Genomic DNA, 144,179 nt, shown 5'->3' on the forward strand with positions numbered 1-144,179 from the left:
CAGTTAGCAAAATAAATGAGTTCACTCCAGGGAAGAGGGGATCAATGCAGAAATTGCTGATGATGTGGTCCACCCTGAAAAAAACATTGTGAGCAACAAAGTGCAGGTTAGATGGATTGGTCATGCTAAATTACCCACAGTGATCAGGGATATCTAGATTAGATGCATTAGCCATGGTGTTATGAAGATGTGGGTGAACTATGCCTTTTAAGAGAGTTAAAAGTTAGCAGTGACAGCACGAGTATTCTCAGTACGACACAATGTAACGTGCTCCAGCTACTGGTAACTGAGTAACTGGTTGCCTGGAAATGACAAAATACAGATTCAAATTAGGCCCATCAGTTTAAATTATACCCTGAAAAATACCAATTTCCAATCAATTTTGATTTGAGTATATTGACAATCTTAAAAGCCAGTGATACAATCCAATGTTCTGGGGTATAAGACCGGGGAAACTTGAACGGTTGGAGGACAACTGCCAAACCTCAGCATGTAAAAGACCACCTGAAAAACAGCTCTGTTAAACAGTACCTTTTTCAAACAGTAACCTGTGAAGCAGAAATCCATAAGAAAAAGAAAAGAAGACTCAGGAAGATCCAAATAGAAGAACCAAACGCTACCAGTTTTTGAGATAAGAAGTTTTGTGTTGTAAATCTTAATCGTGAATTTTACTGGAATGGTATGAAGTGGGAGATGGCACGGGGCAGATTGACACTAGGCACACGGATATACAAGATGGCCGCTGAACCAAAAGATGGCCATTTGATACACAAGATGGCCACTAGACCACAATATGGAGTCAGACAGCAGAGCAAACACAGATACTGCCTGGGGCCACTATAGTGCCAACACAATGCACTCACAACCTAGTTGATTAGTTTAAGGTGGGTGGGGTAGAGAACACACATGAGTAGCATATACTGCCCGCCAAAGTGTCTGGATCCAGCCATCACCTTTGATAGAAATGTTAATGCTTTGACACTGATTCAATACAAAGTGCTAATAACCAGGGCTGCAGTAATCGTTCTTCTCAAGAACAGCGATTAGTGCCCATTACTACAGCAATGTCTGCACTGAAACTGACAACAACCACGCTGAAATTAACAAAAGCTGCACTGGAACTGACAATGACTGCATCAAAACTATCAAAGATTGTGCAATGGTATGTTTTCCTTTGTTGGTCAGAGTAGTGATTAGAGGAATTTGGAGGTCATGCTGTAGCTGAATAGGACATGGGTTAGGCCACTGTTGGAATATTGTGTCCAATTCTGTCTCCTACCTATTGGAAGGATGTTGTGAAACTTGAAAGGGTCCATAAAAGATTTACAAGGATGTTGCAAAGGTTAGAGGATTTGAGCTACGGGGAGAGGTTGAATAGGCTGGAGCTATTTTCCCTGGAGCATTGGAGGCTGCGGGGTGACCTTATAGAGGTTTATAAAATCATTAGGGGCATGAATAGGGCAAATAGACAAAGTATCTTCCCTGGGGTGGGGGAGTCCAGAACTAGATGGCATAGGTTTAGGGTGTGAGGGGAAAGATATAAAAGAGACCTAAGGGGCAATATTTTCATGCAGAGGGTGGTGCGCTACATGTATGGAATGAGTTGCCATAGGAAGTGGTGGAGGCTAGTACAATTGCAACATTTGTAATGGCATCCGGATAGGTATATGATAGGAAGGGTTAGGAGGAATATAGGCTGGATGCTGGTAGGTGGGACTAGATTGGGTTGGGATATCTGGTCAGCATGGACGAGTTGGACTGAAGGGTCTGTTTCCGTGCTGTACATCTATATTACTCTATGACTCTAAACAAACTGTGTTATGGAGAACATTACCTCATCACTGACCTATTGTATCACAAAATGTATGAAAGTATCTTGACCTGTACTTCTGGTTGAGAGAAGACTTGCAGCTGACCGCTGTGTTGTTGATGTCTTTCTCTCCCTGGAGCTCAGGTATTTCCTTCTGCAATAAGCCCTGTTGTTGGATCCCTATTCTGACTTTCTGGTGATTTTCCCCACAACAGTTATTATAGAAAGGAAGGTAAAAGATAGGTTACAGTAAGGACTTATGAATAGTTGTTTGTTAATTATTCGCTGTTATACTTTAAGAAATAAAGTTAAGTTCTACTTTAAATTGTTCTTGGCCACTCGAAGTTTCACAGATTACTGCATGAGATAAATCTTTTCTGTGTTGATTTCAAATTAAACAGGAGGGTTTATCCCGTGTCGCAACAGTTTGGGCACTCAGGTACGTGATTTGAAGTGGTTTTAGTTAGATTTGAACAATCCCAGTAGATTTAAACACTTGCAAGTTAGTGTCCTAGATCTTTAAATAAAATGTGATTGAGGCAATTTGTCTTATTTCAGTGACTTGTGGTTGATTAAATCAAAGGTGAGAGAAATGGCTCTTAAAATTAATAAAGAGGTTCTGGAATTTGAAGATGATTCTCAAATTTGCCAATAAAGTTTAGAAATAAGAAAAGAAAAGGCCATGCTTTTAGACTTAGCAAATAAGTTAGATTTGGGTTTAACTAAGGACAAAAGTAAAGCTGAAATTGTAAAGAGGTTACTCGAACACCTGGGTATGTCAGAGAAACAGACAAGTGCAGTAGAGGTAGAAAATCTTCAATTACAATTGAAGAAAATGGAGTTAGAAAATAAAAAGAGAGAGGGAGAGAGAAAGGGAAAGACAGAGAAGAAAGGGAAAGAGAGAGAGAAGAAAGAGAAAGAGAGAGTAGAGAGAGAGAGAAAAGAGAGAGAGAGGATTCTTTGATGAGCAAAGAGAGGGAAGAAAGGGAGCAAGAAAGAGAGAGAGAATTTGAACTTGAGAAGTTGTGACTTAGTCAGCAAAGTCAAGTTAACAGGATGGAGATTTTGTTGATAAATATGTTGAAGCCTTCTTTATTTCGTTTATAAAACTTGATTTCGTTTATAAAACTGCTAGGCAGATGAAGTGGTCTGATATGGGTAATGCTCATTCAGCTAAAACTGGTAGGCAGAGCTAGTGAGGTATTTGCCACACTATCAGATGAGTGGTCAAGAGGTTATGAAGAGGTTTAACAGGCTATTTTAAGAGTTTATGAATTGGTACTAGAAGCATTTGGACAGTGGTTCAGAAACACAAAGAAGGAACCAGGTCAGACTTATGTTGAGTTCGAAAGAATTAAACATAGTCATTTTGATCAATGGGTGTGTGCTCTGAAAATAGATAGGACATTTGAGTCTCTAAGAGAGGGTATTCTGCTGGAGGAGTTTAAAAACTCACTTCCAGAAATGGTAAGAATTCACATAGAGAAACAGGAAGATCAGGAAGTGAGAGGAGCAGCAGAATTAGCAGATGACTACGTGTTGGTGCATAAGGCAAGCTTCCAGTCAGAATTTCATCCTGTGAGGGACAGAAGTTGGTAGAAGGAGAAATCAAGAGTCAGATGCAGTGGTCAGATTTTACCACAGGTAAAGAATGTGGCCAAGAGGTGAAAAGCCTCAGGTGTTTTCACTGTAATGGATTGGGACACAACAAATTATAGTGTCAGTGGTTTCAGAAGGGCACTAGGACAAGTGTTTTCACTGCCAAAAGGTGAGACACGTAAAGACACAGTGCTGGTTGTTAAAGAAAGGCACTGTGGGAAAAGATGTGGTAAAAGAAGCTAAGCCAGTGGCATTAGTGAAAGTAGTAAAGGTGACCCCAAGAAGAGCCAAGGAGCTACAGGAGAGTACACAGCCCAGGCAGGGGCTGGGTATGGAGTTAGTACCAGATCTCTACAAAAAATTCACCCCTGTGGGTAAACTTTACTCAGAAAGACCAGGGAGAGAAGGACAAGAAGTTATAATTTTGAGAGATAGAGGATCTAACCAGTCACTGACAGTAAGGGATGAGCGAACATGTACTGTTTCTGATCTGTCACCTGAGAGTGTGGCAATTTGTGGGATAGATGACAGACATTTAGCATTCCCCTATGTAAGATCAGGTTGGAGTGTCAACTCAAGACTGGGAAAGTTACAGTGGGAGTAATTGACAGAGTGTCAGTTCCAGGAATTCAGTCTGTCTTTGAGAATGATTTGGCAGGATCCAAGGTGGGAGTGACACCCCTTGTTGTGGAGAAGCCTAAGGAAGACCAAGAAACTGAGGAGTTAAAACAGAAATATCCTGGTATTTTCCCAGACTGTGTAGTAACCAGATCCCACATACCCTATTTGATGTAATGGTGCAGGAAAAACCTGAATAGGCAGAGGGTCAGACAGAAGTGTTTAGTCCTGAAAGGCTAAGAGACTTGCAACAGCAAGACAATAAAAAATATATATGTGGATGCGTACTCTGAAAAGAAGGCAGAGAATATTCTGGAGGCTTACTCTCTGAAAGATGGAATCAGAAGATGGAAATGGAGACCACAGCAGGTTAGTGCAGAGGAGAAATGGGCTGAAGTGCACCAGATTGTGTTGCAGATTGCATACAGACAGGACGTGTTACGGGTAGCACATGAACTACCTGTCGTCTAGGTGTGAGGAAGGGTCAGGCTAAGGTACAAAAACATTTTTATTGGCCTGGAATGCACAAGGATGTGGTTAACTTTTGCCGTACGTGTCATACATGCCAAATGGTAGGTAAGTCACAGGCAGTTATAAACCCAGCACATTTGTTGCCAATTCCCACATTTGAAGAACCTTTCGCGCGGGCATTAATTGATTGCACAGATCCTCTCCCAAGAACTAAAAGTAGAAACCATCATTTGTTAACCAGATGGATGTGTTTACCAGATTTCTGACTGCAATTCCATTACGGAATATCAAGGCAAAAATGGTGGTAGAGTAGTTAGTAGCTTTCTTCACATGATATGGGCTACCCAGAGAGATTCATTCGGACCAAAGGTCTAATTTTACTGCTCAGCTGTTTAAGCAGGTTATGGACAGCAGTTTAAATTCAGTGCATACCATCCTTATTCCCAGGGAATTTTAGAAAGGTGGCATCAGACCTTGAATATCATGTTAAGAGCATACTGTCAGGATTACCTGAATAATTGGGATAAAGGTATTCCATTCATATTGTTTGCTATTAGAGATGCCCCAAAAGAATCTACTCAGTTCATTCCCTTTCAGTTAATATTCAGTCACAAAGTGAGAGGCCCTTTGAAATTAGTCAAAGAAAAATTGACAGGAACATTGGAGATCTTATACTGAGATTATGTATTGGATGTGAGGGAGCGATTAAATCAAGAAGGTGATTTAGCTAAACAGCACCAAAAGAGGACATGCTCGACAAGGACATCATCGATCCAAGCCAGAATGAATGGAGTTCGCCGATCGTCTTAGTTCCCAAACCGAATGGGACTCAATGATTCTGCTTGGTTACCGGAAGGTCAATGTCATTATAAAATTGGACTTCATGCAGTTCCTAGATTGGAGGACTGGATCAAGAAAGTCAGACAAGCAAGTTACATCATCAAGTTGTACTAAATGCATGGTTACTGGCAGGTACCTTTATCAGAGATGGCGAAATAAATTTCTGCTTTTGTAACCCCAGATGGATGATATCAGTTTAAAATGATGCCCTTTGGAATGAAGAATGCACCTGCCACATTCCAAAGACTCATGAACAGAGTTGTGGCTGTGTTAACAAACTGTGCAGTCTATTTGGACGATGTAGTGATCTTTAGTAAGTCCTGGAAAGATCACTTGGCAGAGCTCTTTGAACGACTACAGCAAAACTGGTGATAAACCTAAATAAAATGGAATTTGCAAAAGGTTTTGGGACATAACATCGAACATGGAAGGTTGGTCCCACGGAATGCAAAGACAAAGTGAGGAATATCCATGACCAACCTCAAAGAAAGAGGTGCTTCCATTCTTAAGACTCAGCGGATTCCATTGAAACTTTGTTGCAAACTTCAGCAATGCAGTGGCACTGTTAACCAATTTGCTGAAGAAGAACACAAAGTTTCGGTGGACAGAACCATGACAGGAGGCAGTTGACCATTTGAAATCAATAGTAACCACCAAACCAATTTTAGCTACGCTAAACGTTTCAAAACCTTTTAATGTTGCCATCGATGCTAGTGACATAGGAGTTGGAGCTGTACTCCTACAGAATGATGAGGATGGGATTGAACTGCCCGTTGGTTACTCTTTGAAGAAGCTCAACATCCACCAGAGGAAATATTCCACAATCAAAAAATAACTATTGAGTTTGGTACTGACCTAAAACATTTTAATATGTATCTCACTGACCACAATCCGCTTACATTCTTAGAAAGTTTTAAAGACAAGAATATGAGACTATTTTGTTGGAGTCTTATGTTACAGATTTTTAATTTAAAACTCATACCTGATGCGGGCCGGACGAATGTAATCTCAGATGTGCTATTGCGGATTTAACAGATAGTATTTAGATGGGATTTGTCTTTATTTAATTTTTTTTTATATGTACATACAGGTATGTGGAAAAAATTTAATGTGAACTTATATTAAAGTTATCTGTATGTCAGGGTAATGTGTTTAAAAGGTCGATAAAATCAAATGAAGCCATCTTTTCATTATGATAGTTCATTCTTTTTAAAGGGGGGAGGTGTTATGAAGATGTGGGTGAATTATACCTTTTAAGAGAGTTAAAAGCTAACAGTGACAGTGTCATGTGTTCTCAATTAGACACAATATAGCATGTGCTGCAGCTACTAGAGTAGCTAGATGCTTGGAAATGACAAAAAAAAATTCAAATTAGGCCAATCAGTTTAAATTATTCCCGAAAAAGATACCAATTTCTAATCAAGTTTGAATTGAGTATATTGGCAAACTTAAAAGCCAATTACGCAATCTGAAGCTCTGGGGAAAATTGAACAGTTAGGAGGACAACTGCTAAGGTCCAGCGGGTAAAAGACTGACTGGAAAATAGCTCTCTTAAACGATTCCTTTTTTGGACATTAATCTGTGAAGCAGAATCCCAAAGAAGAAGAAACGAAAACACGGAAAGGTCCAAATAGAAGAGCTGAAAGCTGCCTGGTTTTGACATAAGAAGTGTTGTTATGTAAATCTTAACTGGGAGTTTTGTCAGACTAGTATAAAAGAAGGGAAGGTAAAAGATAGATTAGAGTTAGGACTTGTGAATACCTGTTCATTAATCATTCTCTGTTATACTTTAAGAAATAAAATTGTTAATTTTTACTTTAAGTAGTTCTTGGCCATTTGAATTTGTACAGATTACGGCATGTATAAATTCTTTCTGTGTTGCTGGTTTTAAATTAAGCAGGAGGGTTTACCCCGTATCGTAACAGTGACAAATGCAGGGTTACGGGGATTGATCTGGGTGGGATGCTCTTCAGTGGGTTGACGTAGACTTTGTTTCCACACTGGGGATTCTATACACACAGAGACATATCCTGAGCGAGAGGAGTTGACTCAGAAAGAACTTAGCGGTCTCGGGCAAAGCATATTTTAAACAGGAAGAAGTGAAGGAGTGCGAAAATGTTTGTGATACATGCTGTGCAGGCTTCCTACTTCTGAGGAAAGAGGGAAATTTGTTGCCATTGAAATATATAATGAAAATAAAGAGAGCTAGAATTCATACACTGAGAGATTCCATTACTTTGTTGAAGTGAACAAAATTGAAGGGGGTTTAGTCATCCCAGCATTCCTGAGTATTATGTGGAACTCATTGCCAGAGAAAGCTGTGGGGCCAAGGCATTGAGTGTCTTTAAGACAGAGATGGATTCTTGATTGCTGAAGGAATTAAGGGCTATGGAGAGAAGGCAGGAGAATGGAGTTGAGAAACAGATCAGCCATAACTGATGGGCCAAATTGCTTAATTCTTCTGCTAAATATCTTGTGGTCTTATGAAAGGAAACACTTTTAACTTCCTGAAGAGAGTGGCACAGCCAGAGACGCTGGGTTCCAAATCTATGAATAAACAATAATAATCCTACAGAATCGTTTTGCAACAAACCATTGCTGATGACTGAAATGTTCAAATTTGACATACACAACCAGTGTAGGGATAATAGTCTATCTGCCAGTCCATAGCAATTTGAAAGAAGTTAGCAGAATTCTGCAAATTTGAAAACAACTTCAATGATGTTAGCAAAGAAGACTGGTTTGTGAATTAAAATGTGATGCAACCCAGAAGAGATTAATGATGGAAAAGAAGCTAGACTTAAAGAAAGCATGAATTAAATAAGCTAGACTTAAAGAAAGAGAGTATCAATACACCTAGCAGCCATGGAAAGTCAACCACTAAGCTTGAGCATGAGAGTTCACAAAATGTTGGCTGAGTGACAAGCACAAGTATTGATGCAAAACTGCCATCGGTGTGGAAAAATAGGTCACACAGCAGCAAATTGCAGATATGAAGTTGTATGCAGAAACGGCAGCAAAAAAAGGGTACATTGAATTGACATGTTTGATCATTTTCAATGGCCTTAAAAGCTGCCCCTTCTTTGCAATCTGTTATTCTGCTATTTGATTGCACTGTGGATAAGTAATGGTGTTGTTATTGGACTATACTTTCCTCCACCGCTGATAAAACAACATATAGGTTTAATTTTTAAGAGCCAGTTCAATTTGTACCCTAATGTTGCTCTAAGTACTCTTTCTTTAAGATCTGTGTGCATTCATAATTTGTTGCTTTGGTTGATCAGCACGGCTCAGTCCATTTAGCCTTCAGGTAATATCTGACGACAGGCACAACATTCAGAGCTCGTAATGCTGTGCTGGTGGGTGAAGAAGTATAATAGTAAGAGTTCAAATGATTCTGAAATTTGCTCAGAATTTATGGAACTGGTTTTAATGAACTTATAGATCTTTTTCTCTAATTTAAGGATTTTGTTTTTCCCCTGAGAATTGTATGCTCATTCTACACAGTGAAACAAAACAGAATTGCATCCATCCCCAATGAAGACTGTCACTGTCATATAGCTGGAGGGTGTGTAGAAGTTCTTCAGCAGCTGCAACCATTTCTGCCTCTTCAAAAGATGTTTCAACTTGCCAGTCACAATAAAGTCAGTGTTCAAGAAACAATTCTGAATAGTCAATTGAGAAACTTTAAACCAATTAACATGTGCACATCATCGAGCAATGAGAGGTTGAATACAGTGTTTGCAGGACTATACAGCTACTGTCAGCACTTATTTCCAAAAAGACCTTCTGTACAAATGATAATTTTTTAATGACCTTGACAGCTCCTTGCATGATTGAAAGATCAAGTTTGGCATAAGATACATGTGCGTATTTACCAAGCTGAGCCAATTGACATGGACAGGTTTTTAAATATTAATTAGTCACAAACTAACATATCAACATGTAAAATTTAAGATGTTCAAATCTCACTCTCAGAATGTGTGCAGACTGTATTATTGCCTTCAAAACATTCTAGTTAAAATGTATTTGTTTTAGCTGCTAAGTTAAAGCCATGCATCCAATATGAAAAACATACTTAACGGTCTTCAGTTGCCAATGATTTGCATTTGCCTCTAGCAAATAAAGCTGTTGAGCTAACAACATAGATGGGCAAATGGCAGCTTGTTATCATTGCTAAAATAGAAACTTGGTTTTAAAAGAAGCAGAATTGGAAGCTCAACGTTCTTGGGTATAAAGTCTTGGGAATAAAAAAGTGAGGGCATAGAATTATACATTAAGGAATCAATCAAAACTGTGAAAAAGGATGATATATTAAAGAAACCATCAAATAATGCCACATGAGCCCAGAAGTAAAAATTAGACAGCCACACTATTAGGGTATACTGAGTGTGGTGCTGGAAAAGCCCACTCAGTCAGGCTGCATCGGATGAGCAGGAGAGTCGACGTTTCAGGCAAAAGCCTTTCATCTGGTGACTCCTGATGAAGGGCTTATGCCTGAAATGTCGACTTTCCTGCTCCTAGGATGCTGCCTGACCGGCTGTGCTTTTCCAGCACCACATTCTTTGACTCTGATCTCCAGCATCTGAAGTCCTCACTTTCTCCTATTAGGGTGTACTGTAGATCCAAAAACAAGAGGAAACAGGCAGAGATCAAATATGTAGAAATATTTCTGAATGCAAAAAAAAAGACAATAATAATGAAGGCCTTCAACTGTGCCATCAAACCTGTGAAAGGCATAAAAGGCAAATAATTCTTGAATAATACTTCAGAGAACATATTCAGCCAGCACATGAGAAGCTCAATGAGAAGGGGCATAATTCTAGGTTTAGTCATCGGAAATCAAGTGGAATAGCTGGATCCAAGAGCGCGATGTTGACTATTTTAGAGATTGCGAACATAATACGGTTAGAATTAGTATAGTTACAGAAAAGGAAAAGGATAGGAGAAGAAATAAAGTCTTAAATTGGAAGGAAGACAAATATTATTTATGAAGCTGAAAGTGGATCTGGTGATAGTTGATAGATAACAGCTGCTTGATGGAAAATTAGTTAGCAATCAATGGAACACATTCAAAAATGAAAACCTACTGGCACAGTATAGATATGTACTCACAAAGAAAATGGGTGGTATTGATAAAGCTGGAACTTCTGGTCATCCAGAAGTGCATCGCCTAAGAAAAAAAACAATAAAATAAATGTTATGACAGTCACAAAAACTAAACACTCTGGAAAGCCTACAGGAGTAAAGAAAACATAGAAGTGAAGTGAAAACATAGAGAGGAAATGGCAAAGAAAGGCAGGTAAAATCAAGGAAACCCCAACAAAATTTTATCAGTCTTAGCAAATGGGTAAATGGGGAAAAAGTAAGTCTTACCAGAGATATGTAAGGTAGGTTATGCATGAATGCATGAGATATAGACAGGATTTTAGAGTACATTGTCTCTATCCTCACAAAGAAAAGGGATAATGCATACATTCTTGACAGAGGATTGTGGGATATTTGACAGGGGAAGGTGATGACAGTGCTATTTAACTGGGCTAGAAATTTGAGATCAAAGTCTAAAACTCAATTTAAAAATATTTGTAATTAAAAGATGACAATGAAAATACTGTAGCAACATTCCTACTTCATTAATGCCCTTTTACAAAGGAAATCTGCCATCTTTCCCTGTCTGGCCTACAAACAAATGAAGTTGACACTTAATTGCGCTCAGAAATACCCTAGCACAGTTATGTGAAAAAAAACCACTTAAAAATAAAAAGTCTCAAAAGGAGTGACAATGAATGGAATACCTGGCATCAAGATTGTCGCCAGAAGCGACAATGGAAAACTCAGCACTGTCAATCTTGCAAATTCCTCTTTATCAGTATCAGGAGGTTAGTGCCTAAACTGGGCGAGCTATCTTCCAGATTTAAAAAAAATCATTCAGAGCATGTGTGTGTCACTGATTAGTTATCCAGCATTTGTTATCTTTCCTTGGTTGCCATTGAGAAGGTGATGAGTTGCTATCTTAAACCATTGTGATCTCTTTGCTGTAGGTTGACTTAAAATGTTTTTGGAAGGGAGTTCCAAGATTTTTACTGAGCAACACTAAAGGAATAGATTGCGAATGGCTTGGAGTGGTCCTTGCAGATGTGGTGCTCTCATTTAACTATTTGCTTTTTACCTTCTAGGTGGTAGTTATTGTGGGTTTGCACCATTTTGACTTGACAGATGTGGTGGCAATTTGATACACAGTACGCAGGGAGTTGACCTGGAATCCCTCAACACTGACTCTGGAACTGCTGCCCTCCTCCCCCCCCCACCCCATTCACTTCCCCCCCCCCCCCCCCCCCCCCCCCCCCCTGCCACCACCACCACCACCACCCCTGACTCCCAACCTCATGACATCAGGTCAAACACAGGCAAGAAACCTCCTGTTAATTACCACCTACCGCCCAAACCCTTTCTTGGCTGAACACATATTGGAGGTAACAATTAGGGTGGCAAGGACACACAATGTATCCAGATGTGAGGGCCTCAATGTCCATCATCAAAAGTAATTTGGAAGCACCACTATTGACCAATCTGGTTATGCACAAGACTTCCCAAATCTCTTTATGCTACAGCTTTCTGCTGAAATCAAAGGTTGACTTATGTGTCAAAAAAAATAGCAAATTAAATGGAATTTGAACATGTGTGTGGTGGTGCATTTGGGGACAGCAAACAAAACAAGTGATTATATAATAAATGGGAAGATATGCATGGCTGCAGCTCTTTGAACATAGCTGGACAATGCACACGCGATATGCTTTCCTTTCTCGTTTGAGGTATAGAATATTAAAATAGGGACACAATGCTGGAAACTTATAAAACACCACTCAGGTCACAATTGCAAATCTGTGTAGACATTTTGATACCTCACTATATCAAATTTAAAAATAAGAAAAAAACGCAGATGCTGGAAATCAGAAACAAAAACTGAAATTGTTGGAAAATCTCAGCAGGTCTGGCAGCATCTGTGGAGAGAAATCAGAGTTAATGTTTCCAGTGCAGTGACCCTGCTTCAGAACATTACATCCCCATTTCTTTTGTGTAAAATAGTCCTGCATCAATTCACTATAAACTTAAAACTTTCTCAATATTAATCTTGTTTTAGAAACCCATGTCAATAGCAACCATGATATTGAAATCCCCAAACAGATCATGTTTAAAATGAACTTGACCAATTTTCTCTATCCTTCCCCCTGGTGTTTATACTGAATGCATCAAACCATTTGAAGTAAATGATGTACAATAATGAGCAGAGGAATGCAATATGCATCTTTCAAAGCTTTGTACGCTCACAAAATGTCTAAGGGTGCACTTCTAAACTAAAAGCTGGGAATTGTCCTTAAAATGCAGAAAAAATACAGAGGCAGTAATGCAGCTATGTGATAGTCTTTCATTCATGCAAAGCTTTTTTTGTTAAATTAAGCATCTTAATACATAACACCCACAAAACAAGCACAAATGCTAACCATTTTTGGTTTGCATGGGAAGACACAGCACACAAAGACAGTGCATGGATAATTCAAGCCTGACAATCCAGTACATAGACAATTATAATCAGATTGAATGAGAACAGCTGAACAGTAAGTACAGGTTTTAATGTTAAAATGGCAGCCTTAAGGAATGATTCATAGGCACCTGGGAGTATATCACAAATTAACCCATGTTCTGCAACGATAGAATGCACAGAAACTAGATGATGGACAAGAGAGAAATGTCACCTCTAAACAAAGCAAACTATAATTTTAATGAAAGAAAAATACTTGATTTATATGCACTTTTCATGATCAATGGATATCCCAAAGTATTTTTCAGCAAATCGCATGCTTTTGAAGTGTCATATTTACTGCAATTGTAGGTAGCACAGCAGCCAAAATGTTCTCAGCAAACTCCCACAAACAGTCAGTGATAATGAACAGCTAATCTGTTTTCTTTGTAATGCTGTTTGAGGGATAATTAATCAAGGCACCAGAGCTAACTCTTCTCTTTTTTAAAATTGTGTCAGAGATTCTTTTATATCCACTCCAGCAGCAAAAAGGGGCCACTTTGAGCATCATGGCTGAAAGTTGAAATCTCTAGCTGAGCAGCACACTGTCAGGACAGCACTAGAGTGTCAGCCTTGATTTCTGTGCTCAGCCTTTGAATAGGTCTTAAACCAAATCAAGGCCTTGTGACTCAAAGGTGAGAGTATGACCGACTGAGCCACAGCTGATGCAAGAAAAATGGAGATGTTATCATTTCATTCAACTGACTGGATGCCCTATTGCTTCACCCCATTACTGCTTGGTAAAGATGTTAGAGCACCAATGACTACTTTTCCAGAGGAAGTCCTTCATCTGGCCTCCTGTTTCAAAAGTCAAATAAAATATAAGTTTCCATTAATCTAAATGATATGTAACTCAAACCTTCAAAAATAGGTGCTCACTGTACAACTGGAATAATTCAAAGTTGAATCAAGTTTGCAACCAGACTGGACTGTACATATTGATGCAGAGATCAGATCAATTTAAGGCATTTATGGCCAAAATTAGACTCAGTGGCACCCATTATTGGGCAGCTTAATTACTTTGTTAGGGGTGATATTGCTGTGTGCTGATTCACACAATGATGAAAGGACAGGAAGTGTTAACTGCACATTAAAATCATGATAATATGCTGACAGCATGAAGTTGGCATACTGCCTGCTTTTGATTTAAAAAGCGTGGGTTAGTGGTGGTCCATGCCAGTTTTCTTTTAGAAGTGGAAGGAGTTGTGAACCACATTCTCATCTTTTGCCATCCCTGAATTTGAAGAAAGACAGGATGACATTTTCTTGATGAATATGTCTCTGTGAATATTTCAAATTATTTCCTTTTTGCTTCCTTTCCCACATTGCAGTCTATAAAAGCCATAGCCAGTAGTAAGTAAATGATTTTGAGCAAGCAGTTTGAACCATTCTTGTCTTTCACAGAAGTCTTACCTCGGTTGATAATTTGATTGGTGGATTTCAAAGCAGGCAGATCTTAGCAAATCCTTGAGTTGTGTGAAAGTTTTGTTTAGGTCTCAGCACTAAATTTTGTGCAGAATCAGAACATGCCATTATCAAAGAAAGACATTTTGCTGAATGGTGTGACAGAAAGAAAACGCATTGCCACTTTATGCCTAGGTATGCTTAATATAACAAACAAAAATAACAAAGTCTTAGCAAGTAGAAAAACTAAAAATGTGCATAGAATAATAACAATTAAGGAAGTATTTTTAAAAGTTAATTGAATTCTCTCAGTGACTGAGTTTTCTGTAAAATATGAAAACAAGGTTATCCATCAGATTTAATTTCAACATCCAAATCAAAATAATAATCCAAGAAAAATTAATTCCAATTGCCCTATGATAACTATTATCATGTGGTAATTTAAATTGTCAATCTCTTTCTATTGTAGCCAACTTTTATATTAAAAATCTTCCATATTTTAAGAAAAGTTACATTAGTGTGTTTTTAAAGTGATAGACTTACTTTCATATTGATGAAACAAGTATCTACCTTTTTTTGCTTTCTGAATTACTTTTAAATATATATTTCACATGCATAGACTGTTTTTAAATGTATTACTGGTGCAAAATGATAAACCAATTGATAAATTCTTTGGTACATGCATTGTTCTCGTGTCTAGCGACACCTCTGTCCAATTTCCAGTACTTCAGCTCAACACAGCTATAATGTCCTCCGCAGAGATATCAATAAGCTCAGTGATTAATGTGCAATAGTATTAATACTGCACTGGCAATGCCTTGGTACATGGACATTAAAGGACATTGAAAGTTTGGAAGACATGACAGATTCCGTTTTAGGAGATCTTTTGGATTTTCTAGGAGGTTGATGTTCATTCCATTTGAATCTTGTTTTAAATCTTACTTTTGACTTTTCTAAAACAATAATGTTTGATTAAATTTCCTTTTCAATTAATTGACATATTGCAGCTAACTCAGAATTGTATTGACCTCTGTATGATGGCGTGGAATACATGACGCCATAGTGCCTATGCATTACTATTTCAATACATTCACCCTGTGTGCCAACTAGCATCTGTAATCAATTCTCACCTACTCACTGAAACAAAAACAGAAATTGCTGGAAAAGCTCAGCAGGTCTGACATCTTCTGTGAAGAGAAATCAGAGTTAACGTTTCAGGTCCACTGACCCTTCCTCAGAACCTCAAGTCACTGGACCTTGTATTAGATTAGATTACTTACAGTGTGGAAACAGGCCCTTCGGCCCAACAAGTCCACACCGACCCATCAAAGCGCAACCCACCCATACCCCCATATTAACCCCTCACCTAACACAATGGGCAATTTAGCATGGCCAATTTACCTGACCCGCACATCTTTGGACTGTGGGAGGAAACCGGAGCACCCGGAGGAAACCCACGCAGACACGGGGAGAACGCGCTAACTCCACACAGTCTGTCTTATGTTAGTATAGTAATGTTTCAAAACAGGGCTGCCCAGCAATGCATAAGCGAGCTTAATTAAATTATGATGATACATGGGGGCATGGTGACAAACATCATTTCATAAAAAGGGAATGTGTTGAGTCTTAACATGTGAAACTGTCATTCAGCTTTTGTGGGAGACTGCAGCTTTCAGATACAGTAAATAGGAGCACTGAAAGAACGATGGAAGCTGTATAAATCAGAAACAAAAACAAAAATTGCTGGAAAAGCTCAGCAGGACTGACATCTTCTGTGAAAAGAAATCAGAGTTAACGTTTCAGGTCCGTGGGTGGCACGGTGGCACAGTGGTTAGCACTGCTGTCTCACAGCACCTGAGTCGGGAATTGAGCCCATCTGTACACCCTCTGCCCCACAGAGGAAAGCACACTCACCATTGAATGGGTCTGTAGCAAGCTGGAGGAGATGTCATGCATCATTCTCCAAATCTGTTTCACTGGTCGCTACTTCTTCAGCTCTCCTTTTGCATTAACAGCTAATATTAGTTCCTTGCCTTTATTTCAGGTGTTGAAAGTGTAGAAACGTTTTCGATAAAAAAAACTATCTAAATTTATACAGGGCTTTTAATGGTTACTGGATCTCTCAAAGAAAATTAAACCGATTAAGTATTTTTCAACACATAGGCAGAAATTTAGGCAACATAGTGGCCAATCTACACAAAGCAAACTCCCACAAACATAAATGTGACACTGATCAGATAATATGATTTGGGATTGGTGATGGGAAAATGGTTGGCTGGGACACTAAGGGAAACTTCTCTGTTCTACTTTGAGATAATCAATGAATCTTTAATGTCCACCAGAGACGGCAAACCGGACCTCAGTTTATTGTTTCAATGAAAGATGATACATCTGACAGTATAATGTTCCATCAGTACTGTTGTGGAGGGATGGTCGAGCCTTCCCAAAGATAATTCAGTTCTTGCTCTGACTCAAGCAACTACCAGCCCTGAAAATAGCACCACAAGTATTTTAGAGGCTTTAATAGAGTGTAAGCCTTCACATGTTGGATCACCAGATATACAAGTGCAGGAGCTGGGTTCTGAATATAAGGAAGCCACAGTATTAAATGTTTACAGGATAAGACCATACTACTGTGGAGAAGTCAGATGTTGATTTTGAGAACACGGAGAAGACTAATGGATACACAGCGGGAAATGCTGAATGCAATGAGAAACTTTCTGAGTAATGACTCAGCAATGGCAGGGTTCTGGTTCCAATTTGGTTTGTAGTTTTCTGCAAACCATAGAGAGCAATTTCTCCAAAATAAAGAACAGAGCCAACTTGAAGAATGAAGTGACCCACCATGATAAAGTTTGAATTCCTTATGTAACTGGTAAAGATAATTCATCAGTGATGCCTGATGACCTCATTGCATTTGGAGGGTTATCTGAGCAGCAGGGTTCTCAGAATGTACTGTCCTTACCTTTGTTGACTGCATGTAGCTTAATAAAAGCTCTTGGTTGCAAGGATCTGCCCAGCATCATCTCTGTACACCTTCACAATGCAGTGGCAAGATGACAGCGAGCCTTATATGCCTGAGAGATGTCATCCTTCATCTGTCCACCTATTCAGCACATAAAGATCAAACTGCACGGTGGAAGACCAACTTCAGGCAACCTTACACCACAAAACAGGCAACTTGTGGAAACATTGAACATTCTCTAGGATCAGCCATTTCACTGTTCAGAAGGAGAGTGTGTAAAGCTAACAACCTCATCCTTAAAGTAGGTGCAGATGTTAGCCAGATATTCATAAGTGAGTTTAGAAAACAGTTCCTCTGCCATTTTTACCAACCTAGGGAGGCTCAAAGTTTCACTGCACTCAAACCAATGTTCACAGCATGGTGCTCTACTTGGAGTTTAGTCACTAAAACTGACTTTCAGAGTTTGTGAAAACTTAGTACATTGTACAACAAAATGCAACGTGAAATATATCAAATGATACCTTGGATGAGAGACTAGATAAGCTCACAGACTGCACAATTTTCACTAAATTAGATATGATCAGCAGCTTTTAGGAACTTCCTTTACATCAATACCTGAAACACTTGAAAATGCTTATAAAACATTATGGTTGCTTTTGCTTTAACCAACTGTCTTTTGGCATCACATATGTACGTGAGATTTTTTTGGTGGACATTGTTCAACATACTGGTAAGATGCTGTATCTGACGTTCTCATCAGTGGGTCAACTGAAGTTCAACATAAGACCATAGGACATAGGAGTGGAAGTAAGGCCATTCGGCCCATCGAGTCATCCACTCTGCCATTCAATCATGGCAGTAGTGCATAGAGAGTTCTGTGTAATTCACAGGATGTTGTGTTAACAGCCAATGACAAGAATGAGCTCTTTAAGCCAACAAAGACAATCACAGATCTGGAATGATGACCATGAAACCACTGTTGACTGTCAAGAAAAGCCCATCTGGTTCACTGATGTCCTTTAGCAAAGGAAATCTATCATCCTTACCAGACTATTATTGAATTCAAATTCCACCATCTGCCATGGCAAGATTCAAACTCAGATCTTCAGAGCATTACCTAGGTCTCCAGATTAATAGTCTGGCAATTATACCATTAAGCAATGCTGACCTGGTCTGGCCTATATGTGGCTCCAGTTCCTGTTTGATTACACAACTACAGGGATAGCTTCAGCAGAGTTCCTAATAGGGACCCAAGACCAAGTTAAAGCTGATTTTGCCAGATCTGTGGGGGAACTAATGAAAAGCTTGAGTAACGCCAATGCTGGACACAGGATTCCTCTAAGCAATAGAGGTAGTTTTCTTCAGGGAATGAAGTTTGGTGTTGAAACCATGGGAATGGTCCTGCTGAGGGTAACAGGCACAGTCAACGCAAGGTCAGGTCCTGTGACATGCAAAGTTCGGGTAAGAGAGGCGATCCTGAACAACACGTGGACCACATAAAAGCTGCAACCTCACAAGCTATTGTAGAGAAAAAGTCCAATCTTTGTAGTAAGGACATCAGGCATTGTGCTGTGTGGCACTACTGAGCTCAAAACTGAACATTCATGAGGTGTTTTGAGCAGTAACCATCTGCATATTTTCATTCCAGCAGGATATGTAATCATTCAGCCCATCACATACGTCATAGTATCATTACTATGAAACCAATAAACACACAAATTCAATGAGCATTTTATGAACTTGTTACAAGACCAGCACAAAACCATGAAACCATAAGAAATGTGAGCAGGAGTACACCATTTAGTCCCTTGAACCATTCAATGAGATCATAGCTGATCTGGCATTCCCCACTTCCATTTCCTGCCCTTTCTTGTAACCCTTGAACCCATCTTTCCCCAGTTTCTTTCCATCATCCCATCACCAAACCCATTATCTTCATGATACCCAACTCCTGTTCTCTCACTAAAATGTCAACCACCCCGCTTCCTCTTTTGTTCTCCATGTTAGGTAACTTTATAACAGGTTATTTCTCATCAGGAATTATCCTGCTCTCTTTTAAACCTGCTCTCATCATCCTTCTCTTCAAACAAAACCTTGACCACACTATCCTTGTAAACTATTGCCTCACCATCAGCCTCTCTTTCCTCTAAATACCTTGTTCATGTTGCTTCCTTTCAAATCATCACCAATCTCTGTCAAAATGTATTGTTTGAATCCTTCCAACTGGTTTCCATTGCTGCCATAGTACTCAAGCAATTCTTGTCAAAGTCACAAATTAGATCCTTTGTGGCAAATATAAATTATCCCTCTCATCTTCGTCAGTCTGTCTGCAACATTTGACATGGTTCACTATACCATACTCCTCCAATGCTTCACCACTTGTTTATCACCTTGCTGAGTGGGACTAGACTCACCCAATTCTAGGTTTCATTCTTATCTGTTTATTCAGCCTGAGTAATGACTTCTCTTCATGAATCCACAAGCTTAGCTCTTGTCTTCCCTAAAGATCCATCTTTGGCTTTCCCTTTTTAAACAAGTACATCATCCAGATACAAATTAGCTTTCACATGTACACTGTTGACACAGAACTCTACCTCACCACCACCTTTCTCTTGATTCCTCTACAATTAAAATTATTAGACAATGTCTCCAACATATAGTTCTCGATGAGTAGAAACAATCGTAAGACAGAAGTCAGTGCCTTTTGTTCCTTCTTCAGATTCTGGCCTTTAGCTACTTATTCTAACATCTCACTGACAGCTATCTGAGATTGATACATAGCATTTGCAATGGATCTGCGATAAATGTCTGACCACATAAACAGGCCATCTCTAAGACAACTTATTTCCACATCAGTAATGTTGCCACATCTGCTTGTGTCTCAACTCTGATGCCGTGGAATGATCATTTTTGCCTTTGTTATTTCCCAATTGGCTTTTTGAACGAAGTCTTGACCACTGCCCCACATTCTGATGCTTATAAACTTGAGGGTAACTAAAACTCTGATGCCCATGTCCCTAATTGTTCCAAGTCAACATTCATGATCTCTGTGCTCAGTGATTTACGTGTGCTCCCAATCAATAAGCATGTGACTTGAAAAGTCTTATCCTTGTTTTCTCATCCCTCCATGGCTTTGTTGTTCTCTGTAATCTCTTGCAGCCTCACAACTGTCTGAGGAAGCTTATTTATCTAATTTATGGTCTTTTGAGCATCCCCAAATGATTCATTCACCATTGGTGGGTGTGTCCCTGCCCTGACCTCTCAATAGACTCCCTAAAACTAACTGCCTTTTGATTTTTCCTTCTTCAGCATGGTCCATAGAAACTATCTCTTTGAATCAGAATGGTCTCTGGTGTCAATTACATCAGCCTCAGGACTTTGCTGCAGGAGTTCTTTCAGGCAACATTCACGGCTCAGCCATCTTTAGTTATTCCATTAATGACCTTCTCTTCATCAAAAGACATTGAGGTCAAAAGCAAATATGTTTCTTGATCATTGTACGGTGCTCAATCAGACTCATGATTCCTCAGTTACTGAAGAAATCCAACCCAGTACGCAATACTATGTGAATACTATTCAGGATTGAGCTAAAAAGTTAAGATTTAAAAAGTTTTGTCTCAGACAAATACCAGCTCACAAATAACTCCAATAAGAGGTACTAAAAACCTTTCCTTTAAACCATGGATTATCAGCACAGAACTTCTCACCATTAAGATCAGTGAGATCTGGATTAACCAGAAATTGTAATGGACCAAACATACAAAACCTAACATTTCAAGGGCATGTCAGAGGCTGAAAATTCTGTGATGGCGATTTGAATTCCTGACAGCACAAAAACATTCCACTATTTATAAGGCTGAAGCCGGGGGTTAATGGAATAGTCTTTTCCCTTGCTGAGTAGAGTGAAAGTCCAACAAAGCAATACATTACCCACCATCCTGGGCAAAGCAGCCTTCTTGACTGGGATCCCATGATTTTTTTTTAAAAAGGGGAGGGAAATAAATGCTGGCCGAGTCAGCAATGTCCATAGCCTATGAAAGACAATTAAGAAAACTGTCCCTGTCCACAACTTTAGTCACTTCTTTGAAAGTCCAATCAGTTTCTTCAAGGTCAAAATAGTGCCATTGGTTTAAAACAACTTGAATGCTAACAAGATAGAGGTCAATCACCATTAAGATAGTACGCCAACTCCATCTTCGTGGAATCGTAACTTTGGTGGTTGCCACATTTCATTTGCAATCCTATCATTGTGCACATGAAATTCCTGCAGTGTAAAAGTATTTGGGGCTCAACTGCTGATCAGGGGCAATGACCACCAAGACAATGGCCCCTTACAACTTGTACGTAGACATCTCAATAAAACAAATTTTATCACAACCAAATTCTTTATAAAAATTTTTAAAAGGGTGGATCCTAGCCAAGACCAAACCAGTTGTGAGACTACCAAGGGTTCTGTGGGACACAGAGCAAATCCCCTCTATATCTGCATTGTAAATATAATGATAGAGTCCATGCATATGATGATAACTGCTATGTTTAATGTGGGGCTGGAATAGGAAGAGTTCAGAGAGCATGAAACAATCCTAAAATTATGTTATGTGACTCATTTAACCAGCGTACCACCATTACCAAATAGCTGGCTATCCCAAAGAACTGTGAGATCTCCATACATGGCCCTCATTATTGGGTACTGCATGCCCCACACTGTGTGGACGAGTGTGTGCAACCGTCATCTACACAGTATTCCAGCATTGACACTTTGCTGAGAGAATAACCTGGTCTTTCTTTATCATCCAAATATAAGTCCCTACTAGCAAGAAAAATGAGTTCAGCCACAAGCTGGTGGCTGTGGCTGCCTTGCTAAGAAAGTGAAGATGATGGAGGAGCAAGAATGGTGACCAGCCTAAGAACAGTGATAGGCCACCACAGAAGGCAAGGAACATTCAGCTAAGGCAGATATTGCATTAGCACAACTTGTCAAGATGTGTCAGGACCCAAGAGGGACCGAGTCTATTACCTTTAGAACATAGAACATAGAAAAGTACAGCACAGAACAGGCCCTTTGGCCCACGATGTTGTGCCGAGATTTAATCCTAAAGTAAAATATAGTAACAATCTACGCACCCCTCAATTCACTGCTATTCATGTGCATGTCCAGCAGTCACTTAAATGTCCCCAATGACTCTGCTTCCCCAACCACCGCTGGTAACGCATTCCATGCATTCACAATTCTCTGTGTAGGAAACCTACTTCTGATGTCTCCCTTATACCTTCCTCCTAATATCTTCAAACTATGACTTCTCATACCACTCAATCCTGCCCTGGGGAAAAGTCTCTGGCTATTGACTCTATCTATTTCTCTCATTATTTTGTACACCTCTATCAGGTCTCCTCTCTTCCTCCTTCTCTCCACAGAGAAAAGTCCGAGCTTATTCAACCTTTCTTCATAAGGCAAGCCCTCCAGTCCAGGCAGCATTCTGGTAAACCTTCTTTGCACCCTCTCCAAAGCCTCTGTATCTTTCCTATAGTAAGGCGACCCGAACTGGATACAATATTCCAAGTGTGGCCTCACCAGGGCCTTGCAGAGCTGCAGCAAAACCTCGCTGCTCTTAAACTCTATCCACTTGTTAATGAAAGCCAAAACACCATATGCTTTCTTAACAACCTATTCACTTGTGTGGCAACTTTGAGGGATCTATGAACTTGCATACCCAGATCCCTCTGTTCCTCCACACTGCCAAGAATTCTGTGTTTAATCCTATATTCAGCATTCGAGTTCAATCTTCCAAATCCATCACTTCACATTTATCCAGGTTGAACTCCATCTGCCATTTCTCAGCCAAGCTCTGCATTCTGTCTATGTTGTGCTGCAGCCTATAATAGCCCTCAATACAATCGATGACACCTCCAACCTTTGTGTCATCTGCAAATTTACTAACCCACCTCTCAACCTCCTCATCCAAGTCATTTATAAAAACTACAAAGAGCAGAGGCCTAAGTACAGAGCCCTGAGGGACCCCACTCAACACTGTCCTCCAGGCAGAACACTTTCCATCTACAACCACTCTGGCTGAATCCAGATAGCCAGATCTCCCTGTATCCCATACTTCCTGACTTTATGAATGAGCCTACCATGGGGAACCTTATAAAATGCTTTGCTGAAGTCCACATACACCGCATCCACTGATCGGCCATTGTCGACCTGTCTTGACACCCCCTCAAAGAACTCAATAAGATTTCTGAGGTATGACGTCCCCCTCACAAAGCCATGCTGACTGCCTTTAATCACACTATGCTTTGCCAAATAGTCATAAATCCTATCCCTCAGTATTCTTTCCAAAACTTTGCTGACCATAGATGTAAGACTAACTGCCAGCCATTTCCCTATTACTCTTCTTGAAAAGAGGAACAACTTTCGCCTTTTTCCAATCCGCCGGTATGACTCAAGTGGAGAGTGAGGAAGCAAATATCCTCGCCAGCGGCTTAGCAACCTCCTTTCTTGCTTCCTGGAGCAGCCTAGGATAAGTTTGATCTGGCCCAGGGGACTTATCAATCTTAACGTTTTCCAAAACTTGTAGCACATCATCTTCATCAATCTTGATCTGGTCAAAACTGTATCCCAGCTCCTCTAAGTTTTCATTTATAACAAGTTCCCTTTCCTTGGTGAAAACCGAAGCAAAAAACTCATACAGGGCTTCCCCTATCTGCTCAGACTCCACGCACAAATTCCCTCCACTATCCCTGATCGGCCCTACCTTCTCCTTGATAATTTTCTTATTCATCACATTTGAGTAAAACACCTTTGGGTTCTCCCTAATCCTTCTTGTGAAGCCTTTTTCGTGCCACCTCATGGCTCTCCTCAGTCCATTTCTGAGCTCCTTTCTAGCAAGCTTGTAATCCTCTAAAGCTGTGCTAGATCCTTGCTTCCTCAACCTTACGTACGCTGCCTTCTTCCCTTTAATGAGAAATTCCTCTATTCTCGTTATCCAAGGTTCCTTAATCTTACCCCTTCTTACCTGCCTCAGAGGAACAAATTTCTGCATCACTTGCAACAACTGCTCCTTAAACAGTCTCCACACGTCTGCTGTGCCCTTTCTGTGCAACAATTGCTACCAGTATGTACTTCTCAACTCCTGTCTGTCAGCGTCATAATTTCCTTTTCCCCAATTAAATATCTTCTCTTGGTAATTGCTCCTTTCACTCTCCAAGGCTATGCTAAATGTGAGGCAGTTGTGATCACTTTCACCAAAGTGCTCTCCCACCGCGAGATCTGACACCTGTCCTGGCTCGTTGCCAAGCACCAAATCCAAAATGGCCTCTTCCCTCGTCGGTCTGTCGACATGCTGAGTAAGGGAACCCTCTTGAACACACCTGACAAAATTGGATCAATCCAAACCATCTACACTTAGGAGGTTCCAGTCAATATTGGGAAAGTTGAAATCACCCAAAACAACAACCCTGCTACTTTTGTATTTTTCCAAAATCTGTCCACCTATGAGCTCTCAAATCTCTCTACTGCTATTAGGTGATCTGTAGAAGACCTCCAATGCAGTGGCTATTCCCTTGCTGTTCCTAACTTCCACCCATACTGACTCAGTACACAAACCTTCCTCAACAACCTTTGTTTCTATGGCTGTGATGCACTCTCTGATTAGCAATGCTACACCACCTCCTCTTTTTCCTCCTTCCCTGTTCTTTTTAAACGTTCTAAACCCTGGAAAATCAAGCAACCATTCCTGTCCCTGTGAAACCCACATCTCAATTATGGCCACAATATCGTAGTCCCAGGTACTGATCCATGCTCTAAGTTCATCACTCTTATTTTGGACACTCCTTGCATTAAAGCAGATACACTTGAACCGATCCCTTTGTTTCATCGCGTGAGAAACCTTCCTGACAGATTCAATATATCCTGTCACTATCACTTTTGAAAGTGATCCCGTCTTAGACATGTGGCTCTGATTCCCACCTCCCTGCCAAATTAGTTTAAACCCTCCAGAATCACACGAACAAATCTCCCACCCAGGACATTTGTGCCCCTCCAGTTCAGGTGCAACCCGTCCTTCATGTACAGGTCCCACCTTCCCCAGAAGGCATCCCAATGGTCTAGGTATCTGAAGCCCTCCCTCCTGCACCAGCCTCACAGCCACGTGTTAAGCTGCATTCGCTGACTGTTTCTCATCTCACTATCTCGTGGCACCGGTTGCAAACCTGAGATCACTGCTCTATTGGTCCTGCTCTTCAGCTTCCAACCTAACACTCTGTAGTCACTTTTCAGATCCTCAGCCCTTTTCCTGGCTATATCATTGGTGCCAATATGTACCATGATTTCTGGCTGCTTACCCTCCCCCTTCAGAATCTTGTAAACCCAATCGGCAACATCCTGGATCCTGGCACCTGGGAGGCAACATACCTTCCGGGAGTCCCATTCCTGACTACAAAATCTCCTGTCAATCCGCTTGACTATTGAGTCCCCGACCACTAACACTTTTCTATTTTCCCCTCTTCCCTTCTGAGCCATAGTGCCAGGGATGAGGAAGACATAGTGTTAATGCAGGCACTGTGTGACGCAGGGACATTTGTGACAGAATGATGTTGACCATCGGAAGGTAGAATCTGTTGAAGAAATAGGATCTGTCATTAACAACCCATTTTACACCTTTTTCTCTTTCTCTGCCATTAACAGTCCTTTCCTCTCTGGAAGGGGCCTCTACACTATCTACCCTCTTGCTCCTTCTCTGCTTGTGTCAAAAATATTAAAATAACCTACTTTTCAATGCCTTTTGTTTCTGAAGGTGAGTCATATTGGACTTGAAACATTAATTCTGTTTCTCTCTCTATAAATGCTGTCAGACCTTTTTAATTTCTCTGGTATTATCTGCATTTGTTCGTTTTGTTTGTGTTTGTATGTAAGGACAGAAAAAAAGCCAGCTCATCTTTAAACTGCCGGTCTCTGAAGCTACCTCACTGGAGGATGATAAGATGCTGGTCTACAATGGTCACTGGGGAGAGAATAGTAGTGATTACGAGAGGATGGTTAATGAGATGTAGATAAGGACAGTTACATTTTTCTCTGGTAGTTAGACAGTGACTGGAGAAAGAAAGTAAAGCTGCACACCCAGGTAGTGTCAGCTACGCCAGCTATGTGCCATAAACTGTATAGGCTTGGTGCTACAGTGCCATCACATCAAGATGACAACTTCAGAAACCCATGTTTGGTGTAGTGTTCAACTGGGGTTTAAAGGTGTTGCTAGTCCCAGGGATGTCAGTCTATTCCAGGATATTCAGTGAGTGATAAGCTCTTTTGGCTATGGTGAGTGATAGAGGTGAGCTAACATTTTTCAAGAGGGTGCCACGCAACCGAGTGGGCAATTAATCTGACAGGAAATCTTGGTAGGCCTCACAGAGAGAAACACTTTGTGGAACTCAACAAAATTGACACATTGCCAAAACATGATAAAACTTAGCACTTAGTAGCTGTTTTGCTTCCTCCACTTCGAATTTTAAATTGAAGTTGATCAAATATGATCACCATTAGATAAATTTTTATTCATCGTTAGACTTGTAACTAAATCAGGCAGATTGCTTATAATGAGGGCTGCATGTGAAATATCAAAGGAGAAAGGAAGCAAGTGCAGAGTAATGGAGAGAAAGCTGTCACGGGATCCATTACTTCATGAAAAGACTCGATTCCTCTGTGGAATTTTACCTGATTATATTATATTGTATAAGATTAAGCTTAACAACAATGATGCTATTAACTCGTTAAGTGTCATGGGATCCGTCTACTTCTTCATGAAAAGACTCGATTCCTCTGTGGAATTTTACCTGATTATATTATATTGTATAAGATTAAGCTTAACAGCAATGATGCTATTAACTCGTTAAGTGTCATGGGATCTGTCTACTTCTTCATGAAAAGACTCAATTCTTCTGTGGAATTTTACCTGATTATATTAGATTGTAGCAACAATGATACTATTAACTCTTTATTGTATTTTAGCCTAGCAACAATTAAGTATAACTATGACTATGTGGCAACTGCTCTCTACCAGCTACTTATCAGCTACTTATTGTTTTCTCAGCTAATTAAGTGTTTAACGCGACCTTTAAACAATGCTGACCGAGGCACAGTTTGAGATTCCAGTTCTTTAAACAAATGATGTAATTGCTTAACTTAGACTGTAAGGGATATAAAAGCAGAGCTAAAACAGACAGAACTCACTCTTGTCTTGAAACACAGACAATGAGTCACCCAACCATCCTCTGAACCACCAGGCTTGCAGAAAAGACACATTTGTGCAAAATACGGACCGATCGGATGAAACATACGGACGGCTAAGAGCTTGCTGAAATACGCCTGCCTAAAAGATTCTCGGTTGAGGCACTGCATTCTAGCCTGAAGAAGATACAATCTGAACCAACTAGCTGATACACGCTAGTCTATGAAGATCCCATTTGGGACACTCAGGTATTAAGCTCTGCTTTTATCCTAGGTATCTTTTAAGAACATTCAAAAAGGCTGTAACGATTGTGATTAACTGAAAACATCTGATTGTGAGTATTCAACTTATTATATTGATAAATTTCTATTATATTTTACACCACACACTTCGTATTCGCCGAACCTTTATTTGATAAGATATGTTTACCTTTGTGTTGGTATGTTAAGTCTAGAACTTAGCTGAGAAGGCATTAGGATTGACTTAAAGTGAATCCCTCTCACTCCTAGGTGAAAGGATAAACTGAAGGGACCTAGAGACCTGCGATAAACCCAGCCGAGTTTGTAGCTATCAGGACCATACAGTCAATAGGGACCACTGGTAAACTTGACAGGTAACGGCCTCAGGTATATGCCCGAGGTACTGTAGTTTAATCCGGTAGTAACCCATACCTATTGAGGATATCCACCTGAATAACTTAACAATTGGCGCCCAACGTGGGGCTCGAGAGATTGCACTATCTTGAACCTCACGGCGTAAATATTATCTTTGTCACCAAATAAACTCCTTCTGTAGGGATATAGCGAATAGTACAAAAAATAAAAGCCCCTCAAAAAGAAAAAGAAAATGGCCAATATACCTGCCTGTTATTTTAGAAATGATTGGGCAGAAATAGTCGCAGCAGGAAACGACAATATAGTCTCCCCACCTAACCTAAGAGGTCAGGAGGTAAGACTGAGGGCAGATGAGTCAGTCCTAGAAGGACTAAACAGACTCAATGGAGAACCTATAGCAGCAAGACTCCGATACAGGTTCAGAATAGAATATGTAGATGGAACTCACCATCACTATGATGGATGCATACCAGCAGATGGAACTGGAAACCCCCTAGAACCAGCCCACCAGCATACCGCTGGCGTTCTACCAGCTCAACATACGGTAACAGTAATTAGAAGAGAAACAGACCTAAGGGGAAGAGAAGTACCGCTAGTACCAGGCATGTCAGAACATGCCTGGGCAGAAGATATAGCTCAGCAAATTATAGTGGCAGCAGACAGAGTGCTCCAAATACCCCAACTAAATAGAGTAGCAGCACAAGTCCTAGTGGCGCAACATGCTGTAGAAAAAGCCCGATGGCTAATCAATAATCCCAGGCCCGGACAAGCCGGACAAGCACCACAACCGGTAGCAGCCCGCCGTGTGTACGGTGATCCCTCACTGAAGAATTTTAAAATCTGCTTCCTAGACTTTCCCTCAGATGACAGAGCAGCAATAAAATATATAATTCAACATTTTGAAAAACTAAAAGCCTTCGTGGAAGGACTAACCCCCCAAGAAAATTCAGATTTATTTAAAGCCCTGGATTGTCCTGCTTTAGATCAGGAACCGCACACCACCATAAATCTAGTTACCATACTCCATGAAGCCCACAACCGGGTATATGGAACCCAAAGAGCAGAAGCAGCCAACAAGATATTCAAAACACTCCTGGAATCAGGGAGAACAATGCTCCAGGTAGCACAATCCGCTGAAGATCTAGAAATAAACTATGTCCAAGTCAGGTTGCAATTATTCAGACAATTCCAGAATGAAGGCCATGCAAACAGGCTCAGGGAAGCCACAAATAGAGCACTAGGACAGGGACAAAACCCATGGCAAGTATTCAGACAAGAATTAATCAACTTAGGAGAAGTCCTCAATCTATCCCTAGATAGAATAGGAAAATAAAATCCCCACGGACCTCAACCAGAAGCCAAGGAAAGGAAATCAGAAAAACCTAAATCAGAAACCCAGAAATCCAAGGCGCAAGGACGCCAACAAAACCAAAGAAAACCATGGACATACCGACCCCAATATGAACCATTGGTTCAGGTAGTGGAAAAAGTCCAACCCAGAAACCAGGGACCTCCCCGACAGCAGCTACCTCCTAGACCAATTCCAGGAGTAAGCCCAAACTATTTAGGGAGAAACCCCATTCCGAATTATCAAGACCCAAGAGCTAGAGGGGGATACCAACCTCCACTACAGCCAGCCCAGCAACCACAACAACCTCGGGAATATAGGCCACCCCAACAAAATTTTAGACCTAGGCCTCCAAATGGACAAGTTCAACAAGAACGATACAACCTGAGACCCAGAAACAGTCAGGGACAAGCAATAACCTCTGGATCAGCCAGAGTGCAAACACAAGGGGACGAAAGGAATACAGAAGGGCAAAGAATCCACCAGACAGGGATGGTGAGAAAACCCAGACAGACAGCAGCAGAACCATGCTACCCTCAAGAACAAGGAAAAATAGAGGGGTATAAACCCCACAGACAGCAATGGCTCACAATAATGCTAGACACAGGGGCAGAAATGTCATTAATGGACAAAAGTTTGGCAGGAAAACTAAACATACCAAAAGTAGGAACAGAACCTTATCAGGGCATAGGAGCACCTGTAAAATGGGCAGATGTAGGAAAAATCAAATTAATCCTAAAAATGGAAAACAAATAGAGATTAAAGCTCTAATTATAGAAGGTCTAAAAGACCAGGGAGAACCAGTAATATTAGGATGGGAAGACATTAAAGGACACAAACTACTAGAACAAACAGAAGACAAAAGAACAGAAGACTTAAAAGAAATTTTAGATAAAGAAAGCAACCCCAAAATCAGAACAAAAATAAAACACCTAGTGCAAACTCACTGGGAAATCTGGCAAAAAGACTCATACCATTGCGGTAATCTAAACATTGATCCCACTCCCACAGGAATGGGACACTTCAAAATCAAAAAGAAGTATGGCATCAACAAACCAGAGATAGCTAGGGAAATCCAAAAAGTCATAGAAAGACTTGAGGAACAGGGAGTCCTAATAGAAAAAGGATCCCCATACAATACACCCATAATTGGAATACCAAAGCCTGATAAGCCAGGAAAGTACAGACTTGTCTGTGACTACCGAGACTTGAATTCAGGATCAGTGCCCTTCTCGTCATACTTTAAAGGAGCTCAGACTACATTGAATACCTTAAGAAGGGAGAAATATAAAACTACCCTAGACTTATCAAATGGATTTTGGAGTCATCCAATCCCAAAAGAAGAGTGGCCATATACAGCCATAACAGACACCCTAGGGAGACAATTAGTTTGGACCAGACTCCCTCAGGGATACCTAAACAGCCCAGTAATATTTTCTGCAGAAGTCAGAAAAACAGTACAAAACTTAGCTCCGCCAGGACAAATAGAATGCTATGTAGATGATATTTATATCACTCATGGTGACCTAGAAGAACATTTTGCCTGCCTACATAGAATAATGGAACACCTGTACCATAAGGGATATATAATTGGACTAGCAAAATCCCAGATCGCCAGAGAAAATGTAAAATACTTAGGAGTGGAACTAACCAATGAAGGAAAAGGACTAACTGAAGAATACAGTGAAAAAATAGCTGATATTCAACCTCCTACCAAAATTAAAGAATTACAAGCAATATTAGGCCTATGTAACTATGCCAGAGACTTTGTCCCAGGATATGCAGAAATATCTAAACCCCTGTACAAAAAACTAACCGAGAAAGTATTCTCATGGACTGAAGAAGATCAAAATAACCTAAATGAACTAATCAACCAATTAAATAAAGCAGAAAACATGGGAAAGCATGAACCAGGGAAAGACATTACACTAGAAGTAATTATAGGGCAAGAAAGTGCCACCGTAAGGGTAACCAGTCAAGGACAGAACAAACCCTTCCAATATATCTCTTTAAACTTTACAGAAACAGAGAGGAAATACCCAAAAATAGAAAAAACATGGGTAGCCATAACTAGAGCAGTGGAACCCATCAGAAAAATCCAAGGGGAAGGAAAGATAATTATCCTCACGGAATTGGCAGAATTACAATCCAAACAACAAAAAATAGAAAGGAGCCAAAGGGTCCACTCGGCCAGGTATGAAAAATGGGATATCCTACTAGCTGACCCCACTATAGAAATACAGCCCCTTACAGGAAAAACAGATACTTGGTGGACACCGAAATATAAACTAGCTGCTACTGAAGAAAAAACTGAATTCAATCCAGATATGTACATCTATACAGATGGTAGTGCCCAAAGAGGCCTGGATAAACAAGGTAAAGAAGAAAAATTAACAGGAATAGGAATAGTAATTGGTACAAAACTAAACAATGAGTTCCAAGAAGAAAAGGTCTTAGAAATAAAAGGACCACTGGGAGGTTCAGCCCAGAAAACAGAAGTAAAGGCGTTAGAATTAGCCTTAAAAGAAGCAAGCCAATTTCCTGCAGAACTCCAAATTCTCGTTTGTACAGATAGCTTTTATGCCAGTAGAGGCTATAACGAGGAACTAGATAAATGGAGTGAAAAAGGATTCCATGATTGTAGGAATCACCCCATACAATATAGACAAATATGGGAAGAAATAGCTAGATTAAAAGAAAACCTCCCAAATGTAAAAGTAATACATGTCAGAGGACACCAGAAAGAAGGTGAACACAAAAAAGGAAATGATCTAGCTGACCGAGCAGCCAAAGCCGCAAGTTTGGGAAAAGAATATAAAATAAGAGTAATAACTAGGCAAATGCAAAAAGAGAATCAGGACAAAGAATTGGAAGACTTACTTCAGGGCAAGGAAGTAAAAGGATACCCTAAAAATCAGGACTACTGGGAAGAATCTGATGGGGTAGTCAAAACCAAATTTAAAGATCAAACCACAGAACAGGCTAAGATAATACCCCCTAGAAAAGGGAGAAGAGAACTTATCAAGACGGCCCACGAAGGCTTAGGGGCCGTGCATCCAGGAATAAAAACCACTCAGTCACACCTAAAGCAGAAATACTGGTGGCCTGGGATGAATGCAGAAGTTAAAAGATATTGTAATGAATGCAAAACTTGCCTAAAATATAATATCAAGGGAGGAACTAAAAAAGAACCGAAAATTATTCAGTCACAAAATATGGAGCCCGGGGATAAATGGATAATGGATTTTATCGGCCCATTGCCGACCTCTCACGGGAAAAAGCCATTTAAAAGACCGAATAAATATTGCCTAGTATGTATTGATGAATGTACCGGATTCACCACCCTGATCCCAACAAAGAGTTGTAGGACACAAGATGCTATATAAGCTAGTGAGTTGATTCTGGTCGCTAACGGGCCTCCCAGAGTAATTCATACAGACCAAGGACCTGGCTTTAAAAACCAGGACTTTAACATGTGGTGTACCGCTCATGGGATACAGCTTGAGTTTAGCACACCTTACCATCCTGAATCGGCAGGAAAGGTAGAACGGAGAAACCAAGATGTCAAACTAGCCTTGGCAAAATTATTGTGCACTCGCGGTGGTAGTTGGAGTCAATGGTTGAAGGAGGTGCAGCTGGCCATCAATAACACACCCATAGATCTCTTAGGAGCAGAGAACCATATAACTCCGCACTATTTGAGATATGGAGTACAAATGAATACAGAAAATAAGCCTGAAATAGAAACCCAAACTAAACTTAAAAAAGAATGGATAGGTCTCCTAAAGACTAAAAAAGAAGAATTAAGACAACAAAGGGAACAGAAAATTCAAGAAGACAGAAAATTTTGGCAACCTAAAGTAGGAGATTGGGTACAAGAGAAAAAACAAAATAAATCAGGAAGAGCCTTTAAAGCCCGCTATCATTTGCCTCAGCAGATAATCCAAGTAGGAAATAGGACAGTGACAGTCGGGAAGGAAGGTAAAGAAAGGACTTTATCTGTAGATAATATAAGACCAGTTAACAAAGACTAAGAACATGGCAGATTGAATGGCTGTATATTTAGGAGAAGAAGAGAAACACAGGGAACAAATGGAGGGATTTTTTAACCTCCAAGAGAGATGTAAACAGCAGAAATGAAAAAAAATTGGAAACAAATATTTAAAGGAAACAAAAAACAAAAACAGAACAATATGGAGTTAGGACAATTAGGGAAAGGCAAAAGGATACCAAAAGTAAAGAAACCCTCCTAAACTTAAATCAAAAAAAAGAAAAAAAAATCCCAAGAAAGAAGAGACTAAGACGATTAAACAAAAGAAACTCACGGCAGAACACTGCTCTAAGTGTAATATAGTTCAACACACCCTACTATTTATAGTATTAGCCTTTCTAACTAAAGGATGGATACTTCAGGCAGTAATAAAGCGCAGCCTGGAATGTAACACAGGTAATAACCCCGACAGCAACAGTAACTCGACAAATTCAGCAGGAATGCCTCTAATAATAGGAGGATTAACCCTATCCAACATGGCCCTAGTAATGTTAGGACTAATTACGATAAATGTTGCGCAAGCTCAAAATTATGAAACTTGGACAGATCCAAGACCCTCAGCAGAAATAATAGGAGAAGAAATTATAGGACACACATACACCTTAGACATAATAGTCTTAAAAGAGGAGCTTGTGAATGAAAACCAAGAACAAGATCAAAGAATAGATAATCTTATACAAAATTGGATAGACGAATTACTATCTTATAGTATACAAAATGTTACAACAAATGAAGAAACCTCAGAGAGAGATAGATGGCTCTACTGTTTATACAAAACGTATAACCGTTCAGACTATCAGATCCAGGATCAAAAAACCACTATAACTGCTCCTATCCTATTATTATAAAAATAACACCCATATAATTGGATGCACCGATAAAGCCACACAATGTTATAGCCCATCAGGATACAATACCGCTCTCCTCCAAAACTGCCCAAATGATAATAGAGCAAAAAGAAATGAAACCCATGGACCATGGTCCTGCAAAATTCCCAACTCAGGAAAAGTAGTATATATAGAACACGGTAGATTTAAATGTGGATACACTTATGAAGTTCCTTAGGATAATTACTATGAAAATAATACCAAAAAGTATAACACTGAGGCAGAAAACCCAGATGGAAATCAAACATCTAAATGGAAATCAGTATATCAAGACTGGAAAAAATTAAAATACTTCTTAAAAGACCCACAAAGACAGGGAACTGAAATAAAAGTAGAAAATACAACTCTGTACTGCTACCATTGGGGCAGGATGTACTGCTACAAAACAAAGCAGAATGCCACCTTTTGGGAACAATCTTCTCCTGATAGATGGCTGGTGATAACCACAAATCAAAAAAAGCAGTAACAGCAACGATAATGATAATAATAATAATAACAATAGACAACAACAGGCAGAAGCATATATTAAGGATTTATTCAAAAATCAGAAAATACAATGGGAAAACTCAAAAAAACCTAATAATAGAAGTGATAACAATCAAAAAAGGCCAAGCCTGGCAAATTGCCTTTAATGACCTTAGAAATCAATTAAATGTAATAACTAGACGATGGTTGCATAACACCGTAAGAACAGAAAACAGGACAACAGCTGATTTAACCTCAAGGGTATACAGATCCCACGTGGAAAACAAAGATCAACAACTAAAGATCTCACTAGTAGAGATCAAATCCATTCTCACAAACGAAAATTACGAAACTAAAATAAAACAACCAATTTGGCAAAGCCTAAAAAATGGGTGGCTAAAAAAGGAAAAATGTATTCAAATTAACAATCAGCCTCAACTGATCGAATTCTCTAATTTAATCCTATTAAAACCCTGTGATAATAACAAGGTTCAATATGTTAAAAAAGATTGCCAGATAGAGTACTTCCATCTGGAAATACCTGGCTAATAAACCAGTCAGGAGAATTTAATGTTACGACAGGACATGCCGGATGTAATGACAAAATTATGAGACAAAACAGAGAAACTTATAAGAACCCGGCAGAAAAAAATAATCTAAAAATAGAAAAACCCAAACCTGACCTAGAACATTTTGAAAGAATGCTAACCATCTATTCAGAAAAGCAATGGATGGAGATAACCTTCTCGGGCCCAACGGATGACGAGAAGCTAAAGACCTTCCAGAACCTAATATCAAAAGAAAGGAAGGCTGACCAAAAAACTCTACAGGAAGAGATAAAAATATGGGTAGAAGAATCAAGAAAAAATTGGTATGATAACTTGCATATTAATGCATGGACTATGTCAGTATTACAAACTACTGCAAACATTTGGGTGCAAATCTATGATTGGATTTATTGGATTCTATCATGACTTGGCCTAGAACAATATACACCGCTCTTAGTGGGACTTATCCTACTCTGGGTGTTTGTGGTCGTAATTTGGCCATTCCTCAAGCCATTAATCAAGGGATTGATTCCAGAACGAAAATAAACCACATTCTGCTTCCTCGACCGGCAAGCATGGATGAAACCACAACCAAATACCAAGAAGTCCTAGACTTCCTGGGAAAACAAAACCAAGACTTACTTGGGACTCTGAACTATTGTGAAGGAACGGGAATTCCTCGAACCAATGTGGTATTTTCTCCCACATGAAAGAACAATTTAGCCCTGTAGTCATGCCCGTAAGTCTATGGGACGCCTACTGCCACCACCTACCCATTATAGGAGGAAACATTCTGAAAGGACTCCAGCTCCTTTGGGGCTTGGTAGAATATAAATGGGTCCATTTGACCCTAGGTATAGGACTAATTCTCACAATTATGATTGGCTTTGAATTTAAACGAAGAAAATTTGAAATTACTAAGGGAGAATGGGGATCGTTTTTAACACTGATCTCCTCAACCATAATCATATCTTTTAATTACGAACCAGAATGGGCCATTTATTGTGCTACCATTCACTTGATTCTAAAGACATTAATTGTCTGTCATTCGGTCTTAACACAGACCTCGAACCAGGATAAACCTTCGTTTGTCCAAACCAAAAACCAAACCAAACCTTTGAAACACAGACGCGACCCGTCTTTGGGTGACGCTAAATCAGAAAAACAAAATAAGTCCAAGCAGCTACCACCTTGGAAGAAACCAAAACCACAGAAAACCTGCGTACCAAAATGGAACCAAAAACTTACATTACTGGAACTCAACAAACCCTCTGCATCTATGCGAAAAAAAAAAACAACCTCAATATTCCTTTATCAATATCCAAAAATTAAAGAATGGGTAACTAGAAAGAAGGAAACCAACACCACACGGAATACGGATGGTGGACTGAGCCAAGAACAGTTCTAAAAGAACACAACATTGGACAATGTTTAAATTGTAATGGACGTAAAAAGGCACAGAGACTAATATGCACATTTTGCTCAATGCTATTCGAAGAATTGAATATGAACATATTACTTTCTGTATGCAAACCAACAAAGATGTTGCCAGACCCAGATTTGATCAAAGGGGAACGCATTCGACAAACACCCCTTTCAAAAGAATATATGGTACAGTATGACCGTAGAAGAGGCCATAACCTGGCTGAACACTTAATGATACTCTCCAAAGGAAAATATACCTTTGTGGACTGTCTGAACTATGTTGCAAAACTACAAAAGCGGAATGAAGAAAACCTAACTGACCTAAACATGCTCCGATCCAACATAAAACAAGACGAGTTTAATTACGTAACCAGAGAAGCCAACAGACCGTTACCTCATCCACAAATCGATATGATAACCGAATGGTCAAAATGGACATGGTCACCTAAAGCCATAGAAACGGTGGTAACTTATACATCACCGACCCATGATTGGAAATGGACGGAAAGAGAATATAAGAACCCACCTGGATACAATGACTGCCTCCTGAGGGAACTCCGGAGAAAACACAAAATATCCCCCTACATGGCATGCGAAAGAGACCGCAAACAGGATCCCAAAGACTACCATGAGTACAAAATGAGGATTCTGAATGAAAGACCAAAACGGATGGTCCAACAAACTTCATGGTACAGTTGGAAACACGATGGCTGTCAAGGCCCCGAACCAAAACCAACATGGAAACCAGAGGTCCGGCTCTTTGACCACCAACATGATTGGAAACGAAATCCACTGATGAAATTCGTCGGAACCCCAACAACTGAATCTGATCATGAAACCCGCCATGGGAAATCTGACTCAGAATGATTTCGCATAATTAAATGAAATGTATGCGTTGATTTAATGTTGCCTTTTCCGCTTTACTCACAATAGCTCTCATAATAAGAGCGTCAACTGCAACAAACTACACCGCTGATGAATAAAGTGAAGATAATAATAATGGAGCGCAGAAAAACGAAAAACTCCTGATACATGCTGCTATTGGTACAACAATCATTGTAGAACTCTGTTCAGCTATCATTTGAACTTTTTAAAGACACATGGGGAAATCTCACTTTTCAAGAGGGGGATGTCACGGGATCCATTACTTCATGAAAAGACTCGATTCCTCTGTGGAATTTTACCTGATTATATTATATTGTATAAGATTAAGCTTAACAACAATGATGCTATTAACTCGTTAAGTGTCATGGGATCCGTCTACTTCTTCATGAAAAGACTCGATTCCTCTGTGGAATTTTACCTGATTATATTATATTGTATAAGATTAAGCTTAACAGCAATGATGCTATTAACTCGTTAAGTGTCATGGGATCTGTCTACTTCTTCATGAAAAGACTCAATTCTTCTGTGGAATTTTACCTGATTATATTAGATTGTAGCAACAATGATACTATTAACTCTTTATTGTATTTTAGCCTAGCAACAATTAAGTATAACTATGACTATGTGGCAACTGCTCTCTACCAGCTACTTATCAGCTACTTATTGTTTTCTCAGCTAATTAAGTGTTTAACGCGACCTTTAAACAATGCTGACCGAGGCACAGTTTGAGATTCCAGTTCTTTAAACAAATGATGTAATTGCTTAACTTAGACTGTAAGGGATATAAAAGCAGAGCTAAAACAGACAGAACTCACTCTTGTCTTGAAACACAGACAATGAGTCACCCAACCATCCTCTGAACCACCAGGCTTGCAGAAAAGACACATTTGTGCAAAATACGGACCGATCGGATGAAACATACGGACGGCTAAGAGCTTGCTGAAATACGCCTGCCTAAAAGATTCTCGGTTGAGGCACTGCATTCTAGCCTGAAGAAGATACAATCTGAACCAACTAGCTGATACACGCTAGTCTATGAAGATCCCATTTGGGACACTCAGGTATTAAGCTCTGCTTTTATCCTAGGTATCTTTTAAGAACATTCAAAAAGGCTGTAACGATTGTGATTAACTGAAAACATCTGATTGTGAGTATTCAACTTATTATATTGATAAATTTCTATTATATTTTACACCACACACTTCGTATTCGCCGAACCTTTATTTGATAAGATATGTTTACCTTTGTGTTGGTATGTTAAGTCTAGAACTTAGCTGAGAAGGCATTAGGATTGACTTAAAGTGAATCCCTCTCACTCCTAGGTGAAAGGATAAACTGAAGGGACCTAGAGACCTGCGATAAACCCAGCCGAGTTTGTAGCTATCAGGACCATACAGTCAATAGGGACCACTGGTAAACTTGACAGGTAACGGCCTCAGGTATATGCCCGAGGTACTGTAGTTTAATCCGGTAGTAACCCATACCTATTGAGGATATCCACCTGAATAACATAACAATAAGCACAAAGTAAACTGTTCATTTGGAGACACCATATGGACATGATGAACCAAAAGGCTTCATTCTGAGCTGCATCTAATCTGTAAATTTTTAACTCTGACATGTCATGTCCGCTTGTTGGAGAAATCTATCCTGTACATAGTCAAGAAATTTGATAAAGACAGAACGGTACATTAAATAAACCTGAGACAAGGGCAGAATCGAAAGTGGGCTGCTCATCTAGTCTTACCCAATCCTGTGATCCCACTTGCTCGCTTCCAAGAAAGGAATCTGGGTAATTCAATATGGAGGATGGGAGAAAATTGTGGGTGTAAGAGCTATGCCTTTATTGAGATTTTTTCAGTGTTGGAGCTGATTTCCTTGATTTCTTGAAGAAGTAATTAATACTTTGTAAGCTGTTGCAATGTTTTGGAACTTTGGACAAAATGATCACAGCAATGGTACTTTAGAATGGGGGGAAGAGGAGAGCAGGTACCACCAGGAAGGTGAAAAAAAGAAGTGAACCTGCACATGTGACTGACCAGGCAGCGAACTTTCACAAGTGCTTGCCTGTGCTGTGTAGTTGCAAACATCAGTGGACATTGACGTTCAGTCTAAGAAAAATAAACAAACAATGAAATTCACAGCTGACTTTGGAGCTACTTAAAGGTAAGGTCCTGGGGAGTGTTACTGATCAAAGAGACCTTGGAGTGCGGGTTCATAGTTCCTTCAAAGTGGTGTCATAGGTAGACAGGATATTGATGAAGGTGTTGGATGCGCTTGCCCTTGTTAGTGGGTGCATTCTGTGCAGGAGTTGGGAGATCATGTCACGACTGTGCAGGACATTAGTTAGGCTGCTTTTGGAATACTGTGCAATTCCGGTCTCCCTGCTATAGGAAATATGTTGTGAAATTTGAAAGGGTCCAGAAAAGATTGACAAGGATGTTACCAGGATTGGAACGTTTGAGCTATTGGGAGAGGCTGAATAGGCTGGAGCTATTTTTCCTGGATTGTTGGAGGCTGAGAGGTGACCTTATAGACGTCCATAAAATCATGAGGAGCATGAATAGGGTAAATAGTCAAGGATTTTTCCCCAAAGTAGGGGAATCCAAAACCAGAGGGCAATGGTTTAAAATGAGAGGGGTAAGATTAAAAAGGGACCTTAGGGGCAATTTTTTCATGCAGAAGGGGGTGTGTGTATTTAATGAGCTGCCAGTGATGAAGACAGGTAAAATTACAACATGTAAAAGGCACCTGGATGGGTATTTGAATAAGAAAGGTTAGGCTGGTATCGGCAAAGTGCTGGCAAATGGGATGAGATTAATTTAGGATATCTGGTCGGCATGAACGAGTTGGACTGAAGGGTGTACATTCCGTGCTGTACATTTCTATGACTCTCTGCTGTCAGTGAATGGCAAGAGGTTCTTTCTTTGTAGAGTAGAAAGAGGAGACATCCGTGTGTGGATGGTGATGGGATAAGGACCTCAATACTGAAGGAGCAGACCACAGGCCTTCCATGCAACCTGGTTATTTGCAGAGAAAGGATGAGTGTCTTTCTCCATTCTGCATTAGTGTGAGTATTCTAACTGTCACTGTGGCAACATTACTCTGGCAAGATATGAATGTTGAGTGCATGGGAACTGTCTGCCTAGGGTGCAGTGAATGGTCCTCCGCACATCCGCAATCTGTATTCAGGCTCACTCCACATTGCATCATAATATTCTTTCAACCACTCAGCTGACACTATCCATGTGGGCCTGACAGTAACCTCAGGGAAAGAGGAGAGAAAGTTGGAGGGTGTATGTCCTACCCTTGCACCATCTCACGTCAACCTAGGAGGTGGTAGATGTTGGATATTCAATGCGTTGTGCATGAATATCTAACAGAGATTCCAGAGGGTATATGTGCCCTGGCAAGGAAAGTGGAGAAGTCCATCCAAGCCATGACTGACTGATCCCTCTTTCTTTTGAACATGTATTGTCCTCCTATAAAAGATTGGTGACTGTCAAGAAAAGTCATACCCAACTGTTCAATCACTGGATTCTGGATACAAGTTCAGGCCGGCAAGTGCTTGCTCTTTAATTGCTTCGGGTAAATGCTGGCAGAGTGAGATGTAGACCTTTCTTACACTGATTTATCATGTATTTTGAAACACATCGAGATGTTTCTTTACAATAAAAAAACACATTCCAGTGGTATGTACAAAGAAGTAGCAAATAAAGTTTGTTCCAAAAAACCAACATTTAAAAGAAAAGAATATGTCCGTTTCAGCTCTGAATGAATTGCTCCTGTACTATATTTATAAAATTACTGACACTGAGATACACAGGCAACATGCAATATCTGCTAAATCCTGTCTCAGTGTGAACACAGCATTTAAGACACAACCACATTAACCACACAGCAAAGGATGTGATTGAAATATTACCTTTCACCTTGTTTTTATTGCACACAGTATTTTACATTCAAACACAAAACAGTGTTATGTTACCACACATAGAAGACTAGTCTACAATTTCTGTTAACTTCTCATCTATATTCATTAGCAGGAACTGTCCCATTAGACTGAACTCTGGTGAATGAACAGCAACATTTTGTACTGGGTTGGGGGGTTCAATTCTGGGATTGTTTGATTCTGCCAGCAGCTCCTTCACCCCTCTGTCAGTGATAGCATAACCTCAGGATGCTGCAGCAACAGATGCCTCCGGGAAGGAGTCCTCGCTTAGAGGATTTCCATTGGGGTCTCTCCTCCAGTAGCAGAGGGGATCAATGGTGTGTTTAAAATACAAGTAGGAAATGTGTGTTTAATAAGGGTGGCCAGTCATCATAATGCTGATTGAGAGAAGCCTTTAAATCATTAGCTGAAATGTCAGATTATGAGGGATTCTGTTGTCTCCCTGGCACCCAGCATCTGATGACCCTGATGTGGCTCAACATGCTGAATTGGACCCTAATTTCCCTCTTCCAAATTGTCATGTGAGTTGCTATTTGAGAATGCCTGGCAGCCCACAATCTCCTCAGCTGCCGTTTCTTCCGTCTCTTTGTAGTACCAAGTTACGCCACTTACATAATCACAGAGACACAAGAGGTTGTGATCTGTAATGTGCAAGCTGATCATTAGATACAGTAAAAGCACATTTTGAGCAAATCAATGGTCCTCCCTATCAGTGACCTGTTCGAGGAGTGCTCTATTGTATCTCCCCTCTGCCTGATGGGTGTCATAGTCCCACTCTTTAACAATCATCATCACTTTCATTAACCAGACATCTAGTTGCACCAGAGGTAGATACAGGTATTGCACAGGAAATGTCATGCTATGTTGAATTTTATATGCTGCTCATTCCGCTGAACAATGCATTCAATGCCCTTATGATGTATAGCTAGCCAAAGGTGACCACTGTCAATTATCATAACAACCTATCTGGTTCACTAACGTTTTAGCAAAGAAAATCTGCTGCCTTTACCTGGTCTTGACTACACATGACTCCAAACCCACAACAATGCGGTTGATTCTTAGCTGTCCACTGGGTAATTGGAGATGGACAATAAACACTACCTTGGCCAGTCATGCCCTCATCCTGTGAACTAATCAACAAAGAAATGGTGATCTGATGATGGAAGATGTTGCATAGATCATCTGCTGATCCTTGACATGGATTATGAGACATGAAATCTTTGGATCTCTCTCAGTGTACAAGCATTGGATTTCCACCTACACAGTCAGGGATCATTTCCCTACAACTGGATGTGACTGTCTTTTTGGAGAGACAAAATTCTCCTCCCACACTCAGGTTGTGGATTGGTGCAGTTGGCTGAGGATTGGTGGCTAGCTACATAAAGAAATGGAGCTGAAATCGTACTAGAGAATGTTCAAAGCTTTGAACGATGATGTGGATGAAATTAGTACCACATATACTAAGCGGATGATCCAATTACACTGTGAGATTTATCTTTGTTATTTTTGCCACTATAGTGCAATTTAAAGTTTATTTTGATAGTGACTTGCTGACAAATTTATGTGGATCTTTGATTGATTGTTTGAGGAAAGGTTATGCAATAGTGAAATCTGATCCATTGGTTTGTTATTGGGATCAAGTTCAGATCTTTCAATTTATTGCTCTCTCCACCTCCACCCTCCCGCCCCTCATCTTATCATAGCAATTCTTCCTCATCTTTTCCAACTTGATTCCACTACCTGAATTTACTAGTTTGATACTCTCCAGACCATCCTTTTTATCATCTCAAGAAGGATTGAAGCTCAGCTCAGTTCATACCTGGTTCCATGACTGATGTCAGTATTACATGAAATCTTCCTTCACATTAAGGGAAAGCATAGTGGAAGTGTCACAGAGTAATGTGCTGACTATATGAGTTTGAATCCCACCATGGCAGATGAAGAAATTTGATTTCAATAAACATCTCGGATATAAGTTCAATATTGACTACCTAACCACTGTTGATCATTGCAAAGACACATCTCATCCACTGCTGTTCTTTTCTTTGCTAAAGAAATCTGCCATCAATTTCATGTTCTGACCAAACATGTGACTCTAAATTCACAACGATGTGGTTGACTGGTCAAGTCATTAATCCCACTGAAAACACACATTGATATTCAAGGCCCCCCTCATATCAAAGGCAGCCAATCACTTTGTAAGCTTTCAATCAATATGTGAGTTTTTAGGGCATCCACTCTCAGAATGACAAGTTGTGGCTTAAATCAATGAAAAGCACACTGACATTGAATTTTGTTTCAACTCTAAGTCACAGCAGGCTGCATTTTTTTTTCAAACGTTAAGAAGCAATTAATTTGAAAATCTGAGATTTTTCATTTATTATGTCGATGGTTAAAAACCATAATTTGGCAATTGTGGTTTTAGGAAGCAGACCTTGCGCCACTGTAAATGAGATAGTTTTGAACTCAGCAAATGGCCTCACTTAAATGATTTTGCAAGGACAGGTTATTGTTTTCAAGTCATTATGTGTTAATCACATGCTGCCCCACATCTGTCTTTCAACTTCAATAAAAGCACCATAAAATAAGATTCTGGAATCGGAGTTCTGCCACCATTTTGCGTAAGATACAGAACCCTTCCCTTTTGGTGAAAATTCAGGCCAGCAATTTGAGAGGTTGAGTTACCTGAATGCTGACAAAATTCTTCCTTCACCCTGGTTTAAACTCCTCAGACACTGTGAATGAATCTAATGGAACTCCTCTTCATGTTTGTGAGTAAATTATATTATGACAGGTAAATCAATTATTGTCTTGAGTTGCAGCAATTTATGCCCTTTAAGTTAGGCAGTAAAATTTATTTCTCTAATTAAACTTATTTTTACATGTGATACAAAATTATTTGTAAATATTTATTCATACTCTTCTTAAAAAGATTACATTACTTTTAAGATGTAAGATCAATAGGTTTTATATACAGGAGGTTTTTTTTATCTAATTTGAATGCATTAATTAGTTAAAGTTCCTATAATTAATGCTACTCCATAGAACAAATGTATGCTCCAAGCTTTTTGATTTCCATGTTATGCAGAGAAATTTCCCATCTGATTTGATCTGCATGGATAAATAACATTAGTTTGAGTGATAGATTTCATAAAAGACAAAAATAATTATCTTCACTTAATTTTGTCAAAATAGGATTTGTATTTTTAGAATTCAACCATAAAAACAATTTTCTAAATCAGTTTAATTCCTATATACAACTTAGTATATTCTCAATATAATTGATTTTCCATCACAAGATATGATGCATGTTGCATTCAATGTTAACATGTTGCATCTGTATAGTTTCTTTTGTCTTCGAGGCAAATCCAACGTGGTTTGAAATGGGAATCAGAACCTAGCAGAAGTAGAAAGATGATTCGGAGGAGATAGAAGTTTGTTATAGAATAGATTCTCAGGAAATCTTTAAAGTTGGGAGAAGATGCAACTCGACAAGTTGATTATGGAAGAGAATTGCTGACTGCAAATATAAGTGGCTACAAGTTTTGCCATGCTTCATAGAATTCATAATGATCCTGACTTGAAAGTGGAATATATTGATCAAAGCCATTAATATGGTATTTATTAATGGTTCCTCTCATGCACAGTTGGGATAATATTGCAATAGTGGAATCATTCCTTTTAAATTATTCATAAAATTTGCACTAAACCTTCAAAGATATCTAACTAATGTTATTGCAAAAGGCCAGCAACTTTTTTTTTTAGATTAGATTCCCTACAGTGTGGAAACAGGCCCTTCGGCCCAACAAGTCCACACCGACCCGTAACCCACCCAGACCTATTCTCCTACATTTACCCCATTCACCTAACACTACGGGCAAATTAGCATGGCTAATTTACCTGACCTGCACATTTTTGGATTGTGGGAGGAAACCCACACAGACACGGGGAGAACGTGCAAACTCCACACAGAGAGTCGCCTGAGGCGGGAAATGAACCCAGGTCTCTGGCGCTGTGAGGCAGCAGTGCTAACCACTGTGCCATCGTGCCACCCCAAGAGTTTCCATAGAGTTATTAAGGGTGAGCTATTTGTATCTTGGAGGCATTTTAATTCCTATGTAGGAACCTGCCAGAACAATTAGGGATCCAGAACAACTGGGGCTGCCACATAAGCATCCCGGGAAGAAGTGTAACCAATATTAGTTGGCAGGTCTCATTAATATCCTATGACCTAGTTGAGGCAGGTGTGAAGAGATAACTGATTGGTTGTTTCCATGCAAACATTGTAGGGAATCCACTTCTTCTCTGTTTGTTTTGAAGTGAGCATATAACCTGTGGTACATACTGCTTTTTGCAAGCCAGTGAGATGTATTCATGTTTCAATGCATTGCCTTAACTAAGAGGAAGACTGCAGGATTAAATCTGATGTGGAGTGTGGAGCTGACCAACTTTAATTCCTTTTCTATCTATTTCTGCATACAGAGCAAGTTAAAATTCCTTCTGATATACTCCACTTATACCCTTTGATTATTTATGAGTTTTGTGCATAAGTATTGAAGGAATAAAAGAACATTTTAGGATAGATTTTCTTTGTTTTTATGACATTCATAATATAATTTAAATAACTCTACTTACCCACATTATCTGAGTCACTGCATTGTCAAGAACATTCTGTTGTGTCACAACAATTTGTTTCGCACATCATTAATACTATCAGCTACAAGTCACAAGTCAACAGTAGCAAATGAATATTCCTTAAGCCATCTCTAATTTCCAGCAGTAGAAAAATGTGACACATCTGTCACCAAAGTGAAAATAAAATCTATTTAGATAGACATAAAAAAAACGATCAATCACATTAAAAGGTGCAATAGTTACAACAGTGGAAGGAAAGTGGAGAAGGAATTACACAGACTTTAGGGAATTGAGTTAATAATCTAAGTCTAATTTTCCAGTTAATATCAATATTGAGCATATTTCTACTGACTGTGAAGATTACTATGACTTGACCATATTGCGACCTTTTTTCAGCTGGAATTTCCAATTTTGGCTGCAGCTGTGATAGGCCAGTAGACCCATCTCTGTGGAAGACCAGCAAGAATAGAAAATGGATGAAAAAAGGACAAGCCGATTTTATGCTGTGATTCATTGCTGCATTCAGATAATTATTTTCTAAAAGGTCTTTTAGTAGGAGTGGGTGTGTGTGCATGTGTGTATGTATGGGAGATAGAAACAGTCAGGCTAGTCAGTGCAGTTGGTTTAAGTTATGGGATTGCTAAATGTGGCAGACATTTCACTGACTGGTTTATCATGCCTAGACATCTTTGCAGGAGAAAGTGAGGACCTCAGATGCTGGAAACCAGAGTTGAAAAATGTGGTGCTGGAAAAACACAGCAGGCCAGGCAGCATCCGAGGAGCAGGAGAATTGACGTTTCGGGCATTTCCTGAAGAAGGGCTTATGCCTGAAACGTCGATTCTCCTGCTCCTCGGATGCTGCCTGGCCTGCAGAGCTTTTCCAGCACCACATTTTTCAAGTCTAGACATCTTTGCAGGTCATAACTCAAATCTGGAGTGGGAATTTCCATAACAGACTTCATTTTTGTGGTCCCGAAATCGTTCCATTCTTGTTGATAATGTGTCCCAATGAGTGAATAATTTCCTTGGGAAATTCACATGGTCACTGAGGAAAAGCCCCTTACCTCGTAGACATCTAAACTGCATGGATCCTTGGGTCACGTTCCTTAACTGTCAAGCAATGCATCAAAATTTTCTAAATTGTAAAATATTAGACATGTTCCATTGAAAAGTACCTGGAGTAGAGATGGTCTCAAATGGCAGTCTAGTAATACAAATCTCATAAATGCCTTGACTTTCCAAATAAAGCCTTGTACTTGCAGTCTTGATCATTTCTTCTTGCCAAAACTGAGATTTACGTTCTAGATCTTCTACGCTGAACACGGCCTCAAAGGTCTTCGAACTATTTTTTCCATTATATTTTTTTCTGCTTTAACTTTGAAATTGTTCATTTTGCTGTGTTATGATGCTTTATGACTTATCTGCATTGCCATATTATATAGGACACTTCATTTGTCCTTAATTCTCTACGTAGCCCTATTTCAATCTTTCCACACAATATGGCGGTCGTGCTTGTGGTAAACTGTAAGTGTATTTTTGTTTTAACTTGTAGCCTTAGCCTTTTTGGTTTGATTTTGTTTTGTGTTGTGAATTTAAAGATTTTTCACTTGGCCAACAGGAAGATTTATTTCTACTCATGAGCTTTGATATGTACCAAGGCAAACATTTAATTGGGAAAGCTCTTGAAGATGCTCACTTCCTGATGGAATGTGCAAGTCTCAGGTGCAACCAGACTTTAATTCTTTCTAATTGACACTGCATTTCCTGTGCTCACGTACCAGGCCGAGACTGCGGTTTTCTAAAGCTGGTCTTTGCATGGATTCCTGCAGACCGTTTGTTCGTTCAAGCTCTTCGCAGCTGCTGACTGTCGATCTGAATTGTTCTTAAAGAGGCAATGTCTATAAAGTTTAAACTCACATGGTCTAGTGGAAATTTATCCTATTCAATCCAATAGATTTTCTTATCCCAATTGCTCTTTATGATGTATTTAACAATGAAGCCCATCACTGTTCACCATATGACATTGTGAATAACTTACCAAGCTCTTCCAACAGCGTCTTCCAAACTATGATACATGTCATGAAGAAGACCAAAGGCATCAAATACATGAAAACTCCACCAACTCCAAGTTACCCACCATCCTGACTTCAAACTATATATCCATTGCTGTCACAGTTCAAGGATTCAGCTCACCATCACCTTCTTCAGGGCAGTTATGATGGAAAACAAATGCTGACCTAGCCACCAACACCCACCATTCTAGGAATTATGAAAAGAAAAGATGCTCCCATCGGTCATTATTCCTTTGAATTGGTCTGAGAGCTTTAACCAGTTTGCAGTAGATGATAGGCAACCCCATGGGAGAAAGTGAGGACTGCAGATGCTGGAGATCAGAGTTGAGCATGTAGTGCTAGAAAAGTGCAGCAAATCAGGTAGCATCTGAGGAGCAGGAGGCCTCATTCCTGATGAAGGGCTTTTGCCCGAAACATCAATTCTCCTCCTCTTGGAATGCTGCCTAAAACCTGCTGTGCTTTTCCAGCACTTCACTCTCAACGATAGTCAACCTTAATTGAATCTTAACAAGAAGAGTCTGTTGTCTTAACAAGATATACCTTATTTCATGATAGCAATCACGTGCAAGTTGCATTAGTTCATTTGCCATTGTTACTCAGACTATGAGCTGACCTATAGATAAAGACTATAAGGTAATAAGATATCGAAACAGAATTAGGCCATTTAGCCCATTGAGTCTGCTCTGCTATTTGATCATGGTTGACATGTTTCTCAACCCCATTCACCATCCACTGAAGCCTTGATCCCTTTGCCAATCTAGAAACTACCTATCTCTGACTTAAAGATACTCAATGACTTGGCCTTCACAGTCTTCTGTAGCAATATGTTCCATAGATTAACCACCCTCTGGTTGAAGACTTTCCTCCTCATCTTAGTTGTAAAGAGTTGTCCCTTCATTCTGAAACTGTGCCCTCATGTTCTTATCTCTCCTATGGCCCTTTCTCCATGCCCACTCTATCCAGGCCTCTCTGTAAGTTTCAATGAGATCCCCACCTACCCTTCTAAACTCCACTCAGTCTACACCCAGAGTCCTCAATAACTCTTCATAAGTCTTTCATTTCTGGAATCATTCTTCATAATCTCCTCTGGATCCCTCCATTGCCAACACAGCATTCCTTATGGGCCACAAAACTGCTCGCAATATTCTAAATACTGTCTGACCAAAGTTTTATACAGCCTCAGTGGTACATCTTTGCTCTTGTATTCTAGTCACCTTACAATGAATGCTAATATTGTATTTGCCTTCCTAACGACCAACTGAACCTGCATGTTAAATTTAAAGGAATCATGAATAGATCCTCATGGTTCCTTTGAGCTTCAGATATGTGCAGTATTTCCCCATTTAGTCTATGTCTCTATTCTTCCTATTGATCAGCATTAGCTCACATATTTTAATCTTTTTAAAGGTTTACACTCCACATGAGTATAGACCTGCCTTATCCCACCCAATCAATGTGTCATCCTCACATTAGGTGGAATTTAATGCAGGAAAATAAAACATAGTTTTGAGAAATTTCAATAATTGAAATGACTTGGCTCAAGTTTAAAATGAACAATTGTTATGAAGATGTGGGAGTTCTATACCTTTAAGAGAGTTGAAGAACTTAACAAGCACACAGAGTGCTGGAGAATTTACCATAGCATTTGGCCAAGCAGCTAGGAGTACCAGGGTTGCTATCAGACAAAAAACAAATTCAAATTCAGCCACTCAGTTTAAATTATGCCCCAAGATAGTAAACTCCAATCAAATTTGAATTTGATATTTTGACAATATTGAAACCAATGAAATGATCCAATGCTTTGGGGTATAAGACTGAGAAAAATTGAATAGTTGAAGGACAACTGCCAAAGGACCAACAGATGTAGACTGCCAGTAAGAACTCTCTGAGAGGTACCTGCCTGGAGAAGGAGTTTGCACAGGAAAAAAGATCGACAATAACCTGGAAAGCAATTCTACAAAGGAAGATACTAAGAGAAGATTTGAAAGCTGGCTGGTTTTGAAATTTGAATTTTTCTATAAATCTTAATTGGGTATTTTATCAGATCAGTATTATAGAAGGGAAGGTAAAAGATAGGTTTAGATAAATGAGTTGTAATGTTTCGTTAGTTAGTTATACAGGGAGCTCTGTTTAGATCTTTTATTAATAACAGAAAAGGTGATAAAAGAGGGGGAGGTGCGGCCTTGTTAGTCAAGGATAGTATAACGGTGGCTGAAAGAACTTTTGACGAGGACTCGCCCACTGAGGTAGTGTAGGCTGAGGTTAGAAACTGGAGAGGAGAGGTCACACAGCTTGGAGCTTTTTATAGGCCTCCACAGCGTTCCAGGGAGGTGGCAGAGAGGATTGGCAAAATTATTCTGTGTAGGAGTGAAAGGAACAGGGTGGTCATTATAGAGGACTTCAACTTCCCCAATATTGACTGGAAATGTTATAACTCTTCAGATGGATCAGTTTTTGTCCAATGTGTGCAAGAGGGTTTCCTGACACAGTATGTCGAAGGGCCGATAAGAGGGGAGGCCACATCGGATCTGGTGCTTTTGTAATGAATTGGGCCAGATCTTTGATTGAGTTGTAGGTGAGCACTTTGGAGAGAGTGACCATAATTCAGTTACGTTTAGGTTCGAGATGGAAAGGGATAGGTACATGCCACAGGTCAAGAGTTATCGACGGGGCAAGGGCAATTATAATGCAATTAGGCAAGGTTTAGGATGCATAGAATGAGGTAGCAAAATGCAGGGGATGCAGACAAAGGAAATGTGGAGCTGGTTTAAAGAACAGATATTGTGTGACCTTGTTAGGTATGCCCCTGTGGGGCAGGGAGGAAGTGATAAGATAAGGGAACCATGGTTTACAACGGAACTTGCATCTCTTGTTAAGCAGAAGAAGGAGGCTTACGTGTTGATGAGGTAAGGTGGTTCAGATGAGGCAATGGAGAGTTACAGATCAGCCAGGAAGGATTTAAAGAGAGAGTTAAGTTGAGCAAAAAGAGGACACGAGCAGTCTTTAGCAAATAGAATAAAGGAGAACCTTAAAGCTTTCTGTAGGTGTGCAAGGAATAAAACAATGACTAGGGTAGGTATAGGGCCAGTCAAAGTCAGAAGTGGGAAGTTGTGTGTGGACCCTGTGGAGATTGGAGAGGTGGTAAACGAACATTTCTCATTGACTTTCACTCAGGAAAAGGAGAATTTTGTACAGAAGAAGAATGAGGTATGGGATATTAGACTAGAAAGGATCGAGGTTAGTTATGAACAGGTGTTATCAATTCTATAAGGGGTGAAAGTAGACACGTTCCCTGGGCCAGATGGGATTTATTCAAGAATTCTCTAGGAAGCTGGGGAGGAGATCGCAAAGCTTTTGGTTTTGATATTTGAGTCGTCATTGTCTACAGGTTTGGTACCAGAGGACTGGAGGATTGTAAATGTTGGTGCCCTTGTTCAAGAAGGCTAATAGAGATGACTCAGGTAATTATAGACCAGTTAGCCTTACTTCTGTTGTAGGAAAGGTTTAGGAAAGGATTACAAGAGATAAGATTTATAATAATTTAGCAAGCAACAATTTGATTTCAGATAGTCAACATGGTTTCATCAAGGGCAGGTCATGTCTCACAAACCCCATTGAGTTTTTTGAGAAGGTGACCAAGCATGTAGATGAGGGTAGGGCAGTTGACGTGGTATATATGGACTTCAGTAAAGCTTTTGATAAGGTTCCACATGGTAGGCTGATAGACAAAATGCAGAGGCATGGGATTGAGGGTGAATTAGCAGTTTGGATTAGAAACTGGCTTTCTGAAAGAAGACAGCGAGTGGTGGTTGATGGAAAATATTCAGTCTGGAGTCCAGTTACTAGTGGTGTGCAACAAGGATCTGTTTTGGGACCACTGCTGTTTGTCACTTCTATAAATGACTTAGACGCAGGCATAGGTGGATGGATTAGTAAATTTGCAGACGGAGTAGTGGACAGTTTGGAAGAATGTTACAGGCTGCAGGGGGACTTGGACAAACTGCAGAATTGGGCTGAGAGGTGGCAATTGGAGTTTAATGAAGCTAAATGTGACGTGATGCACTTTGGGAAGAATAACAGGAAGGTAGGGTACTGGGTCAATGGAAAGATTCTTGGTAGTGTGGATGTGCAGAGTGATCTTGGAATCCATCTGCATAGATCCCTGAAAGTTGCCACCAGGATGATAGTGCTGTTAAGAAGGCATACGGTGTGTTAGGTTTCATTCACAGAAGGACTGACTTCCGGGTCGCAATATCATGCAGCAACTATACAAAACGCTGATGTGGCCACACTTGGAATATTATGTACAGTTCTGGTTGCCATATTTCGGGAAGGATGTGGATGCATTGGAAAAGGTGCAGAGGAAATTTACCAGGATGTTCCCTGGTCTGGAGGGAAGATCTTATGAGGAAAGAATGAGAGACTGGGTCAGATCTCATTGGAAAGAAGAAGGCTAAGGGGGGATTTGATAGAGACATACAAGGTGATCAGAGGATTAGATAGGGTAGACTGTGAAAGTCTTTTTCCTAGGATGATGACATCAGCTTGTATGATGGGCATAACTACAAATTGAGGGCTGATAGATTTAAGACAGATGTCAGAGGCAGGTTCTTTAAGCAGAGAGTGGTACGGGTGTGGAATGCCCTACCTGCTAATCTGGTTAACTCAGCCACATTAGGGAGATTTAAACAATTTTTGGAAAAGCAGATGGATGATGATGGTTAGTGTAGGGAGACGAGCTGAGAATAGTTCATAGGTTGTCGCAATATTGAGGGCCAAAGGGCCTGTGTTGTATTGTTCTATATTCTATATTCTATAAGTTGGATAGTAAGCTGAGGTGATGATTTAAAGTGAACAGAGTGATCTATGGGAGGGCAAGGGGTTTTCGATCCAAGAAGAACTTGGCAATCAGGTAGGAGAAGCTGGTCAGACTTGGCATAATGGGGGGTGAGGGGCAACTGTTGATCAGACATGTTGCTGACATAGGGGTGCTGGATGTGAGAATAGGGGCTCTGACACCTCTGCAGGGGATCTCAGGTCAAGTGGGAAATGTGAGGTCAGATGCAGGTAAGACGTCAAGAACTTTCAGCAAGTGGTCAGAAGCATCTAGGGCAGGGATGTGAGGTCAAAAGCTAAAAGAAGTGATTGGAGGCTTGGAGTGTGGGGATCAGAGGCCCAAACTACTAATAATCTGAGCACAACAAACTAATACCGATTCCTCTCATTGTATGTCAATTTCTGAAGGGAATCCCAAACAGGCCCACCGTTTCCTCACCAATATATACAAGAGACATATCTCTCATTTTGGATGACCATGTGAGACACCTGAAAATAGGCCAGACAAATGTACCTATGATCCAAAAATGCATACATGCTCTGCAAGGGTAATCTTTTAGTTGAAATCTATCTTGATTACACCTTTTTTATGCCTAAGTATAGACAGTACATTTATATTGATATCTTTTAGCCTTTGTAAACTTTCAAGGATATATTGTTGCTCCAACCACAATTGTTTCAATCGGCAAATATAACTTATTTTCGGAATTGCAACATTCCTTTATTATAGCCAGTACATTGATGCATAAAGCTACTGCATGTGCAGGTACTTTGATTAATGTAGACCCTGAACTGAGAAACTTTTAACTCTATCATTATCCAACAGAGGGTCTTTATCAAATTAAGTAGCAGATTTTTATGTTACCTCGTTATTTTCTAACCATTACGAAAACGCATGTCTGCATTACATCTCTGTTGATCCATATATTGAGTTGAATCTTGCGTCTTTTTTTGGTAAGGTGTCAGTTTTTCAAGGTTCACGGAAGATTTCTCTTGAGTGGTCTGGTGATGTCTCTTCCTGTATCGGACCAAACCCACTTCATGAACTACATACGTTACTCCTATGACCCTCATGTCATTTGATTCTACTCTTAGTTTACCACTCGATGTGTCCAGAACAACTCAGAAAAGATTGGTATACGTGGCACCCACCCCATCTTTCAACAGCCATTGTGAACCCAGACAAGCTGTAAGTCCAGAGTTGCCATGTACAGTTCCTGAATTTACCCTGGAGATGATAAAGAAGGGAAAAATTGTCACTACATTTCATAGGGAGGTACTGTGGTGTATTGGATCCTGCAGAAGTGGTGCATCAATTACTCCCAGGATTGGCAGTGGATGGCATTGCCCCAAGGGATGTGATAGCCCAGTAGTATAACAGCTGAACTGTTCATCCAGAGACTCAAGTAATATTCTGAGAACCAGATATGAATCTCACCATGGCAAATGCTGGGAATTTTAATACAATAAGGAAGCCTGGAATTTAGAGTCGAATGATGAAGCTGTCGTTGATTGTCAGAAAATTTTATCTGGTTCACTAATGTTGTTTAGGGAAGGAAACTGCTATCCTTACCTGGTCTGGCCCACATGTGACTCCAGACCCACAGCAATGTGGTTGACTCTTAACTGCCCTCTGGATAACTATGGATGGGTAACAAATGCTGGCATTTCCTACACACCCACATCCTGTGAATGACTCAAAAATAGACAGTTTATGCCAGCCTAATCTGGGGTTGACACCCACATCAATAACACAGTGCCAGTTGTCTGGAGGAATGCTCAACAAGGGAGGAAGAAGGTCTGTAAAATGCCAATGTCTTGTCTCTGATATTTCACACTCCCTTTATCTTCGCTACTGCACCCGCCACCCATCATTTTCACTATCGCCTGCAATATCTTCTCTCACTGGTCGTCATTCACATCAACTTCCAGCATCACTAACCCTGCATACCCTCTGTGCTGCTTACTTACTCACTCAGGACACCTTCCCATTTGCACTCACATTCATCTCACTGAAACAGGCTTCATTGTGGCACCAAAGGTCATGCTGGGTGTGTTGTCTGACAATCGACTCCTCACTTCTTATGAGATGAGGGTTATATCCTAATAACCTGATTAACCCTGTCCAATGTACCTGAATTGGAGGCTTCCCTTCACTTACAGCACCAGGACACCCCGATCAAAAGCTGTCTCCCTTGAATTGACGGCGGTCTGCTGACAGCCATGCTAAACTCCTGGTTTTCTGGCTGCACAGTACGGCAAGGCAGGAATGCTGTGAATCTCAGTTCCCAAATACAACTGCTACCCATTAGAAGGAGATGATCAGCAGGCAAATGAAGACACCACCTCCTGCAAGTTTCCTGTAAATTGACTCTCCATCCTGACGTGAGCTGTATCAAAGTTCTTGTGCTGTTGCTGTGACAAAACCTTGCAATTCCCACCCTAACAGTGCTGTGGGTGTATCTCCTTGAGGTGGACTGTAGCCGCTCAACATGACCCCAGCTCCACCATCACCTTCTGAAAGGCAATTAGAGATGGCAACTGCTCTTGCAGTTTTCTCAACCCATGAACAATTGTATATAATAAAAATCAACAACACTTTTGTATTGGAGATTGGGATGGGACTTCTGTTTGTTGAGATATACTCAATGCTGTTGCTGTTTAAATGGGAAATAGGACTTCTGGAGAATACAGGTGGCCTGAATGATCACATCAAAAGAAAAGGAGAAAAGCAACCACCTTGAGAGCTGTATTCTTCAGGTGAAGATGATCGCCTGCTTTTAGAGACTATAGGTTTAGTTTTTAGCAGCTCTGTACTAAGTTGGAGGAGGGAAGTCTGTTTGGACCAGGGATGATAACCTCAATAGGCATGTGATTCACACTTTGTGGAAGGAGGTGTATATTTATGGCATCTATTTAAACCACAGGCACACTTTGCAGTGCACAAAATAAATTAAGAAAAGCTGCCCATATAATCTTCCGAGCTAACTTACCTCTGTGCTGTAATTATATGAGAAACCCTCATGTTCTTCTAGAGATGTACTTTGACCCTTTGAATGCAGAATGCAGTTAGTACCTGCAAATGAACTTGTGGTCACAAAGTATTTGGCAATTCAAGACATTTGTCCCTCTTCAGGACCATATGGGAAACTGTAGTAAGAAAGGATTCTATCTAACGTTCTCTGTAATACATGTATCTTCATTATTTTTCTCTTTTTGAGGAATCACAACAGTAACCAATGGCCACAGCTGATGGTCTATACATATTTGTCAAGACCTTCATAACCAGCATTGTAGGAGGAGGCCACTACTAACTATGAACTGAAGAGAAACAATCTCATCAATACATTGGTTTAAAGCACAGTGGAAAAGCTTTGTATTTTCTACTCTTTGATATATTACAGACTTTTTAGAGTCTACTAGGACCATATTTGGATAATGATGGAATAATGGCCCGTTGCCTGGACAGCAACAAACTCAACATCATCCAGAATAGAGTAGTTGTTTTAAATATATCTTGGTTACAAGGCTTAAAGACAACACTCCTTTCACTGGCACATTGCAGCTGCTGTATGTTTAACTTCAAATTACACTAGATTCCTCACAAACATTACTTAAATTATAGCTTCCTTCTGTGGAACCTTTGCCACTAAGGATAAAAAGCAAAAATCACAGAAGCACTTCAAAATTCCCAGTGAATCACATATATCTTGACTCAGACATACTGATTCTCCATAAGTCATACTATTTCTTTGGGTTGTAGAAATACTGTGGCTGTAAAAGCAATTCAGAGACTTGAAAACTTGAGCTGTGTAACTCCCCTCCCAACTCCCAAACCTTGTTCATCATCTTCAAGGTGCAGATTAAGAGTATGATGGAACAACCTTGGCTTTCTTGAATGACTTCTACAACTCTCAGGAATCTCAACTCAATCAAGGATGAAGCAGACTACTGATCTCCATCCCATTGACAAACACAAGCTATCCACCACCAAAGCACAGGGCCAGCAGCGTTTATGATGTACAAGATTCACTGCAGCAATCCATCAAGATGTCTTCAACAGCATCTTGTGCATCACTATGACCACAATTACCTACAAGGATGAGACTGGAAACACATAGCAGCATAACAACCTACAAGTAATCCTGACCCTGCCCACCTGGGAGAAAGTGAGGACTGCAGATGCTGGAGATCAGAGTCCAGAGTGTGGTGCTAGAAAAGCACAGCAGGTCAGGCAGCATCCGAGGAACAGGAGAATTGACATTTCAGGCATAAGCCATTCATCAGGAAAGGGTGACCCTGCCCACCCCCTTGCTACACATCATCCTGACGTTGAACTATACTGCTATTCCTTCACTGTCATGAGATCATACTGCTGACCTCCCCCCCACCCCCACCACCACCACTCCTCACAGGCCTTTAGCAGTGCTGTAGCAATTCAAGTCACTTCAAAAGCAAACAATGATTGGCAAGAGCTGATGGCCTTGCCAGTGATGCCTACATCCCATGAAAACAAATTTAAATAAAATGCTGGATTAATATTCTGAATCGTGTACCTTACAACCACATGAAAACATCATCACCAACAATTTTTTTAGTGCAGTGAAGCATTATGGCCACCAGTACTTTTTGATGGAAACTTCAGATGAGTAATGAATATAGTTATGTCAACTTTATCCACATCTCACAAACAAATTACAAAAACACATCTCTAATTCTTGATGTGAAGGCCCTCTAAAATCTTGTTGAAGCTGGAGATACTAACAGCAGATACAGGTTTATCAGCAGCCTCCATGTAAATTTGAATTGGAATGGAAATGAATCAGCAACCATCACTAAATTTTGCAGAGAATTTGGTTGTGTGCTTACATCATGTTAACGTATTGTTTTATTTTCTTTTCAAAATTTACTCAAAGTAGCATGCCACTAGGGAGGAAGAATGAGAGGGAATCCAGTGTCCACATCCACACCAATGCCACTTTTCTACTACCACACACTAACTCAGAGAACTCCAGCAGGACAGCTGAAAATAATAGTAATCAGGCATGTTTGCCGAGCAAGATAAGACACTTAGATCTTCTGGGATCATCAGAGGTGTAATGTGGAGAGTGAAAGCTCAGCTCCTGTTTGTATAGCCTGTTGGCTTTAAATTGAAAGTTAATAGAGGGGCATCATTACAGAAACCGTCATTCGTGACAAACTCTGAAAAGATTTCGCAAAGTGGAGGCTATCTGGATTTAATAAAGATGAATAGATTCTAAGAGCAACGTCATATTAAATTTTAAACACAAAACATTTTCATCTCTCCTGCTCGACAGAAAAGCCTCCATATCAAACTGGATGATATGCCCACTGGTTTGTGAAGGTAGGAGGAATACTTGTACTACAGACAGTAGTAGCTAATTTCCCCAAGATATCTGATAGCAATGTTCCAAGGTTAGCAAGGTTTAAATCATGTAATTATGCCTGAACTCTAATTGATAAGTGAATACTCAGATCTTAGACACAGAACACCTGTTGAGTTTAGAACCTAACTTTACAAGTCTCTCTTTCTTCCCTGGTGTAGCTCAGGCTTTTATCCTAGCCAGTCAACTCAAGTACCTAAGGATCATGGTCTTAGAATCCAGGATGTCAATCTATCCAAGAATCACCAGCAGTCCTGGCCCACAAGTGGATTCCAGGGACAATAGAGCTGATACTCCTTTTTCACAGCTGAGGTCACACGACCAACAATTCTACTGTGTGTTCTTAGATCAACAACTTTATCCCTTATGACATCAGAAGTGAGGTATAATATTGGGAAAGACACATCTGAATAAGATTTAACTCTGACAGTAATTTAACATGTTCAGCACTTGACTGCTGGTTAATCAAAACCCCCATTTTAAAATTCTTAACCTTGTTTATCTAAATGTTCCATGGTCTTGCTCTCCCTATCTCTGTAACTTTACCCAGCCCAACAGATCTTCCAGATACTTGGATAACTTCAATTCTGGACTCTTGACCATATCTAATTTTTTAAAAATCACACAACATCAGGTTCTAGCCCAACAGGTTTATGTGGAAGCACTAGATTTCATAGTGCTGCTCCTTCATTAGGTAGCTGTGGAACAGGATCATAAGACACCGAATTTAGAGCAAAAGATTTATAGTGTCATTCAAAGTTTGGGAGAAGATTTGTAACTCGGGTGCTCATTGTGGTTCTGTTCGCCGAGCTGGGAATTTGTGTTGCAGATGTTTTGTCCCCTGTCTAGGTGACATCCTCAGTGCTTGAGAGCCTCCTGTGAAGCGCTTCTGGGATCTTTCCTCCGGCATTTGTAGTGGTTTGTATCTGCTGCTTCCGGTTGTCAGTTCCAGCTGTCCGGTGCAGTGGTCGGTATATTTGGTCCAGGTCAATGTGCTTATTGATTGAATCTGTGGATGAGTGCCATGCCTCTAGGAATTCCTTGGCTGTTCTCTGTTTGGCTTGTCTTATAATAGTAGTGTTGTCCCAGTCGAATTCATGTTGCTTGTCATCTGCGTGTGTGGCTACTAAGGATAGCTGGTTGTGTCGTTTTGCGGCTAGTTGGTGTTCATGGATGCAGATCATTAGCTGTCTTCCTGTTTGTCCTATGTATTGTTTTGTGCAGTCCTTGCATGGGATTTTGTACACTACATTGGTTTTGCTCATGCTGGGTATCGGGTCCTTCGTTCTGGTGAGTTGTTGTCTGAGAGTGGCTGTTGGTTTGTGTGCTGTTATGAGTCCTAGTGGTCGCGGTAGTCTGGTTGTCAGTTCGGAAATGCTCCTGATGTATGGTGGTGTGGCTAGCCCTTTGGGTTGCAGCATGTCCTTGTTCCATTGTCTTTCCCTTAGGCATCTGTTGATGAAATTGTGCGGGTATCCGTTTTTGGTGAATACATTGTATAGGTGTTCTTCTTCCTCTTTTTGCAGTTCTGGTGTACTGCAGTGTGTTGTGGCCCTTTTGAATAGTGTCTTGATGCAACTTCATTTGTGTGTGTTGGGGTGGTTGCTTTCGTAGTTCATACAGTCATGCAACTGAAATGACATATTGAACAACCCTAGATTGTTGTTAGGTCTCTCATCTTTTAGCATCAGTTGCAGGTTTTGGTTCATTAATATGTAAATCACAGAACCTCTTTTAAGTCACATTCTTGAGATAACTTAAGGTTTTATAAAAAATTGTGACATCTCAGCTCAGACGATGCATTCAAGGTGTAAGGATAGAGTTTATCTGTATCCCAATCTTAAGTCAGACTGGTTGGATTTCCAAATTAGGAAATTATAAAATATTACTTTAAATTTATTGCCTGCATTGACCACATGCAGATTGTGCACTCTTTGAACAAAATAGAATGAATCTGCAAATATAATTCTGCAAATTCAAATTTACCCCATAGACTTGTATGCATGTGCATCCATGAGAGAGAGAAAGTCTGAGTGTGTGCATGTGAGTGAGTGTGTATGAGAGTGTGTGTGTTTGTGAGTGTGCATGCTTAGTAAAGTGCACATGTGTGAGTGTGATGGAGTATAGCGAGTATGAGTGAGAGGGTGTGTGTGGGTGTGAATGTGGGAGGTGTATGAGTATGAGAGATAGTGTGTGTATGAGATAGGGTCTGCATGAGTGTGTGAGTATGTACGAGTGTGTGTGAACCTTGATTATCCAATAGACATGGGCGAGGAGTGTTGTATTCGGTTAATTGAATTCCGGTTAATCAAATGCTGGATAACATAGTTGAGCCAAGCATCAGGACCTTCCAATCTTGCCGGCTAGTCTGATATTTAGATAATCGAATGCCAGAAAATCAAGGTTCCTCTATAGTGTAGTGGGACCATGCTAGTTTGTATATGCTTAGTAAAGTGTATGCATGAGTGTGATGGAGTATAAGCCTGTAAGAGGGTGTCTGGGTGGGTGTGAGTATTGGTGGTGTATGTGTATGTGTATGAGAGAGCGTCTGCATGAGTGTGTGAGTACGTAAGAGTGTGTGGTTATATGTGTGCTTGTGTGTGTGTGAGTGTATATTGTAGTGCTTCCAAGTAAACCTGCTAGACGATAATCTGGTGTTGTGTTATTTTTAATTTGGTCCACCCCAGTCCAACGCCAGCATATCTAATTTTAATCGCTCTGTGATTAGTAGCTGTACCTTGAACTGCTAAGATCCAAAACTCTGAAATCCTGTCCTTAATTCTATTTCGATATCTCTTTAAGATACTCCATAATACCAAATCTCTGATCAAGATTTGGGCTATCATTTCTGACACTTGTGTTAAAGTATATCAGTTTTTAAATGTGTTTGATAACGTACTTGTGAAGTGTTTTGGGACATTTTAATATGTTGAATGTGCTTTATGAATAGAAAAATAGTCAATTTGCACCCTGAATTCGGGTCTCCAATGTTTAGACAAACATGATTGTAGAACTTTGGCACTTTATTTACAGTATAGTAAAGTCATAAGTAGCTAACAATCAGTAATAATATTTCTGTTAATCTAACATCGAAGGCCAAGTTATTCAGGTAAGTTTTGGGATGTAGATACAGTGCTTTCTTTTCAAAATAGCTATTAATCTGGAAACTGAAAATTGCCACTTTGATTAATTTTTGATTAATGTTTGATTAATTTTCTATCACTTTGAATATGGTTATTTCGGAGGCTTTTTTCCTCACTGTAAAAATCTGCCAAAAATATGATTAAGAATTATCACAAGTTATGCTTCAGTTAATCAAAATATGTACAAGCAGATGAGTTTTACATCACATAGAATGTTTCTCTGATAATCTAGTGCATACAGGCGCTCATACTACTGCACTAAATAAACCCAAGTCCAGTGCTCAAAGCTTAGTCTGTGTTTAGTCGAATAACCCAAAATAAAGTATTAATTGAAATAATCGAGTGTGTGTTGCTGGAAAAACACAGCAAGTCAGGCAGGATCCGAGGACCAGGAAAATAGATGTTTCAGGCTGAAGCCCTTCATCAGGAATAAGGCTGGGAGCCTTGCGGGTGGAGAGATAAATGGGAACAGGGTGGGGTTGGGAGAAGGCAGCTGAGAGTACAATAGGTGGATGGAGGAGGGGTGAGGTGATAGGTCAGAGAGGAGGATGGAGTGGATAGGTGGGAAGGGAGATAGGCAGGTAGGACAGGTCATGAGGACAGTGCTGAGCTGGAAGGTTGGAACTAGGGTTAGGTGGGGGGAGGGGAAATGAGGAAACTGGTGAAATCCACATTGATGCCCTGGGTTGAAGGATCATGAGGTGGAAGATAAGGCACTCTTCCTCCAGGTGTCAGTGGTGAGGAAGTGACAGAGGAGGAGGTCCAGGACCTGCCTGTCCTCAGCAGAATGAGAGGGGGAGTTGAAATGTTTGGTCATGGGGTGGCAGGGTTGATTGGTGCAGGTGTCCCGGAGATGTTCCCTGAAACACTTTGCGAGAAGGCATCCAGTCTCCCCGTTGTAGAGGAGAGCACATCGGGAGCAATGGATATGGTAAATGACATGTGTGGATGTGCAGGTGAAACTTTGATGGATGTGGAAGGCTCCTTTGGGGCCTTGGATGGAGGTGAGGGAGGAGTTTTGGGCACAGGTTTTGCAATACCTGTGGTGGCAGATCAAGGTGCCAGGAGGGAGGGTGGGTTGTTAGGGGGATGGACTTGACCAGGTAGTCACGGAGGGAACGGTCTTTGCAGAAAGCGGATAGGGGTGGGAGGAAGATATATTTCTGGTGGTGGGGTGCAAGGTGAGGACCAGGGGGTTCTGTCCTTGCTGCAATTAGAAGGGTTGGGTTCAAGGGCGGAGACGCGGGATTTGGATGAGATGCGTCAGAATGCATCTTCAACCATGTGGGAAGGGAAAGTTTGGTCCTTAAAGAAGGAGGCCATCTGGTGTGTTTTGTGGTGGAACTGGTCCTCCTGGGAGCAGATACGGCAGAGGCGGAGGAATTGGGAATACGAAATGGCATTTTTGCAGGGGGTAGGGTGGGTACAGGTGTAATCCAAGCAGCTGTGGAGTCGGTGGATTTGTAAAAAATATCAGTGTTGTGTCGGTCCTCGTGGATGGAGATGGAGAGGTCAGGAAGGGGAGGGAGGTGTCAGAGATAGTCCAGATGAATTTGAGGCCAGGGTGAAATGTGTTTGTGAAATGGATTAACTGTTTGACCTACTTGTGAGAGCATGAGGTGGCACCAATGCAGTCATCAATGTAGCGGAGGAAGAGATGGGGAGTGGTGCGGTTTAACTGCGGAAGATGGAATGTTTCACGTAGCTGACAAAGAGACAGTCATAGCTGGGGCCCATGAGGGTGCCCATGGCTACCCCTTTTGTCTGGAGAAGGTGGGGGAATTAGAAGGAGAAATTATTGATGGGGAAAACCAGTTCAGCCAAATGAATGAGAGTGTTAGTGGAAGGGTATTGGTGGGGACATCGAGAGAGGGACAAAACACAAGGCTTGGAGGCACTGGTCATGGTGGATGGAGGTGTAGAGGGATTGGATATCCACGGTGAAGATGAGGCATTGGGGTCTGGGAAAACGAAAGTCTTGGAAGAGGTGGAGGGCGTAGGTGGTGAGCTGAACATATGTGGGGAGTTCCTGGACCAGGGGGGATAGGACAGTATCAATGTGGGTGGAGATGAGGTCGGTGGGGCAGGAGCAGGCTGAGACGATAGGTCGGCTGGGGTGGTCAGGCTTGTGGATCTTGGGTCGGAGGAAGAACCAGGCAATGCAGGGTTCCCGAATTATGAGGTTGGAAGTTTTGGGTGGGAGTTCCCCATAGGTTATGAGGTTGTGTATGGTCTGGGAGATGATGTTCTGGTGATGGAGGGTGAGGTCATGCTTGAGGGGGCGATAGGAGGAAGTGTCTTCGAGCTGGCACCTGGCTTCAGTGCGCCAAACTACCACTGCACCCTTTTTATCTGCTGGTTTGATAGTGATGTTGGGATTGGAGCAGAGGGAGTGGAGGACGAGAGGTTGGAGTGGGGGAGGGGGGTGGACAGGTTGTGGTGGTCAATGTCACAGCGGCAGTTTGAAATGAAGAGGTCAAGGGCAGGTAGCAGGCCGGCACAGGGTGTCCAGGTGGATGGGGTGTTGGAGGTGGGAGACAGGGTCCTTGGTGGGTGGGTGAGTGTCTTGGTTGAAAACGTGGACAGTGAGGGAGAAGTCTGGGGGAATGGTGAAGATACAGCAGGGATGGGAGCTGGGACCTGGAGTGCGGCTGGAGTTTGAGGTGTGATGGGGACTAGGACCTGGGGTGGGGTTGGAGTTAGACATGGGATGGAAGCTAATCTGGGGTGGGGTCACAATGCTCATAAGCTAGAAGTAAAGCTGTAAGCTTTCCTCAATTGTCCTGAAGTGTCTAAGAATTAAACATATATCCCTAGTATAAACATTACAGGGACGTTAAATAAAAATGGTTACATTTGATTTATTGCTTAGTTTTAGGTTTTTTTGAGTTTTGGAGCCAGTCAGGGATGTGAAAGGTAGAGTTCATTAGTCAGAGACGTGAAGTGATGTGTTGAATTATGCAGTACAATGTCACCTGAGCTGGGTAAAGAGTTTGGGGAGTGGGGGGGGGGGGGGGGGGGTGGGCGGTGCAGGGGTGATGTAGTGGGTAGGGGAGAATAACCAAAGTTTCTTCAGTATTAATTGACAACCAAGGACTATTGCTGTCTGTGCACTTGTGGAATTCAAAGCAAGGCTGGTTTGGCTTTAATAGCCTCCATGGAGAGCTGCTCACAATCCATATAGATTTAGATGTGACAAATGGTTGTCTGATCAAACGACCAGGAATTGCCATTGCCCTGAATTAATTGTCCTTAAATGAAGGCGTGTAGAATGAGGGTGGGGTGGGAAAGAAAGAATGCTGCAAGTAAAACAACTTATTTTTTTCCAAAACCTTCAGTTCTCAGAGAGTTAGTCTAGAGCCTTTAGCATAGATGCCTTTCAAATTCTTAGAAGGGAATTTGTCACTATTAATCAAAATAAAAATAATGATATTCAGAGATTGCTGTCAAAATACAGAAAATTTACAAAATAGGAAAAGGTTATTCTGCTGAAATAATGCAAGATGTGGTATATCCTCCAAATTGGCTGGAGACCTATTCCTATGAGTCTATCATAACTTTAGACGTAATAATGGTGTGATCTTTACTTCAAATAATAACCTTATTAATTTTCACATCCATCTATGAAAAAGTTTATCTTGCCCTCTGCCCATGAATCTCTTGCATTCAATCCTAAATCTATATATTTTTGTTCTTGGCTCTTAAGTGCATGGAACACAACTGCTTTCAAATGTTCTAATTCATTACTCACTTTAAATTAGGTCACAAAGTAATCAGAAAGAGGAAGAAAATTAAGAAAATTAAGGAAATATTCTGGTTGCGTAGCTGTGCAGATTAAAGATAACATAGACTCAGCAGAAAGTAAGAGGACAGCATTAAGCAAAGGTTAGAAACAGAATCTATATCAATTGAAATATAAGTTGAGTCATGATCGATCAAGTTAATAGGGTTTGCCACACCATTTGACACTACAACTGTTCGATCACATAATATTGAAAAGGAGGCGGATGAGCAAATATATAGAAAAATGTGCAAAACAATATTGGACAGAGAATATATAATATGTTTTAATGACCTTAATGTTGTTGCATACGGAGGAAAAGGGGATGGAGTGTCTGCAGCCCTGAATTATACAGGCAAGGAGGAAGCATTGTTGAAGGGATGTGGGGTAGGGGGAAACAGGGAGGATATTATTGTAGGTGGGGCCAGGGAGCAATGGGAGCAATGCTAGGGCTTGCACGGGCAGATGGCAGAATCAAGACCACGACTTGATTGTCGTGGGCATTACTGGTGGGCACTGGTGGGCATTAGTGTATCGAGTGAGCAAGGTGGGGAGGCTGAGAAGAAAAATAACTGAGACAGAATTACTTGTAGCATTTATCCTATCCAATATTGAATCCTGCATCAGCAGCTGAGCTGCAGAAGAAAGAAGGAAGATGAAAATGGATGAATAACAGGTCTAGCTTGAACAAGGTTCAATTCATCCTGTCTAAGGGCAAGTCAAAGGTTATTAACAGTAAGTCAAGGATGATAAAAGGAGTTTCCAGGAGCAGAGGATGCAGGTTGAAGATGAGGAGTTAAAATTGACAATAGGAGATGTAATGTGAGTTTGCCTTCAAAAAGGTGTTTTACCTAAAGCAGCAATGCTTGAAAGTGAAAGTTGCCATTGTTTTTGAAGATCATAGATTTCTCTGGCTGGTGAGCTTAACCTGAGGGTCAACACACCTCACGTATCAGTCAGGTGAGAAGGTGGAGCCTTCATGGTGACCTCAGCAGTTAAATTGTTTCTCTCTCCACAGATGCCATCTGAACAGCTGAGTTTCTTCAAACTTTTCTGTTTTTACTTTACATCTCTGGCATCCAGACTGCTTTGCTTATATCTTTGTCGGAATTATAGCTGCCCCCACAGATTGGTAAAAATCATGTTCCAGAGGAATCAATGCTGGATCCATGGTTGGTTATCATTTGTAGAAATAATTTGGATTTAGGAATCATGAGTACAATTTCAATATTGTGGAGAACACCAAATTAATTAACACAAAAGTTTTTTTTTTCATTTGTTCATGGACATGGGCATAATTGGCAAAACTAGCAATTAGTGACCTTCTCTAATTATTGTTGCTGAATGAACTGTTGTATGCCTTTCATGGTGCTGGTACGGAAGGATTTCCAAGATTTTGATCCAGTGACATTGAAGGAATGGCAATGTATTTCCAAGTTGAATCATGTGTAATTTGGAGAGGAACTTGGAAGTGGTGATGTGGCAATACATTAGATGTTACAGTTGTCAGAGTTTCCCAGAATGGTGGACATTATGGGGATTTTTATCAAGTCAGTTAGTTCATTTGGCTGGACAGATGTTTTGTAAGTAACATACTGCTAATAGCATGGTTCAATTCCTGTGCTGGCTGATGTTCCCACGATGAATCTTCTTCTCAACTTCTCTCCTTACCTGAGGCATGGTGACCCCCAGGTTAAACCACCACCAGTTGTCTCTTTTTAATGAGAGAGCAGACCCGTGGTCTGATAGGACTATGTTGACTTTACCTTTAGACGTTATGGATTTGGAAGTTTCTGTTGAAGGAAGCTCAGCATGTGATAGCCATAGAACTTGTGCATGATTCACATTGTACTGATTATGCACCTAAAATGGAGAGAGTGAATGTTAGGGTGGCGTTAAAGCAGGATGTTTGGTTCTGGATGATGGTTGTGGAGTGTTGATAAAGGTTTACCTGTACACATCAAAAAGATTTTAGGGAGTCACAAGATGAGTTACTTGCCACAGAATTCTCAGCCTCTGATTAGCTTGTATATCCATAGTATATATGTGACTGATCCAGTGAAATTTCTGTAATCCCAGGAAGTTGATGATGGAGGTTTCAGCAATGGTGATGCCATTCAATGTCAAGGGACTATGGCTCAGCTGCCTATTTTTGAAGATGACGATCGTGTGGCATGAATGTTGCTTGACAGTTACCAACCAAGTCTGTAGTGATTGTAACAAGGTCAATCCAGTAGATGTCATAGAATAAAAAAGTTCACTGATTGGGGCTGTTAATCTCATCCAATCAGTAGCTCTGGCTGACAGATAAAAAGAGGCATGTCAGCATTGCCCTTTTTGATGTGAAGGGCAGTGCTTGTCACTGGCCACCCGGGTGTTTTCCTATCTTCCTGGTGGTGGAAATTGAATAAAGATTTGTGCACTTTGTGTCTCTCACTGTGTCGCACACCTGAACACACACACCATGGGTGCTGAGGAGAAAATAAGCACTACTGCAGTTAGGTGGTAGTGTGGGGGTTAATTAAACAAATAAATAAATAAATAAATAAATAAACAAGGGGTGTAAGGGCACTGCTTGTCAGAAAAAAAATAAACAGGAGTGTTTTGATGTGAAGGTCTCTGCTTATCACTGGACCACTTGGGTGTTTCTGTGTCTGAGAGAGCTGGATCAGTGTGTGTGGGCTCGCAAGGACTCTCCCCCTTGAAGGTGTAAAAAAAAAGAAAAAAAAAGAGGCATGTCAGCATTGCCCTTTGATGTGAAGGGCACTGCTTGTCACAGGCCACTCGGGTGTTTCCCTTTCTTCCTGGTGGTGGATACTGAATAAAGATTCGTACACCTTGTGTCTCTCAATGTGTCTCTCACCTGCGCGCACACACACAACATGGGTGCTGGGGAAAAATAAACACTACTGCAGTTAGGTGGTAGTGTGGGGGTAGAAAAAAACAAGAAAAAAAAATAAACATGAGTGTCAGAGACACCATTTACTAAAAACAAAAGAGAGGCATGTCAGACATTCTGTTCACTCTGAGAGCTGGCTCTGAGGGGTCTGGATCAATGTCAAGGACTTTCCAAGTATAAATAAAGAGTACTTGGTGACAGCATACTAGCCTCTGTGGAGTTATTTCAGTGGTGATGAGGGTAGGATATGTTCCTGAAGAACTGCCAACAAAGACAAAAATTACCACCAGCCGCTCCCCAACTTCATGGGAATGGCAGGGTAAACCCTGGACTTAGTTACACATTGACTATGTAGATCCTTTCATGGGCTTAATGATTTAGTCATGTAGATGTCTCCTCAAAGTGGATGGACATGCATCAAGTTCATTCATCAAACACAGGAGCAATGAGAGAAAAAAATTGCCTCCATCTTTTGCCATACATGGACAAATATTGCAAAATATTTGCAACTGGTTACAGATAATGGGCCATCGTTAACTAACATGGAATTTGAGTATTTCCTGACATCAAATGGCATTCAACATATAAAGACAGCTCCATATCATCCATTGTCCAATGGCCTGTCAGAAAGAGCAATCCAAGTTTTCAAGGCAGGCTTAAAAAAATAGGCTATAGCTTCCCTAGATCCCAAACTGTCCCTGTCAGTATTTGATTATGAGAACATCCCTCGTGCAACCACAGGGATAGCTCCAGCAGAGTTGCTAATGGGGAGAAGACTCTGCACAAAGTTAAATCTGATCTTCCTGGGCCTGGGGGGGTGGTGAAATGGGATTAGGAAGGCTAGTGTCAGATGCCAAATTCTGTGAAGCAAAAGAAACAGTTTACTACAGATGATGTAGTTTAGTGCATGGACACGGAAGTGGCCCTGCATGGGTAAGATGCAGAGTTGACACAAGCTGAAAATGTGTTGCTGGTTAAAACACAGCAGGTTAGGCAGCATCTCAGGAATAGGGAATTCGACGTTTCGAGCATATGAAGGGCTTATGCTCGAAATGTCGAATTCCCTATTCCTTGGATGCTGCCTAACCTGCTGTGCTTTAACCAGCAACACATTTTCAGCTGTGATCTCCAGCATCTGCAGACCTCATTTTTTACTCGAAGAGTTGACACAAGGTCAGGATCAGTGATATATAAAGTTTTGGTAGGGGCAACAGTTTTGAATAAACATGCGGGCCAAATGAAAGCAGTGAACATGCAAACTGAGCAAGGATGAAATGTGCTAAGCTTCTTGGAGCAGTCAAAAACTCTGTCGGAATCTATGGCTTCTCCCTCTCTGTCAAGCATTCAAGAGATCTCTGAATCTGAGGTGGACATGTCAGATCTTACTGCATTGATGTCTTTGCCATCGGAAGAAGAGAATTAATTTCTCCTGAAATACTCTGGGCACAAAGGCGAGCTGCTGTGCATTTACATATTCCCCACATCCAATACAAAGTCAAAGGTACCTGACCCGGTGCTCAGTGTCCCAGAATGCACTTCAAGGAAAAGGACTGGCCTGTGTCTTTGGAATCAGAGGGGGGAAAGATGTAATTGTAACAAGGTCAGCCAGGTGGACATTATAGAGTAAGAGTTCCCTTATTGGAGCTGGTAAGCTGGTCCCATCAAGAGTCCTGGCTGACAGATGCAACGAGGTGTGTCAGACATTCTGACACTCTAAGAGTTGTCTTTGAGGGAACTGGATCAGTGTCAAGGCCATTCCATATGGAAATAAAAGGTGACTCAGTGATGGGATACTGACTTCAGTGGAGTTATTTCAAAATCTGAGTGCATACATGGGACACATACTCCTTGCTTGTCTGAGGAGTTATAAAAGTTATTGAAATCAATGCTTTCTTCAGTGATGATTAATCCCAATAGTATGAGTTGAACCTAGACTGAGCATTGGCTATTGCTGAAAAAAAATTATAAAGTCTTCCATTTTTTTGTTTATCAGAACGACTCACAAGAAATATCAAAATGAAGGGAAAACAAATTCAACCAAGAGCTGATTGGTTGGCAAGCAGAGGTTGAATTGTGGAAGTGCTTCCATAGAGAATGCACCAATTAGTGACAATTAACAGGTAATTTCCAAACTTGTTTAAATTTTAAATCGAACAATTTGACTGATTAATTTAGGCATTGCCCTGAGAAATTAACTAGACAGCGATGATCAACTGGTAAAGCTCAGTAGATCTGGCAGCAGCTGTGAAGAGAAATCAAAGTTAACGTTTCAGAACTGAGGAAGGGATACCGAATCTGATACATTAACTTTGATTTCTTTTTACAGATGCTGCCAGACCTGCTGAGTTTTTCCAGCAATTTTTGTTTATGTTTCTGATATAGCATCTGCAGTTCTCTCAGTTTTTATTGCGTGATTATCAACTGTATTGTTGAATTGAAACAGGTACTGTGTATGTACATGTTCTTTCTGCTTGGAAAGAACAGAACTTTTATAGAATAATATATGCAGCTTCCAGGACTCAACTGAATCATCGTGCAAGTTGACTGACAATCTGAGTTTGATTATCAGTCTAATTCTGCATGTACTCAAGATTTCTTAGCAAGTAATGTTCAGTTTGGAATTACTTCTCATGTTGAACATGGTGTTGAAAGTTTTGCAAGTGTGGTCTATTTGAGTCCATTCAGTACCATGCTTGCTGTGAACAGCCAAAGGGATATATTGTTTGATACAAATAGCCAATCTTATGGACAGAGTCTTCACACAGCATCACACCACACGAAAATATGTAAACCATATTACTCATTTCTTTTATAAGCTTGAGAGAAGCATCATGTTGGTGGAAAACACCACTCATGTTGTTACTGCACAGTGACAGCATGAAAGAGTAAGCTTCATTTGATACGCTAACTTTTGAGAAACCTTGTCCTTTTAGGGTGATTTCAGGTAGACTGGATACTCCTCAGGTGCAAGCCTCAAATTTGCTTCCGTCATTGTTTATTTCTGTATTTTCTCATAGCGGGCAGTTTGCAATCACCTTTGTTCTTTGCTCGACATTTTTCTTAATAATCAGAACTGAAACTGAACTCTGACAAATGTAACACATCTTTTGGTGCCATGTGGGTCATTGAGTTGACTTCAGAAGCTTCAAAGTCTGCTGGGATAATACCAGTGGCACAAGGGAACTCTGTCACCCACTATATACTGTGGATCTTGTTTTGGTGTTAATTCCTGTTCATGGAGAAAGTCCTGAAGGTATTGTCCTTCAAAACAAATCGTGTTTATCAATTATTTGAACCATATATCAACTGTAAATTGTCAGATGCACAGAAGTCAAATCCTGGGTGGGGAGCTGGTCAGAGGATGTTTATGGGTGTGAATCAAATACCTTATTATCATTTATTGATATTTATTGATTTTTCATAAACTCTTTTTCCACATCAAAACCATATATTGAGAATTTGGGGTAGCTTGCTAGTTGGTGAGAATGTTACGAATGACATAGATTCAATCCTCTATTCCTGATGAAGGGCTTTTGCCTGAAACATCGATTTTCCTGCTCCTCAGATGCTGCCTGACCTGCTGTACTTTTCCAGCACCACTCTGATCTAAACTCTGGTTTCCACCATCCGCAATCCTCACTTTTGCCTTATAGATTCAATCCCTGTTCGAGCTGTGGTTGTTGATGGCAGCTTCACTCTTTGCTTTCACTGTGCTTAATTCAAAGTAATGTCCCTCCAACTATATAACTTATTGTCCCTTACAGATTATAACTAATTACTTTGTATCAGCTGGGACTCATCATCACTTAGTTTGTGATTACAAAACAACAGCAACCAAAAATAATGACAGAAATTAATAGAATAAAAATGATAATGTAAAAGAAAAAAAATGACAAAATCAGCTTCCTGCCAATATGTAATTTATTAATGCATGTGGAATAACTAAGTTTTTAAACAAAATGTTAAAGATTTAGTCCTTTGAATTTATATTTAAACAATGTTCCTGGACCATTCCTGTGTTATGTAAAGATGAATGATTTTATCATGAAGAAGGATATGTGGTTGTCAGTGGAACAGAATTTGTGCCTGGAACATTTTACATTTTCACTGTGCCACATGTAGCAATTTCCCTCAAAAAATAGTTTGATTATATTAAAGTATTATCTGCCAATGTGCAGCAGAATGACATCTGGTACATTTCCAAGTGAAAAATATTAATTTGCATGGAGAGAGTAACAGCAATTTTTCTGTTTTCTTCTAATGTTTTCTTTACTTCAAAAAGGTTCACTAACTGAGCATAAATGACATATTGCTATTTTTCAGATATGCTAATACTTGTATTATCAGCAACATTTGGGAATTTTCAGGGTCACTGCACCCAATTTACTTATCTTCTGGAGGAATATTCAAAGAGGAAAGATTACAGTTCACAACAGCAGTGTATTCATAATACTGTTCTCTGAAGTGCTTTTGTACCATAAAGATGGACATGTAGCCTAACAAACACAATTATGCAACCATGTGGTTGCTGGTTCAGATTGATCTGAATGCATTCATCCAGTTATTTCCTCAATATTAACTCAACTTTTAGATGTTTCTTTTTTCAGATACCACTTCCATAAGGATTAATGCTTTTTGACATGAACTCAAAGAAACAGTAGCAATCACACCACTAGCAAAGAACTCACAAAATTCAACTCCAAGCCTGTTTTAGATGTCAACATTATGGATTATGAAATATGATAACTGCAAAGAACAGCAACGACTGGGATTTAGAGAGAGCTTTTCATTTACCAAAATGTCCGAACGTGCTTCACACTATTATCATAAATTTTGATACAATTTCAAGAGGGGATATGAGAGCAGAATATCAACAGGGATCCATTTTAATAAGCATCTTATGGGATTAAAAAAAAAGAAAAAAGACAAGAGAGTTAATAAGAAAATTACAGAGTTTACAGTCTTGACATCTGAATGTACAGCTATCAATGGTGGAGAGATTAAAATTGGTTGGGGATGTGTAAAGGGTAACTTTTTCACACAGTGGTGGTACATATATGGAATGAGCTGACAGAGGAAGCTGTGGTGGTGGGTACAATTACAACATTTAAAAGGCATCTGGATGATTATTTAAATAGGAAAGATTTAGACTAATATGGGCCAAATGCTGGCAAATAGAACCAAGTCCGATTGGGATATCTGGTCAGTGTAGATGAGTTGGACCGAAGAGTGTGTTTCTGTGCTGTATGTCTCTCTGACTTTATGACTAGAATTGGAGGAGTAAAGATATCTCAAAGGTTTGTATGGCTGGAAATAATTACACAGATATGGGGGAGCAAAATAATAGATGAATTTAAAATCAAGGATAAGAATCTTAAATCATAGGAAGTGCTTAACCAGAAGCCATTGTAGGTCAGCAAACTCAAAGGTGAAGGAACTCATTTTGATTTTAGATTGGGGCTGCGGCATTTTGTAAGTCCTCAAGTTTACAGGCAGTTGTTTAATATTCTGTCTTGATAATACTCATGATTTATATCTTGGCATTGCTACCTCAGATTTGCAGCTTTATCTGATTTAGAGATAAATGAACCATCTCATGTTTGCGATTTGTTCCAAGATAAACTGGATAGAGTCCATCACAGCCTCATATCCATCTATAATGAACAGTAGAACCTAATGTTTTTCAGTAATCTCTAATGCAAATTTAACATATTGGGATATCTAATTATTTATTCCAATTTCTTATTTGCTGCAATCTAGCTCTTAGTATAATTTGCAATGTTTGATATTGATGTGTCTTTATATTCACTCCTATATTTATATTCATTCCTATATTTAGATGATTGTTTAAATGCCAGATTTTATAATACTGTAACAGTTCTGCACACTCTTTCAATTACAATTTCCTACAAGTTTTCCAATGCTTACTGTTTATTCCTGAATCAAAGTGTATTGCTTTTACAGATGGAAGTTAAATGAGATTGTTCTTGGCTTTGCCATGTGGAAAACAGATTTTCTGAGCCACACTTGAGTTTAACACAGATGCTTGGATACCTTGGACTGATACATTGGTTTCAACAGATGGAGATACAGATTTCAGAGTTGGTATTAATAGTCACTTGGAGGTACATTGCTGACTCCCTTAATTACATGATTCTTTCCAGATGGATGGTGTAACTCCCAAGATCAACATGAGCAGACTTCACTCATAAAACGTTGATGGGCATTAGGTCAATTTTCAGACTTCATTGAAAGGTTCTGCTGGCTCCTTGATCAATGCTTTTGTATTTCCCAGGTGAATATTATTGGCCTCAGAACAGGCATGACAAATTTCCTTGTATTTTGGCTTCAGATAAATTATCTTTGCTTCTCTGGATGGGTGCTGATATTTCATGGACCTCTGTTCCTTTTTTCCTCCTGAATAGATGCACGCAGGTCTTTCATTGTGAGTGCACTGAATTCCTTCAATCTCATTTATTTTGCTCGTGGGACTACTTTTGAAATGTGATGGGTTCATTAATACAGTCTTGCAAAATAATTGAAACAAATAGCTGGAAGAAACTGTTGCTTTCAACAATGTATGATAAAGGCTTTTCAGCAAATCATTAAGTGAATAAAATAGATTTGTTATCAAACGTAAGAGCCTCATTGAGAGCTAATCAGAGCTTACGCATTGGCTTTCAAGAAAAAAATCTGAAATTGTTGCAAACTGGGCTTTGTTTTCCCAAGTTTGTTGGCATGAAGCACACAAATTCTTTGGTAAAATAATATTACATTATGATTCATCATCGACTCTCTACAGTATGCAAATAGGCCATTTGGCCTAACAAGTCCACTCTAACTCTCTGAAAAGTAACCCACCCAGACCCATTCCTCCACCTAACGTAAATAGCCTACACATCTCTGAACACTATGGGCAATTTAACACGGCCAATTCACCTGACCAGCACATCTTTGGATAGTCTACATAGACAGTTGCCTGAGGCTGGACTCGAACCTGGGTCCCTGGTGCTGTGAGGCAGCAGTACTAAACATTGAGCTACCGTGCTGCCTTACAAAGCATGGCATACAACTGAACACAATTACAAACAAACACCACCACTTTGTACAGGTGCAGGTAGTGAGTAGCAAAGGATAATTTTGATCCATTGACCTCTGGGTTATGGGCTCAGCACACTCCTGCTGCACCACTCTGCCACCTCATCAGTGCTGCTCAAGCTCGTAATGGGCACTTTGCTCTGTGGTGGACTTCTGAGACTTCTAGAACCCTGGCTTCTTAAAGGGTTTATGCGGTCTACCAAAGATAGTCTTGTGGAGTAAATACAATGTTGTTCATTTCAGCTTCATAACTCTTTACAGTTCATAAGAATAGACTCTGCATTACAACAAAGTCTGTTGGGAGAACCCAGCTTTAGATCTATATTTGTCAAAACTGGACTTTACTCTCCCAATAAAACCTCATGACATCAAAGTTGGTGGTACTACTTGTACTACTTGTACTGAATCAAATATTAATCCTTGCAGATCCTTCCAGACCTATTGACAGGATTTCCTCCCAAGTTTTTTTTCTAATGACTATTATTGTTATACATTAGTTTCAAAATTATATTTGCCATTATCTAGCCTCAACCCAAGTGAAGATTTTAATTTGAACTTTCCAAACTCAGAGGATCTGCTGATTTAACTGCTCACACTGAAAGGTTTCTCTCTGGTCTTCAGTGGATGGTAGTTTGTCTTAAATTGTCTTCTATATGCCTGACAGCTGAGGTCTGAGGTTCTTCACTGTTGTCAGGACAGCAATTTGCTTCATCCCGATTAACAATCTAAGGACAGCTTCACTGTAATGGAATAGTGTTCCTGCAGTTCTCAGCAATCAGCAGTATTTAATTATCTTGACGCATTCTGAGTTACCAGGAAGTTTGCCATGTTGTGACTCAGACTGTTCAATTAATCTTCATATCCCACCCTGATTACTACGTTGTGTACTGCCATCTGTATTTTTCAAATGTAGGAGATCTTTTGGAGTTTTGTGGTGTAGTGTGTAAGAGCGAAGTCACCTCTGGCTCTGGACACCCTGGTCATTGGGAACATCTTCCCTGCATTTAACCTGTTGAGTGATAGAATTTAGAATTTCATTATTCTAAACTCCAGTGAATATCTAGTGTTGTACTTCCTGTCTCAACAAAACATCTTTGCTCAGATAAGGAGACCAAACTTGCAAAGAATGCTCCAATTGCAGCAAGATATCCCTGCTCTTGTATTCAAATCCTCTCGCTATGAAGGCCAGCATACCATTTGCCTTTTTCATCACCTGCTGCTCAATGCTTACTTTCATCGAATGATGTACAAGAACACACAGCTATCATTGCATCTCCCCTTTCCCAATTTATCACCAGTATAATCCCGCCTTCTTGTTTTCACTACCAAAGATAATAACCTCACATTTAATGATCACTAAATGTGAGGTTATTATCTTTGGTAGTGAAAACAGGAAGGCAGGATTATACTAGTGATAAATTGGGAAAGGGGAGATGCAATGATAGCTGTGTGTTCTTGTACATCATTCGATGAAAGTCCAAATCACACTGATTCATTTCTGTATATTCCTCACCTCTTAACCTCCCACTCAGCTATCTGGAAAACCAGCTATGAATCTTACTTACCACCTTATCCACCTGGCTGACTTGTGGAGATGCACCCAAGATCCCTTACTTCACCTACCCTTCTCATTATGCTTCCATTTATTATGTATTGCTGTGCTCTGTTTGCTCTCCCCAAATACTTAACCTCTTAATTCTCCACTTTGCATTCAATTTAAAATGTATTCAATTTATTATTTTAATTTTTTTGCTGTTCCTACACTATTGTTTCAACACGTTTAAAATGTTAACTTAAAATTGATCACTAAAATGCAGCATTTCCTCTCCCAACTGCTATCTTACTATTCTATTTGAAAAACTTTGTGTGCTCGTATAAAATATTGGAATATTGTAATTAACTGTGAGTCTTGCTGAATTGTTTCTGTGTAACATTGCAGACCAAAAAAGATTAGCAATTTATTCATCTAGTCAAACCATGACACCCATGGAAGAGATCATTTGAAAACACGCATTGTACAGGATTACAAGAAAGAAGGATTTTTTAAATGAACCATCATAGGCATTATTATAAATATGTAAATTAGAGGACTGAATTAAATATAATGGATATCCACCTAATGTTGCAGATCCATCAGAAAATTGTGAGAGCGCTTAATTTCTAGTCTGTAATCAGCCAGGTCATGAGTTCACTGAAGAGACTCCCACTCCTAACTTCCTTTGACTGTCAAATGCTGATTACCTGGCCTCCTAGACAAAAGGTAGGATCTTTCCTTTCTCTTGATGTTTCCAAATCAGGGGTTTTGCCCATCTGGTTCATTCAAGTCTCCTGCAGCTAATGGCTGACCTGACTACCACTTCTCAGCTTTCTAGGCTCATTGGTGCTTTGATCTGCTCAATCATGAATCTAACTTCCCAGTATTGTCTGGTGACCTTTCCACACTGATGTTCCAACACAAACATTACCTACTCCCTCTCATTGAGGCCTCGAGATGTCCCAACCGGCTGTTTGTCCTGAATTCAGTCTTTAGCTAAAAGTCCAATGAATGTCTCTGGCCTTCACCCAAATCTGTCCAAGTTGCTACTTGAATGCAGGCAGAATGTGCATGATGAGATAGTCTGAGTGTCCTCATCTGTGTTAAAAGAAAGCTAAATATAGCAAATGCTGGAAATCTAAAACTGACATTGACAATGCTGAAGAAACTTAGCAGGTCTGGCAGCATCTTCAGAGAGAGAAACAGAGTTCATGTCATTTTTATTTTAGTTTGCCTAAATCCTTTGCAGTTACTGGCTCACTTGCCGATCATTTCTCAGCTTTCCGTGCTCAAACAGTGGCTTTGATGGCACTTGGATCTCCCATGAGGATGGAATGATGGTTTAGTGGTTAACACTGCTGCCTCACAGCACCAGGGACCTGGGTTTGATTCCACCCTCGGGCAACAGTCTATGTGGAGTTTACATGCTGTTCCCGTGCCTGCATGGGCTTTGTGTGGGTGCTCTAGTTTTGTTCCACAGTCTAAAGATGTGCAGGTTAGGTGGGTTAGCCACGGGGAAATGCAGAGTTACAGGGTAATGGGGTTGGGGGGGGGGGGCGGGGGAGCTGGTGGGTGGTGGCGGGTTGGTTGGGTTGAATGTTCTTCAGAGGGTCAATGTGGACTGATGGCTGATTCCAAACTGTAAGGGATCTATGGGCCAATGATTCTATGATGACCCGCAGATCTGGAACTCTACTCTAACTCCTAACAGATGCACTGTTCTCTCAGTCTTCACAAGGCTTGTCTGACTAGGTATCCCATACCTGCATTTCAGCTCAAAATCCATTCCGGCTCTCTAGCTACTATCAGAGGATTTCCATTCCCAAGTCCTGGCCTTCTGTTCCTGTTTCCTTGCCTGTTACCATGGCCTCACTTACTGCCTCCCAATTTGGCAAAGATATACTCCCTGCAGGAAGAATCTCAGAAGAACTTTGCTCTCCCCTATCATCATCACCACCACTGGGGACCCAGCCACACAAATAAATCACTTCCTTAAAAGAACTTGAAACCAATGACTTTCTTTTACTTTACTTTTGGATCTTTGGTTTTAGAATAACTTAAACTATCCCTGTTTGCAACTATAATTCCTTTCTTACAAATGACCAACCCCTGGCCCACATTGTTGCACGTTTCTGCCTGACCTGTTCTTTCCTGTGCTGTGATTATGTTACACCAACACGTTTGGACCTTTTCTGTTGTTCGATCTGATGGATCAACACTTGAATTCCAAAACCAATACCAATCGTGTTCTTCTGTCAGTCTGATAAGAGCCAAACTGTTACGTTCCTGGCCAACTAATGTTCAAATGACATCTTTCTAGCAATAGGAGCCCAGATAATGTGCATTGCAACAGCTAACATCCTCGCCTTCATTTCCCAGTTGACACATTCCAAGCTGCCACAATCTGGATGATAACCTGCTGCCTGTTCTCAGTTATTTGTTTCATACTTCCCTAGAGCGAGTTATACAATGAACGGAAAAGCCTTGGGAAAAGTTGATGGACAGAGAAATCTTGGAGTGCAGGTCTATTGTACCCTGAAGGTTGCTGCACGGGTGGATAGAGTGGTCAAGCAGGCATATAGTATGTTTGCTTTTATTGGATGGGGTATTGAGTATAAGAGCTGATAAGTCATGTTAACATGGAACAAGACATTAGTTTGGCCGCATTTAGAATACTGTGTACAGTTCGAGTCGCCACATTACCAAAACTATATGAACGCTTTGGAGAGGATGCAGAGAAGGTTTACGAGGATGTTGCCTGTTATGGAAGATGCTAACTATGAAGAGAGGTTGAGTAGGTTTGGTTTATTTTCATTAGAAAAAAGGAGATTGAGGGGGGACCTGATTGAGGTTTGTAAAATCATGAAGGATATAGACAGGGTGGATTGAGACAAGCTTTTTCACAGGGTGAAGGATTCAATAATGAGAGGTCACGCTTTCAAGGTGAGAGGTGGAAAGTTTAAGGGGGATACATGCTGCAAGTACTTCACACAGAGGGTGGCGGATGTTTGGAACAAGTTGTCAGCAGAGGTGGTAGTGGCATGCACGGTAGATTCATTTAAGATGCATCTGGATAAATGCATGAGTAGGTGGGGAGTAGAGGGATACAGATGCTTAGGAATTGACCGACAGAGTTAGACAGTATATTTAGATCAGCTCAGGCTTGGACGGCCGAAGGGCCTGTTGCTGGGCTGTAAATTTTCTTTGTTCTTTGTTCTTTGTTTCCAGGAAGTCAGGGGCCTGGAGTATGTTAGGTTGGGTTGCTGAATCTTTTAAAGAATTGCACAGATTTGTGACTGGGCAAGTCGAAGTACATAGGAAGAAAAAATTATAATAGATGTGGACTAATCTTAAATTACTAAAGAGCTGCAATTAAGAAGAAACTTAAGAAGGGTAAAAATGTAAGTGTGTGAGGACAAATGTGAATTTTTATCTGAGGTTGTGCATGAACATAAATATGAACAAGTTTATGTAAGAATGGAAATGTGGTTATGGTTGTGCATAAATTTGTTAATTACTTCCATTCAGCCACAGGCTCTAGACCTCTTCCTCTTTCTATTCAATGAGGGACAACTGTTGGATATTACCAGAACTCAAATTCTGGCTCCAAGATTGAAATCTCCATCTATCACTGTTACCAAATGTGGAGGCACAGTGAACGTTTGACTACAAGAGAAAGTAACATAACTGAATTTAGCTATCTGCCTACCTCCACCAGAGTTACATTCATGGTTGACCTTCTCTTATCATGGTTAATTAGGGACATCTTCAGAGTATCACCTCATTGCCACTGGGACTAACCTACCTGTAAGTGGGCCTATTGCCGTGTGGTGTGCATGACATGTCAAAGTTTACAGGTCATCTCGGTGGCAGGTGAGAGGGTGGTTCATGTGTCCTTTCCCAAAGTCAGTAAGTATCTAAATCAAGGGAGGGGAGAGGCTGATGAGAGCTACCCATGTGCCCTTAATTTCCCCTCTCCAGATGGACCCCACTCCGTGGAATCCAATGGCCATCCCCTCCTTCTGAGCATTGCAGACCTGTGGCCTGGTTCCTCCATGATCCTGAGATCCTCTCAAGAGGCATCTTGAGTCCCCCACTGCTGCCGCATGAAGGTTCTGCCTTGAGTATACAATCAGCAAGTGAGAATGGAAGAGCTGATTGATAGAGAGCGCAGAAAACAAAATACAGAGAAAAGGAGAAACTGCAGAGAAATATATAGACAGATTTATAGAAAATCAAGGAAAAGGAATGATGATAAAATCTTGCAGGGAGAGGTGGAAATAAATAATAAGGGGTAGGTCATTTAGGACAGAGATGAGGAGAAACGTCTTCACCCAGAGAGTGGTGGGTGTATGGAATGCTCTGCTCCAAAAGGCAGTGGAGGCCCAGTCTCTGGATTCATTTAAGAAAACAAAACTGAAAATGATGGAAATGTTAAAACAATGATGATGCATACCTTCATGGAAATCTACAAAGATAAAAACGATGCTGAACGGAAGAGTTGCATGATGACTCGGAATTCTAGTCAAAATCAGTAATGGGGTTGTTTTAGAAGCACCTCAAATAAATTGATGTGGCGTAAAACAAAAAGAGGAATGCCAGCTAGATCAGCGAGTACTAGAAGCAGACAAGCTGCAACTGCTACAATTCTGTCTTGTGTCTCTAGTAGCTTTGGCACACCCATCTGGCCATGAACATGGGAATATCACTTCACAGGATTTAGATTAGCATGGAGCCAGTTACAGATTTGCACCATCTGTCATAACAATACTTACAGCCAATCTGCACTATAAAGGCAGCGCAGCCAGTGGTTTGCAAGGTCATTTTCTTCTTTAATACTTTGCCTGTGTCGCTCTCATAGCACAGGGATCATCTGTAGTTCAAGACAGTTTGTTGGTTATACATGTAGCTTAAGTAAATTAAATAAATTTATTTCTGGACAATTAAAAATACCCAGCGCACACTGAATTCTTTTCATCCGGAATAGCAATGGCTTCATCACATGGCTGCCCATTGCCACATATTGTTGTACTTTCCAATACCTGATGGGATGCATCCCATGTCTCAGGAAATGACCATGCTTCCTGAAGGTGGGTTTCCCTGCATGCCTAATTCCCTTTAAAGGCATGACTATGCCATTACTTTTAAAAGTAAAGTTTTAGATTCAAAATGTCCTTTGCACAGTGAAGTACAGATCAAGGAGAGTGAAATACAGGACAAGTGGATCTTTTGTATTTTATTATTTTATAGGATGTAGGGTCACTGGCAAGTTCAGGATTTGCTGTCCATCTCTAATTGCCCTTGAACTAAGTGACTTGATAGGATAAGTAGAGGGCAGCTAGGAATCATCCAGATGCTGAACTTTTGATTTTATATGGATGTCAGAACAGATAAGGACAATGGTTTACTTCTCTAAAGGACATTTAGGGAATCAGAAAGGTTATTTCAACTACTAATGATAGCTGCTTTGGACATTATTGCTGAGAATTATTCAAGATGTATTAATTTCACCAGCTGCCATGATGGAGTTTGAATCCATGTTCACAGAGCACTAACCTGATTCTCGAGATTATTTGGCCAAGCACATCATCAGTGGACCAACAAAGAAGTGACTCCCAAGAAGTTAGAAATAACTTATCAAGCACATTCTCTAAGGAAATACTATGAGTAACAGTCTTTCACTAAGGCATGGCTACATATGTTCAGTTTCACTATTTGGAGCCTCTCCAGCCCATCAGGTACTCTGGAATAACATCACTCACTGTGTCCTTTTCTTGTTATGCTGGTCAGTTTCATAAAGCTTGATGGACCAACACTTTGGCCTTGAAAGTCAGAATATTAGGTCAAATCCTGAGTTAGTTCACTCCTTTATCACTTCAAATCTTCCATGACAGTGCCACAGGGCTTCCTCTTTGACTTCAAGCCCAACTGTGTTAAACCCGAAAGTGGCAGAATTGTATAGAGTTTCTAAACCAAGACTAGGAACATCAATGTCAGGTTTTAGATATAGGTTTGCTCGCTGAGCTGAAAGGTTCATTTCCAGATGTTTTGTTACCTTACTAGGTAACATCTTCAGTGTACCTCATGCGAAGCAATGCTGAAAATTCCTGCTTTCTATTTATACATTTGGGTTTCTTTGGGTTGGTGATGCCATTTCCTGGGGTGATGTTATTTCCTGCGCTGAAGTCAATTCCTGTTCCTTTTCTCAGGGGGTGGTAGGTGGGGTCTAACTCGATAACTAGAGACTAGTAAAATTGTACTATTTAAAAGGCATCTGGATGGGTATATGAATAGGAAGGGTTTAGAAGGATGTGGGCCAAGTGCTAGCAAATGGGATTAGATTAGGTTGGGATAACTGGTCAGCATGGATGACATGGACTGAAGGGTTTGTTTCCGTGCTGTACATCTCTATGACTCTATGTGGTGAAATGGAACACTTTGCAATGGTGAGTAATATGAACGTGCTATTATCGAAGCAAAAAGAGAATTAGATCTTTTTTACGTGGGAGTTAAAAGGGTGCCCTGGTTACAGGAAGTGGAAGTGTATAGCATTGTCTCTCCCTCTTTTGTGGTTCTTAGTTCCTCTTCCTCCCACCCAAGACCTTCTCCATCCTAACCTGATTCCACATTATCCTTACCAGACGAGATGTGGCAATCAGCTATGTTCTCTTGATGCCAGGTCTACCTCCTTTGCAGAACAGAGCAGATTACCACACTGTACAAAACACGTGCTGGGACATACTAGGGTTCCATTTGATCCCTTAAGAATCAGAACGTCATCTTTAGCAGATCAATGACCTGCCGAATAGTTGAGCCATTGTACTTTTCCTCTGCTATCAAGTGAGGGTTCCTTACAATTGTCGATAGCTGTGTCTTCTCTCAGGATCCATCCTTGAAGACACACAGGAAACTGGGACAGCTATGGCATCCCAAGAATGGAGGCACTTTGCCTACTCCAGGGAGCCGGCACACAAGCACAAGGTTTTTCAGAGGTTGCAGATCACTGAGGAAGCCTTTTCGTGTAATCAATGCCATTTCCCACTTCCAGGGGTTCCAGTGAAGATGCTGAAGCCTATGGCCTTGTGTACCTGATGGTCAGAATTGCTTTTGTAAGACAAATGTTCAAGAGTACAAGCGAGTAAGACATTATCATCTTGATGCAGTGATGAGCTAATGCCTGAGAATTCCCATACATGTCCCCAGAGGATTACCTGGAAAGAGCTGAACATGGAGATGGTCAGTGCCATGATGATCTTGAGAGCTGAAGGCATTGGGCGTCCATAGAGGCCAATGAGTTACAGCTCCTCGTGCAACATGGCACACAACTTAATAATAGCCTCCTGCAAGACATGGTTTTTGTTGAACACTATCACTTGGACATCTGCACACAGTTAAAGAGAGTATGATAGAATCACTGTCACCGATGCACCATTTTTGATATTGGATTCTTAGGTGCCCTGTGTGGCTTTCCCAATGGATGTCTGACATTCTTGTTACTGTTACTGTTATAAATATAGCCTTGCCTCCAACATCTAGACTTTCCTTCCTCTGTTTCACCTGACCTCTGTTCTAGTGTCCAGGAAGATTGAGTAATGAATCTTGAGATCATTGGTGTCTTCTTTTTACAGGCCCTTTGGAGACAACCACTCTGAGACTTTGCCCTTGTTTATCCACTTTATTTCAGCAGCAATAGCCCTCTTCATCTCTTGCCAAGGAGCCAACACCGCAATCAACTCCCACCATTGCTGAGAACTGACAAACAGACCATCTTCTTGACGATAAAGACTTGCATCTTCTTTGCCGCTCTCTTACACTTCAATAACACATCTAGTGACTACCTCAATATGACTTCCTTCCAGTGGCTGTACTGAGGCCTTATCTCTATATCACTAACTTTATCTGGTTGGATATCTGACAGTCCAGAAGTCCCATTTGCTAATCATTAAATTCCAAACACTAAAATAAAAGGACGAACGGCGGATGCTGCAAACTCAGAAACAAAAACAGAAGTTGCTGCAGAGACTCAACAGATCTGGCAGTATCTGTGGAGAGAAAGCACAGTCAACACTGTGGGTCCAGTGGCCATTTTTCAGGAAACTTATTTGCCTTGTCATTGTTTGTAGCACCAACACTGCCTTGCTTTCCTGGCAGAATACAGAATTGATGTTGTGATGTTCCAGAACTGGACTTGTGATGGGTTTCAGGAGTGACTGTTTCTGATTATTCAGTCCCTGCACTAACCCCCCTGCTCCCACTTCTATCATGCTTCTGTGGACTCAGTAAAATTCAGGCATACTATGAGGAAATTAGTATTTTCTGAGCAGTCAAGTACTAGGTGTGAAGCACCAAAGGAGGTCTATTGTTAAACAGTGTTAAATAAATGGAAGTTCCTTTTCATAATGAAACTTTATACTTTTCCTCTACCTCTGATCCAATGTCCTACTGGTAATATTGAATGCTATTCTGGCCACGTGGTTACAAACCATTGCAAGGTTTGTTACACTGCTATCCTTTGTAAATGGTGCTTTGGAATTACAAACTCCACAAAACACCTTACACCTACCATGTACTGTAGAACCCGCACATCTGCCGTGCATCAATTGGTCTGTGTTGGTTATCCAGTTACATTTATATTAAGATGTTTATTGTGAGAATTATTAATTTTTCAGTCAGCTTCACCTTGCCTGATATAAACTTTTGGAATTATTTGATTACATACTGACAACTCTTGTGAAAGCTGTCACAATTTCACCCTTCTGTTGAAAGCCTCTTCCCTTTGGCTATGTATCCCAAATAAATACTGATATTTCCCATATCCCATCCATTCCCAAAATCAACTCTGGGAACAATATCACCATCCAGTGTGAAATGAGCAAATATTATCATTAGCAAACTCTGACCACACCCATTCAAAGCTGGGTCCATAAATTATTGCTCAAATTGGTCATTAAATGTCATGTTTGCCTCATAAAAAGGCTATTATGTTGTGCCACAATTTATTTGCTGTCTTATTTGGTAAAGCCTTCTCATGTTTTTTTTTAATATCCAGAGATGCTCTGACGCACAAATGAACATTTTTCTCCCCAACACCAAAACACCCATGTGAGATAATGCCACAGAGGCCAGTATTCTGTCACCTTATGCACAGTCCTTGACCACAGTCCTGCCTCATTCAGAGCTGGCTATCCATGTCAGAACAACACACTCCTCTATTTTTCTTTTTTTTAAAAGCCAACTCTCAGAGTCAACCCCCTTTTTCTTCTTTCTTTTTTTTCGTCATACTTTTTTTTTAACCCCCACACTACCACCTAACTGCGGTAGTGCTTATTTTTTCCCTAGCACCCATGGTGTGTGTGTGCAGATGTGAGACAGTGAAAAATACAAGGTGCACACTCCTCTTTTTATCTGTCAGCCAGGGCTCCCTGATTGGACCAGATTAATAACCCCAATGAGAAAACTCATGTTCTATGAAGTCCACTTGGTTGACCTTGTTGCAATCAATGCATCATTGTATTTTTTTTATCCACCTCCAGTAAATCCCTGGTGTTTCCAAATGAATAATTTATATGCAAAGCCTGTTAAGGAAAATACAAATCATCAAAGGCAAAGGAGAGGTAGAGAGAAAAGAAGGTGATTAAATCAAAATGGAGTTTGAGGAGGTTTCTCATGCTATTTTGTTAAATTTTGAATTAGAGGAATATGGACTCAATTGCAGAAGCTACAGATAATTAGCCAATTATAAAGTGGCTGTAATGATTACAAACATGCCAGTGAACCTATGAAGTTTGCGAACATACATTTTTCCACACAAATCAATTTAGTATGATTCTTCATTCCTTCTTGTCCTATACCATTAAACAAGAAGAATATGAAACAAATAATGCCCCATCCTAAATGATAACAATGAGTTTACATTACACAATCACATATATTGCCTACTAATTGGTGTTAATCCTAAAAGTTCCTTTGAAACATCTCTGAAGTGTACTAAACAGATGAGAACTTTGTCCTTGCGGCTTATCAGCATCTTGCTAAGCCAGACTAATTGACCATGAAGATAATCATTGATGGTGCAAAAATAATGAGAAATAAGTTACCAATGACACGTTTGTCTTCAAAAGGAAGTAAAGACAATACATGTAAAAATAGATTATTTTTGATAGTCTTATTCTGTGCAGTTCTTCTCAAATTCCACAAAAAAAATTGAAATATTCCATGGACTGCGATCCAAAACATTTTGATTTAAGCCTGTTTCTCTTCTGCTGTAGTCACCATTGCTCGAGCTTTGGACTGCAGAATGCGAAAGAAGAAATTGAATAAGCGATGTATTCAGAAAACACTGAGGAACAAAGAAAATAGAAAGTGAAAGCAGAGGTGAAAATCTGATAGCTAAGGGCTAAGGAGGTCAGTGGGATAATTGAGACATTAGTCTCAAATAGCATTGACACAAAATAGAAAATGACAAGACAAATAAATACTACTGCACAGTCTCACAGTCAATTTAAATTGTTAATTACTCTACTAAGCATTTTAATTAATTTATTATGAGGAATCTTTGTACTTGAAGAACTGATGTTCTTAGGGTCTTAATTATTATCTAATTGTCATTAATTTGTCTAACTTACTATATTTTAAACGACTTTATTAAAATAATAATTAATCAAGTTCAGTCTTTTACAACAATGTGAAGATTACTTACATTGAGCAACTAATGAAATATGTTACAGGAATGAAGTGGCAGAAAAATACAGTCATATTGTGACTGCAAATGTGAATTGCATGAGATCAAGTCAACATCAAGAGGAATGTGATCATCCTTGTGGTAAATAATAATTTCCTTTAACATTAAGCACCAGCCGTGAAAGTCTAGTGCTTAGTCTGTATGGTGGACCAGGAAATATCTTGGTTCAAAACAGGATGGTGCATTGCCTCACTGGTACCAGAATCAAGGGTAGTTTTAGTAGACAGGCAGGGGGCTGGAAGAACACAGAAAGCCAGGCAGCATCAGGAGGTGGAGAAGTTGGCATTTTGGGTGTAATCTTTCTTCAGGACCCTCCAGGTCATGGGCGTTTTTAAGCAGATACGGGATATTCTGAAGGGGAGGGTGAGCAGCCAGAGGTCCTGGTCCATATTGGTACAAATGAAATAGGCCAGAAAGAGATATAAGGTCCCTGCAAAGGGAATTTGGACAGGTACGTCAAAAGTTGAAAAGCAGGGCCACTCAGTTTGTAATCTCAAGTTTTCTCCCCCTACCACATGCTTGTGAGGCCAGAAATGGGAAGATAATATAATTAAAGAGCTAGTGTAGGAGGGATATTTGAATCATTCGGATCATTTCCAGGTCTGTACAAGAAAAATGGATAACATTTAAACTGGAGAAGCATTAATAACTTGGCAGGGAGTTTTGGTGGTGGCATTTAATCAGATTTAAACTAGTATGGCGAGGCTTTGGGGGGGGGAGGGGCGGTGATGGTGGTTGATGATGGTGGGGTGGATGCGGAATGGATCAGTACGTTAGCATGTGAAGTAATTGAGAAAAATGTAGTAAGTTAGCCTAGTAGGAAGAACAGGCAGAGCCACATGAATGAGCACAAGAAAACTGGTCTGATATGCATTTATTTTAATACAAGGAGGATAACAGATAAGATAAGTGACCTTTGAGCCTGGATTAGTACATGGATCAACAATGTTGTAGCCACTGTAGAAACTTGAGAGAAGGGCCGTTCTGGCAGCTCAATGGTCAAGGGTTTTAAGGTTTCAGGTAAGATAGCGAAGGTTTAAAAGGGATGGGGGAGTTGTATTACTGTTTGAGGAGAATGTCATAGCTGCACTAAGACAGGACAGCTTGGGGGGCTCATCCAGTCAGGCCACATGGATAGAACTCAGAAATAAGAAAGGGTGCAATTACTTTGATGGGGTTATACTATAGGTCTCCCAATATTGACAGGGAGAAAGAGGAACAAATATATAGGCAGATCACAGAAGTTTGTAAGGACAACAGCATGATTTTGAGGAAACAAAAACAGAAATTGCTGGAAAATCTCAGCAGGTCTGGCGTCATCTGCGGAGAGAAGTTCTCTGGAGGTTTCTGAAGAGCAAGTTCCTTGACCTGAAATGATAACTTTGATTTCTCTCCACAGATGCTGCCAAACTTGCTAAAAATTTCCAGCAATTTTTGTTTTTGCTTCTGATTTCCAGCATTCACAGTTCTTTCAGGTAAGTGTTATTCTGGTGGACAATTTTAATTTCCCTACAAATGGGATTGCCTTAGTGCTAGGAGCTTAGATGTGGCAAAATTTCTTAGATGCAATGCAAAGGGTTTTTTGAAATAATTTGCAGGTAGTCCAACTGTGCTAGACCTTATGTTGGGGAGTGGGCCTAGCCAGGTGATTGAAGTTTTAGTAGGGGAGTATTTTGGGAACAGTGATCATAATTCTGTAAATTTCAAGATAGTTACAGATAAGGATAAGACTGGACCTCTGGTGAAAGTGCAAAATTGAGAAAAGACCAATTATAACAGTATTAGACAGGAACTGAAAAAAAATCCGATTGGGGGTGGCAGTTTGAGGGTGATTTCACATCTGTTATGTGCGAATCTTTTAAAGGAAAGTTGATTAGAGTTTAGGACCAGCAAATTCAAAGATAAGGATGGAAAAATTCAACAAGCCTGAGTGTTTTTGAAAGTTTAACCAAAAGAGAAAAAGAAACATATGTAAAGTTTAGGAAAATGAAACTAGACAAAGTCCTTAAGAGATATAAAGGAAGCAGGAAAGAACATAAGCAAGGAATTTTGAGGACTAAAAGGGGTCATGAAATGTTCTTGGCAAGGATTATGGAGAATCCCACATCATTTTATTTGTATATTAGGAACAAGAGGGTAGTTAGGGAGAAGATATGTTCGCTCAAGGATGAAGGAGGGAATTTATTCATGGAGCCAAAGAAAGTAGGTGAGATCATCAATGAATTCTTTGCATTGGCATTCACCAAGGAGAAGAACACAGATGGTACTAAGATTAAGGAGCGGTATATTGATATTCTGGGGCATGTCAATGTTAAGAAGTAAGAAGCATTGGGTGCCTTGAAAAATGTTAAGATAGATAATTCTCTTGGGTCTGATGGGATCTATTCCTGAAACTGAAGAAGGAAAGGGAAGAGAATTGCTGGAGCCTTGGCAGAGATCTTTGTATCATTATTAGCCACAAGTGAGATCAAAGAAGACTGTGAATAGGATTGTCCATCCAGTCCACCTAAGAATTCCTGAACATCATCAAAGACACCAAGATAGAAGAAGACAAAATAATGGTCTCCGTTGATGTAACAGCCCTATTCACATCAATTATCATCAGCCTGGCCAAAGAAACACTGACTACGCTCCTTGATGAACCAAGGACATAAATACCAGACAGCACCAACTCTATCAGCAAGAACAACATTCTCAACTAAAGACCTGTGCCTCACTACCCACTTCACCTTCAATGACAAGACCGATAAACAAATTAATGTAACGGCCACGGAATCATCAAGCTTCTTAGAAGAAGCAGTAATGCAGGCAATTGCACAAACAGCCCTCCCCATGACCCAAGTCAAATGTTTATGTATACAACAAGCAATAAGTGTCCTGGTACTGATCCTGTTCTACACTGACAGACACAGCTCTCCGTCACTCAAACAGCCTTCTACCAGTATACTTCGTGCCCTAATACAAAGCTGAAAATGTGTTGCTGGAAAAGCGCAGCAGGTCAGGCAGCATCCAAGGAGCAGGAGAATCGATGTTTCAGCCCTTCTTCAGGAATGAGGAAAGTGTGCCCAGCAGGCTAAGATAAAAGGTAGGGAAGAGGGATTTGGGGGAGAGGTGTTGGAAATGCAATAGGTAGAAAGAGGTTAAGGTCAGGGTGACAGACCAGAGTGAAGGTGGGGTTGGAGAGATCAGTAAGAAGATTGCAGGTTAGGAAGGTAGTGCTGAGTTCGAGGGTTGGGACTGAGACAAGGTGGTGGGAGGGGAAATGAGGAAACTGGAGAAATCTGAGCTCATCCTTTGTGGTTGGAGGGTTCCTAGGCGGAAGATGAGGCACTCTTCCTCCAGCCGTCGTGTTGCTATGGTCTGGCAATGGAGGAGTCCAAGGACCTGCATGTACTTGGTGGAGTGGGAGGGGGAGTTGAAGTGTTGAGCCACGGGGCGGTTGGGTTGAAACACATTTTCAGCTCTGATCTCCAGCATCTGCAGTCCTCACTTTCTCCTGCCCTAATACAAAGCCAGTTTCTGATCTATCTCACCACGTTTCCCTCAATTCCATGTCCTTTAACATTCTCAATCAGCCTTCCATGTGGGATCTTGCCAAAAGCTTTACTAAAATCCTTGCCAGAAGCTTTAGCATAAACTACATCAACTGAACTTCCCTCAACCACATAGTTGATCACTATTTTAAAAAATTCAAAGAAATTTGTTAAACATGACCTCCCTCTGACTTTCCCTGATTAACATATACCTTTCCAAGTGGGTATTAATTTGCTCCTTCTGCACTTTCACCAATAGTTTCCCTCACACTGATTTGAGACTCACCAGTCTGTAATTTCTTGCTTCATCTCTATCACCCTTCTTAAAACTGGAACCACATTAGCCATCCTGCAGTCCTCTGGTATTTCCCCAGCCTGAAAGGAATTAAAAGTTTGTTGTCAGTTCCCCTATAATTTCCCACTTGTCTCCCACAGCAGACTGGGATGCAAATCATCTGGGCCAGGGAATTTGTTTGTTTTTAAGACTGAAAGATACTCCAATACCTCCCCATTTCCAACGGCAAACTGTGCAAGTTCCTCATAGTTCTTTTTCCCGAATTCTGTACCTGCGTTATCCTTTTCCAAAGTGAAGACTGAAGAGAAGTATTCATTCAATGCCCTTCCAATATCCTGTGGCTTCACACACCGATTGCTTCCTTGGTTGTTAATGGACCATACATTTTTCCCTAGTTAACCACTTCACATTAACGCATTTATAAATATCATAGTATTCTCTGTAATCCTATTTGCAAATCCTTTCTCATGCCCACTTTTTGTTCTTTCAATTGCTTTCTTAAATTCACCTCTACATTTCCTGTATTCCTCTAGGGCTGCAGCTGATTTGCTCCCTTTGAACTTGCTGAAAGCCCTACTCTTCTTCTTTATCCAATCCTCACTTGCCCTAGACACCCAGGGTTCTCTGAATGTATTGCTCCTTAATTTCCCTGTAAAGAGCACATGTTGGACCTGTAGTCTCCCCAGCTCCCTATTGCTCTGCTGGAGATTGATCTGCAAGGGGCTGTTCCACTCTACTCTGGCCAGATCCTGCTTTATTTTAATAGAATCTGCCTTCCCCAAATCCAGAGCCATCTTTTGCAGGCCATGTTTTTCCTTATCCAGAACAAATTTGAACCATACTGTGTTGTGGTCACTATCGAGAAAAAGTTCCTCACTGCCAGATCGAACACTTGTCCGGATTCTTTCCCCAGAACCAGATCCAGCACTATACCATGCTTTATTAGGCTTTCTATGCATTGAAACAAAAAATTCTGCTGGATACGTTTCAAGAAATCCATCCCCTCTCAACCTTTAATATTACAACTATCCTAATTTATGTTGGGAAAGTTGAAATCCTCTTGTACAATTGCCCAACTATTACTCTATATACCTCTGTGAACCGTCTATATATTTGTCTCCTCTATTTCCTGTTGACTCTTTGGGGGTCTATAATCCACTCCGAGTAAAGTAGCTGCCCTTTAATATCCCTAAGTTCTATCCACACAGCCTCATTGGATGATCCTTCCAAGATGTCATCTGTCCTTACTGCGTAACTGACTTTTAATTAATAGTGTTACACTACCCCTTTTCACACTCTCCTCTGTCTCACCTAGAGATCCTATATCCTGGAATATTGAGTGGCCAGTCCAGCCCTTCCCTTAACCATAATTCTGTAATGGTAACAATCTCATACTTCCATGTGTCAATGCATGCCATTAACTCCTCAGTCTTACATATGACACTCCAAGCATTAACGACTATCCAGCCTTGCCTTGCCTTGCTGTTTTGACATTCAACATAGCTGAACTCACTGTGACTTGTTCCTTTGCTGTAGCATAATGGGTTTCTGTTTCATTGATATTCTGAGCCCCCGTCCCCTCCAGACTAGTTTAAACTCTTGCCAAAGGCACTAACAAACCACCTGTAAGGATGTTGATCCCAATGTGGTTCAGGTGCAGACTGTCCCATTTGGATATGTCTCACCTTCCTCAAAAATGGTCCCAATCATCCAAGATTCTAAAACCCTCCCTCTTGTACCAACTCTTGAGCTATGTATTTATCTGTACTATTTTCCTATTTGTCAACTCACCGGCGCATGGCACTGGGAGTAATCTAGAGATTACAACCATTGAGACCCTGCTTTCTAACCTACTACCTAGCCCCCTGAATTCTTGATGCAAAACCTTATTCCTCGCTTTGTCCATATCATTGATAGCATCATGTACCACTACCTCTAACACATCACCCTCCTTTTTCAGAATGCCCTGCAGCCATTTACTGACATACCTGACCCTGGCACCAGGGAGGCAACGGGCCATTCTGGATTCACATCTTTGACTGCAGAAGTGCCTGTCTGCTCCCCTGACTAAAGAATCCCATATTACTATTGTCCTTCCTTTCTTCTTTGTTCTCCCTGTACAGTCAAGCCACTTGTGGTGCCAGAAACTTGGCTCTGACTACATTCCTCCAGCACCCTCATCAGCTTCCAAACTGGAATACTGGTTAGTGAGTGGGAACTCAGGGGACTCCTGCACTACCTGCCTCTTCTTTCCGGACTGTCAGGTGGGGGTCACCCATTCCATTCTTTCCTCTCACCCCTTGAGCTGTCATGTGACCACCCCTCTCAATGTGATGATACAGTGTGACCTAATAAACGAAGATGACATTTCTGAAACCAGCATCAACATGGAAAAAAAAATTACATCCAATACTTCTGTTTATCCTTCTGCTAAACTACATGATCTCCTTGTGATTATCTTTTTTTTCCCATGACAAAACAAATGTTTTCTCTCTTTATTTTGTTATTTTCCTTATCTTATTTGAGATTGCCTAAGAATTGAGTTCTGTTTGTTATAATAAGAAATAATTTAGTTCTCGTTTTTCTCACCATTTACTCAACTTCACATTTCCCACTGTTAATACTCAGAAGTAGGTGCATATAACCCATCAGAATGAGAATCATTTACCAGATGTAATTTGGAAAATAATTTTGCATCTTGTCAAGTTTTCTCCCTCTACACCAATGTGTTATAGACTTTGCAATACATATGCACAACATGTAGCATATTCCATCTGTCCATAAATATGTCTTGATAGTACTGCAAGTGATGCATCTATTAGAGAGCTCTCTCCCCGCAGGTCTGAATATATCTGTTTACAACTGCATCAATAATCATCCAACAAAAAGCCTGGAAAGAGTCTTGGTTTGGCCTTAATGCTGCAGCAGAGTGTTCATTAGTTCAAAGTAAATGTTTTAAGACCATCAGATAGGGTGATGTCCTACCATTTAACCTCAATAATCAATGGATTCATTAGAAAGTCTCAGGATGTTCTTATCATAACACAGCTGAGGTTTTCCGTCTAAATATGACAGAAAGTCAATTCAATCAATGACAAGATGACAACAAACTCAGTGAATAAAATGTGTTGCATACTCTTGCTTTCATTTTAAGTTTTTTTTAGAATTTAACTCATTCAAACATTCAAAGAGCCCTGAAAAATAAAGAAAATATTCTGATTGTTTGAAGGAAGGAAGAAATTTGAAATACACATGTACTTACAAAATGATTGTTCTTATCTCAAAATATGGCCTTAGTAACGCTGTTTGCTAACTAAGAGTAACATCCATCCATTACTTAACTAGCCACTTATCTGGTATTCATATTTCAAGATATAAGCAAGACTGATTAACTTAAAGTCAGATAATGAGACAACATTTTTAAGCTCCATATACTGTTAACAATGCTGTCACAAAGCTGAATAGATGTGGATTATTTTAACTGGAAAATCCTGGATTTATTACCAACTGCTTTTAGGACTATTTACCTGTCATGCTTGAAATAACTGAAATTAGTTCATTTGATGGTGACAATTATTTCGGATCTTTTTGTGTCCCAGTTCAATGGGGTCAGTGTTGGGATCACATACATTCCCGTTATATTGTCAACATCTTGATAAAGAAACTGAGGGGAATTTTTGCTATGTTTGCAGATGACACAAAGTTTGTGGAGGGACAGGTAATGTTGAGGAAGCAGGGAAGCTGCAAAGGAATAGGACAAGCTAGGAGAGGTCTGAAGTACCAGATGGAATGCAACATGTAACATGCAGTTCTTTTGGCAGTTAAAAAGGCAAATACAATTGTAGTATTAAATTTGAGAGGGTTAGAATGCAAGAGGAGGGATGTACCGCTGAGGTGGTACAAGGGTCTGGTCAGAACACATTTTGAATATTGTGAGCAGTTTTGGGTCCTGTATCTAAGGAAGAAAGGGGTGACACGGTGGCTCAGTGGTTAACACTGCTGCTTCAGAGTGCCAGGGACCCAGGTTCAATTCCCTCCTCAGGCAACTATCTGTGTGGAGTTTGCACATTCTCCCTGTGTCTGTGTGGGGATGCTCCGGCTTCCTCCCACAGTCCAAAGATGTGCAGGTGAGTTGGCCATGCTAAATTTCCCGTAGTGTTTAGGAGCATTAGTCAGGGGTAAATATAGGGAAATGGGTCTGGGTGGGTTGCTCTTCGGAGGGTAGGTGTGGACTTGTTGGGCTGAAGGGCCTGTTTCCACACTGTAGGAAATCTAATCTAATCTAATACGCTGGTCTTGGAAGGGGTCAAGAAGAGGGTTACAAGAATGATCCAAGGGATGAAGGTCTTATCATAAGTGTTTGAATACTCTGGATCTGCACTGTTGTTATTATAAATAACTTTAATATACATGAACATTCAGATAAAATTGGCATTAAACTTCGTTAGGGCTGATAGCTTTGTGACTATCTGCACTAGTTGACTCATTATTGCAAAGATCAAAGAGGTCTTTGTAATTTTGAGGCTACAATCTCTTTCATGCTTGTCAGATACATTGCAGGAAATCAAAGAGATATCCTATTGCAGAGTGTTGGACTGAAGCATACGAAATTGGGCCAGGCTGCAGTCAGCAAGGTAACTTGTGAGAATGAGACCAAAAGGTGACATGATCATGGAAGGTGGTGAGGCTGTTAAAGAAAACTGAGGGGAGGTTTAATGGATCTGTACAAGAGTATGCCTTAGGAAAAAGTAGGCTGGGTAAATTCCTTCCATCAACTCATTGCACAAGGAAGAGATTTAAGATATTGGGAAAGAGATGAAAGGAATGGCAGAAATAATGCCCTGGAGGCATTCCTTGACACAAAAATAATCAAACATTTGCTTTTAGATGACTATTGGAGAACCATTTTGATTCTGGAAAATTCTGACCAAAAATGATAATTATTTATGTCTTTGGACCCTAATTTTAGATGGAGAAGCCAATTAACTGAGTGAGGTGGTGCTTTGGCCACCAAGCTGAAAGTAGAGCTTTGATGATCCCCTTGAGACAACTGGCAAAAGCATCACAAACCATGTGCTACATTTGCTCGAGTAAAGATCAGGAAAGGGTAAAAAAATACAAGGGCATGAATTGTGACACCCTGTCAAAGAAGGCTTTGGTAACATGTCTTATGGAGGATGCATAGTAAATTGATAGCTCTGACAAAGTCCCCAGTGTCACCCTGGAATGAGTCAAAAATTGAAAGCTGTTGTCACTTGTTTTTGTTACAGTCAGAGTTGTGTACATTGAATGCAGATTAGACAGCAGCAACAAGCATAGTTTCTTTCAAGCATCATGACTGAAGTGTAGCTTTCTGAGGCAGGAACCTTAACAAAGATTTCTTTCTAAGACATGTCAAAATCAACAAAAACATATTTACTATTTACTATTACATTAAGGGAAAATGACAGTCAACATATTAAGAGGGCTCATTGAAAACTGAGTAGTGATATTTTAAATTTAAATAAGGAACCTGGGTATGTTAAATGATCAGATTTTTAAAAGGCAGATAATGTTTAATCATCTGATAGAATTAAAAGCAAAATGTTGTGGATGTTGGGAATCTGAAATTGAAGAAGCAAGTGCTGGAAAAATTCAGTAGGCCTGCAGAATACTAAGGAAGAGCCACATTGGAATTGAAGCATTGGCTTTGTTTCTCTCTTCACAGGATATTCCAAACCTGTTGGGTTAATTTAATTGAGTTTTTTTTTGAGAAGCAACTGAAAAGGTCAATGAAGAGAATGTGATGGAAGTTATCTACATGGATTTTCAGAAATCTTTCGACAAGTTGCCACATAAAAGCCTGATAAATAACATTGAGACTTAGGAAGACTGACAACATTGAATAGGAAAACTGGCCTGCAGACAGAAAGCAGTGAGTTATGACAGACCTTATTTTGTTTTTTGCAGACTGCAGTGTGGTTAACATTAGCATTATTTGTTTCAAAGTCTCTCATTTTTCACTCATTGTTTTATCCTCCAAAATGTGTTTCCAATCAACCTGCTCTGGTTCAACTTTTAGAATCGAAGAATGTGGCGCTGGAAAAGTACAGCTGGTGGAGCAGGAGAATTCATGTTTCGGGCATAAGCCCTTCATCAGGAATGCCCAAAACATTGATTCTCCTTCTCCTGGGGTGCTGCCTGACCAGTTGGGCTTTTCCAGCACCGCACTCTTCGACTCTGCAATCCTCACTTTCTCCTAGTTGATTTTAAGCCCCTAAAATATGCCTTTCTCCCATGGTGATCTAAATCCTTGACTGATTTTTATACCTCTCAAACTTAAGATTGCACTTGCCACTTCCCAAATGCTCCCCAACTCTGATGTTCTCCACTTGGCCTGCCTGATTTTCTTGGATTGAATCCAGCGCAGTTCCCTCGCTGATACAACTAGAAATGTATTGTTCCAGAAAGTCCTCCTGTACACATTGCAGGAATGTCTCTTCTTCTGTGTTCCACACTCTAACTCTTTCCCAGTGTACGCTCAGGTAATTGTAATAACCAATTATCACGTTCCTATTTGTTCCACTGCTTTCCATTGTCTGCCCACACATACTTTCTTTTACTTCCTTCCCACTATTCCTTCCCTACACACAAGGTCACCTTTCCCTTCCTGTTTCTCACCTCCAACCATATGCATTCTAAATCAGGAACTGCAGCTCGTTCAAGGACTATGATATTATCTTTGACCAAGAATATTAAATCTCATCCTTTTTAACCCACCTTGTGTCTGCTATAAACTTATAATCCAGGGTGTATACTGCAAAGTATCCAGAAAATTAACATGACCTACTCATTATTGCATATCTTTAATTGAGCATAAACTTTACTAAAGAAATTAAGGGAAGTGTTACTGACACAAGGAGTTAGTAATTTAGAATTCAAAGCATCAAGCATGTTATTATTGCATTGGCAATCATGCATGCGTATACCAAAAAATTAAGCATTTTCATATAGGCTTTAGAAATTAAGGATGAGGAATCCAATAAGCTTATGGAAGAGATGTAATTGTTTTCAGATTTGTACAAAATATTAAAGGACATTTTCAAGCCTATAGTAAGTATGTCCTTAATGAATGATTTCAATGAGGTAGTAGCTATGAATTTAAAGTTTTGGAAGAAAGAAAAAGAAAATTGATTTTACCCTTTCTAGATTTGCCAACTATATTCAAACAGTTGAAATTTAGACATAAAAAAGGTGAGAATAAACTGAACTAGCAGACGGAAAGTGGGCAGGGACTGGACTTGGACCATTGACAAACGTTTTCACTGATATTGGAGTGAGAGGGGTATTTGCTCACAATGAATTTAGAGATGTATGCACAAATGTGACTATTTATTGTTCTGAAAGCACCAGGTGAAATTCTTTTGAGCAAGTGTGTGTGTGTGTGTGTGTAAAACCAAGCAGTACCAGACACAATGATTCATAAACTTTTGGTACGTCAAATAAATTGTAAACAGAAATTGCCAGAAAGGCTCGGCAGGTCTGGCAGTATCTTTGGAGAGAAATCAGATTAACACTTTGGGTTCAGTGACCCTTCCTCAGAACTCTCCATAGATGTTGCCCGATCTGCTGCGACTTTCCAGCAATTTCTGTCTTTGTTTCTGATTTCAATCATTCACAGTTCTTTTAGTTTTAATCATTTACATTAGTATGGGCTGTCCCTGCTGAGAATTTTCAACAGATGCTCAAATAATATAATCTATATAGTTAGTCCATGCTAACTATATCCATACTAGTTACTTCTTGGTAGAAAGTCCTAATGTTCCAACAATAATAATTGATCATCCTACAGCTTAGGAAGGGACTACAATTTTCCCACATCATGGAATGTATTGCATGGAGGAAGAAAGACTTCCATTAACAACAGTCTCAGAAGTAATCCAGTGAATCTCAAAACATAAAGTAAGGCTTTGCAAACCAGTTTAAATCAGGGTGATACAATTTCTTATAAATTGGGTATTAAAGAATGAAGTGGCCCAGGAAGATTATTATTGAAGATGGAAATATAATTGTACAGCACAGGAAGCAGATGTTTAGCTACACTCTTCATGACTGGTGAGCATAGATTAAAAATTTGCAAATTGTAAATAAGTTATAGAAAGTAATGAGCAGCCAGGTACTACCTCTCATAACCATATGTTTCACAGTTAGGAGGATCAGACTGACATAACTGGCAATTTGTCTGATGAAGGACAGACCAATTCTGATCGTCAAAACAAGGCCATCAGTCCCAAAGGACAAGAATGAAACAACCTGGACTCTTTCAAACCGCACTTAATCTTTAATGTTTAACCCTATATCCCTTTGGACATCACCACTTTCCAATCTCTCACTATTTATGATAGGCTGTACACTTTCATTCCTCCTGTTGAAAGACTGGAGCGACTGGGCTTGTATACCCATGAGTTCAGAAGACTGAGAGGGGATCTGATTGAGACGTATAAGATTATTAAAGGATTGGACACTCTGGAGGCAGGAAACATGTTTCCGCTGATGGGTGAGTCCCCAACCAGAGGACACAACTTAAAAATAAGAGATAGGTCATTTAGGACAGAGATGAGGAGAAACTTTTTCACCCAGAGAGTGGTGAGTGTGTGAAATGCTCTGCCCCAGAAGGCAGTGGAGGACCGGTCTCTAGATTTGTTTAAGAGAGAGTTGGATAGAGCTCTCAGGGATAATGGAATTAAGGGTTATGGAGATAAGGCAGGAACAGGATACTGATTGAGGATGATCATAATGAATGGTGGTGCAGGCTCAAAGGGCAGAATGGCCTACTCCTGCACCTATTGTCTATTGTCTACAATAAGGGATAAACTCACATTCAGCCACAACATATCTAATCTGTCATATTCCTCCTCTCCCCTCCCTCAGCCTGTCTTTATCTCTGTTTATTCTCCTCACAACTCACATTCCTACCAAGTTTTGTATCATCAGTGACCCTGGAGACATTACAATTGCCCTCCATATACAAATCATTGGTAAGGATCGTGAGGAGCAGGGCCCAAGTTCTTATACATGTACTTATCCACCAATGTAGTCACTATATCTGTAGCTATCTCTATCAACACTCTAAAAGGAGGGTATCAGATCAGAATTTGTTAGCTTTCAGTCCCATTAATTTCACCAACACTACTATTTTGCTCATTATAATTTATTTTAGTTTCATGCTGTTACACGATTCTTGGATCTTAATTATTTCAGAGACTTTTTAGTGACTTGCCTTGTGACATCAGATACAAAATACGTATTTGGCATCTCTGTCATTTTTCTATTATCATTTTATAAATTTTCCAGCCTTTGTCTGTAATGGATGCCATTTGCCTTTACTAGCTTTTTTTTAACATATTAATATACATTACACAATCTATTTTTACGTCTTTCTTACTTTCCCTTCATATACCATTTTCTTTTTCTTTATCTATTTCCTGGTCCTCTTTTGTTAAATTCAATATGTTTTTCCTAATCCTCAGTGTTACTACTTTTTTGAGGGCAACTTTGTGGACTTCCTCCTTTGATTTAACATTGTCTTTAACTTTCCCTGTTAGCCATGATTCTTGTTATTTCTGTGGTCTACTGTAACCAACAAAAAGATACCTGTATGTGTTCATTGAAAAATATTACAAAGTACTGATGGTATTCAAGAGAGAACGGTATGAACAATTACAATATCTGAGTAGCCAATTGCTGGAAATAGATAGCAAGTAAATCCAAATACTAAAGAGAATGGGAAAGTTCAGCAAAATCTTTAATAGTATTAAAATGACAAACATTATATGAAGATCTTCTGAATGAAGTCCGACTAATATACAACAACAATTATCTGCATTGAAAAAATATATTTACGTTTCTGAAATATGTGAAAAACAGAAAGGTATGGAGCCTTCTACGTTGAAACATGTTTTCAATCACGCAATTTCTTTGAAAATTAGTTTAACTATTTAATGTGATCTGCCTGCCATTTACAGAAAATCAAAGATGTTAAAAAAAATCAAGCAAAGTTTTAAGGAGACAAGAGATAGGAATTTATGGATTTTGACTGCTTCAACTCCTAGTTCTGGAAAGACTATATGGTGGACTCTCTACTGATGGTTGATAAGCAGCACTTTCTGAACTCGAGTTTTGTTTTTATAGAAACAGTTCTTAGTAAGAAAACAAAACTCAAGAGTTGGAGTCCCTGTCTTCTTTTTTCCCATAGGTCTTTTTGGGAATCTGATAAAGTTTCCAGTTATCACTATTGCTGACTACCTTGTGAACCCAGAACACTTTCCAAAGACTTAGGTCTAGCCTGATTTCATAAAATCCCTACAGTACGGAAACAGGCCTTTTGGCCCAACAAGTCCACACTGACCGTCCGAACAGTACCTCACCCAAACCCATTCCCCTACCTTTCCCCTGAATAATGCATCTAACCCACTCATCCATGAGCACTATGGACAACTTAGCATGGCCAATTCACCTGACCTGCACATCTTTGTACTGTGGGAGGAAACCCACACAGATACATCTTGCAAATTTTACACAGACAGTTACCTGTGGATGGAATCGAACACATGTCCCTGGCACTGTGCTAACCACTGAGCCACTGTGCCACCCATAATCAAAACTGAAGATATTCCATCAGTCTACGGCTGTCAGCAATTAAAATTTGTTAGCAAGAAACCTGGTGATCTGTTCGAAATCACCAAACTCTGTCCTTTATTTTCAGACTCTTGGCTGACCAGTGTTTTCAAACAGATCACTTTTGCAGTTTAATGCCCTACTGTGTAATGCAAGTATGTATTTCATTACGATTAAGGGAATATAGTTCTAATGCTGGAATTCAGTTTACATGTTAAACAGAGTTTTATTTTTTCTTCATTTACACAGGATGAGGGTATTCATTACCAGTCCCTAATTTCCTAAAGGTCAGTTGAGAGTCAACAACATTGCTCGGTCTGGACTCACATGTAAGCCAGACTGGGTACTGATGGAATTTTTTTTCCCTAAAAGGCATTAGAAAACCAAATGAGATTTTTTTTCCCTGACAATCAACAATGATTTCATGGTCACCATTAGACATTAAATTCCAGAATTCAATTCAATTCAAATTCCATTATCTGCCATGGTGGTATTTGAACCACTGTTTTCCAAAACATTACCTGGGTCTCCCGATTAATAATCTAAATGATAATACCACAAAACTATTGCTTCCCAAAAGTTTAAGACTTGTTTTAAGAATATGTTTTGCATTCCACTAAATGGACTATTGAGTTCATCAAAGAAACCTTGCAAAAAATCTTTCATTCTGCATAATAATACAGAAGGAAATCAATTGGCAATTTTGGTAATTACATTGTCATATTTATATTAATGTGTGATGGTAGAGTAGTGGGACTTCATTTGTAATGCATTCCTCCTGTCACAGTCATAACACTTGTTAATCACAACAATTGATAGATATGGACAACTGTTTAAGCACCTCATGAATAATATCTTATATTCTTAGTCAGCAACATAAAATATGAGAAGATGTTTGTTGGGATCTCAGACAGCATAAAAAAAAACTTTCAAAGACTTCTTAGATTCCAGTTACTCCATATCTTTTTGAATAACAGATACCTCCAAACCAGCTACTAGTTTTGTTTCCGATGCGGCTGATAGCACTTACATCCCTGTTTTCAGTCTCAGTGAGTAAATTTGATTCTGTGACTGAATCAGGAACGACATTCTCTTCATTAATGGTAACAATTGCAGATAGTCATGTTAGGAACTGGGAAAGACAAAATGGATCCAAAGGTTCTTAAAATGTACTACAAGGACTGAGTATTTGATAATTGTTGGCCACATTATTCAGTGAGAAATGAATCAGACCTTTTGCATTCACATGTTTAAAATCAACCATACACTTTCTTGCTGTAATTTATTTCAGTACATTTTCTGAACAAAATATAGCATAGACCTTTACAATGACAAAATCGTTCCTTGAATTGTTTCCAAGGTAGAATATCATGTTATCCATCTTTGGTGTAAATATTATTTGAAGTTGAAAATTTTGCTTGTATGCTTGTGGTAAGCACCCTCCTGCAGTCTGCTTTAAAAGCCTACAGCCATTGAAATAGTCAGACTTTCTCACAATATTCCACACTGTGGGAATTCTATTTAAAAAATGTTAAGCTGCACACAAAGACAGTTCCAAAACAGGTCCACATCAGAGTATAGACATCGCTTTATGAAAATTGTTTTGAAATTGATCCAGACAAAGTGTAAGAACAGATGAGAAATATTATCTTGGAAGGATAGATGGAGAACTCCAAAAGCAGTTGCTTAAATTTAGCAAAAGTACGTTTCCCAGGTTAGTCACTGTAAAAGTAATACATAAAGAAAATTGACATACATACAAAATCCACCAATAAGGCACATGTCCAGAGCGCAATGGAAAACTTACCTCTTGCCTGGCTGGGTGCAGTTCCAACAACACTCAGGAAGCTTGACATCATCCAAGACAAAGCAGTTAGCAATGACTGGCACCATATCTACAAACATTCAGTCATTCCACTACCGATACTCAGTAGCAGCAATGTTCACCTTCTATATGATGCACTGCAGAAAATCTCCAAAGATCCTTAGACAGCATCTTCCAAACTCTTGACCACTTCCATCCAGAAAGACAAGAATAGCAGATGCATGGGTACATCATCACCTGCATGTTCTCATCCTAAAAAACTCACCATCCTGACTTAGAAGCATATCACTATTCCTTCACTGTCACTGGTCAAAGTCCTGGAATTCCCTCACTAATCACATTGTGGGTCTCTCTATGTATGTTGACTACACCAGTTCAAGAAGTCAGCTCATTACCATCTTTTCAAGGGCAGCTTGGGACAGGCAGTAAATGCTGGCCCGGCCAGCCTCACCCACAGGCCATGAGTAAATAAAGCAAAGGCTGCACTACGCAATAACCATTACTTACAACTTCTTTAAATGCACTGTATACATGCCTGCTACTTGTGCTCGATTAAGAGTGCTTGACCTGGCTATTCCCTGCTCATGAAGCAAAAAGAATGAGAGAGCCACAAATTCAACGTGTTATGCAAACGAGGTAATGGTGATGTGAGAAAAAGCCTTTTCACTCAGCAAACAGTTCCAAAATGGATTGCACTGTCTGGAAATCTGGCATTCTTACCTGGTATGAGTTATATGTGACACAAGCATACAGCAATGTGTGATGTAGCAAGACTATTAATGATGTTTTAAACTGCCAAGAGAACCAATGGATTCAAGAGTAATTAGAAATGAGCCGCAAATGCCAGTCTAGCCAGTGATACCCACATCCCATGTAACAATTTAAAACAACTCCTGCCAGCCCCCTCAGATGTCTATTTGTCTTGTTGAAACAAAATTGCATTAGGTTTCTTTTACAGCAGAACAGGGAACAACTTGCAGATGAATTTGAGGACATATTGACATGAGTCAAGTCAGTCCAAGAACTGATTTTGATCGCACCAGTCTGCTACCTAATGTAAACATTCAGGTCACCTCTGTTGGAAGCCGTAGATAAAGACTGTAAATGTATATCTGATATACATTAGTAAAGAGAAATATGTTGGTTATTTTCACAAAACAAGGGAGTGCATACACACACACACACAGATACACAAACACACACTCGTGCACACAAACAAACACACTTCAGAGGGGTGCAGGGTTCACACACCAGGTACAATGTGTGCATTTGCACCATGCTTTCAAATGCCTGTCTTTTTTTTAAGCTTACAACAGTATGTCTATACTTTAGCATTTTTTCCACATAACTGCACCCAGGCTTAAAACATTGGGTGACTTTCTTGTCTGGAGGCTTTGTGGTAGGCTTCCATTCTAATTCAAACTAATGCAGAAGGCAGCATTTTCCCATTCCAATTATTTTTGTAAGTCTCTGTGGTAAGGCAATCCAGTCTGATTCAGGTACCTGTTATATGTCATTCACATTCCTTGTTCAATCTTTGATAGCTGCTGTGCACTAACATTTATCTGCAGCTATAGATGCAGTAAATCGTCTTGATCTCTTCGATACCACTCTCAGATCTTCCATCCAGAACGGAAGCAGGCTAAACAAATGTTTTAATGAAAAGACCTACAAATCCCTGCTCACTCTCTGAAACTGAATGATTGTTTGCTCATTTTTTATTTGACCTCAAGCTAAGTTTTCGACCGCATATCTTCCCCATTAAAAATGCATCTATATAATATCATCCATCTCCTTCCCTGCCTCAGCTTATCTGCTTCTAAAACATGCACCATATCTTTGTTGGCTCCATGCCTAACCTTTCAAATTTTTGCATGGCCAAACTTACACCTCCTACACATCCAAAACATGACTGCATTCAAAACTCTGCAGCATGCACAGATCGTATTTACATGTCACCTTTGTATTTACAGACTGACCAATTACCAAATTTTCGGTTTTAAAATTTGCACTTTTGTGTTCAAATCCCTCCATGGCTTTACCTACAAGTATCTACCTAATGTCCCCCAGTCCTATAACATTTTGAATGTATTTCACTGTGTATTATGTATAGCCTTCCAAACAAGATCCATATTCTCATCCAGTTTAGGTCTCTGTCCATCCCCAGTTTTAGATTGCTCAGTAATTGTGTACTGGTTCTAATTAAGATATAATGTTATATTAACAGCAGTATATAACATCTTGCATTTATCTAGCAATGCTAACAGCAAAATAGAAGTTCTATTTATTTAATTCATTGAAGATGTATTTTCTTTTAAATACTACTCCAAGACACTTGAAGAGATATTGCGAGCAAAGTTTGGTTAAAGGTTAAGAAGGCATTTAGCATGCTTGCCTTCAAAGCTCAGACCTTTGAATATAGGAATTAAGAAATGATGTTGAGATTGTACATGAAGTTGGTGAGGCTTCTTCTGGTGTTTTGTGTCCAGTTCTGGTCACCCTGTTACATGAAGAATATTATTAAGCTGGTATAGGTTCAGAAGAGATTTATCAGACATTGCCAGGAATGGAGGGTTTGAGTTGGAAAAGCTGGAAGAGTGACCATGTAGAGATTTATAAAATCATAAGGGGTACAGATAAGTTGCATGGCAAATGTCTTTTCCCTACTTTGGGGGATGTCAAGACTAGGGGGCATATTTTAAAGTTGAGAGGAGAAAGATTTTAAAAAGATATAAGGGACAATTTGTTTACACAGAGTGGTTCATGTGTGGAATGATCTTCTAGAGGAAGTGATGGATGTGGGTGCAATTGCAAAGTTTAAAAGACATTTAGATAAGTACATGAATAAGAAATGTTTGGAAGAATGTGGGCTAAACGCAAACAGGTGGGAGTAGTTTAGTTTCGGATTACGGTCAATATGGAATGGTTGAATCAAAGGGTCTGTTTCAGTGCTGTATGATTATGACTGACTTAAAGGAGGAAAACAGCACATAAAGAAAGGGTGAAACATGAAGGGGCGTGGACAGCTGGGCCACAAGAGAAAGGTTGGCAGTCAACAATGTGGGCGGCCTCAGTAGGCTCTTAGTGAAATTCCCACCTCTCTTTGGGAGCAAGTCCAAACCAACACAAGCTGCTAGCCAATCTGTCCGAGCAGCACCACACCTCGACAGTGGGCAATTGCCTTTGGTAGAGGCAGATCCACACAGGATAACCTCCTGTTTCTGCATCTAATGAAGCCTGGTCACTAAGCACCGGATGTCTTGGGCCACTTAGGGATGGGGGGAGCGAGCAGACTTTAATGAACATGTAGTGAAAAGAGGGAAGTGCCCACAAATGGCAAGAGACACTGTACAAGGATGGCAATCTTCTTCATTCCTATCGCTTTAAGTACTTAAATAAAACCTAAAACCCACACAACCCAAATGCGTACACCAATTATGCATGGGCAGCTAAATGTTGGCTTCAATTAAGATAATGGCAAGTTCAATTGACACTTAATTAATAATGTAAATGAGGTGAGCAGGTGACTGGTTTTAATGCCTGCATAATGTCTACCTTATGGTTGTGAGCTTAAAGGTTGATGGGAATAGTAGTTGGATAGACATCATCCCTGTAATATATGCCAGGTCAATATAGACTAAATGCAGTCCTCTAATATTTAACCTATGTAATTGTTAACGTGGAGACTGAGAACTTATGACAGTGAAGTTGAAGGAATTGAATTTCAATAATGATGCAGAGAATTTCAGAGACATGCAAGAGACCAAAATTGCAGGGGCACAGAGACCATGGAGGGCTGTCAGTAGTGTGTTGAAGGAAATATGGTTCTTACATTAAAGTATACAAAAGCTTCATTATACTTGCATTAACAATGATGCCAACAATGAGAATAAATTCCACCTGAACTTACCACAAAAGAGAAACACTAGCTGTGTTTTACAATATCAGCAACCACTGAGTCATTGCTCTGTACCATTTGTTTGAACAAATCCATACAGCCTGCTGTGGAATCAATGAAACAGAGAGAAACAAAAACTTTTGGTTGCAAAGAGTTACCTCACAATATTTGTGCGTGAACAACATTTTTCTTGGAACTCTTGCCACGGGAGGTAAACTAATCATTTCCAGTTGAAGTGAAATGTCACACAGTTCCAATTCTTTCCTGCATGGTTCTTTTTGAAGCACACACAAGAACAATCAACTGGTTCAGGAGCAGCTCACCCACCACTTTTGCATATCAAGAAACTAAAGTGTGAAACAGTATTTTGATTTCAACTATCTTTTACAAAAAAAGGTTGGTTAGAAGCCATGGACATAGTAACTGTAGCATGGTTGTTACTGGTGCTTTGGAAGGTCCAAACAGAAATATGATAGGCAAACCTTTACTGAAATACATATGGGGCATGCTCGCTGAGAAAGGGCAAACACTGACATAATGGTGCATGTGCTGGAACATGCAGAAGATTCTGGCCATAATGTTAATAAGGATTTCTGGTTGATTAGATATACATTTGCCACTTGAGACAATGTTGATGTAGTTAATGTTCTTTCTTCCTCCTGCACAGAAAAGCTTGAGTTGGACTGCACAAAGGGCCCCTTCCTCACTTTACATGATTCAAAGGGGCAACTAACCAACTTGCAGTTGATATGCTTTTGATGGACTGTTCCTCTCTCAGAATTTGGGCAGGCAAATATGTTGTGTTCTTGAAATAATTTTATTGAATGTGGAAAATTCCAGAGAGTGACAGAGGAATTTTCAGAAAAAAATTGAAGATCTGGACTGACCTTATGATTGTTTGGCAAAGTCTGAATCGCACGGGGATTTCTGGAGCAATTCCCACTATGAGGCTAGCTAGTCAAAGGTAATTTTTTTGTAGAGATCAGATACTAACTTCATACCCACTCCCTACCTAGGTTGTGCATTCCCCTGCAGGTCTTCGACTCTTCTTGGGGTCTTCTTTACTACCTTCACTAATGCCACTGGCTTCGCTTCTTATACCACATCTTTTCCCACAGTGCCTTGCTTTAAGGACCAGCACTGTAACTTTATATCTTTACCCACTTTACACAATGGAAATACCTGAGGCCTTTCACCTCCTTTCCACCCACTTGGCCTTCTTGTTTATCCTATGGAAAACACTTACCAGTGTTTTCTACTCTTAGTGGTGTAGGAGCGCCCCCTTCTCCCAACTTCTGTCCCTCAAGGATAAAATTCTAGCTGGAAGCTTCTCTTATGCACCAACATACATCATCCGCTAATTCTGCTTCCCTTTTCAGTTCCTGAAATTTGTGTTCATCCATGTGAATTCTTACCATCCCTGGAAGTGAGTTTTTAAACCTCTCCAGCAGAATAATCTCACTAAGAGCCTCATAGGTTGTATCCATCTTAAATGCCTGCACCCATCTATCAAAATGACTCTGTTTAATCCTTTCAAACTCAACGTAAGTCTGACTTGGTTCCTTGTTTATGTTTCTGAACTGCTGTTTATATTCTCCTGATACCAATTCATAAGCACTTAAAATAGCCTGTTTGACCTCTCCATAATATCTTGACCCCTATCTGACAGCCGGCAAATATCTCACTAGCTCTGCTTATTAGTTTAGTCTGAATTAGCATTACCCATAAATCCTCAGACTACTCCATCTGCATAGCCAATTTTTCAAATGAAATAAAGAAGTCTTCAAGATCTTTCTCATCAAAATGTGGCATAGTTATGACATATTTATATATATAAATATAAATATGTCAAAACTATATATATGTCAAATATATATATATATAATATATATATATATATATGTGTGTGTGTGTGTGTGTGTGTGTGTGTGTGTGTGTGTGTGTGTGTGTGTGTGTGTGTATCTATCACTACCTTCTCTTTTAATCTCCATCCTGTTAACTTGACTTTGCTGACTAAGCCACAACTTCTCAAGATCAAATTCTGTCTCTTTTTGTTCAGATAAGAACCTTCTCTCTCTCTGTCTTCTCTCTCTGGCTCTCTTCCTTTCTCTTTCTTTTCTCTCTCTTTGTTTATATTCTAACTCAATTTTCCGCAATTGTAGGTTAAGCTTTTCTAACTCTCTTGCACTTGTTAGTTTCTGTGACAGACCAAAGTGTTTGAGTAATTCTCATAAAATTTCAGCTTTACTTTTGTCCTTGGTAAAACGCAAATCTAACTTCTTTGCTAATTCTGAAAGTATGGCCTTTTTCTTTCTTTCTAAAAACTTTCTGGGCAAATTTGAGAATCATCTTCAAACTCCAGAACTTGTCAATCAATTTCAGGATCGCCAGGAAGACCATCGCTGACAGATTCGCGGCCTCTGCAGAGTCCACAGCCACCGGGAACAACACTGTTTCTGCCGTCGCCGCAGCCACTTCCGCCCCCGGAGTTGCCGTCGCAGCATCTACTTCCGCCCCAGTGACATCACTCACCTGCACACCGACAATGCCGAATGTGTCTCCGCCCCCGCACCGATCCCTGCCCCCTCGCCGATCTCTGCCCCCGCATCGATCCCTGCCCCCTCGCCGATCTCCGCCCCGTGCCGATTTCTGCCCCCGTGCCTAACCCCGCCCCCGCGCCGATCCCCACCCTCGTGCCAATCCCTGGCCACACTCCCAGCTCCAGCCCCACACCAGGTCCTAGCTCTCAGCCCTGCCATATTTTCACCAGACCTCCCCCTCTCTGACGATGAAAGATCAGTCCTCAGCAGAGGCCTCACCTTCATCCCCTAAGCTCCCGGATTAATGAGTTCAACACGCAGCGAGACATCGAACAATTCCTCCGCCGTCTTCGCCACCGCGCCTACTTCTTCAACCAGAACTCCCGCCCACCCTCTGACAAACCCTTCCCCCACCTCCAACACACCCCATCCACCTGGACACTCTGTGCTGGCCTCTTACCCGCCCTCGATCTCTTCATAGCCAACTGCCGCCATGACATTGACCAACTCAACCTGTCCACCCCTCTCACCCACTCCAACCTCTCACCCTTGGAGTATGCAGCCTTCCACTCCAACCCCAACCTCAACATCAAACCAGCAGACAAGGGAGACGCAGTGGTAGTTTGGCGCACCGATTTTTATATTGTTGAGACTAAACGCCAGCTCGCCGACATCTCCTCCCACTGCCCCCTTGACCATGACCCCACCTCCCACCACCAAACCATCATCTCCCAGACCATCCATAACCTCATCACCTCAGGGGATCTCCCATCCACCGCCTCCAACCTCATAGTCCCACAACCCCGCACCGCCAGTTTCTACCTCCTGCCCAAAATCCACAAACCTGACTGCCCCGGCCGACCCATTGTCTCAGCCTGCTCCTGCCCCACTGAACTCATTTCTGCATACCTTGAACGGTCCTGTCCCCCTTAGACCAAGAACTCCCACCTACGTTCGGGACACCACCCACGCCCTCCATCTCCTCCATGATTTTCGCTTCGCCGGCCCCCAATGCCTTATCTGCACCATGGACATCCAGTCCCTATACAACTCCATCCCTCATCACAAAGGCCTCAAAGCCCTCCGCTTCTTCCTTTCCCGCCGAACCAACCAGTACCCTTCCACTGACACCCTCCTTCAACTGATTGAACTGGTCCTCACTATTAAAAACTTCTCCTTCCAATCCTCCCAATTCCTCCAAACCAAAGGAATAGTCATGGGGACCTGCATGGGCCCCAGCTATGCCTGCCTCTTCGTTGGATATGTGGAACAGTCCATCTTCCGCAACTGCACTGGCACCACCCCCACCTTTTCCTCCATTACATTGATGACTGTATCAGCGCTGCCTCGTGCTCCTACGAGGAGGTTGAACAGTTCAACCACTTTACCAACACCTTCCACCCCGACCTCAGATTTACCTGGACTGTCTCAGACTCCTCCCTCCTCTTCCTAGACCTCTCCATTTCTATCTCGGACGACCGGCTCAACACGGACGTATACTATAAACGGACCGACTCCCACAGCTACCTAGACTACACCTCCTCCCACCCTGCCCCCTGTAAAAGCGCCATCCCATATTCCCAATTCCTTCGCCTTTGCCACATCTGCTCCCAGGAGGATCAGTTCCAATACCGAACAACCCAGATGGCCTCCTTCTTCAAAGACCGCAATTTCTCCTCAGACGTGGTTGACGATGCTCTCCACCGCATCTCCTCCACTTCCTGCTCCTCCGTCCTTGAACCCCGCCCCTCCAATCGCCACCACTAGTCCTCAACTACCACCCCACCAACTTCCAGATACATCGGATCATCCTTCGTCATTTTCGCCACCTCCAAACAGACCCCACCGCTAAGGATATATTTCCCTCCCCACCCTTATCAGTGTTCCGGAAATAACACTCCCTCCGCAACTCCCTCGTCAGATCCACACCCCCCACCAACCCAATCTCCACTCCTGGCACCTTCCCCTGCAACCGCAAAAAATCCAAAACTTGCGCCCACACCTACCCCCTCACTTCCCTCCAAGGCCCCAAGGGAACCTTCAATATCCATCAGAAATTCACCTGCACCTCCACACACATCATTTCCTGCATCCACTGCACCCGATGTGGCCTCCTCTACATTGGGGAGACAGGCCGCCTACTTGCGGAACGTTTCAGAGAACACTTCTGGGACATACGCACGAACCAACCCAACCACCCCCTGGCTGAACACTTTAACTCCCCCTCCCACTCCGCCAAGGACATGCAGGTCCTTGGCCTCTCCATCGCCAGACCATGGCAACATGACACCTGGAGGAAGAGCGACACATCTTCCGCCTCGGAAGCCTCCAACCACAAGGGATGAATGCAGATTTCTCCAGCTTCCGTATTTCCCCTCCCCCCACCTTGTCTCAGTCCCAACCCTCTGACTCAGCACCACCTTCTTGACCTGCAATCTTCTTACCGACCTCTCCGCCCCCACCCCCTCACCGGCCTATCACCCTGAGCTTAACCTCCTTCCACCTATCGCATTCCCAATGCCCCTCCTCCAAGTCCCTCCTCCCTATTTTTTATCTTAGCCTGCTTGGCACACCCTCCTCATTCCTGAAGAAGGGCTTATGCCCGAAACGTCGATTCTCCTTCTCCTTTGATGCTGCCTGACCTGCTGCGCTTTTCCAGCAACACATTTTTAAGCTCTGTTCCCCAGCATCTGCAGTCCTCACCTGCTCCTAAGCAATTTCAAGAGCCATTTCTCTCATTTTTAATTTAACCAACCACAAGTCACTGAAATTAAACAAATTGTCTCACCTACATTTTACTTAATGATCTCGGACATTAACCTGCAAGTGTTTAAATCTACCGGGCTTTTTTCTCACACCCCAAATCTATTCAAATCTGTCCACATCTCAGACTGGATCTGTCTAAACCTGTTATAATCGCAGATGAGAGCCACCAAGCTGTTACGGTATGGTTTAAATCCCTCTGCTAATTTAAATACACAGAGAAGCTCACCTTGTGCCGTAATCTATTAAAATTCAAGTGGCAGAGAACTATCCCAAAGGTCACTTTTTAAAGTCAAATTAAGAATTTTATTCTTTGAGTCTAACAGAGAGTATTAAAACCAACAACGATTTCCAACTCCTTTCTCTTAAACCTATCTTTTACCTCCCACCCTACAATACTAGTCCGATAAAAAAAATTGATTAAGATTTACAGAGTCAAACAAATCAATCATGTATCAAAATCAGCCAGCTTTGTCAATTCTGCTTTGTAGATTTTTCTCTAGGTTAGCTTCAATGTTCTGCAGCACAAACTTCTTATAGACAGGTACCTTTCAAAGAGCTCTTCGGCTTGCAGTCTATACTTGTTGGTTTACTTGGCAGTTTTACCCCACTGTTCAAAATGTCCAATTTTATCCACCAAACCATCGGATCATTTCATTGGTTTGATGTTGTGAAAATACTAAATTCAAATTTGATTGGCTTTGGTATCTGGGGCATAATTTAAACTGATTGACTGAATTTGTTTTTGTATCATGGCAACTAACTGCACTATTGGTTTCACAGTCAAATATTACATTTTAAATTCTTTCAGCAAACTCTGTCCCTAAGTCCGTGCCAGTTTCTGCTCTCTCTTAAAAGTACAGTACACTCCTACACCTTCATAACACTAGGTAACACTAGAGGATTACCCACTAGGTCACCCAGATTGAGGACAAAAACCACACACACAGGTCCCCCTCATCAAGCTCCATTTAGGACACTCCAGAGAGTTGAGGGGGTGGGCTCCCTGCCCTCTGTAAAAACACCATCCCATATTTCCAATTCCTTCACCTCCGCCGCATCTGCTCCCAGGAGGACCAATTCCACTACCAAACTACCCAAATGGCCTCTTTCTTCAAAGACCGCAATTTCACCTCCGACGTGGTCGACAATGCTCGCCACCAAATCTCCTCCACTTCCCGCACCTCCGCTCTTGAACCCCGCTCCTCCAGTTGCCACCAGGACAGAACCCCACTCTTCCTCACCTTCCACCCCACCAACCTCCGGATACACCGCATCATCCTCCTTCATTTCCGCCACCTCCAAACTGACCCCACCACCAGGGATATATTTCCCTCCCCACCCCTATCAGCATTCTGGAGAGACCACTCCCTCTGCGACTCCCTCATCAGGTCCACACCCCCCACCAACCCAACCTCCACTCCTGGCACCTTCCCCTGCAACCGCAAGAAGTGCAAAACGTGCGCCCACACCTCCCCCCTCACCCCCCTCCAAGGCCCCAATGGATCCTTCTATATCCGCCGCAAACTCACCTGCACCTCCACACACATCATTTACTGTATCCACTACACCCGATGTAGTCTCCTCTATATTGGGGAAACAGGCCGCCTACTTGCAGAATCCTTCAGGGAACACCTCTGGGACAACCGTACCAACCAACCCAACCACCCCATGGCTGAACAGTTTAACTCCCCCACCCACTCTGCCAAGGACATGCAGATTCTTGGCCTCGTCCATCGCCAGACCCTGACCACACAACGCCTGGAGGAAGAGCACCTCATCTTCCACCTAGGAACCCTCCAACCACACAGGATGAATGTAGATTTCTCCAGCTTCCCCATTTCCCCTCCCCCCACCTTATCTCAGTCCCAACCCCTGGATTCAACACCACTCTCTTGACCTGCAATCTTCTTCCTGACCTCTCTACCTCCTCACCCTCACCTCCTTCCACCTATCGTATTCCCAATGCCCCTCCCCCAAATTCCCTACCCCCCAACCTCTTATCTCAGCTCGCTTGGTGCACCAGCCTCATTCTTGAAGAAGGGTCGATTCTCCTGCTCCTCAGATGCTGCCTGGCCTGCTGTGTTTTTCCAGCACCACATTTTTCAACTCTGGTCTCCAGCATCTGAAGTCCTCACTTTGTCCTTGCTGACACCATTACCCATTATCCTAAAACAACCCTCTTCTATCCCTGGCCTCTGTGTTGTGTGTTGATGAGAAGTACCCAAACTCTGTCTGATGGCTGCCCCTCTCTCTGACTATGATAGCCCTATGTCTCAGCTGGCTGCTAGAGAGCCATATAATGACTATGACCTGCTTGCTGAGTGCAGAGGCATAGAACCCCTGACCAAGAACACTGAGTGGATGCCTGACCATGACCAATCCCCTGGACTGGTATCAGTAGCTGGCCTTGACTTACTGTCCTGGGACACCTAAACTGACAAATACCTCCATTGCCTTTGCTGAAGACTATTCCCTTAAGACTTAGGGACATGGCAACTGGCCTGCTACACATACTATGTGTTAGCGGTACAAGCTGCTGGAACATGGTCTAAGGGTGAGATTGGCAATGTATGCTGTTGCACAATGAGATGTCCAACTCTGGACTGAGCACTGCTACCATCAAAGGCAATCTGCTTGGTAGCTTGGCTTCACTAATTACATGGAAAGGCAAGGCAGGGATGCTGCTAAGTACAAACTGAGCAAGTGAGCAGCTCTTAAACATTACTAACAAGGCATTTAACTGGCAATAATCCACTTTAATTGGCAGCTCCCTCCTGCCTATCAAGAAACAGACCTCATTACTGGTCAATAGCATAAAAAGATGGAGCAAGGTATTCCTGATATCAAGATAGGTCTCCCCAGACTTCTTGTCCACTTCTGTCATAATTCTCAGCATAGCCTGTGTCACTCAGACCCTTATATGATGCCACCCTCTGTCTGGAGTCATGAAAGCAATCGTTGCTGTGTGTTTTGGGCTGCATTTGTTTTGGAAATAAGGAAAAGGTGGCAGAGATGGGGAACAGAGTGCAGATGGAGAAGAGAGTGCCCATTAAATGCAGTCCTTGGTCATCAAGGTCTTTGTTGCTTTCAATTTCTCCACCAGTGTATTCTTCAAGGTGAGAGGGGTTGCTATCATTAACATTGTGCAGGCTGCTATTCATAACTACATCTGGGAGGTCACACAGGCTCTGTACACCAGGAAAAAAGCTTCCAAATTCTTCACACTCATCAGAGAGGAGTAACAGGAGAGAGCTTATGGATTTGTTACGCTGGTGGGATTTCCAATTAATGCAGGGGATAATCGACTGCACATTCATCACATCTTGGATTCTGGCTGTGCTGTCAGATATTGCATAGAAACTATCAGAATTCCATGCCTGTGAACGAGGGTATGGTTATAATCTCACCTGCTCATGCCCGGAATGACCTAGATGTGTCAATGCTGAAAGCAGTGGTGACATTGATGGCCACTAGCATTACCATTCTCACCTCACTGTGAGACTGATGTCCTGATTGATAAGGTGAAACAGTTCTGTGACAAACTCCTTGGTGAATATCAGTTACCTCAGAAATGCTCCCAGCTGAAGTGGAAAGGGTGAAAAGCTCCTTGAAAATCCTTAGTAGCTGAAGCCATTAGGAGCGGTCTACTTCTAGTCTCCTTATACAGAGCATCCTGTCTGTGCAGCCCTTCGATCCATCTCCCAACTGTGCTCCAAATCTAACTACTGCAGGTATAGGCCCGAGAACCATTGTAACCGTTGTTTGGTTTATAAATAAAATCCCTATACCCTGTCAGGTTGCAGTCACATAACTTCAAATACCAGCAATTTACCAGAATACCTATAAAATCATGCAGCATTACTTGCACAAACTTTACCAAAGCAATAAAAGGTCAAAAGTACCTTATCTGTGAATGACTGGCCTTTTCATTCATTTTTTTTTCTCAGGCAGCCCTTTGGGATCGATGGTAATTTGCTTCTGTTCCAGTTTGATGGATTTTGAAATGGTTTCTAACTTGGATGGAGATGCAATTTGCAGACTGTGCCACGTGTGAACGAGATGCTGATGGAGGGATGGGGAAATGATTTGTTCGGAAGTTTGTTTACTCTCTCTAATATCTCAACATTGCCTTTGTGTCCTCTGAGTGAGGTTTTCTTGATGTGCTTGAATCATGAAACTATGAACGAACCTTCTGAAAACAAATGACTACCATCAGACAGCAGGTATCTTTGTCTGCTTCAGGGATGCACACAGATGTCACTGTCAGGTCATGACCAACTCTTTTCCTGACACGAAAATGGGGTTTTCAACAAATACAAAGTCTAAGATCCTCCTCCACACAGCGTCAACAGCATGAAATTGTCCCTCATCAGTTACAATTGATGGAATGATATTGGAAAATGTGGACCATTTCCCACATCTTACAGTCACTTTAAGTAGTAAAAAGTAGGATTCTTACCTTCAGTACATTCAATTAATAAGGGAAATGATGAGGAAAGATCATTCTCTGGACCTGCAATGTATAAGTTTGCAGAATGTGCATTAAAACAGCTTGAGGGGCAATTTGACATCCTGATCTGCCAACTGAGAAATGCTTGCTTGTCCCGCTATCCCAAAAAGCCACACTATGTGAGCCCTGTAGGAGATGGTTGTAAACGCTGAACTTGGCATTTTAAGGCCTTTCTATGTTTATTTTGTTGTCAGCTCTGGCATTGCGAAGGAGCTGAATGTTGTCCTCATCCTCTGATTAATTAATTTTCAGCGTTGTGAAGTCCACATCGTGTTCAACAATTTTGATCACCATTACTGCACCATCTTGTCAGTCAGCAGCTCTCTATAGCAACTCTATAGTTACCAATAACACCTTCTCTAGCACCATTATTTCTTCATATACCTGTGCCATTATAATTCCCTTTCCCTTGTGGCATCAACATTTATTTTTGTTATTCTTTGTCTTCTGTCTTTCACCATATTACACACTTTCCCTTTTGTGCATTCCTCACCTCTCTCCTTTGCTTTCGTCTTTATACTTACACCTGTTAGATCTTTATCTTTTTTAAGTTTTGAGGAAAACACAGTAACCTGCAACATAAATATTATTTGCTCCACAGGTTTACCCCACCTGCTGCGTATTTCTGGCATTTTCAGCAATTATTAATAAAATTAAATTCTGTTTCAAATCCCATCCATTCAAGGATTAGTGATGATGAGAGCATACTAAATTTGCATTATCCAGTTATTGTAATAGAGTTCTTGTTGGACAGCAACTATTGCTTCTGCTTATCAGAAATGGAATGAGAAAAGGTCAGTTCTCATATTAAGCCCACTTTTTTTCACTCATATACAATGTACACTGTCATGAACTAAACCCAATTCATTTCATCTCTTGAGGGAGGCTATTAATCATTGAGAAAAGCTGCCAACAAGATAAATCACCTTCAATTTTTTCCCTGACTCCCAAAGGGGTTGTGACCTTCTCATTCTGCCATAAGATACGGGAGACACTCTTTTGGCCAGCAATTGTTGACCATTCCCAGTTCCCATTGAAAAGATGGTAGACAACTACCTTCTTGAATTTCTGTTGGCCATGCAGGTTAAGTACAGTCATAGTGCTGTTAGGAAGGGTGCTCCAGGAATTGAACTCTCCTACATTGAAGAAAGGGCAATATAACCCCAAATTAGGAGGTTTTGTTCCTCTGGGGTAAAATTTCCCAAGAATTAGGTGCCCTGTCCTTCTAGACAGTGAAGTTGTGAGTTGGCAGGTATTGCCTCAGAAGCCTTTATCTGTTATTGTAGTGCTTCTTGTACATAGTACATGTTGTTGCCATTGAGTGGTTATGAAGAAAGTGAATGTTGAAGGTAATGGATCAGGTGCCAAAAATGAAGGCTGATTTACCTTATGTTGTTCTTCTTGAGTATTATTGGAGCTGCAACAACACTCAGGCCAGTGAACAGAACTCTACAACACTCCTAATTTGGCAATTCTGAGGAGTCGAGTGACAAGTAATCTAATAAAAACTCCCAGTCTCTGACTACCACAGTGTTTATACAATTGGTATAATGGAAAGCTCAAGGAATCCATTTAGGCACTCTATCACTTACAGGTCTCAACTTTGAAATCTGTAACTTCAGGAACTAGCCATGTGATATCCATTCGTCATTTTCTAACAGTTTCTTCACCAGGCTTGTCTTCTTTGTCTTGGTTTCTTTACTCTCAATAGTGATGACCCTTTCTCTCTCTTTCACAACTGCAATTTGTACCCATTTACAACTCTTTTTCTCTTTCACCACCATTAACAATTTCTTTTGCCCTGAGCTTCTATATCATCTGTTTCCTTTGTCCTTTCTCCACCTTTATAAAAAACATTTAATAAATTGCAATCTTTCAGTTTTGAAGAAAGGTCACTGGACTTGAAACCGTAATTCTGTTTCTCTCTCTCCACAGATGTTGTTAGACCTGTGGAGTTCCTTCAGCATTCTCTGTTTTTGTTTCAGATTTCCATCATCCACAGTAGTTTGTTTTTAATTTAAATGGATTGTCTCGTTCAGTTTCGGTTAATACTAATGCACAGGATGTTGACTGTGGGAGAATCAGTGATGATAATGGCACAAAAGGTTAAGGGGAGATAGTTCGATTCTCTCTTGCTGGAGATGTCATTCTCTGGAATTTTTTGTAGGTGAATATTATTTACCACTTATCAATCCAAACCTGAAAATTGTCCAAATCTTTCTGCATCTGAAAACTGGTTGTTTTAGTGTCTGAGGAGTGATGCTGAACATTGTACAATCACCAGCAAATATGCCCACTCTGACCTTATAATGGAGGGAAGATCATTGGTGAAGCAAGTGAAGATGGTTCGCACTAGGACAGTTGCAAATATATCCTGGAGCTGAGATGATTATTCTTCAACAATGACAACCATCTTTCTTTGTGCTATGTGTGACTCCAACCTTTATAGAGCTTCCCACTAATTTAAATTTTCTCCTTGATGCGATTTATAGTTGAATGCCATCTTTAGGGTCAAGGGCAATCATTCTCACCCCACCTGTAGATTTTAGATTTGTCACCCATGTTTGGATCAAAACTTTAATGAGGATAAGATCTGAGTGGCCTTGTTGGAACCCAGACTGAGTGTCATCAAATAGGCTATTGCTAAGTAAATGCTGCCTGATATCATATTCAATTTTCTGATAGAGTGACAGAGCTTTACAGCATGGAAACAGACCCTTTCAGTCCAACTCATCCATACTGACCAGATATCCTAAATTAATCTAGCCTGATTTACCATCATTTGGCTCATATCCCTCTAAACTCTTCCTATACATGTTCTGAATGTAGGTTTGCTCTCTGAGCTGGAAGGTTGTTTTCAGCTGTTTCATCACCATACCAGGTAACATCATCAGCGAGCCTCCGAATGAAGCACTGGTGGCATGACCCACTTTCTATTTATGTGTTTAGGTTTCCTTGGGTGGGTGATGTCATTTCCTGTGTTGACATCATTTCCTGTGATGTCATTTCTTGTTCTTTTTCTCAGGGAGTGGTAGATGGGATCCAAGTCAATGTGTTTGTTGATAGAGTCCACTCCATCTACTCTACCCAAGAATTCCTGAAGACCATCAAGATAGAAGATGAAATAATAATCTCCTTTGATGTAACAGCCCTGTTCACATCCATCAACATCAGCCTGGCCAAGGAAACACTGACTACACCATTAGAAGAAACAAAAACACATACACCAAACACCACCAACCTCATCAGCAAGGACAGTGTCATCAAGCTAGTAGACCTATGTGTTATCACCTACTTAACCTTCAACAACAAAACCTACAGACAAACTAATGGAACACCCACGCGATCTCCGATATCAGAATTCTTAGCAGAGACTGAAACAAACAGCTCTGCCAACCATTCAACCCAAACTTTGAGTCCACTACGTGGATGACACCTGTAACATCAGTAAACAAAACAAGTTAGAGGAAACCTTGAAGTCAATTAATAAAGCATTTACTGGCATAAAATTCACTAAAGAGGAGGAAAAAAACAAACTCCCATTCCTAGATGTCACAGTAGACTGAACAGCCAATGGGGAACTTCAAACCAGCGTCTACAGGAAAGCAACACGTACTGACCAAATACTGAACTACAAAAGCAATCATCCCAACAACTACAAAAGAAGCTGCATTAGAACATTATTTCAATGAGCCACAACACACTGCAGCATGGAGGAACTATGCGGAGCAGAAAAAATTAGCCATATACAAAAAGAATGGGTACTCAATGAACGAAAGTCTGCCAATTTCTCAGCAACAAACCCGAACAAGCAGACAAAACACTTCCAGAAACCCAAGCCACTCTCCCCTACATCTTGGAAATGAGTGCCAGACTACTCAGACCTCTTGGTATCATGGTAGCCCACAAAACCCATCAACACACTAAAACAGCAGCTAATGAACTTGAAAGACCCGATACAGACAACAAGCAAAACAAACATCATTTACAAAATATTTTGCAAGAACTGTAACAAACACTACATTGGACAACCTGAAAGAAAAATAGCCACCAGGATACATGAACATCAACTAGCCACATAAACAACATGACCCACTCTCACTACTATCCTTACATATGGATGAGGAAGGACACCACTTTGACTAGGACAACACATCCATCCTTGGACAAGCCAAATAGAAACATGCATGAGAATTTCTAGAAGCATGGCATTCCAACCTGAACTCTATCAACAAACACATTGACTTGGATCCCATTTATCACTGTCTGAGAAAAAGAACAAGCAATGACATCACCACAGGAAATGACATCACCCACCCAAGGAAACCTCAACACATCAATCAAAAGCAGGCTATGCTACCAATGCTTCATCTGGAGGCTCACCGATGTTCCCTAGTATAGTGACAAAACATCTGGAAGTGAAACTTCCAGCTCAGCGAACAAACTTACATCCAGAACCTCAACCTGAGCTACAAATCTTCTCAAAACTTGCTTTTCCTATTCATTTGCTGGTGTGGATGCCTTTTAAATATTGTTAATGTACTTGCCTCCACCAATTTTCCTGGCAGCTCTTTCCATACACATATCACTCTCTGCATTAAAAAGTTGCCCCTTAGGTCCCTTTTAAACTTTCCCTCTCACTTTAAACCTTTGTCCTCTGATTTTGGACTCCACTATCGGGGAGAAAAGATCTCAGCCATTGACCCTATTTATGCTTCTATGGTTTTATACACCTCTACAAGGTCACCGCTCAGCCTCTGATGCTCCAGGGAAAACAGTTACAACCTATTCAGCCTTTTGCTCAAATCCTCTGACCCCAACAGCATCCTTGTAGATCTTTTCTGAATCGTTTCAACGTTCTTCCAATAGGAGAGAGACCAGAATTGCACACAATATTCCAAAAATGGCCTAACCAATGACCTGTACAGCTGCAACATGACCTCCCAATTCCTATACTCAATGGACTAACCAATAAAGGCAAGCATACCAAACTCACTCATCACTATCCTATCTATCTGTGACTCTACTCTCAATGAGCTATGAACCTGCACTCCAAAGTCTCCTTGTTCAGCAACAGTCCCCAGCACCTTACATAAGCCTGTCCTGATTTGCCTTTCCAGAATACAGAACATCATGTTTATCTAAATAAACTCCATCTGCCACTCCTCAGCCCACCATTCAATCTGATCAAAGTCCCATTGTACGCTGAGGTAACCTTTTTTGCTGTCTATGATACCAATAATTTTGGTGTCATCTACAAATTTACTAACCAGTTTTTTTTTATTTCAAAAATATACTTTATTCATAAAATAATTTGATGGTCTGTACAGTTGGTCATGCCATACATATGTAAACATTTACATACAGAGATCAGAATTTATCATTTTTATACAGGTCTGTACATTTCTCACTCCTACGCCCATGTATTGAGCTGAGGTGCCAGCAGAGCCCAAATGACTGCATGGGCCCCCTGTTCTTCGTTAGGCAGGCAGATGTTACATGGTGGTCTTTCCCCACCGCGCCTTAGCGGCAGCTGCCCCAAGCTTCAGCGCGTCCCTCAACACGTAGTCCTGGACCTTGGAATGTGCCAGCCTGCAACACTCATTCGGGGTCAACTCCTTCAGCTGGAAGATCAACAGGTTTTGGACCACCCAGAGAGCGTCCTTCACCGAGTTAATGATCCTCCAGACACAGTTGATGTTCGTCTCAGTGTGCATCCCGGGGAACAGGCCGTAGAGCACGGAGTCCCGTGTCACGGCGCTGCTCGGGACGAACCTCGACAAACACCACTGCATTCCTCTCCAGACTTCCTCTGCATAGGCACATTCCAGAAGGAGGTGTGTGACAGTCTCGTTCCCCCCACCCCCACCCCCGCAGCCACTTTGAGGGCAGCGTGCGGTGCGGGAGAGAGTCCGGGCGTGCATAAAGGATCTCACAGCCCTTCCCACCACAGCCAAGCCATGTCTTGGTGCATGTTGGAAAGTTCTAGCAATGAGGCATTCTGCCAAATGGCTTTGACAGTCTGCTCGGGGAACCGCTCGATAGGATCTGGCCTCTCCTTTTTCCGAAGGGTCTCACAGCGCCAGAGACCTGGGTTCAATTCCTGCCTCAGGCAACTGATTGTGTGGAGTTTGCATGTTCTCCCCGTGCCTGCGTAGGTTTCCTCTGGGTGCTCCAGTTTCCTCCCACAATCCAAAGATGTGTGAGTCAGGTGAATTGGCCATGCTAAATTGCCCGTAGTGTTAAATAAGGGGTAAATGTTGGGGTATAGGTGGGTTGCGTGTCGGTGTGGACTTGTTGGGCCGAAGGGCCTGTTTCCACACTGTAAGTAATCTAATCTAATCTAATCTAAAAAACACCACTGCATTCCTCTCCAGACTTCCTCTGCATAGGCACTTTCCAGAAGGAGGTGTGTGACAGTCACTTCCCCTCTGCAGCCGCTTCGTGGGCAACGTGTGGTGCGGCTGAGAGTCCAGGCATGCATAAAGGATCTCACAGCAGAGACCTTCTCACCACCAGCCAAGCCATGTCTTGGTGCTTGTTGGAAAGTTATGGCGATGAGGTACATCTGCCAAATGGCTTTGACAGTCTGCTCAGGGAACCGCTCGATAGGATCCGACCTCTCCTTTTCCCGAAGGGTCTCAAGGACGCTACGTGCTGACCACTTCCTGATGGACTTGTGGTCAAAGATGTTTTTCTTCATAAACTTCTCCACGAAGGACAGGTGATACGGAACGGTCCAACTACTCGGAGCGTTCCGCGGCAGCGAGGCCAGGCCCATCCTTCGCAACACCGGGGACAGGTAGAACCTCAGTACGTAGTGACACTTGGTGTTTGCGTACCGGGGATCCACGCACAGCTTAATGCAGCCACACACAAAGGTGGCCATCAGGGTGAGGGTGGCATTGGGTGTATTTTTCCCCCATTGCCCAGATCTTTGTACAACGAGTCCCTTCGGACCCGGTCCATCTTTGAACTCCATATAAACTGGAAGATGGCCCGGGTGACTGCAACGGCACAGGTTCTGGGAATAGACCAGACCTGCGCCATGTATAAGAGCAATGACAGTGCCTCACACCTGATGACCAGGTTTTTTACCACGATGGAGAGCGACCGTAGCTTCCATCTGCCCAGTTTCTGCCTCACTTTGCTGATACGCTCCTCCTAAGACTTGGCGCACACCCCAGCCCCCCCGAACCAAATACCCAGCACCTTCAGGTGGTCGGTCCTGACGGTGATGGGGATCGAGGATTGGTCGGCCCAGTTCCCAAAGAGCATGGCCTCGCTCTTGCCTCGGTTTACCTTGGCCCCTGAGCCCATTCAAACTGGTCACAAATGGACACGAGTCTGCGCACGGACAGCGGATCCGAGCAGAAAATGGCGACGTCATCCATGTACAGGGAGGCCTTAACCTGCAGGCCACCGCTGCCAGGAATAGTCACCCCTCTCAGGCTCGCATCCTTCCTGATGGACTCAGCAAATGGCTCTATGCAGCACACAAACAAGACAGGAGAGAGAGGGCAGCCCTGCCTGACTCCAGATCTGATTGGGAAGCTATCTGATTCCCAGCCATTGATTGAGACTGTGCCTCCTAGGTTCACATCCAAAACCTCTCTATCAATCTGGGATGGTGGAGAGTGGACTGGTACAAGAGTAAACTGTCCTTCTTTTAGTTAAATGGACTAGGTAACATCTTCGGTGGTTCTCAGGCAAAACACTGCTGATAAGTCCTGCTTTCTATTTATATGTTTGGGTTTCTTTGGGTTGGTGACATTATTTCCTGTGGTGAAGTCACTTCCTGTTCCTTTATTCAGGACATGGTAAGTGGAGTCCACCTCAATGTATTTGTTGATAGCAACTTCAGACACAGGGAGAATGTGTAAACTCCACACAGACAGTTGTCTGAGGCTGGAATCTAACCCGGGTGCCTGGCACTGTGAGGCAGCAGTGCTAACTACTGAAACTACTTGAATCTAATATAAAGTATGTGACAAATGAACATTTAGAAAATAATGATCTCATGAGGAAGAGTCAAAATAGATTTGTGGAAGGGAAATCATGTTTGTCAAACTTGTTGGAATTCTTTTGAGATATTATTAACAAAATAGGCAAGGGGCACTAATGGATGTGATGCAGTTGGATTTTCAGAAAGCTTTCAATAAGGTCCTGACTAGGAATTTAGTAATCAAAATTACAACATGTTAGAGTAATATGCTGACCTACATTGGGGATCTATTAATGGACAGGAAACAGATAAAGAATAATTGAATTGTTTTCAAGTTGACAGACTGTGGTTATTGGACGACCACAAGAATCAGTGTCTGAGTCTCAGCTATTCACAAACTATATCAAAATATAATATTTCCAAGTTTATGTATGATCCAAAACTAGGGTCAAGAGTGTAGTGCTAGAAAAGCACAGCAGGTCAGGCACCATCTGAGGAGCAGGAGAATCAATATTTCGGGCATAAGCCTTTCATCAGGAATGAGCTAATTCAGCTTTTCCAGCACCACACTCTCGACTCTAATCTCCAGCATCTGCAGTCCTCACTTTCTCCTATGATCCAAACCTAGATGAGAATGTATGTTCTAATGTGTAGTAGTCCTGGGAAAATTGAGTGCTTGGGTTAGCACATTACAGACAGATTATAATACAGCTGTGTGAGATTACCCATATTGACAGGAGGAAGGAGAGCATAGTATTTCTTCACTAGTAAGAAATTGGAAAATTTGATTTCCAAATTGACCAGGGTGTTCCTATTCATAAATTATTGAGAGCGAACATGCAACAACAAAATATGAAGGAAAATGGCATATTAATCTTTAATGAAAGAGGATTTGAGTGTAGGACTAAAGATGTCTTGCTTCAATTGTAGAGAGTATTGGCAAAAGCCACAACCTGGACTGTTGTGTTTTAATTAGGATGTCTGACCATAGAAAGGATGTACTTGCCATGGATTTGCTACAGTGGAGAGGGTGGCAGAGTGACTCAGTGGTTAGCACTGCTGCCTCAGTGCTCGCGACCTTGGATCAGTTCTAGCCTTGGGTGAAGGTCTGTGCAGTGTTTGCATTTTCTTCTCCTGTCTGTGTGAGCTTCTGCCATCTGCTCCAAAGATGTGCAGGTTAGGTGGATCAGCCATGCTAAGTTGTCTGTAGTATCCAGGAATGTGCAGGCAAATTGGATTAGCCATGGGAACTGCATGGTTACAGGGAAATGGTGGGTGGCTGGATCTGGGTGGGATGGTCTTCGGAGGGCCAGTGCAGATTCAATGGGCCAAATGACCTCTATCTATGATTCCAGTTATAGGGATTCTATGATTCCAATTTCTGGGAATAACACGACTGTCCTCTGATGAGAGACTGGTGATACTGGACCTATATTCTCTAGAGTTTAAAATAATATGATGTGTTTTTGAAATAATGGCACTGAGGCCAGTGTCCTATCATCAGGATACCCCCTTTATTTACTTGTGCATAATACACTGGCTGGAACCAGCCAGTTCGGAGTCTGTCACCTGAACTGAGGAGATTATAATGTCCTGGTTATTTATTTTGTTCTCCTTTACTTTTCTCTCCCCCACACTACTGCAGTACAGCAGTAGTGCTTACATTCCCCAGCACCCACGTTGTGTATGTGCATGTAGGTGCAAGAAACAGTGAAAACACCAAGTGAAAAGAACTTCATTCACAATCCACCACCAGGAAAGAGACCCGTGTGGCCAATGAACCGGTGAGAAGCAAAGCTTGGAGTGAGTAATGCTTATGTGAAAAAAGTGAGGGGGGGGGGGGTACGGACTAAATCAAAATAGAACTGGGGGGAGAAATAAACACTCCATTCCCCACAGTGCCCATCTCTCCCTATCCAGAGACACCTGGGCCTGCACGTAATGGCAAAAGAGGGTCAGGCAATCGGCCATAATGACATCCTCCACGGCCCACTGCCTGGACCTGTTTATGGCCAGCCTGGCCAGTCCCATGAACAGACCCACAAAGAGGTCCTCTCACCTGTCATCCCCTCTCTGCACCAATGCCCAAAAATCAGGAGCCTGGGGCTGAAGTGCAACCAAAAACATTAAAGAAGTTCCTTAAGAAAACTGAAAAGGGGGTGTGGATGCCCACACTGCATCTATACACGGTCCACGGATTCCACAATACCACAGAACAAGCAGTTGGGCTGAGAGTCCGTGAACCACCGCAATCTGCGGTTGCAGGGGACAGCTGCGTGCAACACATTCCACCCCAGATTTCCAAGGGAAGGGGAGAGAACTGTGTAGAGAGCGCTTCACTGGGGATACCACCCAGTTTCTTCTGGTAACTTTTTGCTATTTTCATAAACTCCCCACCCCACCCTGACATGACTGCCAAGCAGCAGTTGTGCTTTTATCTCTCTGGCTCCCATGTCATGTGTGGTGTCGGACACAGTGAAGAAATATTAAATGCAGAAATCTTTACAACCACCAGAAAGAGAAAAAACAGAAAAACACCCGAGTGACCAGTGACAAGCAGTTCCCCGTTCTTTCGGGGCAAAGCCTGCATGAAGGAAAAGTGAAGGGGAGGGCAGGAGTTAAATCAAAACAGAGTTTGTCTTCTGGTTACTTTGGTCAGCCAGGACCTGTCTGATTGGACCAGGATAATCACCCCAATCAATTACCTTGTAGTCAGCGAAGACAACTTGGTTCCAATTACTACAGTCTTCATTGAAACACACAACATTCTTAAGGGGAAGATGTAGAAAATATGTTTCTCATGTTGAACCTGGAGACCTGGTCTCAGAATACGGGATAAGTTCAGGATACTGTGGAAGGTCAGTTATTGATATTTTCAAGATAGAGTTTGATGGATTTCCAGGCATTTATGTCATCAAGGGATATGGGGCTAGCATGGATTTAAGGTAAATGAACAGTGAAGTATACTCAAATGCTTGAAATGCCTACTCCTGCTCCTATCTATGGAGTCATATGTAAGCTACAACAGATGAGGCTGTGACATTTTCTTTCCCAAATGACATTCGTGAAACCAATCGGTTTGTACCTAAAAATTGGTGATGGTTCCTTTTTCAATTGTACTGAGACTAGCACCAGATACTGTGCTGGGAGTTTAGGCACAAATCCTCAAAACATAATTTGGGCTTTTGGGTTATTCATCCAGTGACATTACCACTGCGCCACCCAGAACTAATGTTCACTTTAATTTCAGTTGAATTATGTTGGAATAAAGATTCTGAACAATTACTAAAAATACTGTCACCTTTGTGTAATTTCATTTATTCATGGTGCTGTCGCTGATCTGTTGGAACAAGCTCTGTTTTTGCAAGTTGTCATTTTTGAACTTTTCTGCACAAATTGCAGAATTGCACAAATCAACAACAGCTTTGTAAATAGGTCCTTTAGTCTGTGAGAGCAGCATATTACTTGACAGGGGAAGATGCTTTTTCAATATAAGATAAAAGCATTGTGAGCACACCATTACAATATGCAAAATGTGCAAGATTTAGAAGTATTTGAAACACATTCAACTTAAGTGTCTGAAAATGAATGTGGTCTTGGTCTTAATATTTACTGTATATCCATTTTGACAAGACGACTATGGAATGAATAACTTATAAGCACTAGACATTTCTATTATTTATGGTATGCCAAGCACATTATATGTTAATGGTTTACCACCAGGTTATCCTTAAGTGATGCACTAATGCACAATTGTGAAATCTAGGTCATTGTAAGTAATCCCCAAGCAATGAACTTAAGATGGTGAATTTGAAATCTTTATCAGTCAGTTCAGATAGTCCCTACCTGATATGTTCCTCTGGGTTTTAAAGGGTGAATGAATACGGTGCAGTGAGTTCTCAATTCATACAATGTACTGACATCAACTTGTCAGATCTAAAATAAAAACTAACAGCAGATATAACTAGTTTGAGTACTACAACCTACTCTGTAAAGAAAATAAATTTCACAAGACAGCCATAGAATTTGATTTTAAATGCTGCCCCAAATAAAAACATTGCACATAATTTCATGAGTGCATTGATTTCTTACAGTGAGACAAGCCTAATTGTTTTTTTAGTAAAGCAGGCTACTTTTATGCATAGTAAAGTAATGTCTTAATCACTAATGATTTAATGATAATAATGTGCTTCACAGTGTTCAAAGGCACATATGAGTAGGAAAAAAGCATGCTTTACTTAGTACAGCTATTGTTATCTCAGAGTTTATCCAATTGGAAACTGGTGCTGTCTCTGCAGTTCACGAGTTAATGCATTTTTTACCCTGATAATCTGGTTGTTCTGTTAGATTCTTGCTTTAGCTTTAATGGGATTCTGCCAGAATCAATGGAAACTCGACAAAACCGTGAAATGATCTGCCAATTCACTTTTGCCTAGTTCACATTATCACCCAAAATAATGAATTGTTACTGGGAATCCACTGGAGGAATCATTTTTTTAAGTGCGAGTTTCAAACAAATACGATTTGGAGCACACATTGCTAATGACAAATTTTGCCAGTAATTTAAAGAGTTATTTACAATTTTTATTGGAATTCCTTTATCAAAGTTACAAGCCAGATAAAAGCTTACAGTTCTTTTAACATTTGAAAATCGAGATGTTGGAATAAGAACCAGCACCATGCAATAACAATAGCTTGCACCAAATCAAGAAGTGGTCATACACTGGTACTAGGTTTGCATTTGAAATGAGAGATTTTCTATTTTAGCTTTTGCAGCATGAAATTGTTTTTTATGGTATGGAATGCCAAGAAATTGTTCATCACCAACACATGACTATTGGTTAACAACTGATTAAGAGAATAGATTGGTTTAGCTGTGCAGTGGTAGCAGCTAGTTTTTTTTTCCTTTCGTATCACTCTACATCTTGTACAATCATTAACTTAGAGGGCAGGATTAAAAAGGTTTGGTCACCCTATTGCCCTGAATGACAGTGAAGTGGAATGAATATTCTTTGTTTGAAAACAAAACACATAGATACATTACAGTGAATCAATGCACTTATTTCATAAAGTGGATTTGTATTGTTTTGTCTGTATTTTACATGCACACACCACTTGATTTTTGCACCACATTGTCTTTGAAAGTCTCAAGAGATGTCATTGAGAGTTCTGTCTTTTTTTAAAAAGATCCTTTTTGATATGCAGGTGAGCTAGAATTTGTTGTCTATTTGTAGGTAGTTTTGAGCAAACCATATTTGACCATCTATGTTGCAGGTTGTATGATAATTTGTACTCCCATAATCTACCTGAGAAAGTACCAACATCAACTCCATCTAAAGCCTGGGCATCTATTTCATGTGATAGCCATTTAGAACTATATGCTGCATCTCAGAATCAGAAGTGATGTTTGTATCATCGATAGTCACAGGTGAGGTGCCGGAAGACTGGAGGTTGGCTAACGTGGCGCCATTGTTTAAGAAAGGTGGTAAGGACAAGCCAGGGAACTATAGACCGGTGAGCCTGACATCGGTGGTGGGCAAGTTGTTGGAGGGAATCCTGAGGGAAAGATTGTACATGTATTTGGAAAGGCAAGGGCTGATTAGGGATAGTCAAGATGGCTTTGTGCATGGGAAATCATGTCTCACAAACTTGATTGAGTTTTTTGAGGAAGTAACAAAGAGGATTGATGAGGGCAGAGCGATTGATGTGATCTATATGGAGTTCAGTAAGGTGTTCGACAAGGTTCCCCATGGGAGACTGATTTTGGTGTCATCTGCAAAATTCGGCACCAAAATTAGAAGTGTAGTCAACAGCAAAGAGGGTTACCTCAGATTACAGCAGGATCTTGACCAGATGGGCCAATGGGCTGAGAAGTGACAGATGTCATTTAATTCAGGTAAATGCGAGGCGCTGCATTTTGGGAAAGCAAATCTTAGCAGGACTTATACACTTAATGGTATGCTCATAGGGAGTGTTGCTGAACAAAGAGACCTTGCAGTGTAGGTTCATAGTTTCTTGAAAGTGGGGTTGCAGGTAGATAGGATAGTGAAGAAGACGTTTGATATTGAGTACAGGAGTTGGGAGGTCATGTTGCAGCTGTACAGGACATTGGTTAGGCCACTATTGGAATATTGCATGCAATTCTGGTTTCCTTCCTTTCGGAAAGATGTTGTGAAACTTGAAAGGGTTCAGAAAAGATTTACAAGGATATTGCCAGGGTTGGAGGATTTGATCCATAAGGAGAGGCTTACCAGGCTGGGGCTGTTTTCCCTGGAGCGTCGGAGGCTGAGGCGTGACCTTATAGAGGTTTACAAAATTGAGGGGCATGGATAGGGTAAATAGGCAAAGTCTTTTCCCTGGTGTCTGGGGGTCCAGAACTAGAGGGTATAGGTTTATGGTGAGAGGGGAAAGATATAAAAGAAACCACGAGGCAACTTTTTCACACAGAGTGGTACCTGTATGGAATGAGCTGCCAGAGGAAGTGGTGGAGGCTGGTACAATTGCAACATCTAAGAAGCATTTGGATGGGTATATGAATAGGAAGAGTTTGGAGGGAGATGGGCCGGGTGCTGGCAGGTGGGACTAGATTGGGTTGGGATATCTGGTTGGCATGGACGGGTTGGACCGAAGAGTCTGCTTCCATGCTTTATATCTCTATGACTCTATGGAAAATCACTTGATATGGAAAGGAGGACCAATTCCAACACCGCACAACCCAGATGGCCTCCTTCTTCAAGGACCGCAGATTCCCCCCAGACGTGATCGACGATGCCCTCCACCGCATCTCCTCCACTTCCCGCTCCTCCGCCCTTGAGCCCCGCTCCTCCAACCGCCACCAAGACAGAACCCCACTGGTTCTCACCTACCACCCCACCAACCTGCGCATACAACGTATTATCCGCCGCCATTTCCGCCACCTCCAAACGGACCCCACCACCAAGGATATATTTCCCTCCCCTCCCCTATCAGCGTTCCGCAAGGACCACTCCCTTCGTGACTCCCTTGTCAGATCCACACCCCCCACCAACCCAACCTCCACCCCCGGCACCTTCCCCTGCAACCGCAGGAAATGTAAAACTTGCGCCCACACCTCCACACTCACTTCCCTCCAAGGCCCCAAGGGATCCTTCCATATCCGCCACAAGTTCACCTGTACCTCCACACACATCATCTATTGCATCCGCTGCACCCGATGTGGCCTCCTCTATATTGGTGAGACAGGCCGCTTACTTGCGGAACGCTTCAGAGAACACCTCTGGGCCGCCCGAACCAACCAACCCAATCACCCCGTGGCTCAACACTTTAACTCCCCCTCCCACTCCACCGAGGACATGCAGGTCCTTGGACTCCTCCACCGGCAGAACACAACTACACGACGGCTGGAGGAGGAGCGCCTCATCTTCCGCCTGGGAACCCTCCAACCACAAGGTATGAATTCAGATTTCTCCAGCTTCCTCATTTCCCCTCCCCCCACCTTGTCTCAGTCGGTTCCCTCAACTCAGCACCGCCCTCCTAACCTGCAATCCTCTTCCTGACCTCTCCGCCCCCACCCCACTCCGGCCTATCACCCTCACCTTGACCTCCTTCCACCTATCCCACCTCCATCGCCCCTCCCCCTAGTCCCTCCTCCCTACCTTTTATCTTAGCCGGCTTGGCTCTCTCTCTCTTATTCCTGATGAAGGGCTTATGCTCGAAACGTCGAATTCTCTATTCCTGAGATGCTGCCTAACCTGCTGTGCTTTGACCAGCAACACATTTGCAGTTGCTGATATGGAAAGCTCAAGAGTTGTGGAAACTTTGCCCAGGAATGTTACTGAAGGTCATGAACTGGAAAGTAATTGTATAATTAGTATAAAATTTCAGCTTTTTTTGCTTTCCTGGAGGGATGGGGTAGGTGCTGGAGAGGTTCGGTATTGTGTTCATTGTTTAATGAAAATGGCTGGTACTTTGTGCTGCAACATTCAAGATGCCTAAAGATAAAGAGAAGCTTAATATTTTTTGTGCAGTTGGAAATGATTATTCACATGACACCAGGTTACAATCCGACAGGTTTATTGGAAATCACAAGCTTTCAGGTGACTGCTCCTTCGTCACTTCGCCTGACAAAGGGGCTGCAATCTGAAGCTTGAGATTTCAAATAAACCTGTTCAACTATAACCTGGTGTCATGTGACTTCGGACTCACCAGCACCTCCACCTCCTGGTAAAAATTCTTGTCATTTGTTAGCAGCATTGGAAAATAACGTAACTTGTGGAATTTATCAAATTGTTGGCATATGCACATCTTGTTGAAAATGTAATACTATCATTAACAATTGATCAATTTTAGTTCAAGTTTGCTTCAGATATGTTTATTAACGACACATGGATTTACCTCATTGGTATTTTTTTTTGCTTTCTTCATTGTCTCTGCACGCAGACTGCTTGTCTGAGATCCTATCATTTTGCCTGTGCTTTGGACACTTTGAACACTTTACCCAAGTGCTCCTTTTGGTGAGGCTGCGTAGGGGAAACAGAATTCAGTTTGCAGTTCAACTCCTTGTTGTTCACAACATATTCTGTATTAAAAACACTATGTGACCATTTCTCATATACCCAAATATTTACTCTTTATCTAGCTCTATCCATCTGAGAAAGGATATAATCTGCAATTTTCCACGTTCCTCACTGACGTAGGGCTAGTTCTTTCCATGAAGGTGGGTCTTGCAGGTCAGGGAGGATCTTCTCCAGGTTTTATTTGATATTCTGTTTTATGAAAGGTACACAATTGTCTGTATAGGATCCCATTTCTTCAAAAATACTCAAAAGAAATTTAGAAACTGAATCTTTAAAAGTACACATCCTCATGATAAGGAAGTGAACTCTTGAGTTTACATGAGCAATTGTTGACACAGCATGATCCTTGTGGGTCTATCAACACAGACTGTCAATTTTTGGAAGTTATTTTCTTTGTATGTGAAATGGCATTGAGGAGACAACAAAACTTTTTATAGAATCTTTAAAATCCTTACAATACCTCTGAATAGAAAAGATGAGGGCATTCAATTCTTCCATTGGAAGTTCATGGGAAGAACAGTGTGTAATGAATTTGTTTCATCGTGTAGAAAGGGCTTTCAATGAAACAATAGAACTTGTGTGATAGCAAAAGGGTTCAAGGTGCAGCATGTGTACAGTTCACTTTGTTCAAAATCAGATGGGTTTCAGATTGGTTTCACAGGTCAGCACAATATTGAGGGCCGAATGGCCTGTACTGCGCTGTAATGTTCTATGTTCTAAGAGTCCATTGAAGCACACTGTTGATTTGTATATTTCAGATAGCTTGAGTTTATGTAATTGACAAATATAGGGTCTTTTGTGTTCTCAAAGACTTTGATTGTTCTATTTTGTGGGATAAAAAATTTGATTTTCTGTAGCTTGTGGATTGCAGCAATTCAAAGAAAAGAGGAGCACATGCTCCTATATACAAAAATGGAGCTGAGGTGGAGAGGGTCGAGAGCATCAAGTTCCAAGGAATTACAATAACCAACAATCTGTCCTGGAACTCCCACAAACTTGTGAATGGTCAAGAAGGCCCACAATGCCTCATTTTCCTTGGGCGGCTTAGAAATTTCAGCTGTCTATAAGGACCATCACCAACTTTTACAGATGCACCACAGAAAGCATTCTATCTGGGTACATAATGGCTTGGTTTAGCAACTGCTCTGCTCAAAACCGTAAGAAACTATTGAAAGTTAGGTGCACAGCCCAGACCATCACAGAAGCCAACCTTCCATCCATGGACTCCAACACACATCACATTGCCACAGTAAGGCTGCTAACATAATCAGAGGCCTCTCCCATCCTGGTAATACTCTGTTCCAACTTCTTCCATCAGGCAGAACATCAAGAGATTTGAACACAAGTATCAACAAGTGCAAGACAGCTTCTTCCCTGTTGTTATTAGACTGCTGAATGGACCTCTCTAATTTCAAATCTAATTGTTAATTTTGCTATTGTGCATCTCCTGTGCAGCTGTCTGTCCCAAGCTATGATCCATATATCCGTGTATATTATGATCTGCCTGCATTGCCTCTAAAACAAAATTTTTCACTGTACTTAGATACGTGTGACAACAATAAATCAAATCAAATCAAAATCTTTGATGAAACTTCGTCTGTATATTGTATCTTTGAAGGAATATCAAATGTGAGAATGATTATTTTACTTTTGTGGGAAACAAACATTGATGGAATATTTTGCTGTTTCTTTTCCTAATGGCACAATTGCCTGCTTTTATGATTGGTTTGGTGACTGAAGAAAATTGTTACTTGTGCCAGTATTAAGGTTAGAGAAAAAGAAATTAAGTTTTCAACAATATACACCAGGATTTCTTTACTGCATTTATCATGCTTGTATTGGTGCTGAACTTATATGCATTATGTTTGTTTCAAGTTGAAGTTTAATTAAAACTAAACAAAACACAGCAGGTAATCAGTTAGGAAGTACATAGCACAATGTACATGACAATTAGTAGCACAGATAAGAATTGAATTGTAATCAGAATATTCCAGTGGCAAATTATAATTATTCCGAACAGATTGCACACTGAAATGAACACCTATGATAATCTCTCATTCATATTCAATTGGACCGAAAGAGCTATACTATTGTCCTTGTCTATTAAGAAAGAATAAAAAATGAAAAGCATCATAAATGTAGCATTATCATTTCTAAAATTGACATTTTTAAGAAAGCATGTCAGACAGGCAGTCTCTACGTTTAATTGTACCAAAAGAACATAATAAGATGACAAAGATTTAAACTGCTGACAGACATTTCTCATATTGATAAGGAGTGACTCATCTTTGGTTATTAAGATCTGATCTTGGTACAGATAAATGATTTGGTCATCTATTTGCTTCCTCTGTATGATATGAGTTGAGTTCAATATTGTTTGATAGCTCCCCTTTCAGAGATTGAGTTGAAGAGTCATTGAATAGACTAGACTGTTTACTGTTTTATTCAAATCTCTGGGAGATTGTATAGAGGCAAAGTCAAAATGCTGTTTAGCTCTTGTAAACAAGCCTGTTTAAAAATTAAGGTCAGCCTCAGGCAATTCGTATGTCAGAAATAAAACGATGCAACATGCATGGAAACAGAATGCTCAGCATGTTTAAATTCAGCCCATCAGAATGATTAGCATGATCCAGGCCTTGCTTGGTCAACATGAAAAGAAATATATTTATTAATGAGGGTCACAGCAACAACTTTACTAAGGGGATGATAATATACAAGTTGATTCTCTGGTTACTGGATGGACCAAAATACAGAACATATTCACCAAGCTTTGATGCATAAATGTTGCAAGATTGACAACTATTTTGATTTAAGAGTGTGGTGCTGGAAAAGCACAGCAGGTCAGGCAGTATCTGAGGAGCAGGAAAATCGATGTTTTTGGCAAAAACCCTTCATCATTCCTGACCTGCTGTAGTTTCCAGCACCATACTCCTGACTCTAATCTCCAGCATCTGCGGTACCCACTTTTGCCTAACTATTTCGATTTATATAGCACTATTAATTAGCAATATGTTCTGAATCACTCATTGACAGGAGCGGTTTGCAAACAAAAATTGACACTAAGTGGCGATCAAAACCCTCCTGGAATGATTGGAAGTTCTCCTGAGTTGAAGGTTCCTACACCAGACATTGCCTCCAGCACCCTTGATTATGTACACTTACTGTGACAGTGCCTCCAGACTCTTAAGAGACTAACAACTATCCTGACCACTGCTCAGTGCTATCACCCTTATAGATACACTGAGCATGCAAAGGACAAATCAGGAATCAGTGTGTCTCTGGCTCAACTCTCCTTCAGTTGATTATTGCACCTTTTAATGGGAGGTTGGGAGTCCAGGTAAAACGTACTAGATGCCCACCCATCAAGATGTTTAAATAACTAATCCTGTAGCTTTTGCTGATGTTCGCAGTACATTGTTCAAACGATCTTGACGGACTTTGTTCTGCTTCAATTTTAAGGAAGGATCACTAGACCTGAAATGTCTGCTTTCTCTCCACAGTCACTGCCAGAACTGTTGGGTTTCCATTTTACATTTCCAACATTTGTGGTTCTTTGTTTTGTTTTATATGAGCGACAGTGATAATCAAGAGTGGATGCTATCGTGGATACTGGAGTGGCAGTCAATGTCATGGGTGACAAAAAAGTAAGAAGGCTTTAGGACAGCCCCATTCTCTGCAATCTAAAGAATATTAAAAAGAAATACTTGTCTTATCACTGAACGTTTTCAGTGCTTCTGAAACACCAATCTCATTTGAAGACACATGTGCCTGTATTTTATATCATAGCTGGCGATTCTAATACATGTCAGTATCTATAAGCAACAGATCTGCACTTTGCTGAGCCATAGAGATGCTCCTATAAATACTAACATCCTCAATTTGTTCGCTAATTTCTTCCCCAATACCAATAAATTGAGAATTGTTACATCCATGATGCATGTGGACTGGGATGTGCCTCCAGTCACACAATGATGATGAACAACAGAAAGCTGACAGAGAAGCAATTTCAACAGCTGCTTGCGTTGACATTGAGAAAGTTGGGAATGAGCCTATCCCTTTAGTCTCATCCACCTAAGTGTCAAGAAATCCAGAAGTTAAAAGAAATTGCAATCCATGTTAATATGCAAACACCAATCCAAACTATACAACTAGAAACAAAAATTGCTGGAGAAACTCAGCAGTTCCAGCAACGTATGTGGGAAGAAAGACTAAATGTTTTGAGTCCAGAGACTGATAGTGATCTGTTTCTGATCTTTAGTATCTGTAGTTCTTTGTTTTATTATACAACAAGAAAGACACTTGATCCTGACAATCATTGATATCAGAGACATTTAATAAGCCCAAACATTTTGCTAAATTTGCCCTCAGTACAGGAATTACCAAATCAAACTTGCAGTAGAATTGAGGGAGAACAAACACAGAATTGACAATTCTGTGAAACACCTCCATTCAATCCCAATACATACCTGAGCTTCCAGTTGCTTTCCATTGTAATTCAATGCCTCGCTATTATACTCACATTCCTGTCCTCAGCCTGTTGTCGTGTTCTAGTGAAGTTTAACTCAAGCATGAGAAACAGCACCTTAATTTTCCCAATTAAACACTCGACAGCCCTTTGTTTCACCATTGAGTTCAATGATTTCAAACTATAACCTGTGAAGAGTTGTGTTGAACTCACAATGCTGTCTCTGCTTCCTCTCCATAAATGTTGCCGGATCTGCTGAGTTTCTCCCGCATTTTCCTTTGCTTATCATTTCAGACTTTTATATTCTTTTATTTACAGAAAATCTATCCTCCATTTTTATTCTGTTTACAGTATACAAGTCTGAATCTTGTCTTTTTATCTTTGCCTGGACCTTGTATTTTTATTTTTTGTGTTTTGAAAACTGTAGACAGAATTGACAAAGTGCTTGAAAGAATGGATGCAGTTTTAAAAGCAACTAACCTGACACCACAAGCAGTAATTGAAATTCAGATTGAACCAAGGCTGTGTACTGATGTAGCTCCTGTTAGTAATAAGAAGTTGACTGGTCTGTGGACTACTGACCAATTATCAATGACAGAGAACTTTGGTTTAGTAACGACTTTGTGATTGGCTGGCTGAGCAATTCAGTACAATCTTTTAAAAAATTAACATTTATTCGGCCCCCTTTCAACTCTATTTTGTTTTCCTCCCTCTCTCCCTACTTGTCACTCATCTTTGATGGTTTACATTTCCGTCACCAGGTTTTGCATATTAATTTATTGATTGGAAAGCACGGGTGGTTTTCTGATTGTTGTTGATAGATGAAAAAAAAATGACAGTAATTTGCTGATGGAAAAAAGAGATAGTTGTGTGGAAAGGCAATTCTGGATATTAAATAAAGATAAATTGCTAGGACTCCAGAAATATTTGAGCTCCATTTACGGCATGTTATCCCATTGGGTTAGACCAACAATTTGCAGAAGATGTCACATGATTGTGATAAGCTGTAAGTGTGCAATGTACAAATTACATTTTTCAAACATTCATCTTTTCATAAAAACATAGCCTGCCATTTACACTTACAAGTTAACCAATATAGATGGACAATGCTGAAAATATTACAATACCTGGGCAAAATCTGCTAATTCTGGTCTGTTACACTTCCATCAATCTGTCCATGTTTTGGGCAACTGCTACATTTAAAGCTACAAATATAGGTGAGGGCTTTGCTCACAATTGCTATTTGCTCACATCAAGTTTCGATTTATTGAAGGTTAATGCAGTTAATACAAGATTATTTGATTGCAAGGCTAGCACAGCAAAATGCAAACAGTACTGGGATACTTGAAATCTTATTTAGCTGATAGCAAAGACCAGTCTGATTGTGGTTCATGTGGCTACTCTTGGTGTGACTGCAAGCATGCACTCTTGTGTTTTTACTTAGATAAAGCCAGCTCTGCTATGATTAGAAATTATTGAATAAGTAGAAATTTTGCAGTTTACAATTGATCCTGAGTACTGGTTAGTTTGTGAAACCTGGGACAAGTAGGGGAACAAATTGCTGCTGTCACAACATATCAGATGAAAAGAAAACAGGATATGAAACTGCATGTAAATTGTAAAAGGCCAAAATTATGCAGTTCAACAAGTTCAACAATTGATCAAATTTTGTCAGGACCTTTTTTCCTTATGAGGGGTTGCTGGGGGTGAAAATGGACCAATTATTGTATTGCTGTCAAAGAATTGAGCCAAAATGAAAATGTGTATGGAGCAGGACAGGTGGCAGAGACCTTTCTCAGTGTGATGTTCATTAAACTCTGAACTGTTACTGTCATGGCTGCTGTGGACAGCAAAAGGAAAGAGTTAGTTTGGTCGACGGTACACCAGAAGGCAGATTGACCACTTGATTATATCTGTATCTCAGGGGAGTAAAGTAATTAGGCCTTAGGATTAAATGCTAAATTTCATACCTGAAGTATTATGGAATTGGTGTGTCATATAATTGGCTCCAATAAAGTTGCAATTGTTTGAGCAAATTCCAAGTTTTAAGTCAATGTACCCCAGAGAAAATCTTCAAACTAGTTGGGGAGTAAGTATCCAGTAGAAATAGGCTGCAACATGCTTTGAATATATAATCTTAATATAATCTATAATCTTTAAATTACACTCGTCTTCCAATGCTGTGCATTCACATTGCCATATGATATTCAACTGGCAGCTGACTATCCTTGGGATGATGTTTGTGGAAATCATTCCCATAGTGGGTGCTGTTGCCAAGGTAACCATTATTTCTGGTTCATTGCTCCTGTTCATGAATGGTGGACTGATGGGCATTCTATAACACTCCATTGGTGACATCATATCTTTCTCATTAGTTGTCTCTGGTGAAGGAACAACATCTTTTGTTGATGTATGGGTCTGCAGTTGTCATAATGTATCTGGTCATTCATGTACACCTTGTACAACTGAGGTGACAAAGGCTCGAAACAAGTCTGAAGTTAATAGTTGGGCTGACAATTATTGGGGTTGTTGGATGCTTGCATTCTGACTGGCTCTCCAGTCCTGAGCTCTGGCAATGATTTGACAGTTTTATCAAAGTAAAATTTGATATTCTGTCATGTGTCCTAGATTATGGCACTCACTCCTAATACTACTTCTGGCTTCAGTAGTTAGTTGTTATAACAGTAGTTTTGTTGTGATATTACAGTAATTGGAGAAAGTGAGGACTGCAGATACTGGAGATCAGAGTCAAAAGGTGTGACGGTGGAAAGGTCAGTCAGCTTCCAAGGAACAGGAGAGTTGATGTTTCAGGCATAAACCCTTCATCAGGTCTGGTGGGGAAGGGCCCAATGGGGCTGAAAGATAAATAGGATGGGGGTGGGGCTGTTAGCAAGGTAGCTAGGAATGCGAAAGGTAGATGATGGTGGGGTGATGGTGATAGATCAGAGTGAAGGATGGAATGGATAAGTGGGAAGGAAGATGGGCAAGTAGGACAGTTGAAGAGGGCAGTGCTAAGTTAGAGGGTTAGATCTGGGAAAAAGTGATGGGAGGGGGGACTAGGAAACTGATGAAATCGACATTGATCCCGATTGGTTAAAGGGTTCCAAGGCAGAAGATGAGGCATTTTTCCTCCAGGTGTCAAGTGGCTAAAATTTAGTTGAGAATGCCCAGGACTTGCATGTCCTTGGTGGAGTGGGAAGGGAAGTTGAAGTGGTTGGCCATAGGATGGTGGAGATTTCTAATGTTTGTGTCCCAGAGATGTTCACTGAAGTATTTCACAAGTTGGTGACCTGTCTCCCCAATGTAGAGGAGACCACATCAAGACCAATGAGCACAGTAGATGATGTGTGTGGAAGTGCAGGTAAATCTCTGTTGGATGTGGAAGGATCCTTTGGGGCCTTGAACAGAGGTGAGGGGGGACATATGGGTGCAGGTTTTACACCTCTTACAGTGGCAATGATAGGTGCTGGGAGTGGAGGGTGGGTTGGTGAGCGAACGTGGACCTAGCAAGGGAGTCATGAGGGGAATGGTCTCTGTGGAATGCAGGTAGGGGTGGGAGGGGAATATATCCCTAGTGCTGTGGTCTGTTTGTAGGTGGTGGAAATGGCAGATGATGATGAGTTGTATCTGGAGGTGGGTGGGGTGGAAGGTGAGGACCAGGGATGTTGTTCTGTCCTTGTTGTGATTAGAGGGATGGGGTTCAAGGGTGAAGGGATGAGGTTCAAGGACAGAGGTGCAGGAAGTGGAGGAGATGCACTGGAGGGCATTGTTGACCACGTGGGAGGGCAAATTGCAGTCCTTAAAGAGCAGGCCATCTGGAATGTTCTAGAGTGGAATTGCACCTCCTGGGAGCAGGTGAGGCAGAGGCAAAAGAATTGTGAGTAAGAGATAGTTGTTGTGGTTCTGTTCGCCGAGCTGGGAATTTGTGTTGCAGGCGTTTTGTCCCCTGTCTAGGCGACATCCTCAGTGCTTAGGAGCCTCCTGTGAAGCGCTTCTGTGATCTTTCCTCCTGCATTTGTAGTGGTTTGAATCTGCCACTTCCAGTTGTCAGTTCCAGCTGTCCGCTGCAGTGGTCGGTATATTGGGTCCAGGTCGATGTGTTTGTTGATAGAATCTGTGGATGAGTGCCATACCTCTAGGAATTCCCTGGCTGTTCTCTGTTTGACTTGTCCTATAACAGTAGCGTTGTCCCAGTCGAACTCGTGTTGCTTATCATCTGCGTGTGTGGCTACTAAGGATAGCTGGTCGTGTCGTTTTGTGACTAGTTGGTGTTCATGGATACTGATCGTTAGTTGTCTTCCTGTTTGTCCAATGTAGTGTTTTGTGAAGTCCTTGCGTGGGATTTTGTACACTACATTGGTTTTGCTCATGCTGAGTATTGGATCCTTTGTCCTGGTGTGTCGTTGTCTGAGAGTGGCTGTTGATTTGTGAGCTGTTATGAGTCCTAGTGGTCGTAGTAGACTGGCTGTCAGTTCAGAAATGTTCTTGATGTATAGTAACATGGCTAGTCCTTGGGGTTGTGGCATGTTCTCATTCCGTTGTCTTTCCCTTAGGCATCTGTTGATGAAATTGCGGGAGTATCCGTTTTTGGTGTTTTTGCAGTTTTGGTGTACTGCAGTGTGTTGTGGCCCTTTGAACAGTGTCTTGATGCAATTTCTTTTGTGTGTGTTGGGGTGGTTGCTTTTGTAGTTCAGGACTTGGTCTGTGTGTGTGGCTTTCTTCTATATCTTTGTGGTGAATTCTCCGTTAGGTGTTCTCTGTACCATCACGTCAAGGAATGGGAGTTGGTTGTCCTTTTCTTTGTCTCTCGTGAATCGGATTCCTGTGAGTGTGACGTTGATGATCCAGTGTATGTTTTCTATTTCTGTGTTTTTAATGATTACAAAGGTGTCATCCACATATCTGACCCAGAGTTTGGGTTGAATTTGCGGTAAGACTGTTTGTTCTAATCTTTGCATTTCCGCTTCTGCTATGAGTCAGAGATGGGTGAGCCCATGGGTGTGCTGCTGATTTGTTCATATATTTGGTTGTTGAATGTGAAGTGTATTGTGAGGTACAGGTCCAATAGTTTGAGTATGCAGTCTTTGTTGATAGGTTCCCTGTCTTGTTGTCTGTTCTGTATGTCCAGCAGGTTGGCTATTGTTTCTCTGGCTAGGGTTTTGTCGATAAAGGTGAACAGTGCCGTTACATTGAATGAGACCATAGTTTCTTACTTGTCTATATGTATATTTCTGATGATGTCCAAGAATTCCTGTGTTGATTGTATAGAGTGTTTGGATCCGCTGATCAGGTGTTTCAGTTTCTGTTATAGTTCTTTAGCAAGTTTGTGTGATGGTGTCCCTGGTAGTGTCCCTAAGAGATAA

The sequence above is a fragment of the Hemiscyllium ocellatum genome, chromosome 1 (assembly GCF_020745735.1).
Source record: "Hemiscyllium ocellatum isolate sHemOce1 chromosome 1, sHemOce1.pat.X.cur, whole genome shotgun sequence".
Lineage (NCBI taxonomy): Eukaryota > Metazoa > Chordata > Chondrichthyes > Orectolobiformes > Hemiscylliidae > Hemiscyllium > Hemiscyllium ocellatum.